Source organism: Coenobita brevimanus, chromosome 24, assembly GCF_032717465.1.
Source record: "Coenobita brevimanus isolate Jiangsu-jjx chromosome 24, ASM3271746v2, whole genome shotgun sequence".
Lineage (NCBI taxonomy): Eukaryota > Metazoa > Arthropoda > Malacostraca > Decapoda > Coenobitidae > Coenobita > Coenobita brevimanus.
The window spans coordinates 38,758,922-38,903,100 of NC_136977.1; the positions used below are offsets into that span (position 1 = coordinate 38,758,922).

At 42.3% G+C, this 144,179-nt stretch overlaps 2 protein-coding genes across 2 annotated transcripts; one reads left to right on the forward strand and one right to left on the reverse strand.

The window, feature by feature from the left end:
- Positions 1-15,145: 15,145 nt before the first annotated feature.
- On the forward strand, positions 15,146-64,193 carry LOC145393354 (uncharacterized). The gene is made up of 4 exons (XM_080267453.1): positions 15,146-15,224; positions 15,309-15,898; positions 32,288-32,423; positions 63,994-64,193. The coding sequence occupies exons 1-4, from the start codon at positions 15,146-15,148 to the stop codon at positions 64,191-64,193; spliced, it is 1,005 nt and encodes a 334-aa protein (XP_080123579.1).
- A 65,689-nt stretch (positions 64,194-129,882) lies between these two features.
- LOC145393355 (uncharacterized) lies at positions 129,883-131,520 on the reverse strand. The gene is made up of 2 exons (XM_080267454.1): positions 131,263-131,520; positions 129,883-130,971 (listed from the first exon to the last, which is right to left on the reverse strand). Exons 1-2 carry the CDS (start codon positions 131,518-131,520, stop codon positions 129,883-129,885), a joined length of 1,347 nt encoding a protein of 448 aa, XP_080123580.1.
- Between the last annotated feature and the right edge of the window lie 12,659 nt (positions 131,521-144,179).

Here is a 144,179-nt window from a genome sequence, read left to right on the forward strand (position 1 = left end):
GGAAGTGGAGGCGAATGTGCCTCCCCTCCGTATTCGCCGTGACCACCTGGCCTTGTCCTATGGTATAAGGACATTAAGAAAAAGTAATATCGGCAATGTGGCCTGTACCCCCCTGCGTCAATACCACCACCTTCTGCGGGGGGTGCGTCGGCCACTTGCCGCTCGCCTCCACTTACTGACTCAGGAGCTTGATGTGGACCCCAGTGACTGTGACAAGTTGGTGCTTAAAAATATAGCGCCTTGGGAGCCACCCGGCTTTACAGTCGATGTCACATGGCTCCCAGCACCAAAGGCCAAGGCGCCGGAGGCGGAGGTCCACCACTTGTTTCGTAACATCATTGTTCGTCACTTGGGGTCCCATCAATTGTACACCGACGGCTCCAAGTCGAGTGAATGTGTGGGTGCAAGTGTGTGGTCGACTGAATGTGCCCTCAGGTATCGGTTGCCGACTCATACATCTGTGTTTACTTCAGAACTTTTTGCTATTGACAAAGCCATAGACTATGCTCTCAATTCTAGACATGACTCATTTGTCATATTTTCAGATTCAAAATCAGCCCTTCAGGCAATTGCATCTTGCACTACGGACTCTCATGAGATCCAGGGCCGCATCGTTAATAAGTTGCATTCATGCAACAAGTCATTCACGCTGATCTGGGTGCCTGGTCATTGTCGTATCTACGGCAATGAGCAGGCTGACTTACTTGCAAAGTCGGCTGTGGAGCTCGAGGAGACTTGGGACGTTCCTCGTGATCTACGGTCGAGTCTATCTCTCGGAAAGAAATCAATAAATCTTCTGTGGCAAGGTCAGTGGACCAGACTAAATATTCCAACTTGTAAGCCGTACCTGGGCGACTGGGACACTGCCAACCGTCCCAGTCGCCTAGAAGAAAAGTGTTGGCACGGTTACGGCTGAATGCCACCATTGTAACCCACATAAAACCTTATATGGAAAGACGCTTCCCACCGCACTGTGACATCTGTAATGCGGTGTTATCTATCAGTCATATCATCCTGCGCTGTCGGCGCATTTATTCGTGAACGCGCTTCACTTATGAATTACTGCGGCGCAGTAGACGTCCCCTTCACCCTTTCCACCATCCTGGGTGATGGGGACATTGTTATGACTGATAAATTGATGGCTTTCTTGAGAGAGACCGGACTGATCAGAGTGATGTGACTTTTTTACTGTGTGGTTATGGTTTTTATGAAGAGTAAATATGTATATATTGTAATATTAATTAGGGTTGACAGTTGACATATTTTAAATAGTTCCTCCTCCCACCGATCTATTTCTAATATAGATGTCCCCTACATTAAGCCAAGTTCCTCGCCTGACAGTCACCAGATGATGAGTGCAAGCGTGCAATATAGGAAGGTATTGGGCACTTGCAGTCGATGGTGGTCTGCTGGGCGAGGTTCTTCACTTTTTGTACAAATTATGTAAATACATTATATTATCTTGCTTAAGTTGTTCTAATTAGGGACGACAGCTGACGTATATGGAAATGTTCCTGACTCGTCTGGTTCCCTTTCATATATTGATGTCCCCTATATTAGGTTGTGCCCCGACTGACAGTCACCAGGTGATGAGTGCAGGTATGTAATGCAGAAAGGCATTACATATCTGTAGTCTATGGTGTTCTGTTAGTCGAGGTATTTTTACCATTAGTGTAGGTCTAGCTATTTGTCTCTGTAGGATTTAGTATAGGTTAGCGATTTGTCTGTTAGGTGATTAGTTTTAGGGTCTTTAGATTAGTTTGTCTTTATATTATAAGGTATAAAAAATATAAAACCAAGGAAAAAATTAAAAAAAATAAAAATACAAAAAAAATAAATAAATGAGATTAAAATTATTATATATATATATGTACGTTTGTATGAAAATGTGTCTGTATGTATGCATGGAAGTGTGTGTGTGTGTGTGTGTGTGTGGGTGTGTGTGTGTGTGTGTGTGTATGTATATATATGTATATATGTTTGTATGTATATGTATATATATTTAAATATATATACATATATATATATTTATACATGGCCTTAATAACCAGGGGCTTCGACCCCAATGGTTGATAGGCCGGGAAAAAAAACAAAAAAAAAAAAAAAAAAAAAAAAAAAAATCGGACTTTGATGCATGGTCGTGAGGAGCGTAGACGTGTTTTCTGTTGCGCTTTTCTCTAGTTTTTAGGGCTGCCTCACCGGCATTAGTTTTTTTTTCACCCTTCTGGTGACACTTAGGATAGCTAGTACTAATTTTCCTCCCTACCCTTGCTAGAGATATAGTAAGTGTCTATATCGATTTACTAAGATTACCTTTGCTTACTCGCCCACGGAGGGTCCCCCCCACTGATCGCTCTGAGGTGTGAATTAACACGATCGGGCCTCCCTGGAGTGGTTTGAGAGGGCAATCTTAGCCATAGGTGTGTGGTCCCCGGTTGTTTGTCCCTTTTTCGTTTTTCCTCCTCCTTCCCACTTCCCCCGTTAGGGGGAAGTGGTCACTATGGCGGACGCCACTGCTGCCTCCCCCCCCCTTCAGGGGGGGAGGTAGTCCTGACCGACCCCCGACTGTCTCACGGACGGACTACCCCCAGACTGAACGGCCCCGGACACGCCCTTTGCTAGACATTAATGTAAAAAATGCGAGTTTTGTTTTGTTGCATGCGGTTGGTTCTACTCCCCTGTCCAGCCTCAATCCCTTCATTATCAAGAAGGTGATTGATGGATGTGCAGGAGAGGTAGAACAGGTCAAAAAACTTGCTAGCGGAGATCTCCTAGTAAAGACTGCAAATTCGTCCCAGGTTAAGGATTTGATGAAGATGAGCAAATTCCATTGCTATGATGTTGTGCCAACGATCCCTCACTCCATGAATTCCTGCAAGGGAGTCATCACTTGCAGGGACCTCATGGTCATGGAAGAGGACGACATCGTACGTGAACTTGCTCATGAAGATGTAATTGAAGCCCGTTTCATCACGAGATTTTCCGAGGGCAGGAGGACGAAAACGGCAACGGTTATATTGACTTTCGGTAAAGTGACTCTCCCAACCCATATCAAAGTGGGGTATGAAATTGTTAACGTAAGGACATACATCCCTAACCCACTTCGTTGTTTACGATGTCAGTTATATGGACACCATGAAAAGTCTTGTCAGGCTTCTCAATCAGTCTGTGGCAAGTGCGCAATGCAAGGTCATGATGCTGACCATTGCACATCAGAGGGTGTCAGCTGCTTTCACTGCAAGGGTGCTCACTTCACTTCTTCTAGGGATTGTCCCAAGTGGAAGGAGGAGAAAGAGGTCTGTGCGGTGAAGGTGACTGAGGGCATCTCTTTCTACGAAGCAAGGAAAAAGGTGAAGGAGTTGCATGCAACTCCCACACCGAATAGGTCCTATGCTTCGGCAGTGATGTCCCGCCCAGTGATGTGCACTGTGGAGACGCAGACTGATCTTGTGCTTGTTAATCAAGTCACTCACTCTACCTCCACCTCCACCTCTAAACCTCCTGTACGATCCAACTCTCTAACTGACCTCCCTAAAGCTTCATCATACTCACAGGCCGCTGCTGCTTCTCAGTCAGTCAAGCCTAAATCGAAGCCTGACAAGACTGTAAAACATAACTTCACCACCCTTTCAAAGCCACGTCCTCATGTCCTCCCTGCTCCTAGCCCAGCGAGGGAGAGGAAGAATAGCTCTTCCTCGGTGGAATCTGGAAGCCTTGTTATTGCCGATAATATGGAGGTTTCCGTCAGCAAGCACCGGGAAAGGTCCCCCGGTAGCCACTCGCCTGGTCGCGGGGGGCATAAAAAAACTAAACACACTGGCCCCCCCCGTAAATCTTAAACCACCGCATTCACTATACTACAGTGGAATTGTAGAGGTATTGGGAATAAGTTACACAATATAGCAATCTTGTTTTCTATACACAGGCCAGACGTTTGTTTACAGGAGACGCGCCTGGAGGATCACCCTGATCCTCCACAGTTCAAACACTACCACTCGTATAGAAGATATGAAGGTCACAGAGTAGCCATATACACACACAAATCACACCCACAAACGGAAGTGATTCTAAATTCTACTCTGGAAGCTGTCGCGTGCAGAGTAAAATTTAATAACACGTATCTGTCTATTTCCTCTCTGTACTGTCCTCCACATGGCCCCATTGATAGTGATGCTTTAAATTCACTAGTTGAACATCTCCCTGGGAATAAGTTAGTGTTGGGCGATTTTAACGCCCATCACTACCAATGGGGTAGCTTGAGGATCGATGGTCGTGGGGAGCAAGTAGCCGACCTAATACTACAGTCCAACCTCTGTCTTCTGAACGATGGTAGAGCGACTCGTGTAGATGATCGTACTGGTAACTTTTTGGCCATTGACTTATCTTTGGCCTCCCCTGGTATACATCAAGATCTCTCATGGGACCCTTACAACGACTCCTTGGGAAGTGATCATTTACCCATCTGTCTTTCTTATACACGCGACATCATTTCGGACCCTCCACCCCCAAAATTTAACTATAAGAAAGCAGATTGGGGATCCTTCTCAAGGATCGCCAATTTAGATATATCTGGGGAGACCATAGATGTTAAGGTCGAAAATATAACTACTTCCATATTACACGCAGCTGAGGCTGCTATTCCCAAGACTTCTACAGTTCATGCGAAGCATAGAGCACATTGGTGGACGCCGGATTGCCGACAAGCATTAAGAAAACGCAATAGGAGATACAGGATTTTTGATAGTCAGCCCACTGAGAAAAATTTTATTGCATACAAACAGGCACGGGCTGAGGCAAGGAGATTAATAAGAAGGGCAAAACGTGACTCCTGGCGGTCCTTTGTGTCCACGGTGACTTGTACAACACCATTACGTAAAGTCTGGTCCACCATAAGAATATTAAATAATAAAGGCCCATATTTCCCCATTACCACCTTGCAAGTAAATAATAACATCTATGACGAGCCCGTGGACGTTGCTAACATCCTCGCCAGGAGTTTTTCTCATGTAAGTAGCTCAGCCAATTATGACCTGCGTTTCCATCATAAACGCACGGCTGAGCTACAGATATTAGACTTTGCCACAGAAGACGTAGACTCCCCGTACAACCAAGAGTTTACGCTAGATGAACTGCTCCTTGCCCTTAAATCCTGTAAAGACACCAGCCCTGGACCAGACACCATCACGTACGGTATGATCCAGCATCTTAATCAGGACAACCTGATTAAGATGTTAGCATTGTACAATGAGATTTGGGCGTCTCGAACGTTCCCAAACTCATGGCACTTTGCGCACGTCATACCGATACCCAAAGAGGTTGGTCGTCTTATGAATCCCACTTCATTTCGTCCTATTGTGTTGACTTCTTGTCTATATAAGGTCATGGAACGTATGGTTAACAATAGGCTTCTTTTTGTTTTAGAGTCGAAGAATTTGTTAAATGATCAACAATGTGGCTTCCGTAAATACAGAAGTTCACTAGATCATTTAATGAATTTGGAGCATTGTATTGCAGAGGCATTTGCCAATAAAGAATTCATGATAGGGGTGTTCCTCGACATCCATAAAGCCTATGACATGACCTGGCGACACGGTATATTAATGAAGCTCTATGCATATGGTTTAAGAGGAAATTTGCCTGTTTTTATTTCAAATTTCTTAAGGGACAGAACTTTCTCTGTCAAATTGCCCCGTAACGTAACATCGGATATATTTATCCAGGAAAACGGGGTGCCACAGGGAAGTGTGCTTAGTCCTACTTTATTTAGTATTATGATCAATGATATTCTGTCATCAGCTCCCATCCTGAGGAATCTTAAATACTCACTCTACGCTGACGATTGTGCAATATGGCACTCTTCCCGTAATGCACAATTTTCGGCTGGGCGGATTCAAGCAGCCCTTGACTCCGTCCACCAATGGGCCTTGCAGTGGGGATTTAAGTTTTCTGTACGTAAGTGTGCCGCTATAGTTTTCACTAATCGTAACGTACCTAATTTGTGCTTAACTTTGGATAATCAGGCGGTACCTTTTCAAAATTCTGTAAAATTTTTAGGAATACATTTTGATCGTAGAATGAATTTTAAACTTCACGTTAATACTTTGCTTGCTCGTTGTGATAAACCGTTAAATGTCCTCAAGTACCTAGCGGGTACTACCTGGGGTGCCGACAGAAAATCTTTATTAATGGTGTATAAGTCCCTTATTCGATCAAAGCTAGACTATGGCGCACAGGTGTATGGCTCGGCATCTGATGCCATGCTGAAAGGATTGGATGTGTTACAGAATAAATGCTTGCAAATGTGTCTTGGAGCTGTCCGGTGTACCCGTGTGGCTCGTATGGAAGTGGAGGCGAATGTGCCTCCCCTCCATATTAGGCGTGACCACCTGGCCTTGTCCTACGGCATAAGGACATTAAGGAAAACTAATATCGGCAATGTGGCCTGTACCCCCCTGCGTCAATACCACCACCATCTGCGGGGGGTGCGTCGGCCACTTGCCGCTCGCCTCCGCTTACTGACTCAGGAGCTTGATGTGGACCCCAGTGACTGTGACAATTTGGTGCTTAAAAATATAGCGCCTTGGGAGCCACCCGGCTTTACAGTCTATGTTACATGGCTCCCAGCACCAAAAGCCAAGGCGCCGGAGGCTGAGGTCCACCTTTCGTAACATCATTGTTCGTCACTTGGGGTCCCATCAATTGTACACCGATGGCTCCAAGTCGAGTGAATGTGTGGGTGCAAGTGTGTGGTCGACTGAATGTGCCCTCAGGTATCGGTTGCCGACTCATACATCTGTGTTTACTTCAGAACTTTTTGCTATTGACAAAGCCATAGACTATGCTCTCAATTCTAGACATGACTCATTTGTCATATTTTCAGATTCAAAATCAACCCTTCAGGCAATTGCATCTTGCACTACGGACTCTCATGAGATCCAGGGCCGCATCGTTAATAAGTTGCATTCATGCAACAAGTCATTCACGCTGATCTGGGTGCCTGGTCATTGTCGTATCTACGGCAATGAGCAGGCTGACTTACTTGCAAAGTCGGCTGTAGAGCTCGAGGAGACTTGGGACGTTCCTCGTGATCTACGGTCGAGTCTATCTCTCGGAAAAAAATCAATAAATCTTCTGTGGCAAGGTCAGTGGACCAGACTAAATATTCCAACTTGTAAGCCGTACCTGGGCGACTGGGACACTGCCAACCGTCCCAGTCGCCTAGAAGAAAAAGTGTTGGCACGGTTACGGATCAATGCCACCATTGTAACCCACATAAAACCATATATGGAAAGACGCTTCCCACCGCACTGTGACATCTGTAATGCGGTGTTATCTATTAGTCATATCATCCTGCGCTGTCGGCGATTTATTCGTGAACGCGCTTCACTTATAAATTACTGCGGCGCAGTAGACGTCCCCTTCACCCTTTCCATCATCCTGGGTGATGGGGACATTGTTATGACTGATAAATTGATGGCTTTCTTGAGAGAGACCGGACTGATCAGAGTGATGTGACTTTTTTACTGCGTGGTTATGGTTTTTATGAAGAGTAAATATGTATATATTGTAATATTAATTAGGGTTGACAGTTGACATATTTTAAATAGTTCCTCCTCCCACCGACCTATTTCTAATATAGATGTCCCCTACATTAAGCCAAGTTCCGCGCCTGACAGTCACCAGATGATGAGTGCAAGTGTGCAATATAGGAAGGTATTGGGCACTTGCAGTCGATGGTGGTCTGCTGGGTGAGGTTCTTCACTTTTTGTACAAATTATGTAAATACATTATATTATCTTGCTTAAGTTATTCTAATTAGGGACGACAGCTGACGTATATGGAAATGTTCCTGACTCGTCTGGTTCCCTTTCATATATTGATGTCCCCTATATTAGGTTGTGCCTCGACTGACAGTCACCAGATGATGAGTGCAGGTATGTAATGTAGAAAGGCATTACATATCTGCAGTCGATGATGTTCTGTTAGTCGAGGTATTTTTACCATTAGTGTAGGTCTAGCTATTTGTCTCTGAAGGATTTAGTATAGGTTAGCGATTTGTCTGTTAGGTGATTAGTTTTAGGGTCTTTAGATTAGTTTTCCTTTATAATATAAGGTATAAAAAATAAAAAAACAAGAAAAAATTAAAAAAATAAAAATACAAAAAAAATAAATAAATAAATAAGATTAAAATTATTATATATATATGTACGTTTGCATGAAAGTGTGTCTGTATGTATGCATGGAAGTGTGTGTGTGTGTGTGTGTGTGTGTGTGTGTGTGTGTGTGTGTGTGTGTGTATGTATGTATATATATGTATGTTTGTGTATATATGTATATATGTTTAAATGTATATATATATATATATATATATATATATTGTTACGGAACTGAGAAAGATAACGTACACTTTAAGTGAGAATGCTAAAAATCACTACTGTCCCGTAAAGTTCCAGGTTCAAAACAAAAGAGTTAGGTAAAATTACAAGTTAAAGTTTAATGCTTAAATTAACAACAAAACATTCAGGACTCATAAGGATAATGTAATGGCAAAAACAGGTTAAATATATGGTTAACTGCAATAGCCTCTATTAACACGAAATTAGCAAGAGTAAATTTATCTAAGTCAGCCCTGATAAAATGAGATACCAGATAATACTCAGTGAATGCCAGATAAATAATTACAGATACAAACTATTATCTAAAATGACTGACATAAAGAACCCTACATGAATTACAAAACTTCACTAGGCCTACAAATTAAACTTATGCTATACAGTACAAGAAAAAATGCAACAACAGTTATACTCAAATTACACACAGCTGCTAGATGGTTGGAGATTTCTTGAGCACTCACAATAATAATATCTGTACAGGGGAGGACAGAGATGTGAACAAAATGAGGAGCAGATCTAAGTGGCAATGATGCAGAGACTGAGCTCATTATATAGGGGCCAGGAGAGCTTGATACAACTTGTAATAAGGATGCGCAAATGAAGCCATGGGGACAAAGAGATGACAATCCCGCACTGAATAACAGAAATGTCGACTTACTCTACTATAACGGTAGAAGGGGGGGACTGAGGCAGAACACGCTCGTGATCAAACATGCAGCAACTGTGCGTTAAAATTACACAAAGGATGATGAAATCATAGGCTATGTAACACCTCCCCACAAAGAAAAAAGAAATTTACAAAGGAAATTTCTTATTACTCTAAAACAATCTGTCTAAAGTCTAGATAAGCAATCTGCAATAACATTTTCTTTCCCCTTGACATGTTGTATGTCTAATGAATACTCCTGAAGAAGTAGACTCCATCTTGTCAATCTCTGATTTTTATCTTTAAACTTACTAAGGAATTTCAGTGGGTTATGATCGGTATAAATGAATATGGGGTCAAAACCAGAACACAAATAAAATGAAAAATGCTGTAAACCCAAAATCAAGGCCAAAAGCTCTTTCTCAATAGTTGAGTAGTTCTTTTCAGGTGGAGTGAACTTCTTACTGTAATAAGATACAGGATGTTCAATACCCTGATCATCCTCTTGCAGCAAAACAGCCCCAGCTCCTGTATCACTTGCATCAACAGCCATCTTAAAAGGCTTAGCAAAATTTGGAGTAGCGAGCACTGGCTGACTTAATAGAATAGCTTTAAGTTTGTTGAAAGAGGATTCACAGTTATCGGTCCAGACAGATTCAACTCCCTTTTTCAGTAGGTCTGTAAGTGGTGATACAAGAATAGAAAAGTTAAGAACAAATCTCCTGTAATAACCTACCATTCCCAAAAATCTTTGTAGCTCTTTCCTACTTTTAGGTCTGGGAAGATCACTTATAACCTGAACCTTAGCTCCTGGTGGTGCAACATGTCCATCACCAATTACATACCCAAGGTACTGAACTTTAGCTTGACCAAACTCACACTTTGATAAATTAGCTACAAGATTAGCATGAACTAAACGGTCAAGAAATTTACTGACATGGCATAGGTGATCTTTCCAGTTGTCACTGAAGATTAATACATCATCAATATAAACAACACACCCTGCCAAACCCTCTGTTACAACATTCATGAGCTTCTGAAATGTGGCTGGTGCATTCTTCATACCATACGGCATTACAGAACATGCAAAAGCCTTTCCTAGTGTTACAAAATATGAGATCTCCCTAGCACGTTCAGTCATAGGTACTTGCCAGTATCCCTTTAACAAATCAAACTTACTTATGTACCTAGCCTTTCCGATCTTGTCTATGCAATCTTCCACACGAGGGAGAGGGTAAGTGTCTGTTTTAGTTATCTGATTAACACGTCTGTAGTCGATGCAAAGCCTCTGTGACCCACCTGGCTTAGGGACTAGAGTGACAGGAGAACTCCACTCGCTCTGACAGGGCTCAATCATCTTGTGGTCCAACAGGTAGCCAAGCTCCTTCTGGATGAGAGGAACTTTCACTGGGTTCACACGGTAAGGAGGCAATTTGATTGGCTTTGCGTCTCCAACATCGACATCATGCATCAACACAGTGGTTCTTCCTGGAGTGGCACGGAACACTTGCGGGTACTCCTGCAGTAATGCTGAAAACTCCTGCCTTTCCTTGGGTGGTAGATAAGAAAGCTTAGTCTGGAGATCATTCATGATATCAGGATTCTTCCCCAAACTATCACTCAGGCTCATACTGCATGGGAGAGCTTCACTTGCAGACTCAGGTGGAACAGCTACAGTGCAGACTGGATTATTTTCGTCCCGCCTGTGATATAACTTTAGCATGTTGATGTGACATAGTTGCTTGCTCTTTCTACGGTCTGGTGTGGCGATGACATAGTTGACATCACTGAGTTTCTTCTCCACGAAATAAGGACCACTAAACTTGGCTTGAAGAGGTTGCCCATGAACTGGTAGCAGAATCAAAACCTGATCTCCTGGCTGAAAGTGGCGTAACCTGGACTTCTTATCATACCAAGTCTTCATCTTCTCCTGAGCAGCTCCTAAATTCTCTCTCGCCAGCTGTAAAGCAGTGGACAGCCGTTCTTTGAACTTCATCACATACTCCAGCAGGTTGACGTCATCTTCCTCCGACAGCCAGCATTCCTTGAGTAGCTGAAGGGGTCCTCTTACTTCATGGCCAAACAGTAGTTCAAAAGGTGAGAAGCCCAGTGATTCATTTGGAGATTCTCTTGCGGCAAACACAACGAATGGAAGACCTTTATCCCAGTCTTTCTGATGTTCCAAACAGTATTTCTTGAGCATCGATTTGAGTGTTTGATGATATCTCTCCAACGCTCCTTGGGTCTGGGGATGGTAAGCTGAAGACGTGATCTGGGTGATGCCCAACCCTTTCAGAGACTGCTTGAAAACATTTGACATGAAATTACTTCCCCGGTCTGACTGTACCTCCTTGGGCAGACCAAACTTTGTGAAGAACCCTAGCATTTCCTTAACCATGTTCTTTGCTGAGATGTTTCTAAGTGGAATGGCTTCAGGATAACGAGTAGCCATATCAATCAGGGTCAACACATAAGAAAATCCTGAAGAAGTCTTAGGAAGAGGGCCCACAATATCCACCAACACACGGGTGAAAGGCGCCTCAAAAGGAGGAATGGGAACTAGAGGTGCAACCTTTTCGGTCTGATTACACTTCCCCACAACTTGACAGGTGTGACAAGACTTACAATACCAGGAAACATCCCTGAAGATACCTGGCCAGTAGAAGTGTTTCAAAATGCGTGCCACAGTCTTCCTCACTCCAAGGTGTCCTGCCAAACTGGAATCACGAGCCACTCTAATGATATCCTGCCTACAAACACGAGGGATGACAACTTGATGTACAACCTCCCATTCACAGTCGGCTGATGCTGTTGGGGGTCTCCACTTCCTCATAAGTACTCCTGACTTTACATAATAACAAGTAGAAGCACCGGCTGACTCTTCCTCACTGCAAGCAGAGTTAGCTAGACCTTTCAACTCAGGGTCAGCAACCTGCAACTCAACCAACTCTTGACGAGACAAATTATCAACACTACGGGGTACTGCCTCATCTGGTGAGTGGTCCAAATTAGCAAGAAAAGTGTCAGCTAGGATAACATCATCATCATCATTATCCTCTAAATCACCAGTAACTTTAGACTTAGCCCTAGTGACAGCACATGCAGGGAACACATCAGGGACATCACAATCCTGGGCCGCAGCCACTGGCTCACTAGACAACTGAGGAGCTGGACACACTTGACTTCCACCAATATCATTTCCAAGTAAGAAAGTTACACCTGACATTGGGAGTGTCTCAACCAACCCAACCATAACGGAACCATTAACAAAACCAGACTCTAAATTCACTCTGCACAGAGGGACAGAGAAGTAATTATTCCCTATACCTTGTAAGATTACACTTTCATCAGAGGAATTAACATTAGAGCCTAGAACACTGGTCAGCATAAGGGATTGGCAGGCACCTGTATCACGATATATTTTAACTGATTTCCTGTCATTACTGTCCAGAGGACTGACAAAACCATCAGACAGGAAATTAGCACATGAACTCTTGAGAGTGTCACCCACGTTACTGCTCAAAAGAGGAGCTCCATCATGAGAATTTAAGTTACCCCTCAAAGCAGGTTCAGTTAACTCAGTTAAAGAATTCTGGGAACTCTCAAGAGTGGACACTAGACCAATTGACTGAATATTTAAAGACTCCTTTTTGTTCACATCACGCTGTCTCCTGAAACATCTCTCCGTAGTATGACCAAGCTTACTACAATAAGTACATTTACTTTTCTGAAATCTAGAGGTGAAGCTGGTATTTACTTCCTGAGAAACATCATCCTTATTCTCTTTCCTGTTACTTGTACTCTGAGTAGAGGCAACGTACTTACTCTCAGCTTTCCCTTTTTCTCTAGAATATCTCTTGTGAGTGAGAACATACTCATCAGCTAAAACTGCAGCATCAGACAAATTATCTATTCTTTTCTCATCAAGATATAGGCTTACATCTTTATAAATACACCTCTTGAAATCCTCCAGCAAAATCATCTGCTTAAATTTACCAAAATCAGAATCCACATTCTTAGAATTTAACCACTGCTCTAACAAAACTTCTTTGATTTTTGCATACTCAACATGGGATTGCTTATCTTGCTTGTAAGTTGTCCTAAATTTTACTCTATAGGCCTCAGGAACAAACTCATAGGCCTTAAGAATCAAGCTCTTAACTACATCATAATTATCAGATTGATCCTGAGGCAAAGATGCATAAGTTACTTGAGCTTTACCGGTGAGAACAGTTTGAAGGAGTACTGGCCAATACTCCTTAGGCCAATTAAAACCTGTAGCTACCCTCTCAAACAACTGAAAATACTTTGTTAAATCAGGTTCATTAAAAGGAGGGACAAGTTTAACATTTTTAGCCACATCAAAATCATCAGAACTAGATGATACAGTTCCACCTTGTTTCATGCGATACTCATGGTCTGCCTGAATCCTAGCAATTTCAACTTGTGCCTCGGCCTCCTTAGCACGGGCCTCCTGCAGGGCTAGCTGTAACTTAGCTAATTCAATCTGCGTTTGCTCATTTGGAGGAGTTACATTAAACAAGCTTTCATTAATCATGTCAACAATTTGATCTTTAGAATGATGAGAGCGAACAGCAATTCCCAATTGTTGAGGAACAAGCTTAAGTTCATTCTTTGTTCTGTTTTCTATATCACACACTGTTTGCACATTTGACAAAAAATCTTTGGCTTCATCAAGTGTAGAAATAGTAGCCATCATGAATATATCAGTCACAAAATATCAAACAATATCCTTATGATAATATCCTGAATATCCTGATATGAGGTCGCCAAATTTATGTTACGGAACAGAGAAAGATAACGTACACTTTAAGTGAGAATGCTAAAAATCACTACTGTCCCGTAAAGTTCTAGGTTCAAAACAAAAGAGTTAGGTAAAATTACAAGTTAAAGTTTAATGCTTAAATTAACAACAAAACATTCAGGACTCATAAGGATAATGTAATGGCAAAAACAGGTTAAATATATGGTTAACTGCAATAGCCTCTATTAACACGAAATTAGCAAGAGTAAATTTATCTAAGTCAGCCCTGATAAAATGAGATACCAGATAATACTCAGTGAATGCCAGATAAATAATTACAGATACAAACTATTATCAAAAATGACTGACATAAAGAACCCTACATGAATTACAAAACTTCACTAGGCCTACAAATTAAACTTATGCTATACAGTACAAGAAAAATGCAACAACAGTTATACTCAAATTACACACAGCTGCTAGATGGTTGGAGATTTCTTGAGCACTCACAATAATAATATCTGTACAGGGGAGGACAGAGATGTGAACAAAATGAGGAGCAGATCTAAGTGGCAATGATGCAGAGACTGAGCTCATTATATAGGGGCCAGGAGAGCTTGATACAACTTGTAATAAGGATGCGCAAATGAAGCCATGGGGACAAAGAGATGACAATCCCGCACTGAATAACAGAAATGTCGACTTACTCTACTATAACGGTAGAAGGGGGGGACTGAGGCAGAACACGCTCGTGATCAAACATGCAGCAACTGTGCGTTAAAATTACACAAAGGATGATGAAATCATAGGCTATGTAACAATATATATATATATATATATATATATATATATATATATATATTTATATATATATATATAAATATATATATTAATATATACACGGCCTTAATAACCAGGGGCTTCGGCCCCAATGGTTGATAGGCCGGGAAAAAAAAAAAAAAAAAATGCTCTACTCTGCTCTGCTCTATGTCCGGCGTACACGGACATACCACTACAGAAGGAGTGTCTTTGCCTACAAGACTCAGCAGCAGTAGGAGGACGTGTGTTGAGGGCTGACAAGAATACAAGCGCATAAGGAAGAGTGCATAATAAAACAGGACTATAACAAACAAACATAAGGACCCAGTAACATTAGAAAGCAAGAACAGAGAAAAGTAAGACTATGGATAGGAAAGAGGACACATCCAGCACGATGATCGGCCGACGCTAGGCACCTGTCGTAAGAGTGTGACTACAGTTCGAGAGAAAGACTGCGATAGCAGTGGTGTCTGTGATGTTATTGCTGTGTCATGGTTTGTGGTGTGCGTGAGGCCCAGCACCATGGCCAGGATTCAGCAGGAGGGCCAAGGAGAGGAGAATGAGCAGGGCCAGGGACACTGGCAAGGGCAGGGGCAGAGAGGTAGGGAAGACCCTATGGGCACTAACAACAACAACAACAACAATGATAATAATAACAACAGCAACAATAAGAATGATGCTACAGCCCCCAGCCCTGCATCTGGCGTGCGCGGCGGCAAGTACCAGCTGCGGCCACGGGCGCTGCGAGGTCGCCGCCGCTGCGACAGCAAGTGGTCGCTACAGCAGGACTCTCTGCAGCACAGCAAGTCAAGACCGCCACCACTGTCCCGGTACCGCAGGAAAACAGCCAATGCACGCGAGCGGTACCGCATGCGACAGATTAACCATGCCTTTGAGTCCCTGCGATGTGCCTTGCCAGCGTGGGTGGTGAGTCGCTGCGCCGCAGCTGACATGACTAAGATCATCACACTGCGGCTGGCGTCAGCCTACATTAGGTCCCTGCAGGAAGCACTACACTACGGCAACGTTCCGTGGAGCCCGGACAGTCCCTTGGCACCCCCATCCAAGGAGGGGCAGGGTGAGAGTGGCCCTCCAGTCCCTCAGGACTCCGACCTGCTCACCCTACTGTGCACTGATGCCATTGTACTGGGGGACAACCTGGGGGGCTTGGCGGGCCTGGCACCGGTATCAGAAAGCGAGGCAGTGGCGCCGCTGTTGGGGGGGTCCGAACCCCACAGAGGTACTTGGTCAGATCTTGCACATACACACATTCAGGTACATAAGCAAGTCGTCACATTGGGATGACACACCACACCTGTCGTGGTGTGCTGGTAATGCTGTAATGCTGTTGTGGTGACGCTGTGGTGTGGGTGTGAAGAGGTGGTGGTGTGGTGGATATAGTGGTACAATGGTGGTGGGTGATGCAGTGCAGATTATGTTGTGGTAGACGAGGTAGGAAAATAATGAGCATGCTGACGGTGTGGTGCTAGATATGGCACCCTCACTTCCCCCGGCCTTCCAATCCCATAACTTCTTGAATTTGTAGGAATAACATGGCAAGGAAACACTGGAAGTGGCTGAAAAGGAGAGACCACCGAGAAGGAAGAACAAGGAAAAAGAAAGTGAGCACCGACAGTGGAAAGGGAGACGAGATTGACCACTGAGAAGGAAAAGAAAGGAAACAAAGAGTAAATAGGGAAGTGGAAGAGTAAAAATGAGAAACAGGGGGCAAAGGGGAAAGAAACACTAGACTTAAAAATTCGGAAAAGGAGTGAAGAATGAGATGAGGAGAAAGAACAGTAAAAGGAGAAGTTTATGTAATACAAAAGACAAAAGTATGAACACTGATGAGAGAGAGAGAGAGAGAGAGAGAGAGAGAGAGAGAGAGAGAGAGAGAGAGAGAGAATACAAAGGAAAAGAAGAGGCACCCAGCCCTTAGGAGAGAAGAGTAAACATTGAGAACCCTTGATGTAGTCGTCCATAAAATTTCTTCGTACAGTTTTAACCTCTTCCAGTCACAGACGTCTTGCATAATCTGTATACATTCAGAGGCTTTTATTCAGCTAAGGAGGGACTTTACGAACTGGAGGGGTTACTTATATCTTTATTATCCACTTCTCTACTATGAGTTTATTTTTAAGTTGAATGAAATTGCCCACTGGTAGCAAAAATAACGTAAAAATGGACGATATTGTAGTGAAGGGACGAAAGGCGTGAAAAATGCCAATTTCTTTATTTTCGCTAAAACCATAAGATTTTTCCTCAACTTAAGAGTTGCTTTCTGTCCTATGAAGGTTAATACTACGCTTCTCACACTCCTTGTAATATACGTTTTTGTCTCTCAGTTCACGCGGCTAATTAGAAAATAATTTACGGTAAATTCACAGACTAAGTTATACTGATGTTTAAATTTAACAGACATTTTAATATAAAGAAGATAGATAGATAGATAGGTAGATAGATCGTTCAGGACCATTATTATGTACTGTGCTAAATAAGTGAAGTCCATGTAGTGATACCATATTTCTGTCGTCTTAAACAAATCATCATCATCGTCACTATCGTACCTTAACGCAGTTTATGCCATAATATAAAGACAGCAGGATCCAGCAGCAGGAATTGTGTAAAAAAAAAAAAAAAAAAAAAAAAAAAAAAAGTAGAATTATCACCAGAATGCCAAGCAAAAATGTGCCAAGCCTCCACTGACTCACCATTCACACCTCCAGAACATTCCGCTCTAGCCCAGCAGACAAAAACATTCCCACTAAGATGTGCTTCAGATTATTAATTCGCTCTTTTAACACGTGTTGGGTAGTGCCATTCCTCTGTTTTTTAACATAATCCCTGCATCCCGAGAACATGTTTATGACTTCATTCATTCCAACTTTAGACGATTTTATTCATCTTAAGAGAAGCTTATCGAATGGAGGTTAGATACAGTCTTTAGTAACCCTTTCACTGCAAGAGAACTTCCTTTACCTAAATAAAATCGCCTGTAGTTAACAGGAACAAATCAATGAAGTGTTAGGTTGGACTACTGTAGCCAAGCCTCGAGGAAACAGTGATAGCCTGGTACCGTTACTGTTCTACACCCAAAGTATTTGATGCATTATAAACACGCCATCATCAACATCATCATCATCTTCTCTTTCTCCCCCTTATCACCACCATTATCATCATTAATCCAGTCCTAATTCTCACTTAAGAGACTTGGTAAAGATATATATATATATATATATATATATATATATATATATATATATATATATATATATATATATATATATATATATATATATATATAAACTGGTGAAAAGTAGATTCCCGCGATTGTAGTACATGTAATAATTTAAGCAGTAATTTTAGAACTGAAAGTACCAGCTATTCGTTCTGTGTGGGATAACATTCCTGACTGAACTGAAAGATGACTGGAATACTGCATGCTAAATGAGCCCTTATTTTTTTATTTCTTCGCCTGCTATTATTATTATTATTATTATTAATCAAATAATCTATAATTCTTCTTCTGGACAGTTATTTGTATTGTCGGTTTCATGTAAGTGATTATTTATTTGTTTGAAAGACTGTCATCGTATGCCACTTCTAAATTTTCTTTTTGTTCATTTAACTAACAACTGCCGTTATTACTATTATTTTATTCACTTTTCTTGCTATTGTAGCCTATATTTGTTTACTAATTTTGTTTTTTTTACAACTGATAAGTTATTTCTTATCATTACTCTTTGCTAGTCACCATGACTGTTCGTGAGAATGAAGGTTATTTTTATAATCATTATTTACTATCATTCTTACTGTATATTTTAACTGAAGACTGATGTACTAAAAATATATCTATCTTTACTCTTATTGTCTCAACCTTGTTTCCAGCCACTGTAATAAATTCCATGGGTAGAATTCAGAAAAGAGAAAAATAGAACCATCAACAAAATGCCAAGTATAATGAACCATGTAAGTATATAAAAGTCCACTATTACTATTATATCATTTAACACTTCTTGGATTCTACTTCACCCCGTTTATTAGGTGGGAATTATGGCTGGGACGGTGATGATAATGATTACTAAAACATAACATTTTTATTTCATTATTATTGCCACCATTATCAATTAACCTGATTAATAACATTACCATCACAATACAGCTTTGGTTTATACATTGTTACGTATATTGCTTATCATCTCCGTCATTCCAAATTTACCACACACTGTATTAATATCAACGAAGTGATGCCTAGTGAATTTTACACAAGCCAAGCTCCTCGTCCGCTTCCTCCTCTCCTCCTCCCCCCCCTCCTTCTCTTACTTCTTCTAGTATACGGTAGGTTAATCTAGTCAAACACCTGTGCCGTGCTCATCGGACAATGAGCTGTAACGATTAAAAAAGAAAAAAAAACATTTTTATGTTCATGCCAGCTAAGGTAATAACTGTACAGCTTAAATGAAAAACTAATAGAGATTTGTTGTTCTGTAATGAAACTGCAAGTTAATATGCAATGATCTATGTTAACTCTTTATATACTGGTACACCGATTTGTTGTATTAGTTTTTTTTTTGTTTATTAAATTATTATTATTATTATTAGTAGTATTATTAGTATTATTATTTCTTTAAGTCTTCGTTACCTTGAATCCTACAGTGTAAGATATAATGTATAGTGTAAGGTACGGGGATAAGGGAGTTACTATTTTATTTTACTTATGACGTTGGTGTAATAAATTATGTCCATTTTTGTACCTGTCTTACTTTGCCTTATAGTGTGTGTGTGTGTGTGTGTGTGTGTGTGTGTGTGTGTGTGTGTGTGTGTGTGTGTGTGTGTGTGTGTGTGTTTTATGCAAGGAGGAAGGAATCAAAGGCCAAAAAACGACAAGATTGTTCCCTCCAGGGGAAAAAAAAAAAACAATAAAAACAGAGACCCAGATTCAAGATTCGTTCATTTCGAGATGCCTTGACATATCGCATCTGAGTGACTGGAGATCATAGGCAGTAGGAAATAAAGACAGAGCCAGACAGTTCCAGAGCTGACCTGTTGGATACATGAATAGTTGTGTGTCTAAGCATTTCGTGTTAAGAGTATCTTATCTCTGGCAGTCATGCACAGTTGTCTCTGGAATGGAAAGCTTTTGCAGACTCGGTTAATTCGTTCGACATAAAATATTATTTTTCATTTATTCATCTTATAATACAAGTCATTAACATGTATTTTTTGTATCAGCTAATCACTTTCCTTTATTTCCATCGGATTCCATACATCATCTACTACTATGTACTCCACTACCTCGCCCACAAATCTCTTTTTACGAATATGGTTTTCTTCCAAAACCTACCTCGGGACTAGGTACGCGTCTTGCTTGAGCTGAATGATATCATTTTGGCAACAGTCAAATGAAAAATTATACACATTCTGGCAGCTGAGTTTTAATATTGTTCGCCTCGGGAGGTTTCCCAGTGGAAGGGAAAATCCATTGGCATCAACCAGAAAAATTGGATAAATCATATTGTACAGATATTGTACATGATAAATGATTATATGAATAATTATGTATGAAGTTTCATGACTGTACCTACTATGTAATAGTAAAATTGGCTGCCGAATTGAAAAAAGAAAAAAAAAAAACACTGGTCATAACTTCATCACATCTGCTCATAACTTCATTGTTACCATGGATATGCTACTGATTTTTTAAAAGTTTTTGTCTCTGTGTTGTATAGAGGGGTGAGGGGGGTGAGGGCCGTTATGCTCTTGGTTAGGTGTGCAGGGAGGTGGGGGGTATGTGTTTGGTCAGATGAACGGTTGCAACAGAGTAGCGTTGCCTATGTTTTAACTTAATAGTCCACGAAGTTAGTATCTCTCAGGTATCTTTGAAGTGCATCTATAGAAATTTTTTTTAATAAGAATGAAATATAAACAAACTTGAAATTACAGGAAGACATAAAAATATCTTTGAAATGTGAAATCATGAACAAATACTCCATTATAGTAAAAAGAAACAGTGCCACTTTAGTTGTAAATTTTTAAATATTAACTCATTATTGCTTAAATTCACCGAAGGAAATGCTGGACACTTTATTTTTGCATTTCCTCACTGAATAGGGACGAATGGAAGATGATTAAACAAACACAAAAGTATAAGAAAAATGATCACAAATACGTAACAATCATCCAACGTGAGAACAACATAAAGGGCATTATGATAGAGCGAGATAGGGGTGGTAATTGGCTAAGTGTTACCGAAGGCTTAAGGCAGTGTGATGTGTATTTGCTGAAAAAAGGGGGAGGAGCTCACTGATTACCTTAGAGAGAGAGAGAGAGAGAGAGAGAGAGAGAGAGAGAGGAGATGTAAGAAGTGGCAAACAAAAAGCAACCTTATTGCACTGTTAAACAAGGTTCCTCACTGACGTCTTCAGTGCTGAGCTATAACACTAGATTAAGATTAAAATACAATGCTAAGTACAAAGAAGTGTCATTAAAATTATACAGAGCCATACGAGTAGTACTGTTTAATTCTACCTCTAAACTAAAACATAAGCTACAAGAGAACAAAAATCTCCGGCTAATTAACCTGACTGAACTCTAGTATCGTTGAGTTTAGGTCAGAATTTTAACAGTTACTGTAGTTTTATGGGAAAGAAAAAGAAAATGAAAAAAAAATAAAAATAGGTCAGAGCTACCATAACTCCCTTCCATCACTGCTAATATTTCTCTTATTTGATATCAAATGATTAAGGTTTCATTTACCGCAAAAGCAAGAACAACAGCACTGCAAAAAAGAAAAAAAAAACAGAAAAGGGCAGAAAAATTAGAGGCTTGTAACGAAAAAAGAAAAAAAAAAACAAGGGAAAAAGGAAGTTCTTAAAAACTGGAGAAGGAACTCCATTTCCAATTTACGATTCGGGCCAGATCTTGATTATATGAGCCAAGATTCTTATCATTTACACCCGGATCTGGCCGAAGATTCCGTTCTGTATACCATTTTTGCCCCGAGAGCTAAGTTTGATTTTCTCGGGATGATCATTTTTCCATTTTCTAATTATTTTACACCAGCATAACAACCATCCTATCCTATCCTAACCTAATCTCTCCTAACCTAACAGATTAGCGTAACTAACAAACTAACCAGATGCTATCAAAATGACCTTAACGTAAACTATACTTTCCTGGTTAAGATAAAGTGCAAAAATGGTACAGAGAACGGAAATCAGTGATCCAGACGCGGCAGAATTGGCACACCTGATTTTATCGGGGAAATGAAGAAAACTAAAGAGGATGCAACCCATTCCCTCTGCTCTTGTATTTCCTGCCTTATATATATATATATATATATATATATATATATATATATATATATATATATATATATATATATATATATATATATATATATATATATATATTGTTACATAGCCTATGATTTCATCATCCTTTGTGTAATTCTAACGTACAGTATGCTGCATGTTTGATCACGAGCTTGTTCTACCTCAGTCCCCCCTTCTACCGTTATAGTAAAGTCGTCCTTTCTGTTGTTCAGAGCAGGATTGTCAACTCTTTGTCCCCTATGGCTTCATTTGCGCGTCCTTCTTACAAGTTGTATCAAGCTCTGCCGGCCCCTATATAATGAGCTCAGTCTCTACATTATTGCCACTTAGATCTACTCCTCATTTTGTTCACATCTCTGTCCTCCCCTGTACAGTTGTTATTATTGTGAGTGCTCAGGAAGTCTCCAACCATCTAGAAGCTGTGTAATTTGAGTATCACTGTTATTGCATTTTTTCTTGTACTGTGTAGCATAAGGTTAATTCGTAGGCCTGGTAAGGTTTTTGTAATTCATGTAAGGTTCTTATTGTCAGCCATCATTAATAATAGTTTGTATCTGTAATAATTTATCTTGCATTAACTGAGCATTACCCAGTGTATTTTCAATTTATCAGGGCTGACTTAGGTAAATTTACTCTTGCTAATTTCGTGTTAATAGAGGCTATTGCAGTTAACCATATATTTAACCTGTTTTTTGCCATTACATTATCCTTATGAGTCCTGAATGTTTTGTTCTTAGTTTGTGCATTAAACTTTAACTTGTAATTTTATCTAACTCTTTTGTTTTGAACCTGGAACTTTACGGGACAGTAGTGATTTTTAGTATTCTCACTTAAAGTGTACATTATCATTCTCTGTTCCGTAACATAAATTTGGCGACCTCATATCAGGATATTCAGGATATTATCATAAGGATATTGCTTGATATTTTGTGACTGTGATTTATTCATGATGTCTACTATTACTACGCTTGATGAAGCCAAAGATTTTTTGTCAAATGTGCAAACAGTGTTGGATGTAGAAAACAGAACAAAGAATGAACTTAAGCTTGTTGCTCAACAATTGGGAATTGCAGTTCACTCTCATTATTCTAAAGATCAAATTGTTGGCATGATTAATAAAAGCTTGTTTAATGTAACTCCTCCAAATGAGCAAACGCAGATTGAAATAGCTAAGTTACAGCTAGCCCTGCAGGAGGCTCGTGTGAAGGAAGCTGAGTTTCAAGCACGTGCTAAGGAGGCTGAGTCTCAGGCTAAGGAGGCGGAGTCTCATGCTAAGGAGGCTGAGTTTCAGGCTCGTGCTAAGGAGGCTGAGGCACAAGTTGAAATTGCTAGGATTCAGGCAGACCATGAGTATCGCATGAAACAAGGTGGAACTGGATCATCTAGCTCTGATGATTTTGATGTGGCTAAAAATGTTAAACTTGTCCCTCCTTTTAGTGAATCTGATTTAACAAAGTATTTTCAGTTGCTTGAGAGGGTAGCTACAGGTTTTAATTGGCCCAAACAGTATTGGCCAGTACTCCTTCAAACTGTTCTCACCGGTAAAGCTCAAGTAACTTATGCATCTTTGCCTCAGGATCAATCTGATAATTATGATGTAGTTAAGAGCTCGATTCTTAAGGCCTATGAGCTTGTTCCTGAAGCTTACAGAGTAAAATTTAGGACAACTTACAAGCAAGATAAGCAATCCCATGTTGAGTATGCAAAAATCAAAGAAGATCTGTTAGAGCAGTGGTTAAATTCTAAGAATGTGGATTCTGATTTTGGTAAATTTAAGCAGATGATTTTACTGCAGGACTTCAAGAGGTGTATTTATAAAGATGTAAGCCTATATCTTGATGAGAGAAGAATAGATAATTTGTCTGATGCTGCAGTTTTAGCTGATGAATATGTTCTCACTCACAAGAGATATTCTAGAGAAAAAGGGAAAGCTGAGAGTAAGTACGTTGCCTCTATTCAAGTACAGGTAACAGGAAAGGGAATAAAGATGATGTTTCTCAGGAAGTAAATACCAGCTTCACCTCTAGATTTCAGAAACGTAAATGTACTTATTGTAGTAAGCTACGGAGAAATGTTTCAGGAGACAGCGTGATGTGAACAAAAAGGAGTCTTTAAATATTCAGTCAATTGGTCTAGTGTCCACTCTTGAGAGTTCCCAGAATTCTTTAACTGAGTTAACTGAACCTGCTTTGAGGGGTAACTTAAATTCTCATGATGGAGCTCCTCTTTTGAGCAGTAACGTGGGTGACACTCTCAAGAGTTCATGTGCTAATTTCCTGTCTGATGGTTTTGTCAGTCCTCTGGACAGTAATGACAGGAAATCAGTTAAAATATATCGTGATACAGGTGCTTGCCAATCCCTTATGCTGACCAGTGTTCTAGGCTCTAATGTTAATTCCTCTGATGAAACTGTAATCTTACAAGGTGTAGGGAATAATTACTTTTCTGTCCCTCTGTGCAGAGTGAATTTAGAGTCTGGTTTTGTTAATGGTTCCGTTATGGTTGGGTTGGTTGAGACACTCCCAATGTCAGGCGTAACTTTCTTACTTGGAAATGATATTGGTGGAAGTCAAGTGTGTCCAGCTCCTCAGTTGCCTAGTGAGCCAGTGGCTGTGTCCCAGAATTGTGATGTCCCTGATGTGTTCCCTGCATGTGCTGTCACTAGGTCTAAGTCTAAAGTTACTGGTGATTTAGAGGATAATGATGATGATGATGTTATCCTAGCTGACACTTTTCTTGCTAATTTGGACCACTCACCAGATGAGGCAGTACCCCGTAGTGTTGATAATTTGTCTCGTCAAGAGTTGGTTGAGTTGCAGGTTGCTGACCCTGAGTTGAAAGGTCTAGCTAACTCTGCTTACAGTGAAGAAGAGTCAGCCGGTGCTTCTACTTGTTATTATGTAAAGTCAGGAGTACTTATGAGGAAGTGGAGACCCCCAACAGCATCAGCCGACTGTGAATGGGAGGTTGTACATCAAGTTGTCATCCCTCGTGTTTGTAGGCAGGATATCATTAGAGTGGCTCATGATTCCAGTTTGGCAGGACACCTTGGAGTGAGGAAGACTGTGGTACGCATTTTGAAACACTTCTACTGGCCAGGTATCTTCAGGGATGTTTCCTGGTATTGTAAGTCTTGTCACACCTGTCAAGTTGTGGGGAAGTGTAATCAGACCGAAAAGGCTGCACCTCTAGTTCTCATTCCTCCGTTTCAGGCGCCATTCACCCGTGTGTTGGTGGATATTGTGGGCCCTCTTCCTAAGACTTCTTCAGGATTTTCTTATGTGTTGACCCTGATTGATATGGCTACTCGTTATCCTGAAGCCATTCCACTTAGAAATATCTCAGCAAAGAACATGGTTAAGGAAATGCTAGGGTTCTTCACAAAGTTTGGTCTGCCCAAGGAGGTACAGTCAGACCGGGGAAGTAATTTCATGTCAAATGTTTTCAAGCAGTCTCTGAAAGAGTTGGGCATCACCCAGATCACGTCTTCAGCTTACCATCCCCAGACCCAAGGAGCGTTGGAGAGATATCATCAAACACTCAAATCGATGCCCAAGAAATACTGTTTGGAACATCAGAAAGACTGGGATAAAGGTCTTCCATTCGTTGTGTTTGCCGCAAGAGAATCTCCAAATGAATCACTGGGCTTCTCACCTTTTGAACTACTGTTTGGCCAAGAAGTAAGTGGACCCCTTAAGCTACTCAAGGAATGCTGGCTGTCGGAGGAAGATGGCGTCAACCTGCTGGAGTATGTGATGAAGTTCAAAGAACGGCTGTCCACTGCTTTACAGCTGGCGAGAGAGAATTTAGGAGCTGCTCAGGAGAAGATGAAGACTTGGTATGATAAGAAGTCCAAGTTACGCCACTTTCAGCCAGGAGATCAGGTTTTGATTCTGCTACCAGTGCATGGGCAACCTCTTCAAGCCAAGTTTAGTGGTCCTTATTTCGTGGAGAAGAAACTCAGTGATGTCAACTATGTCATCGCCACACCAGATCGTAGAAAGAACAAGCAACTATGTCACATCAGCATGCTAAAGTTATATCACAGGCGGGACGAAAATAATCCAGTCTGCACTGTAGCTGTTCCACCCGAGTCTGCCTAGGCAAACTATTTCGCCTTTGTCTGTCAACTTGTACCTTTCCTTCTTGCTGGAAGTTTGCTCTCATTCAGCCAGTCCCAAAGAAGGGTGACCACTCCCAACCCTCCAACTATCGTCCAATTGCTTTAACGTCCTGTATTTCAAAAGTTTTCGAGTCAATTCTTAATAAAAAAATTTTAAGGCATCTTTCCTATCACAACCTTCTTTCCGATCGTCAGTATGGGTTCCGTCAGGGACGCTCCACTGGCGATCTTCTCACCTACCTTTCAGACTCCTGGTCATCCTCCTTTCGGGACTTCGGCGAAAGCTTTGCCATTGCACTTGACATCTCAAAGGCTTTCGATCGAGTCTGGCACAAATCTTTAATATCCAAACTGCCCTCCTACGGTTTCTATCCTTCTATCTGTGCCTTCATTGCTAGCTTCCTTTCTGGTCGTTCTATAGCTGCTGTCGTAGACGGCCATCGTTCTTCTCCTAGATCTATCAACAGTGGTGTTCCTCAGGGCTCTGTCCTATCACCAACTCTCTTCCTTTTATTCATCAATGATCTTCTAAGCTGTACATCTAACCCTATCCACTCATACGCTGATGACTCCACCCTTAACCTTTCCATTCGGTTCCCGCAACGCCCATCTCAACAGTTACTTCAACAAACAAGGGATGAGGCTATGGCACACCTAATGTCTGACTTGGTTCATATCTCTGACTGGGGTAAAAATAATATGGTTGTCTTTAATGCTTCTAAGACTCAGTTCTTACACCTATCAACCCGACAAAATCTTCCACAGGTATACCCACTAATGTTTAATAGTATTCAGATTAATCCTGCATCATCCTTGAACATGCTTGGGGTTTCATTTACTCGGGACTTATCTTGGAAAGATCATATTACATCTCTTGTAAAATCTGCTTCCAAGAGATTGGGTGTGCTAAGCCGACTCCGCTCTTTCTTTACCCCTGCACAATTGTTGACTCTATACAGGGGTTTTATCCGCCCCTGTGTGGAGTACAACTCTCATGTGTGGGGAGGCTCCCCACATACAGCTCTTCTCAATAGGGTGGAGTCAAAGGCTTTACGTCTCATTAACTCTCCTCCTCTTACTGATTCCCTTCAACCTCTGTCTCTTCGCCGCACTGTTGCATCTTTATCTCTTTTCTATCGCTACTTTAATGGTCACTGCTCCTCTGAACTGTCTGCTTGCATTCCTCCACCTCTACGACGGGCGCGTAGCACCCGTCTGGCAGCAAACTCTCATCCCTTTTCTGTCCAACTCTCTAATGCAAGAGTTAACCGTTACTCCCAGTCTTTCATTCATGCAACAGGTCAGCTCTGGAACTGTCTCCCTCTGTCTGTATTTCCTCCTGCCTATGATCTCCAGTCTTTCATACGCAGTGTGTCCAGGCATCTCAAAATGATCAGATCTTGAATTTGGCTCTCTATTGTATTTTGTTTTTCTCTTGAAGGGAACTGTTACTCCGGGCTCATGGCCTTTGGTTCCTTCTTCCTCGCATAAAAAAAAAAAAAAGTATGAGCTTGAGTGATAGTTTGGGGAAGAATCCTGATATCATGAATGATCTCCAGACTAAGCTTTCTCATCTAGCTCCCGAGGAAAGGCAGGAGTTTTCGGCATTACTGCAGGAGTACCCGCAAGTGTTCCTTGCCACTCCAGGAAGAACCACTGTGTTGATGCATGATGTCGATGTTGAAGACGCAAAGCCAATTAAACTGCCTCCTTACCGTGTGACCCTAGTGAAAGTTCCTCTCATCCAGAAGGAGCTTGACTACCTGTTGGACCACAAGATGATTGAGCCCTGTCAGAGCGAGTGGAGTTCTCCTGTCACTCTGGTCCCTAAGCCAGGGGGGGTCACAGCGGCTTTGCATTGACTACAGACGTGTTAATGAGATAACCAAAACAGACACTTACCCTCTCCCTCGCGTGGAAGATTGCGTAGACAAGATCGGAAAGGCTAGGTGCATAAGTAAGTTTGATTTGTTAAAGGGATACTGGCAAGTACCTATGACTGAACGTGCTAGGGAGATCTCATGTTTTGTAACACTAGGAAAGACTTTTGCATGTTCTGTAATGCCATATGGTATGAAGAATGCACCAGCCACATTTCAGAAGCTCATGAATGTTGTAACAGAGGGTTTGGCAGGGTGTGTTGTTTATATTGATGATGTATTAATCTTCAGTGACAACTGGAAAGATCACCTATGCCATGTCAGTAAATTTCTTGAGCGTTTGGTTCAGGCTAATCTTGTAGCTAATTTATCAAAGTGTGAGTTTGGTCAAGCTAAAGTTCAGTACCTTGGGTAAGTAATTGGTGATGGACATGTTGCACCACCAGGAGCTAAGGTTCAGGTTATAAGTGATCTTCCCAGACCTAAAAGTAGGAAAGCGCTACAAAGATTTTTGGGAATGGTAGGTTATTACAGGAGATTTGTTCTTAACTTTTCAATTCTTGTATCACCACTTACAGACCTACTGAAAAAGGGAGTTAAATTTGTCTGGACCGATAACTGTGAATCCTCTTTCAACAAACTTAAAGCTATCCTATTAAGTCAGCCAGTGCTCGCTACTCCAAATTTTGCTAAACCTTTTAAGATGGCTGTTGATGCAAGTGATACAGGAGCTGGGGCTGTTTTGCTGCAAGAGGATGATCAGGGTATTGAACACCCTGTATCTTACTACAGTAAGAAGTTCACTCCACCTCAAAAGAACTACTCAACTATTGAGAAAGAGCTTTTGGCCTTGATTTTGGGTTTACAGCATTTTTCATTTTATTTGTGTTCTGGTTTTGACCCCATAGTCATTTATACCGATCATAACCCACTGAAATTCCTTAGTAAGTTTAAAGATAAAAATCAGAGATTGACAAGATGGAGTCTACTTCTTCAGGAGTATTCATTAGACATACAGCATGTCAAGGGGAAAGAAAATGTTATTGGAGATTGCTTATCTAGACTTTAGACAGATTGTTTTAGAGTAATAAGAAATTTCCTTTGTAATTTTCTTTTTCTTTGTGGGGAGGTGTTACATAGCCTATGATTTCATCATCCTTTGTGTAATTCTAACGTACAGTATGCTGCATGTTTGATCACGAGCGTGTTCTACCTCAGTCCCCCCTTCAACCGTTATTGTAGAGTAAGTCGTCCTTTCTGTTGTTCAGAGCAGGATTGTCAACTCTTTGTCCCCTATGGCTTCATTTGTGCGTCCTTCTTACAAGTTGTATCAAGCTCTGCCGGCCCCTATATAATGAGCTCAGTCTCTACATTATTGCCACTTAGATCTACTCCTCATTTTGTTCACATCTCTGTCCTCCCCTGTACAGTTGTTATTATTGTGAGTGCTCAGGAAGTCTCCAACCATCTAGCAGCTGTGTAATTTGAGTATAACTGTTATTGCATTTTTTCTTGTACTCTGTAGCATAAGGTTAATTCGTAGGCCTGGTAAGGTTTTTGTAATTCATGTAAGGTTCTTATTGTCAGCCATCATTAATAATAGTTTGTATCTGTAATAATTTATCTTGCATTAACTGAGCATTACCCAGTGTATTTTCATTTTATCAGGGCTGATTTAGGTAAATTTACTCTTGCTAATTTCGTGTTAATAGAGGCTATTGCAGTTAACCATATATTTAACCTGTTTTTTGCCATTACATTATCCTTATGAGTCCTGAATGTTTTGTTGTTAGTTTGTGCATTAAACTTTACCTTGTAATTTTATCTAACTCTTTTGTTTTGAACCTGGAACTTTGCGGGACAGTAGTGATTTTTAGTATTCTCACTTAAAGTGTACATTATCTTTCTCTGTTCTGTAACTATATATATATATATATATATATATATATATATATATATATATATAACTGAGAACTTCATCTGCAAAATCCAAGGTGGGATACGGTGAATATATCCTTCTTACTGTTGTCATTGCTTTCTGTTTCATTCCTTGTCGAGCATTCCTTACCAACAATTCTGAATGCTTGAATAAGGAATAAATATAAAAGTTTATTTTTACCAAGATATCTGAAGGCATAAATTTAATATGACAAAATGGATGTACGGTATATTTTTGCGCAACACCGTGTGATAGGTTCTCCTATATATTTTCCATACTTTTTTATTCCACTTCTTCATGTTTTTCGACTCAGTCTTTTTCATATGTATTGGTCCATATGCAGCTCACAACAGAATCTGATCTCCCTGGTAGGTGAAGGACAGAAATAAAGAATGAATCCATCCCCATATTAGGCTGGCACGAAACTACGAATCGATTTGGGTTTGGGGTAATGAAAAAGGTGCATTTGCGACTATATCTTTTCCCTATACCTTGGCCTAAAATTGTCATCCCTTCATCTTGAATGCCGAGTTATGACAAGAGATTGACTAGAATATAATGCTAATCACCAAGAAGTGTTACAGAAGGTATGTAGAGCCACAGTATTGTCTTGTTCTGTCTCTGAACTATGTGCAGCAAGCCTTAAAGAGATGAAAATTTGGGACCATAGTGAATGAATTATAGCGGTAATGTTGTGATGATGATGATGATGACGATGATGATGACGATGATGATGATAATCTATGACTGGCACAAAAAGAAATTCCAGAACAAGGCGAGTGAGGATACACAAGACAATGTCATACATCCATCAGCCATCCCAAATAAAAAATCGCCCCCGTCTTGACCTCCCTTCACCCATCCTCCCCCTTGCCTTTCCACTCCCTCCCCTCTCCCCTACTCTCCACTCTACTCCCCTCTCCCCTACTCTCCACTCTACTCCCCCTCCCCTATCCCCCATGCCACCCCGCTTCCCCCTCCCCTATTCCCCACGCCACACCGCCTCCCCCTCTCCTATTCCCTTCGCCACCCCGCCTCCCCCTCCCACCTCCCTGGGCCGCGGCAGTGGGGCGGTACAACTCGAGGTAACCTCTCCTGACCTCTGTATCGCTGCCCATCGGATTTATCGCCTAGGTCCTGAGGCTGCTGAAGTGACCAAGAATGTGACCTCTCGTTTGCGGAATTGTAGGAGGAAGGTGTGTAACTGCTGCAGGGGTAATGGAAGGTTTATACAGTAAACCAGTGTGAGTGGGATTATATGAGGCTACGAACTGACTGGCTATCCCACTTCCTCGATTTGTGGCTACATTCATGACACTCGATTTGGTGTTACCTTCATGAATGATGAGCCAAATGTTTCCTGTACTTCAGAAAACCATTTACTACGCCGGGTACTCACTATATAACCAGTAAATCGCGATGCCCTGTGGTCTGGTGGATTTATCGGTTAATGATGCCCCTCAGGGGCGTGTGACTCATTAACCCTTGCCTCAATGGGTTAACAAGAATACGATGAGGTTTTATCAATTTCTTGCTACCGTCAGGCAATTTTTTTTTCAAACTTAGGAAAGACTTCTCGTAGTGAAATTGATAAAAATAGTGTATATCCCTTTAAAATAATATGATTGTCATTCTTGCGTCCTCCAGACAATATTTTTGTTTAATCCATCTACGATAAGACCTTGTACTAAAAGGTTCAGCTTTCTTGACACGTAGAAGTCAGCCCAGCCACAGTGAATGCTACTTTTTGACAAGGGATGTGCTAAGTCACCGCAGTCACTAAAGCGGGTATCACAAGGGGACCCGTGAACGTTTTGTGCAGCATAAAATGGACATCCAAACTGTGCTTGGACGTCCATACCCTATCACACGGTGGACGTCGACGGCCACCTTCTTTATTGAGTTCACTCCACGCAACTGGGAGGTCACTTCCAACTCCCTAGCAGACGATGTGTTTATCAACAACAACAATGGACGTGAACCAGCTTGAGACTTTTGCAATGGCTGTTGCAGTCCTAACCCTGCAGGAAGAGGAAGAAGCCTCTGCATGGAGACAAAGGAGGGGGAGGAGGAGGGCATTGTGGATGAGAGAATGGCTCCCATGGAGAGAAGAAAACAGGCAGTATAGAAATCTGCACCGTAGTGCTTTCTTCCCGAGTATGTCTTTCCAACGTGCACGGACCTCTCTTGTAAACAATTAGTCCACATTCCATCACATTTATCACATTATTGTATATTTGAAACATTTTTATGACAAATAGAAATATTAAAAGTCGTATTGTAAAAGATTACACAAAGTTTACTGACGGTTTTGAATTAATCATAATATATCACCTTAACTGACTACAGAGTTCAAGATAGCAGATGACACACGCTGTTTGGCCACAGCTACGTGTAACCTCCATAGAGAAGGAGACTACCAAGTCGTGGACATCCACGATTGGGTCAGGTGGCCTTCCACCCGTGGACGTCCATGACCCTCCCGCGGGGGCAAATTTGAATGTCCACGGGCGGCTAGGAGAGGGTTTTTCGATCCCTTGGCTCCTCTCCCTCTCTCTCTGTACTACATCCTTGCTGCTGCAGGACGATGGTTTAAATTTTGGATATACACGTATATTAATCCTTTTAATAGTGTCACATCTTACTTAGCTTTTGTTTTTTGTTTTTTTCAGACATTTATTTTAGCCTAGGAGAGACCTTCAGATAAAAGAGGCTGGAAACAATGTTAGAAAGTATATCCTCAACATTTTCAGTGTGGTGAAGTGTGTATCATTTTGTATTTCCCATCGCCACACTGTCAGGTGATTTTATCTAAAATGAGGAAGTGAAGGGGTTAATGTCTCGGCCCTTGATCCTTAGTCTCCAGGTCCTTCTTTGCTCCTCGGTGCGGCACGACACAACCTCCCCGTATTCAGACCTTTTCGCTTTCGCCTTACCGTTATGTCATACTTTGTTAGTCCATTTATTTTTAAATTAGGCCCATCGTGAGTTCAAAGCCCCACGCCACATGACCTCACTCACAGTCCAGCCAAATGAACCTGTTGCAACCACTTCTCCAACAGGTCATGTTAGGTCATCTTAGGTTGTTATAGCTGATGTTGCAACCCCAGGGTCATCTGCACGTGAACCCAGTGGAAAGCCAATTAGAGAGGCCAGGGTAGGTTAGGTTAAATTAATATGATTATATGAAATCGAGAAAGGTTTGGGTGCATTAGGTTGGGTTAGACTGGACTAGGTTGGGTGGGTTTGGTTTGGTTGGGTTAGTTTAGATTAGGTCCACTTTTAATTCAGAATTCAGTAGTGCAGTAGGTGGCCTCCTCGTACCCTGGCCCAAAAGAACCTGTAACAAGTACTCATTCCCTATGTCAGCTAGCAAGCACCACCCTCTTTTTAATTAAGGGTAGGATAGGTTAGGTCAGATAGGGTCATATTACGTTCGGTTCCATTAGGGTAGATTAGGTTGGGATCAGGTTAGGCTACGTTGGATTAGGTTTGGACAGTTTAGGTTAGATTGGATCACGTTAGATTAGGTCATATGAGTGTAGGTAAGGCTGGATTAGACTAGATTACTGTAGGTTACGACAGATTAGATTTCATTAGATTAAATTAGGCTATGTTCCATCTTGAGTTCAAAGCCCAGTACCACATGATCTCGTACTCTGGCCCTCCACCTAAAGGAACCCGTCGTAACCAATGGGCCCTTATGTCGTCCTCAAGCACTGCACACCTTTTAATTAAGCGCGACACACACCCCGTACCTGACAATCTCCCCCCCAACCCCCCAGTCCCTCAGCCCCCTCACCCCCTCCCACCACAACCCCCTCTCCCCTCCCAGCCTCTGATTAGTCATTGTGGTTTGCTTGTTTACCCTCGACAAACGAGGCAACAGTAATTGGTTTCATGCTTCCCTGGTGGCAGCTCCATCTTTGCAACTAAAGTGACAAAGCGGGTTATGTGACAAAAGATGTATCGCTGTTGCCTCTACAACCGATGTTACTAAATCTAAGCCATGTTTCTGCGTGTTTTAGTGCGTCTAGTAACTCTGAGTAACTACAGTTTTTGGTCAGGTAGATGAGGCTCCGTCCGTGCAACAAAACCGACAGTGAGGTTACGGTCGACAAGAGAATATTGTCGCTAGCAGGAACGATTTGGATGAACCTGAGTAGCTCTTTGCAAACAGGTGGGATCGAACATGCGACCCCACAGCCCCCAGCTCTATTCACTTCACCACCACCTCTCCCCAAGATTGGGGAAAATGCGGCTTCCCGCGTATAACTAGAGTAACATCGCAGGCACAAGCAGCCAAAGAAGTTTCACAGGAAGCAATAAAGATGGACCCGAGGGAAATTTCTTCAGATGTCTCGTTATATCTGGTAATTCTGAAGGAGCGGAAGTAGCCATTTTAAAATTATTCCTTGTGTTGATGTGCTCGGTATTTATGATATGTGTGATGTGTTTTATGCTGTACGTCTCGGTATGTCTGATGACTCTAAGTAACAGAAAATTCGGATGTCTTAAAGTATTGCTCAGAAATAATAGCTCTGTACGTAATCATCATCATCATCATCATAACAACAACAACAACAGTATGTATAATAATAATAGTAATAATGATATTAATAATAATAATAATAACAACACCTTTTGCACTAAGACATAATAAAATACTTGTTTTTTTTTTCACTCTGACTCAGAATGTATCGTACAACGCAAGAAATGACGCTCCCCACCCCTCCATATACACTAATGGACGGCAACTGTTGACCTAAACATGAATCCACAAAATTACTATACAATTCCTCTCGTAACTAAGAATGGTTTTTGCTGTGAATAGACAAGATGAGAGTGTAATGATGTTCTATGTCCCTCGATATTCTTGTAGTAGCCGATCTTACAGGAATAATTATATCGCAAGTTATATTGTACATCTCAGTTCTGGAGATTAAGCCATTTATCTTGCAGTGGCCTCTTGATGGGCAGGTCTAATGGGGTTAATTGTTGTCATGATTGCACAAGGCAATGTTGTTTGAAGTTACTCCTACAATTAATCATCTCCTAAATAGGAACCTCAAGCCTCTGCTTCCTGAATAAATCTAAAAGTTTCTTCTCAGTAAAAGGCAAAGTGTGTGTGTGTGTGTGTGTGTGTGTGTGTGTGTGTGTGTGTGTGTGTGTGTGTGTGTGTGTGTGTGTGATAACCAAACTACTGAATCAACTGCCATCAAAACTGACATATGACCAAGTTGGACCTTATGAACACCGACTACCTCATTTTACACTCATTAATCACGCAAATGCAAATGAACACAAGTACAGCATCTCCCACAGTACAGTGGGCTCGCACAGTGCACGTCACCGCAGTGTGCGATTCGCCTTATGCACGAGTGACCAAAAATCATAACCAAAAACCCTTTAATGCGCGAGTTTACCGCACAGAATGCGAGGCAGAGGCAAGGAGTGGCTCAAAAATGCCATTTTCTACTAGTGCGCGACCACCCCTCACAGAGCGCGTCACATGTCGTCATGTTGATGCACAGAAATTCCCGGGCATTCTACTGCGCAGCTTGGGGTACAAGGGAGTGGGCGACCCATAACAGTCCCGGCTAATGCACTGTGCAGATCCGCTCTCTACAGCTAACCTGTCGTGTACAACGTGTGGTGTTGTTTGTGCTGCCTGTACTTTGCTGCACCATGGCTCCAACCCCAAGAGTAAAGAAACTTCTGATGCACGCCACCAAGTTAAAGATAATTAAGATGAAGGAGGAGGGTCAAGTAAACACGGCTATCGGGAGAACCCTGGGACTGGCTGAATCTACAGTGAGAACTGTATGGAAGAACCGTGAAGCCATAAAGGCTGTAGTGAAGACTTACGGTGCCTCTGACCTAGACGGCCGTTCACGGGTGGGAAATCGTGCTATGATATTAATGGAGTGCTATCTTGCCACCTTCATAATGCGGAAAGAAAAGGAAGGTGTTCCACTCAATGGAAGATTTATTCAGAACCAAGCCCAGCTCTTTTACAAGGCTGCATCTCGAAGGTTAAAAGTGGAAAAACCGTTCAGGGCATCGGTTGGATGGCTGGACCGTTTTCTCAAGTGCAAGGAACTCCGTTACGTGAAATTGTCTCGTGAACGTGCCTCTGCCGATGAGCTGGCCGTGAGAGACTATCCTGCAATATTTAAAACGATTATTGAAGAGGGACAGTACACCAAGGACCAGATCTACAACATCAATGAAACGTCCTTATATTACAAGGCCATGCCAAAATCAACTTACATTGCTAAAAGACAGAAACAAGCCCCTGGTCGCAAGCTCCAGAAGTGTAAGATGATGGTAATGTTCACTGTAAACCTGTCTGGGAGCCACAAGATGAGGCCAGTTGTTGTACACACAGCTTCACATCCAAGGTGCTACAAAAACCTCACGAAGTTGGATGCAAGTGGCGTGTATTGGTACAAGTCCGTAAATGGTTGGATGACCGGGAACATTATGGCAGACTGGTTAACGAGGCGGTGTGTCCCTGATGCGAGAGCCAAGTGTCGGGAACTGGGCATTCCATTTAAGATGCTCCTTGTGCTTGATAACGCACCAAGTCACCCTCCATACCTGGAAGATCTTCACAAGGATTGTCGTGTTGTGTTTCTGCCGCCCTGCACAACGTCACTAATGCAGCCACTCGATCAAGAACTAATCGCCACAGTGAAGCATTTCTACCATAAGGAAGTGTACGACTACCTACGCAGGAAGACCGACACACAAGAGGAGCTTCATGCCCTACAAGAAGATCACGACGAAGACCTTGATGAGACAACTGCTCCCGTTCCATCTCCACCAGCACCTCTATTCCGACCTACCACAGATGCCATGACTGTTGAGGCATTTTGGCGTAACTTTACGGTGAACGACGCAGTTGAATTTCTCCTTCAAGCCTGGCACCAGATTACATCTGCAACGGTGAACCATGCGTGGCGAATGCTCGTGTCTCACCTGTGCATCACCCAGGAGACGGCCATTCAATCACTGGCCGATGCTGAGGCAGCAACATTGACAGCAGCACAAGCTGTACCAGGTTTCGAGGACGTTACATTGGCGGACATACAAGAAGTGCACACTGCTACTGAGGAACAGCCTCCAGAGGAAGTGTTGCAACGGATAGACGAGGCTGACGCAGAGCCCAACGCCAGACAGAGTCAAGTTGAGCAGCCGAATGTGATGGAAGGCAGGACTGAGCTGTGTATGTCAAACATTAGCAAGATCCTTGCTGCCATGGTTAAGCTCAAGGAAGAGGTGAAGGCACAGGAAGTGAGCAACCTAAGAACGGAGGAACGTCTGGTTGGTATCGACAAACTCTTCCGTTTGTACACAGACAGGCACAGGGAAGAAATAAACAGGAGAAGACAGACGCTCATAACAAGCTACACACAGTAGGCTCAAGTTGGTGAAATAGCGAAACCATCGACATCATCTGCTCCTGATCCTGTTGAGGATAAAGAGGATGCAATGTCAGAAGTGTCAGCATTGGACTTTGAAGAGTTTATGGCTGAAGTGAGTGACTTGGATGCTCCTGGGGAAGGTGATCAAGAGGAGTCTGCGGAGGGAAGTGTTGGTGCGGTGGGAGGTGCGGTGGGGAGTGCGGCACTGTAAGTGTTGCCGCGCCTCGGAACCCCTGTTATTTAAGGTCATCAGGCCTGTTGTCTACTGTTGTTAAGGTGATTACCCATATTTTTGTTATTGTAGCTATAGCTTCAGTACAATGTCTGAAACATATGACCTTTATTATGTCTCTAAGGGCCAAAAAATGTCCAGGTATGAGGGGGTACCGCCCATTTGTAATTATTCTCATAAGATTATGTATTCCTAGTACGCGAATTCCCAGTGCACAAGCTCGTGCATAGCCCAATCTCTCGCGCACTATGCGAGCCCACTGTACTTACCCAGTTACTCTTCGAGCTGATAATTCTTAGCTGGACATATAGGTGAGCTTAGGCTATATTCTTTGGGGTTGCTATAAGCGCGTTTGTAAATGGGAATGGTAGTCGCGATGGTGGTAGTAATGATAGTGGTGGATGTGGTAGTATGGACCCCGTCAATTCGAAGACGTATTTTTATTTCATTCTCGTTACAACCAGACGATTTTATTAAACTCTTGGATAGACCTTTAGTAGTGAAGGGGCTACTGAATGCAATATCTAACCCATCATGTTAGGAAACTCTATCTAAAGCTGAATAAAGTCGTTTGGTGGTGGTAATATTCATCCATCCATCACCCAGTCCTACATTGCCCCATGAGGAACATAGGAGCCCGGGGCTAGGCAAGTTGGTCCTGACATTTAAGATGAGATTGACCAGCCTCATTCATCCTTGAGTGGCTTACGTGAGCAATAAACCCTAATCACTCCTTGGATATAAACCTTCGCCGGCTCAATCCGATTGGAGCGCAGTAATTACCCACAGAACCACCAGGAGCCAAAATTCGGTTATATGGTTACCACCCAGCGTACAGGAAACCATTTGGCTTGTCACTCAGTGTAGAGTCACCCACAGGCAGAAGGAAGAGGAAAGAATGAAGGAAAAAAAGACAAGAGGGAGCATAAAGTCACCTGGAGGCAGAAGGACGAGGAAAGAATGAAGGAAAGAAAAACAGAAGAGGATGAAAGGAAAGAAGGATGGAGGAAAAGGCAGACACCTGAGAGCAGCAGTACATCGAGTGAGTGGATGGTGAACGCCCCACCTACAACAGGTGGTAATATTAAAATACAAAAATATGTCTTTGGAGTGAAGCGGTGTTAGTGGTAGTGAAGACAGAGGTAGTGGTGCACCATGCAACGACATGTTCATCTGTTTGTACGAAATGCTTCACTAATCACTGTTACGACAGTGCTCCTACTTTAGTTTACCCATTCTTTTTTTTTTTTTTTTATGTTACCCACTCGATTTACACTGTTGGTTAGTTGGAAATAGGTAAAAATGATGTTGATACTGAATATTTTACATCCTATCGCCGTGGTAGCAACAATAAACAACAAAGCGAGAGTTGAAAGGAGGAGATATGTACAGTAAGTCTCACTCTCTTCATTAGCATATCTCTATACATATTCCCGATACTAAATAATAATCGCTCCGACCACGTAACCAACAGAAATATGAAAAAAGGGAGGAAACATGTATGAGATAAAGGAGAAGGATATATGTGGCCATTGTTAATCTGCTCACAATAGCTGTCCCAAACGCCCTGCTCCTTATTGTCGTCCATATACGCCTCACATCACCTCCCTCTGTCTCTCCATAACATTCGTAACCTCGCGATATCAGCCACGATCTCCTGTGTCGTTGTCTCTCTTTAGTTCCCCTTCGTTATCTGGGTATTCCTAGGTATCCCATTCCCCCCCCACACACACACACGCTAGGCTATGTCCAGGTGTCCATTCCTATGTCCTAATCTCCCCTTCCCCTATTATATTTAGGTGTCCCCCTCCCTCCTATATCCAGGTGACTCCTCTTATACCCAGGGGGTCCTGTTCTTCTATGCAGATGTCCCCTCTCTATATTCAGGTGTCCCTTCCTAAAGACAGGTGTCCCCCTCCTTATCCAGGTGTTCCCCTCCTATATTCAGGTGCCCTTCTATATCCAGGTGTTCCCTTCGTATATACAAGTGTTCCGCCTCCTCTTATCCAGGTAATCCCCCACCATAGCCAGGTTCCTATATTCACTTGAGTATAATCAGAAGCATGCACTTTCCCTTATACCTACATGTCCCTTGTTTACTTCAGCATATCCAGGTGTCCTCTTCCTTAATTCCAGGTGATCTCTCCTCACCTGGCATATCAATGAGCTACCCTTTCATCTGAACATATCCAGGTGACTTATTATCTGAGCTATGTTCATGTTTCTCCCGTGCATCACCTTTGCACATCGAGATTTCCCCTATTCAAGAAACATGAAACACTAATCAAAACACAACACACACACACACAACGCACAACATAAACACACACACACACACACACACACACACACACACACACACACACACACACACACACACACACACACACACACACACACACACACACACACACACACACACACACACACACACACACACACACACACACACACACACACACACAACTTCAATTATGCCTATCCAGATCTCACTGTCAGTCTCCATCTCCACCAGCCATCAACCTTTTTCTTCTTCTTTAATGTGTCCCAGCCCCCCCCCCCACCCCCCCCCCCCTCCTCACCTAATATTTCAAGGGTTCAAGTAGTATACCTAAGTATCAAGTAGTATCCAATTTTGTACCTCTGACTCGCACAAATGGAGGGAATGGGATACCTACGAATTTATCATAGTCATCTACCTTTTTTGCGACAGGGTTTTGGCGTTGTAGCGAATGGCGTAGGGGGACCGAATGACCGCCTGATCTTTGTTCCCTTTAAACCCCTCCTACGCGTTGATGACCTGCTTGATTTTATTTTTGCAAACGTACAAAGGGAGAAATGGATACCAACAAATTTGTCACATCCATCCGTTTTTCTGCCTGGTTTTCACGTTCGTAGATTGACTGAACATCACCTAAGCCAACTACACTCTTTGAACCTCGATAAATAAATAAATAAATAAAACCCGACCCTGTGACTGCCAATGTGATCTGATCAGTTTCGAAAACTTAAATTATAGGTGAGTACAAATCTAGCCTCTCTCTCTCTCTCTCTCTCTCTCTCTCTCTCTCTCTCTCTCTCTCTCTCTCTCTCTCTCTCGATAATATAATGACCGTTCTCATTTCTTAAGCTAGGATGGAATAAAATGCTAAGAATTTCTCAGACTGCGAGAGGGTTAATGATGACAGCTTTACAGTAACTCTGACTCACTCTCAGATGAATGAAATCGTCTGACTTCAGCAAGAACAGAATACTAATAGAGTTGTTCGGATCATGATTAGGTTAATGATGAAATATTCTGGAGATAAACTCATACCTCCATACCTTCCTGGTTCTCTCTCTCTCTCTCTCTCTCTCTCTCTCTCTCTCTCTCTCTCTCATAATTCAGTGCACACACACTCCTTTTCCACGACCCCCAACTCAATACACAGTATATACAAGGTTTCTCGTTTTTTTGCCATTTTTCGAGAGCATTCCTGTATGAAACCATTAATAACCTGAACTTTATCACCAAAGGAACGCTTACGCCCGTCAATTTCCCCATTTTAATGTAATATCATTTTCTGAATAATGTTTGGGAGAAATATGAAGCGCAAAATAGTTCAAAGTAAGTGTGGATGAGTGCCTGGGTGTGAGAGGATGGATGCTGGGATGGAGATGGTGATGGTGGGGATGGTGGTAGTGGTGGTGATATACGGAGGAGCTGACGTGGGATGATAGGGTGGGTGCTGGTGGTGATGACGATGGTGTTAGTCGTGGTTGGATGGTAAAGGTTGTTATAATGAAGTGATGATAGTAGTGGTATAAGGAGGCGCTGACAGGGGATGAGAGGATCGGTGCTGATGGTGGTAAGTGTGGTAGGGATGGTAGAAGTTGTGGTATTATCTATGCATTATAGTGGCAGGGATAAGGGGTTAGAAAGAAAATTGTAATGACAGGATGCAGTGATGATGGTAGTTATGAAGTGTGTGATCTTGGCATAGGGAAAAGGAGGATTGATTGTGGTGATCGTACTGATGATAGTAGCTAAGTATGGTGACGATAGTGATGGTACAGTCATTCGTTAAATTATTTCAACTAGAAAAATCGTATGGGGGCAGCAAGAATTAAATCGTCTGATGGTAACAAGAATACAGGTCCACTCCTAAACTGAATAAAATCGTCTATCATCGTCAGGGAGTTAAGCTGAAGACAATGTAGCCTGAACTGAAGATGGGGAATGGTTTTGTCTGTGAGCGTGCGGAGAGAGATGATGATGATGGACGAGTGGGAAGATGGAAAGGAGGAGGAGGAGAAGGAGGAGGTGGGCGATAGCGAGGACAACGACGAGGAGGAGGAGGAGGAGGATAAGAATGGTGATGGTCGAGGTTTGCTGGTAATGGTGATAGTCGTGATAGTGATGGTGGAACAAGTTAAGATAATGATGATGACTGCGTACTTGATAATGATAGGGAGAATGGCAGAAAGTGATGATGCTGATGACAGGCAGTGTGGTGACGAGACAGGCTGTGGCAGCGATGGTGACAATGGTGATGGTGAAGATGGTCGTAAGTAATGGCGTGGGTATTAGATCCTAAGGTAATGGCAAATTATGGCACGGATGGTGAACAAGGTAAAAAATAATGCTGGTTATGGTAGAAGCTATGATGATAAGGCAGAGGGTGATGGTGATGATGGTGCGAATGGTAGAAAAAGGTTGGTAGTATAGGTTATGGTTGAGAGGTGATGCTAGTTAGGGTGAAACTGGTGCAGGTTATGGTAGTGGTGGTGGGGGGGAGGAGGAGGAGGAGGGGCAGGAGGAGAAGCATGAGGAAAAGGGGCAGGGGGGGAGAGGTAGGAAAGGAAGGTAAAGGGGTGAGAGGAAAAAAGTAAAGGAGAGGGAGGAGACAACGAGGATAGCCTAGTCAGTGGAAGATGAGATAGTGGAAGAGGGACGAGAGACGAAGGTGGAAGGAGGAGAAGGAAAAAAAAGGAAAAAGAAACGTGGAAGGGAAGATGTGGGAGAGGAAAGGCATGTCGGGTAGAGCGAGGAGTGTTTGAGGTAGAAGAAGAGGTTAAGGAGAGAAAAGAAGAAGAAACAAAGGTGTAAGTAGAAGGAGAGGAGAGGAGGAAAGGATGGTGGAAAGAGGAGGTGAGGGGAGAGAAAAGGGAGGAAAAAGAGGAATCGGGGGATAGGGAGAAGGGGAAGGCGGAAGGGAGAGGACGAAAGACGTGAGATGAAGGTGGAGGGTGGGAGGGACGAGAGAAATAGTTGGTAAAGGAGAAGGGTTGGGGGAGAAGACGGTGGAAGGAAGAGGCGGGGAAAGAGGAAGAGCAAGTAGGGGAGAGAAGGGAGAGAAGATACAAGTGGAAAGGGAAGGGGGGAGGTGGATAGAGGGAGGGGTAGGGGGTGGATGCATGCAGGTGCGAGCGCAAAAAATGGTCTACCCGTGATTGTATTGGAGGCGAGGTGAGGTGAGGTGAGGTAGCGATCACTATATAGTCTCTGCCGCTGCTACTCCCGCCGTATGCGCTGCACGTATTTGTTTTTAGCACACAAGTTCCAGTCAGCTCCTTCTGTATAATAGGTTATGTCGCTAGTCAGGTTTAGAGACTGTTTACGTTAGGCTTGCAATCTGAGTTTAACTATTTCATCTGGCTACTCCTACCCATGGACAAGCTGCCCCACTTTGTAAACAGATTGCAGTTTTAGCCCAGAGATTCCAATTCTCTCATTAGACTGCTGTACTAGTTTTTGTTGCCTAGGAAAGTTTAGAGATATAAAACTACTTTACTTTGATTTATAGATGCCTTCCCTTTCTAAACACACTATTTTTAGAATAGTTTAAAATTTCACTCACCAAGCTGCTGAGTTAGTGTTAATCTTAATCACTAAGTGCTCACAGATAGGCTTAGGTCTTATTGTTTCACTTCTATTTACCTGTATATACACCCCTCCCTACTAATCCCGTCTCTAATTTCTCCCATTAATTTTTTGTGTTGTCATTCGTTTTGTGTACTGGGGACTCAGACTCGTTTTGGCCTTACTACTTCACTCTCTCTCTCATAAATCCCCCTCTTCTAAACACTAAAAAAAAAAAAAAAAAAAACAGAGAAGCCTTATTTTCTCCCATTAACTTCTTGTGTTAGTTTTTCTGTTGTTCAATATGTCCTCCAGTTTCAATATGGGTTGCAGCATTTCTTGCAAAATTTCATGCAGAAAATTCCAAAGTTTTTTCTCCCCTCTTAGGCTGCGATCTACGTCTGGTTGCATCTCTTACATTCTTTGTGTTTATTAAAATTCCCTCTCTAAAATCTCTCCTATTTTTAGCCAACGCTGCTCATTTTCCTTGTTAACTTTATGGGTTATTCATTTTGTCCAGCTATTTTTTTTTTCCTTGTTTTCATGTTTTTGGGTCTAATGTTTTGGTCAGGCTTGCCTGAGTATTATCACACTTATTGTTAAAGTCTTTGATTTCTTCATTTTTTTAAGGAATTGAGATTACAGATAGAATTAATTTGAGTGTTATCATTACGGTATTTAATGAATCTCTTCAGTACCGTAATTTTACTTTATTATTATTATTATTATTATTATTATTATTATTATTATTATTATTATTATTATTATTATTATTATTATTATTATTATTATTATTATTATTATTATTATTATTATTATTATTATTATTATTATTATTATTTTTGTTCCTTATTTCTATCATTATTATTATTATTATTATTATTATTATTATTATTATTATCATTACTATTATCATCATTTACTTATTCTGGTTAGGGGAGAGCTTATAATAAAAAAGGGGTTGGAAGCAGTTTCATCAAACCTCTTCAGAATCACGTTACCTATATTTTATTCCTGCTTCCACCTCCCGGCAGATTTTTCACCGATGACCCAACCCCCCCAACCCAGCAAATTCTTTTTTCTTTTTTCTTTTTTTTCTTTTTTGCCAACATCTCTGTTTTTTATGAGAAACATCGAAAATTCAGAGATAGTGCTCACCTGAGCTTAGATGTGCCCTGTACAGGTGACCCTCACCTCACTTGGTGCCATCTTCTCTAGAGCCGCACTCCAGAGAAGACGTTTTCTATGGGAGGGGTAACTATTCCAAACCACTCAGAATAGGTAGATATATATTTATTTGATACAAATTTATATGTAGTACAAGCGTATATTGGTCTTCACATAATAATATAGGCAATATAAGCATTATTTCACTCACCAAACACATCAACATACCTCACCTTCCTTGGTGACGTAACCTCCTCATCACTTCTGCTCATTTCTTCCTCTGGCGCCACATAATCTTTGTCTTCCACATCGGGAATCACTTTCGCCTTGAATTTCATCGTCAGAGAAACCATGGCGTGACATGTCTTTACTGGCCAGATGACTGCTAACAGGTGAGTTGCCAAGAAAATGGCGTGCATGGGGGGGGGTTACACGGGGCCAGGCAGTGCCACTGCCTGGCGGCAAGTAGAGGAAGGGCTCCCACATATGCCTGCCAAAAATCACCCGCGAAACTTGAAATATGTGCAAATGATGGACCTTGCAAGTGCAGGACGTTTATATACATCATCAGGACTGAGCGTGACAAAACATTCGGACATACATATACGTCAACAGGACGCAGCGGGTTAATCAACTTAGGAAGGATCTCCTGTAATGGTGTGTGTGTGTGTGTGTGTGTGTGTGTGTGTGTGTGTGTGTGTGTGTGTGTTCTGATCCTCTTTTTAATACATTATGCCGTCCAAGTTTTTTGTTTTTCTTCTCGTTTATGTATGGTAGAGTGTTAATTATGAGAGTTAGAGAGGGTACAGAGGGAGTGATTGGTGAAGAGCAGTGTAGCTTTAGGAGAGGGAGGGGATGCGTTGATCAGGTGTTTGCTGTGAGACAAGTGTGTGAAAAGTATTTAGCGAAAGGCAAGGATGTGTTTTGGGCATTGATGGATTTAGAGAAAGTGTATGATAGAATTGATAGGGAGGCTTTGTGGACTGTTTTAAGATTGTATGGGCTTGATGGTAGGTTACTAAAAGGGGTGAAAAGTTTTTATGTAAATAGTAGAGTGTGTGTAAGAGTGGGAAATGCTGTGAGTGACTGGTTTCCTGTGAGAGTGGGGCTGCGACAGGGATGTGTGATGTCGCCTTGGTTGTTTAATATTTACATGGATGGTGTTGTAAGGGAGGTGAATGCAAGAGTTTTAGGTGGAGGTCTGAGTCTGGTGAATGTTGATGGTGGAGAGTGGAATCTGAAGCAGCTGCTGTTTGCAGATGATACTGCACTGGTGGCTGATTCAGAGGAGAGCTTGAGGCAGTTGGTAGAGGAGTTTGGAAGGGTGTGTGAAAGGAAGAAATTGAAAGTAAATGAGAATAAGAGTAAAGTGATGAAGTGTACGAGGTTGGTAGATGGTAGGGGGATGAATATAGCTTTGAATGGCGAGTTGCTTGAGGAGGTAGAGTGTTTTAAATATCTAGGGTCACATGTTGCTGTGGATGGAAGAATAGATGCAGAAGTGAAGTTTAGAATAAATGAAGTAGGAAAGGTGCTGGGAGGAATGAAAAAAGTGTTTAGATGTCGTTCGTTTAGAATGGATGTAAAGAGAAGGTTGTATGAGGGTGTTGTGGTACCGACTGTGTTATATGGGGCTGAAACATGGAATATGGGTGTAGCAGAGAGGAAAAGTTTGAATGTAATGGAGATGAGGTGTCTGAGGAGTATGTGTGAAGTGACGCATATGGATCGAGTGCGAAATGATGAATTGCTAAGGAGAACTGGAGTTGTTCGGGAGATGGCTGCTAGAGTTGAGCAGAGGGTGTTGCGATGGTTTGGGCATATGGAGAGAATGGATAATGAGCGATTGGTGAAAAAGATAACTAGATCTGATGTGAGAGGTGTAAGGTTGAGAGGAAGACCACGAATAGGATGGATGGACCGTGTGAAGAGAGCACTGGATGTGAGAGGGATGTCTGTTGAGCAAGGAAGAGTGGCTGTGTGTGACAGAAATAAATGGAGAGAAATTGTGAATGAATAAGTGATGATGCAGCCCTGAGGGGATATTCTCCCTCATTTGGTCTGATCAGCTAGTCAGGTCAGGTGCGGGTAAGGGGATGGGTCTGTTATGATGTGGCAGGGGTAAACCAGCTCTGCTGTCGGGCCCTGCTGCGGATGTCACTGATTGCATTGCGCAGTTGACCCTTGTGCGGTGTGGTGCGGTGAGGATCTGTCCGTTCTCCCCTTGGGGCTAAGATGCGAATGAAGGTGTTTGAATGGATGAGTAAATGGGGAGTGTGTCGTCCTGTCTCGGCTACCTCCCTTTCCTTGGGGGAAGCAGCCTAGGTATATAGATAGATAGATGTACTGAAGAGGGAGAGAGAGAGAGAAAGAGAGAGGGAGAGAGTCCGGCGAGACCTTGTTTTTGGTCTAGTTTGTTTGTTCGTTTGTTTGTTTCTTTGTTAGCAATATTACAGAAAAACGGCTGAATGAAATTAAATGAAACTTTCAGGATAAGTGGGCACTGATCCCAAAAGTAAGTAAGTAATTTTTGAAGGTAATGAAGTGACCGTGAAAGGTCTAATTCAAGGTCACAGATTTTCAGTGGGCTATAACTTGAAACCGGTTGAAGATAGAGATACTTGCTATTATGAACATACAAAAACTCATAATATGCTGCTTTCATTTGGCACCAATGAAATGCTCAGAAATTTTGATACCACCTCTAATGCTACCAGTGTAATGCTCGATAATTTTAGTCGCCAGTGTAATGCTGGAAAAATTAGATACCACCGCTAATGCCACCAGTGTAATGCTGGGGAGTTTTCACCAACAGTATAATGATGAGAATTTGTCACCAGTGTAACCTATTAGAATTTTAGAGATTATGCGAAACTGGGTATCGTGATCTTTGAGAGCTTTACGGATTATGGGTAATTGGGTAGCATGATCTTATATGATAGTTTTAGGGCTTATGGGAAATAGGGTGGTGTGATGGTCTATGAGAGTGCATGAGCAGAGTAGATATTAGTACCCTTTGTGGGCCACTCAATCTCGTCTGTACCACTCCTTGGAGGACAGCAAAACTGAAACCCAAAATAACCTAAGATTTACTAAACATTAAGACCTGAAAGACGGATTACTCTTCGAACTGTGAATGAAACAAAGCAGACAAAATGTAATCAGGGTCCGTAACTCCAGAATTATGAATCTTTACAACCTAAATTAATATTCAAAGAGTACTGATACACCTGGATATATTAATCCCGTGGTCTCAGTTGGACTCTCTGGGAAGACTCCTGTAGATTACCACCGAAGATATTCTCTTAAGACTAAATAGGTACAACTTAAGAATCATATACAACTGAATACAGTACTCAAATGGACCAACCGATAAGCACTTTGATTGCAAGAACTAAAAAAAAAGGGGGGGTGATTTAGTGTGAGATGTTAGGCAACGGCTTGGACGCACAATATGTTAATGATGGAGAGAGGCATGGCGGTCTCATTATTCAGTTCAAGTAAGATCAGAGGAAATATCACCAATTTAACTAACGAATGCATATGAAGGCTTACATTACACGAGGGCAAAATGGAGGGGGAGGATGAGAGTTCGGCACTAACCTGTGAACGATGGAGAGAGGAGCGGTGGTCTCATTATTAGGCGCCGCTCTCTTCCTCTTTATACTCATCCTCACAGTATTCAGGGATCGGCTAGAACTTAAACTGATTACCTTGTAACATTATTGACTCTTCTAAGTTCTCCAAAGAATATGAAAGATACGTTTGCACTCAACATACTTAGAAAAGTGACTTACGATGTTTAAAATTTTAGTAATAGGCACAAAGGTGTGCAAGGGACAGCATGGTGGAATGATGAGGTGAAACGAGCTGTGGAACAAAAGAAGAAGGCATATAGTGAATGGTTAGCGAGTAGAGGTAGGGGAGAAGATGAGAGAGAGAAGAGAGAGGTATATGTGAGCAGGAGAAGGGAGGTTAAGAGACTGGTGAAGAAGAGAAAGAAGAAAGTGGATGAAGAGTTTGGGAGGAATCTGAGTGTGAAATGGAGGGAGAGTAAGAAATTGTTTTGGAAGGAGGTAAAGAAAGTAAGGCAGTGTGAAAGGGGAAATAGTAGGGGAGTGAAAGATAGGAATAATAGATTGTTGGTGAAGAAAGAGAAAGTGAAGAGATGGAAGGAGCACTTTGAGGATTTGTTGAATGTGGAGAGTGAGAACAGTGCGAGTATAAGTGGTTGGGGAATGGCTGGGAGAAGAAGAGATGAGAGGAGGGAGGAAGAGATCAGTAGGGCGGAGGTCGTGGAAGCGATGAAGAATATTAAGTTGGGAAAGGCCCCAGGAATTGATGGAGTGTGTGGTGAAATGCTTAGGTATGGGGGTGAGATTGTTGTGGAGTGGATATGGAAGTTGTGTAGATTGGCTTGGGAAGAGGGAAGGGTTCCAGAGGACTGGAAATCAGGTATAATTGTTCCTTTATACAAAGGAAAAGGAGAGAGAGAAGTATGTGGTAACCATAGGGGTATTTGCCTACTTAGTGTGACTGGTAAAATATATGGTAGAATACTCATTGATAGGGTTAGGCATATGACAGAGGAGCTAGTTGGAGAAGAACAAGGGGGATTTAGGAAGGGAAAAGGGTGTGTAGATCAGATATTTGTTCTAAGATGTTTAGTGGAGAAGTATCTAGAGAAGAGAAGGAAAGTGTATGCTGCCTTCATGGACTTGGAGAAAGCTTATGACAGAATAGATAGGCAAGGTATGTGGAAAGTATTAAGAATATATGGAGTGGAGGGGAAATTGTTGAGTGCTGTGAAGAGTATGTACGAGGGAGCTAGGGCTACGGTGCGAATGGATGGTGAGCTGAGTGAGTTCTTTGATCTCAAGGTGGGACTGAAACAGGGTTGTGTAATGTCTCCATGGCTGTTTAATATATACATGGATGGGGTTGCAAAGGAGGTGCAGGGTAGGGCAGTGGATGTGGGGGTGGCTCTAATGAATGAGGGTGAGATTTGGAAGCTTCCGGTGTTGCTGTTTGCTGATGACACAGTGCTGCTGAGTGAAGATGAATGGGAGTTGCAAGGTTTGGTGAATGAATTTGGGACAGTGTGTAGGAGAAGGAATCTGAAAGTTAATGTAAACAAAAGTAAAGTTATGGTGTTTGAAAGGAATGAAGTCACAGAGTGTGCAGTGAGGTTGGATGGTGAGGATATGGAGAATGTGAGTGCATTCAAGTACTTGGGTAGTGTGATGAGTAAGGATGGAACTTTGGGGGATGAAGTGCGTGAAAGGGTACAGCAGGGAAGGAAGGTTGTTGGTTGGTACACTGAGAGCAGTGATGAGAAATAGGGAGGTGAGTATGGAAGTTAAGAAGTCACTGCATGATAGTATTGTGATCCCTACCCTGACGTATGGAAGCGAGGCATGGACCTTACAAGAGGGGAACAAGTCAAGAGTGAGAGCAGTGGAAATGAGTTACTTGAGAGGAGCATGTGGAGTGACGTGGAGGGACAGGTTGACGAATGAAGAAGTGAAGGAACGCTGTGGGGTGGATGTGGATGTGGTTGAGAAGATTAGGAGAAATACACTGAGGTGGTTTGGACATGTGGAGAGAATGGAGAATGAAAGACTGACTAAGAGGGTGTATGTGGGTGAGGTGGGAGGAGGGAGAGGGAGAGGTAGACCAAGGATGAGGTGGAGGGATGGAGTTGAGAGGTATATGAGGGAGGGGGGGGTGAGTTGGGGGGAGGGTAGTCAAATGGTGTGTGACAGAGCGACTTGGAGGCGTTTTGTCTGCGGCCACCCTTTGCGGGATTAGGGCGTCGGGCTATAGATAGATAGACAAAGGAACTTTAATCATCATGAAGCCAAATCAGTTAGGAATTCAAACAATTTTATTACCCTGCAATGTTCATGTGCCTACGTGACTGTAAACACAACTCCAATAACATGAATTTCGTGCTTTACTAATGACTATCATCAACAATTTTATTTCAGAGAACTCTCAATCCACCACTCCATAGTTCAGAAAGAGTACTATGAACACTGACATATAAATCTCTAGATCAGAATACGAAGAAAGACATTCTCGGTTGTTAATCCCTACTAAAATTTCCTCAGTTATACGTCTTTGTTAATAACGACTGGTTCATATGTAATAAAAGTTAATCATATTCACACCAGTACTCGACTTAGTACTATCAAGAACAGAATGATGCTCACATTATGAATATCAACTAAGACTAAACTTAAATATAGGACTTAAGGGTTAGATCATGAACTGTACTAACTATATATCAATACTTAAGGTAAAGATTACACTTACGATATTAACTTATACTAACTTATACTATACTTAAAATTATGGCACTACACCAAGACCTTTCACCTTCAGTGACCTTAGAGGGTCAAACTCAAGGTCACGGATATTCAGGGGGCTATTACTCGAAACTGGTTGAAGAAAGAGAAATTTACTGTTATCAACATACAGGGAGTCCCTTATGGGGTTTTAAATTAGTACCATGTCCTCTGACCATAAAAGGCCTTGAAAGGTCAAACTCAGGGTCATGGATATTCAGCATGCTATAACTCGAAACTCGTTGAAGATAGAAATATATACTATTATCGAGATATAGGAAGTCTCATAAGGGCTTTCATTTGGCACCATGACCTCTGACCTTCAGTGACCTTGAAAGATGAACGTAAGGTCACGGATTTTCAGAGAGCTTTGCTTGAAAACATTTGCACCATTACGTTAGACTTTAATTTTGTAATAGCACTAAATGGCAGTCCCGAATCAGTATTTAACAGCAATAAAATAACTGCTGTCGGGCGAGGTTTATTGTGCCTGGCACCACTTGTTAAGAAATTGTATCGCTTTAACTATTCATCCTTGAGGGCATCCTATCTATTTTTCTTACTTGGTTAACATCAGACAGCTTTCCTCGCCACTCGGAACTCTCCAATGTCTGCGGATAAATGCATTTATCCATCCATCCGTCCATATATCCATCCATCCAACCATCCACCCATTCATGCACCCCACTCATCAACGCAGCAGTAGTCGGGTGAAATTTTGCAAGAGTACTGTGTCCTTTCGCCAGTCTATTTTCATACTTATTTACCCATCCTCCTAGCCAACTATCCATTAATCAGTCCATTCATATACTCCATCCATCCACCCCAATTACCCTTCCATCCATCAATCAAACCATCAAACCATTCACCAGCCACACCAGCCAGTCAATTAATCCATTCATCTATCCATCAGCCAGTCAGTCAAACTGACTATCCGTCTATCAACATATCCATCCATCAACTCACCAATCCATCCATCAGAATGTCAGTTAGCTGATCATTCAGTCAGTCCACCCATTCATCTAACTATCCCTTCATCAGTCCATTCATTAACCCATCCATCCATCAACCCATCAATACATTCACAAGCCAATCAGTCAGCCAGTGAATCAGTCAGTCAGTCCATCCATCCATCCATCCACCCATCCATCCATCCATCCATCCATCCATCCATCAATCCATCCATCCATCCATCCACCCATCCATCCATCCATCCACCCATCCATCCGTCCATTCATCTATCCATCCATCCATCCATCCATGCATTCATCTATCCATCCATCCATCCATGCATTCATCTATCCATCCATCCATCCATGCATTCATCTATCCATCCATCCATCCATCCATCCACACCCCACTCGTCAAGGCAGGAACAATTAGATCGACTTTTACGAGACCTCTTCACCCTTTCACCTCGGAGCAAGAGCCACTTTTGACGTGTTCCCCGGCCCTCCTCCCATGACCTTTCTCGTCCCCTGACCTGACATACACGTGCCTCGGAATGGGGAAGGAGGTTGCGTTTATAAAGGGAGCCTAAACATTTTATACTATCAGCCTGCAATGTACTGGGTTCACGTTCACTTGAGCCTGGGGCTGCAACTATTAGCTACTACTAATAAATCTCCATAATGGTCATTTCATCATCAGTCATCAGTAATCATCCTCATGATCATCCCGACTTCTTCTCATCAACCAAAGGACTGGGTGAGGTAGGGTCCCGAGAACAGGACAAGACAAAAACATGACAGAGGGAGACCTAATCAGTAGCATGCTCAGTTAAATGAATCACTCGCTAATACTGGCTTTAATGTGATCGTGAAGTGTTTGATGACTGCATGAGCGAAGACAAACGCAAATACAAACAGTCTTACACGCATCTTAATCTTAGCAGAGTTATAAATATGACATTAGATGACCTTGCGCAGATGACCTGACACCGTGGCGAGGGGAGAGGGAGAGAAAGAAACTCGGCTTCTCCTCCAGTTTCTCACGACAAATGTTGGTTCTGGAGGATGTGGTTAAGTAGCGGTTGTAGTTGTCACTGAGGAAGTTGGTTCCTTTCGGGTGTGACTTCTTGCTTCACATTTTCAGTCAAGGATGTGTGTGTGTGTGTGTGTGTGTGTGTGTGTGTGTGTGTGTGTGTGTGTGTGTGTGTGTGTGTGTGTGTGTGTGTGTGTGTGTTTTATACGTTTTTTACTGCCATATAATGTCAATTAGTTAGAGTGAAGTCTGCCCCCCTGGCTGAAGGCGTATAGTGTAACTGTACAGTTCATATCAGGTTTACTGTGCAACCATCCATCACCTAGGAAGGAGGGCAGCAGTCAGAATCAACCCCCCCCCCCCATGCTTACAACGTACGAATGGGAAGGGTGTGTGTGTGAGGAGAATAATGCATGGAAAGTGGAAATGTGATGACGGTGAGTGTCCGGATCTGAACATCGTTGGGCAAGCAAATGAAGGATAATACTCCGAACACCCTTTTTATCCAGTTAGATATCCACCTAGACTCATGGCATAGGCATCTTGAAATGAAAACCTGAACCACCTGACGACTGCTGCTCCTTTTTCTTTCTTTCATTTTCTTTCTTTCTTTTATTTTGCTAAACACTATAAATCGTAGAAGGTGTTGCTGGATGTACAGTCACGTGTACTAATTTCTGCTCAGGGGTTACCCCTTCCTTCCCCCCTCTACCCTGGACAGAGGGAAGGGGGGAATCGCGAACAAGTCTACCCCGCCTTCTGCCCCCAACTCCCCCACCCTCCACCTCCAACTGCCAGTTACTGATTAGACGCAAATTTTCTCATGTCCTGTAAACATGACTAAACTGTCGTCGCACACGCTTTCAACGGCCAAGATTTGGACTATATTTTTAGAATAAATTATTACCGTATTGAACTGCATTCTCAAATTGAAAATATTCACCATCTTTGTAATGCAGTGTCGTCCGCTGCACAATTCTGGGTTCCAGTGCTTACCTTTTCACTTCCCCCAGCTGTCTCTCTCTCTCTCTCTCTCTCTCTCTCTCTCTCTCTCTCTCTCTCTCTCTCTCTCTCTCTCTCTGAATTTACTTTTCCCACTCACTCTTTCTTTTTAGATTTATATAACTTTCTCTTTGCTTCTCTCCCCCTCTCCCCCTTCTCTCGTTCTTTGTCTTAAGTCTTCCCCTCCTCTCACCCCTCCCCTCCCCCAACAATAGGCCTGATCAGCAGTCAGTTATACCGTCACCTCTCCTTCGTATATCGTGTGCAGGCAACATTTATCACACACACTTAGGTCAGATGTATGGAAAGCTAATTTATATATATATATATATATATATATATATATATATATATATATATATATATATATATATATATATATATATATATTTATACATATATATATATATATATAATGTATTTCTCGTTATGTGCCAAGTTCAAATAGAGAACACCAGACCAATATTCGTAATTTTTATTAGAGTGACCGTTCCACTTCACATAGCTGGGTAGCTGGGCTTATAAACTGCACACACACACACACACACACACACACACACACACACACACACACACACACACACACACACACACACACACACACACACACACACACACACACACACGACTTAAATTTTGCACTGACAGCGTGGCGACTACAAATATAGTCATTCTAACAACTGGATCTGCTGGCTCCAAACCTTCCCTGCAACTCCTCATTCAATACGGTAATAATTTATTCTAAAAATATAGTCCAAATCTTGGCCGTTGAAAGCGTGTCGACGACAGTTTAGTCATGTTTACAGGACATGAGAAAATTTGCGTCTAATCAGTAACTGGCAGCTGGAGGTGGAGGGTGGGGGAGTTGGGGGTAGAAGGCGGGGTAGACTTGTTCGCGATTCCCCCCTTCTCTCTGTCCAGGGTAGAGGGGGGAAGGAAGTGGTAACTCCTGAGCAGAAATTAGTACGCGTGACTGTACTTGTATATAGTATTTTCATTGTCTTTCTTTTCGTTAAACACACTTCTGTATTAATCGTCTACTTACCTATCTGTGTCTGCCTAATCTGGGTTTTCCCTTCTGATGTAGTTTCTTGCACAACACTGCATGTCAAAGACGGTGGAAACCTCTCTTGTTTTACGTTGAACATCTATTACCTCTCTCTGGTGTAACACATTGCATAACACGATTCATAAAACATGGTGGAATCTTCTTGTGTGCATTTTTTTTCCCTGAATCAAACCCGCTTTTGCCTTAAACATTTATTTATCTCCTACCTGACTGAACTTTGGTGCATCACACCTTCAATCAGCTCCTACAGCACCTTGACGTCTTGGTATATTTCATTTTCACCGACTCTTCCTCACGTGTTTACTAACCGTCTCATGATCTCGTCTTTTGTGTTTTGTTCCAGATAACGTCAGACGATTTATCCAGCTGAGTAAATAATGGAGCTTGTTAATAGTCACTTTTAACCCTCTTAGGGTAGGAACAACTCTTAATATTGCAGGTAAAGACACACGCTTTCATTAGGCTGAGTCATAGAAGCTTGAGTTATTCCTTCTGAGGTACGGTAACTTTTTGCCAAACACAATTGATCAAACACGTAGGGAAGTTCGTTTGTCTAGTATTTCCTGAATTAAACGCACTATTCCTTTAACATTTGATGTTTGTTTGGCTGTTTCTTGCTTTACTCCGCGTATCAGAATCTTCACCATCCCGACGTCTTCTGCAGAATAATTCATACTTGACGTCTCAATACTTCGTTTTCCAGTATATTAACAAGTTTATTTTATTCTTGCTGCACCAAAGAGTTTCATTACTCGTAACAGAGACTAGTAATGAGGCAGATACACCCTATACATATACCTCTATTAAGCACGCTCAGAACTTAAACCAGACGATTTAAACATCTGAGGGAAACATTCCCCTCAAACACCTTCAGCCCAGATGTTCCCTCCTAAAACACACACACATACAAAGATACGTCCCCTAAATGAAGGGGTTAATGGAGATGGATGCTAAAAGGTTGAAGGTGGAAGTAAGGGTCATCTTCCTGACGCTAAACTTTAACTCCTTCACTAACTGCAGGTGTAAGTCTGGGGTTACGCTGTTTGCCAAATTCACCTCGGATTCATAATATACATTTTTAATTTTCATCATTCCTACCAACATTCTATGCTTTGTTTGTTCGTTATGGCTGCACGTGTTGAGTGAGCCCTTCCAAAAGTTACTGAAGGAGTAATGGTGTGTGTGTGTGTGTGTGTGTGTGTGTGTGTGTGTGTGTGTGTGTGTGTGTGTGTGTGTGTGTGTGTGTGTGTGTGTGTGTGTGTGTGTGTGTGTGTCTGCGCGCTTGCGCGTGCGTGCTTGCGTGCGTGCGCGGTTTTAAAATCCTCTCTCCATAATTTTGAAGATTTTTTTTGTTGAGGCAGCATTTGGCGTAGTAACAAACCATATGTATCCTGCGCAATATTCTGGGTCAGGAAAATCTGGAATGGTGAGAGGGAGGCAGCTAACTGAAGAGATGGCAATTTTAGGCCAAGTTACAGGAGACAGATCATTGTTAACTCGAGAACAGTCTGCCTTCTCCTCATCCTATGTATTTTTAATTTATCATATCTTCAACCCATCATCTGCCTCCTCTTTCTATGCATTCTCAGTCTTTTATCTTACCTTATTTGTGATCTCTAATAGCGTCCCTCCTCCTCTCACATACTGGCAATCTTTCATCCAAGCAGCTCGTGTTACTCTGAACAAGTCTGCTTTCTCCTACTTATAATCATTCATATATGCAATCACCAGCCAAGCAACAGACTCCCTTCTCCTGTGTATTCTCAGTCTTGTGTACACTCTGGAACTTTGTCTCCTTTTCTCTTTCCCCGTTCTTCTGACCTCTAATTTTTCAGACTCGACATGTCCAGGAAAATCGAAAAGAACAGGACTTTGATGTCGAATCGCTCCTGTTTCGCATTCTTTGGAAAAAACAAAAACTAGAGTATCCAAAACTTTGCTTTCCCCTTTGGACTAAAGAAAGTGAGGGTGGGGGAGGGCGGAGATCAACTTCATCCTTTTCTTGTTTATTCTTAAGGGTCATGAATCCTTCAAAACGCAGAGTTGTACTTAAGTATAATATTCCAACCACCTGTAAGCAATCATCATCATCGTCATCATCATCGTGACATTCCTTCTCACCTAAGGATGAGGTGAGGATTATAATTATTCAACCGAGGAAAACCCCTACACTCTAAAAAATGAAGCTTATCTGGCACCTGCACCAGATACTCACAGTCTGACTTACCTTAGCAGAAACCTGACGTAGTGAAATTATGAATGAAAGAAAGTAACAAAAGAGAGTGGAGAAAATCAGGTTTAAAATACGAGTCACAAACTAGGTCACTTGTCTTCCGTGTGACCTCCTGGTTAAGGTACGGCCTTCAGCAGCCTCCAGTGAGTGAGTCAGTGCGGTGGGGAACAGGGAAAAAAAAGGTCACTTGATCTTAGTGTCTGATGAATGCACAGAGACGCACAACCTTCTCGCACCCTCATAACGATCGGTAGCTGGTGTCTGGTTAGGTATATAAATGTCCGAAGTTTCTCTATAATAACTAGAATCGTCAGGGGATAAACAAAATTTATCATTGCACTGAGAGACTAATTTATCTTCGTGTCTGGCAATGTGCATATTATTATTTCTTTGCACATTCATCTGAAGGTTTGGGTAAACTAGTTGGCTGGATAAAATTGTCGAGATCTAACTAGAGTATAATGTCTAAACTTCACAATCACAGTAACAGATCACCTGATCTTGTCTGGTGATGCGCCTAAACTTCTTCGCACCTGCATTACTATCCCTGGCTGGCGTCTGGATAGCGGCATCAGGTTTGTGGTTAACTATCTGCCTACGGTTTCCCTGTGATATATAAAACAGTCAGGAGTTGAACAGAATAGTGTCTAGCCTCCATATCAGATGATGAGTACAGTCTGCATTCTCGCAGCCTCATAACCTCATGTTGGTGTCTTGTTCGTTTATGAACGTTACGGTTAAAATAGCCAATTACCTCGTACAACTGCACGCTCAGGTCAGCCGCATATAGTGCCTTCAAATAAGTGATGCTTAACTTTTCACAATAAGGTTTTTCTTAATCTAGTTAATAAGAAAACTCTCTTCTTAGCTAAATAGATTCTCTTTGCCTTAACCGGACTAAAGTAACTTTGCGTGAGTCCGCATAAAAACTGGAAAGACTTGAATAAGTTTAATAAATCTGTCTGGAATCAGACAAACTAGGACACACGTCGCATGCTGCAGATAAACGGTTACCTTAGCTAGGCTTATTTTATTTGTTTATTTCCTTAAAGACCTGAGAGAAAATATAAATCTTCGTAATTTGCAACGAGTGTTGTAAAGGCTGGAGGTAAGAGATGGGTAGGGATGGAGGGATGGAGAGAAGGTCGGGGTGGCAGAGAAGTTGGGAGTGAGGAAGAAGGTCGGGGTGAGAGAGAAGGTCGGGATGGGGCAGAGAAGGTGGGAGTGGGAAGAGAGAATATGGGCGTGGGGGAGAGACGGCAGGAGTGCGAATAGAGAATATGGGCGTGGGGTAGAAAAGATGGGGGTGGGAAGAGAAAATGTGGGTGTAGGGGAGAGAAGGTTGGGGTGGGAAGAGAGAATGTGGAGGTGGGGGAGAGAAGGTGGGGGTGGGAAGACAGAATGTGGGGTGGGGGAGAGAATATGAGGGTGGGGGAGAGAAGGTAGGGATGGGGGAAGAATGAGGGAACAGAATTTCCCGCCGTGCCTATGCCTGGCTTTATCTGGGCAGCAACAAGAGTACTCTTAGTACACGACGCTTGCTACCACCACATTCGACCTTCTATCTTTCTACGGCAACAAACATTTCCTTTCTTCATGTGGAGACCAAACAGACAGACAGACAGACAGACAAAGGCACACACACACACACACACACACACACACACACACACACACACACACACACACACACACACACACCTTGGTTTGATAGTGAGCGTCCATGTGGCGTTAGTCCCAAGTTTTTTCTCATATTTCCTGCATGCCAAATATCAAATTCAATTCTAAAGATTTGTACTGTGTTCAGAAGGATTTAACTCATGAAACTTTAGGTTAATATTCTGCGGTCAGGGTTGGTGAACCTGAATAAATAAATAAATAAATGAATAAATAAAAAATAGAAATAAACATATAACTGAAATATAAAAATTATGTAATTATATGTAATTGCATGCTGTTTTAATTTCAGATAAAAATGAAAACGTGATGATTATGTGCCTTGCAGCACTCCTTTAGTAGGAGTAGACTGTAGCACCAGTTGAGCAAGGCAGTACTGAACTCCCAAGGTGGATGGAAAGCTGATGACAGGGAGAGCTGGAGCTCCCGTTCCATCAGCTCTCGGGACTAGTTCCTGACCATCCCCCTTTTTTTAACTTTTTCAGTGTTTCAGTAACACAGAGAGTAGGCCAGCATGCTCTCCAATACAAGTTTCTCTAACTGTAACCAATCTACATGCACAGTACACACTACACTTCCTTCTCAAAATTTAAAGGAAATAATGGAAAATGGCACACCCATACAATGCCTCGGAGTCCCCGGGGGGGGGGGGACATAAATGCCCCCACCATCCCCCCCTCTCCCGGTGACGACTCTTTGAGCTGCCTGGATCCACTGTCTGATTCTCTTCTCCTTCATTTCTGCAACATTCGCGGCCTTTCCTCTAACTTTCTGTTGAACACCACCTCTCCTCTAAACCTCACCTTCTCTTCCTTATTGAGACTCACCTGTCTGAGGCAACTGACAGCAAACCCTTTTCTGTATCCTCCTTCTTTCTCTATACTCATTTCAAAGCCAAAGGTGGATGTAGTGTATATGTACGCAACGACCTATCTTGCTCTCGTGTTCCTGAACTTGATTCTCCTGAATTCTCTACACTCTGGCTTCGGCTCTCCTGTCTTTCTTTGACTAAAAATATCTGCACTGTTTATGTATCTCCTAATTCTACTGACTATCAAAAATTCGTTGACTATCTTACTTCTGCGATGGAACACATTTCATCCATTTCTCCTTTCTCTGAAATCTCCATTCTAGGAGATTTCAATGTTCACCATCACCTTTGGCTCTCCTCTCCTTTCACTGATCCACCTTGTGAGCAAGCCTACATCTTTTCTATCCTTAATGACCTAGAGCAGCTTGTACAGTACCCTACCCGTATCCCTGAACGCCTTGGAGAGAGGTCCACTATACTTGACCTCTTCCTTACAACTATTCCTTCTGCTTACACTGTTAATCTCTTCTCTCTGTTGGGCTCCTCTGATCACAACCTTATTACCTTAACCTGTCCTATCGCTCCGGTATGGCCTGTGGACCCTCCAAAAGAAACGTCGTCTATGACACTTTGGAGCTGCAGATTGGGAGGCCCTCAGGCAGTACTTCTTTGATTTTCCCTTGAATGATTAATGCTTCCATGACCGGGAGCCATCCGAGTGTGCCTTGCGCATTACCGAGGTTATCCTCTCAAGAATAGAAGCATACATTCCTTTCTCATATCCTTTGACTAATGCAAAAAAGCCTTGGTTTAATTGCGCTTGTTCTAATGCTGTCCGCAATAAGGAGAGGGCCTTTAAAAGGTACAGGAGCCAACCCACCCCCATATCACATCTTTTTTATGTTTCTGTCCGGAATCGTGCTCAGTCTGTTCTTTGCTCTACTAAAAATAATTTCATCCGTGCTAAATGCTCTCAACTCTCCAACTCGAATTCTTCCCACTCCTTCTGGCACCTTGCCAAAAACCTTTCTAACAACTTTACCTTATCATCCTTCCCTCCTCTTTTCTACTCTGATGGCTCTACAGCTATTTCTTCTACTGATAAAGAAGATCTCTCCGCTCAGACTTTCTCTTCCAATTCCACCTTTGACGATTTCGGTGCTATTCCTCCATCACTTCCCCCCCTCTGACTTCCTCATGGCTGACATTAAAATGTCTTCAGCTGATGTATTTTCTGCCATCACTGGCCTCAATACTAACAAGGCATATGGGCATGATGGAGTCCCTCCTGTTGTCCTCAAGAATTTTGGTTCTGTGCTTACACCCTGCCTACGTAAACTCTTTCGCCTTTGTCTATCAACTTGTACCTTTCCTTCTTGCTGGAAGTTTGCTCTCATTCAGCCTGTCCCAAAGAAGGTTGACCATTCCCAACCCTCTAACTATCGTCCAATTGCTTTAACATCCTGTATCTCAAAAGTTATTGAGTCTATTATTAACAGAAAAATGTTAAAGCATCTTTCCTGTCACAACCTTCTTTCTGATCGTCAGTATGGGTTCCGTCAGGGACGCTCCACTGGCGATCTTCTCATCTACATTTCAGACTCCTGGTCATCCTCCTTTCGGGAGTTAGACAAAAGCTTTGCCATTGCACTTAACATATGAAAGGCTTTTGATCGAGTCTGGCATAAATCTTTAATTTCCAAACTGCCCTCTTACGGTTTCTATCCTTCTATCTGTGCCTTCATTTATAGCTTCCTTTTTGGTCGTTCTATAGCTGCTGGTGTAGACGACCATCGTTCTTCTCCTAGATTAATCAACAGTGGTGTTCCTCAGGGCTCTGTCCTGTCACCAACTCTCTTCCTTTTATTCATCAATGACCTTCTAAGTTGTACATCCAGTCCTATCCACTCGTACGCTGATGATTCCACCCTTCACTTTTGTATTCGGTTTTCGCAACGTCCATCTCAGCAGTTACTTCAACAAACAAGGGATGAGGCTATGGTACACCTGAAGTCTGACTTGGTTCGTATCTCTGACTGGGGTAAAAATAATTGTATTGTTTCTAATGCATCAAAGACTCAGTTTTTACACCTATCAACCCGTCAAAATCTTCCACAGGAGTACCAACTAATGTTTAATAATATCTAGCTCAATTCTGCATCATCCTTGAACATGCTCGGGGTTTCATTCGCACGGGACCAAGTGTGCTAACCCGACTCCGTGCCTTCTTTACCCCTGCACAGTTGTTGACTTTATACACGGATTTTATTCGCCCGTGTGTAGAGTACATCTCTCATGTGTGAGGAGGCTCCCTACATACAGCTCATCTCAATAGGGTGGAGTCAAAGGCTTTTCGTCTCATCAACTCTCCTCTTACTGGCTCCCTTCAACCTCTGTCTCTTCGCCGCACTGTTGCATCTTTATCCCCTCTCTATCCCTACTTCAGTGGTCACTGCTCCTGTGAACTGTCTGCTTCCATCCCTCCACCTCTACCACGGGCGCGTAGCACCCGTCTAGCAACAAACTCTCATCCCTTTTCTGTCCAGCTCTCTAATGCAAGAGTTGACCGTTACTCCCAGTCCTTCATTTATGCAGCAGGTCAACTCTGGAACTGTCTCCCACTGTCTTTATTTGCTACTTCCTATGATCTCCAGTCTTTCAAACGCAGTTTGTCCAGGCATCTCGAAATGAATGGATCTTGAATTTGGCTCTCTTTTGTATTGTTTTTGTTTTTTTTTCTTTGAAGGAACGTTTTGCGGGCTCGCGGCCTTTAGTTCCTTCTTCCTCGCATTAAAAAAAAAAAAAAAGTAAAGTCATTAACAAACCATGGGAATCTCAGTAAGAGTCAGTTACCGATCTTATATTCTCAGTTCAGTATATGCAGCATCTACTGTACACTTCCAATCTTTTACCTAATACGAACTTCCATCACACATCCTAGCACATCAACTACCCTGCCTCATCAAACACAAAGCACGCGAATTATATATTTCTGAATGTTTTAAGTACTCAGTCAGAGATGCACACCAGTACAAGGGAAGTAACATTTGTGGGGAGATGGGAAACTGGAGATCAAGGTAATAACACAAATACAGAGGAAAAAAAGGTAAAAAAAAAAAATAATAAAATGGTGTGTGTGTGTGTGTGTGTGTGTGTGTGTGTGTGTGTGTGTGTGTGTGTGTGTGTGTGTGTGTGTGTGTGTGTGTGTGTTTGTCTGTGTGTGAATAAACAAAAACTTCTTACCATAACCGAGGCTCTCCAAATTTTCCCCTTCATCTGAAAAAGGAAAACCTCCAATAAGTTGCTTAAAAAAAAAAAAATGTCAAATAAAAGGACGGGCAGGTATCACCTATTTCTTATTGCTTGGGAAAACAACCTGAGACAATGTATAAGTCGCTTCACTGGGAGAGATTCTTCGTGAGGTGAGTACAGTGATCTGGTGAGGGCGTGAAGACAACAGAACAATCATAGCAGTGGAGGGGTCCCTTTGCGAGCTGAATAATTTTGGCGGCAGTGTGAATAAAAATGGAGAAATTGTTACCATAGCGAAAAGTATATTAAGATGTATAGTAGTGGAGGGGTTAAAGAAAACGAGTGAGATATATTTAACACGACTGTGGTCCAGTGCGAAGTTCAAAGAGTGGATCAGTGTGAATCAAGCTCTGAAAGTGGACTAGTATCTGTGAATGTAGACCAGTGGTTAGGGAAATGGACCAGGGCAAGGTATGAAATAAGGAAAAATGATCAATGCACATCGAAGGCAATATTTCGTAATCCATTACATTTATCTATCTGTCTATCTATCTATCTATCTATCTATCTAGAGAGATTTCAGTTAATACTTCCGGGTATTATATTTTTGAATTCGTGTAACATATACATTTATATAATAAGATTAAATGTAAATAAGTAAAACATATTTAATTAACGATATGATTTAAAAAAAAAAAAAAACTTTACTCTTATGAATCTCCATAAACTTGGTCATGAAATAAATAGAGCCTAATGAGGGTAGAAATTTGTACAATAAGTAAAAAAAAAAAATGTACAAGTAAATAAAATAAAACAGCTTACAAAATAAAATTAAACTCAGTGCTATCTCTCCGTAAATTATTTGCGAGACTGCTATAGAAATTGTGAATAGGTTATATTGTCAAACTATTTCCATTTACCCAAACACGTCTATTTGATTGCACATAATTTCATCACTACACGAAATCAGCTTGATCACTGCACAAATCAGACTGATCACTGCATATTTTGTGATCACTGCACATTTATTTTAAACCCTGAACCAGAGGCTAAGAATGTGAACCAGAGACTAAGTGGACCAAAGGTTATGAGAGTAGCTAAGAGGTGTGACTGTGAATCAACCAGTTTTAGAATTATGAAAATGAGCTTGATTACTGACCATGAAAGTGAACCAGTGGCTGTAACTGTCCCCGCAATGCTGTGGAAGTGGGCCAGGGGGACTAAGAGAGTAGACCAGGGAGACTAAAAGAGTTGGCCTGGCTGTGAGTGGATCAGGGGCTGTGAGAGCGGATCTGAAACTACGACACTCGTTCAGGGGCTACCAGACCGCACCAGCAAGCAAGTTCTTTCCACACTGACAACCTAAGCACACAGTCCTACATTACCAAATATATTCAGCATCTATCTATCTATTATCTATCCCCACACGCCTAATCCCAGAGCTGATTCGGGGTGGCAGAGACCAAAACTGCCTCCAGCTCCCTCTTATCGCCACTACAACAGCTCCAAATTATAACATTCGTGGTTCGAACCCGAAAATGTATCACCTCTTGGGGACGATTAGAAGACCTGCTGATTGGATTTAGAACCTGTAGCGTATATTTTGAGTGTAGTATAAATGTAATGTTGGAGAGAAAGGTGTCTATCTTTTTTGCATGCTGGCTGTGGAAAGTGCCGTGTATCTATCCATTTATCTATCATACTGCCAGACGCCTTCAGGGTCGATTACATGTCCAGCTAGGTTAAATGTAGAAACCTGTCTTTTTGATCTGGGTGCAGTGTTTACGTAATGGAATGTTAGTTTCGCGAGTGAGAGAGATGTGTCCATCTTTTTCCCACCTTGCCTGTATGAAAGTGGCGTCTGTCTGTCTATTTATATATCCATTTACCACCAAGGCAAGTTCTGTCTTCCTATAAATCTACCGCCAGGCGTCCAATTCCTGACCACATCCAGTGTGACCACAATCAAAACTGCCCTGTACATCACCACTAACGACAGCCAGATCACAGTGCCGGTCGTTCATACCCCGGCCCTCTGAGGCACCTGCACGAGGCATGGAGGAAAGTTCAGGTGTAAATTTGGAACCTGGCTCTCGAGTTGGGTGTAGTACTAACCTTGTGTTGAGGGAGGGGGAGCGAGGAAGGAGAGAGAAGGAAGACGGAGAGGGAAAAAGGAGAGGTAGAGAAAGAGGCAATCATTTTTTTTTTCTTAACTTGTCCATGGAAAGTGGTTATTAAACTGCTGTCTTTCATTTTCCTTATAAGTCTATCTATCTGCTGCAGCCATGGTGGCTCAGAGATAACGTAGTTGCCTCTCGATGTGCGTGTGTGTGTGTGTGTGTGTGTGTGTGTGTGTGTGTGTGTGTGTGTGTGTGTGTGTGTGTGTGTGTGTGTGTGTGTATGCTCGCGCGTGCTTGCTTACGTGATCGTGTGTGCGTGCGTGCGTGTGCGCGCCTGTGTCCTGATTCTAAGCTCGAAAACCTAAGCCATGGGATGCCTGCCATTCAAGGAGCCTGCTGGCGGTATATTCTTTTCATAATTTATTATTCTGGCACATATTCTCACTCTTGCCCTTAACAGTGGTCACCAAAACTGCTTTTGGTACACACAAAAACAGCCTCAACAGTATTTCCACCTTCACATGCACTCTTTCACAACGGACACCTTCTTCCTGATTCGTACCACACCAGTATGAGGAAGGATAAAATTTGGCTATAGCTCTTCCTCCTATCGATGATACAGGGAACATCTCACGACTGTCCAGCACCGTCATCCCAAGCCTGTCTGTCTGTCTGTCTTTATTTCTACTGCTAGACACTATCATCAAACGTCCGTCTATCTATCTACCCACTCATGTGTATGTATCTATGTATGTATGCATGTGTGTATATGTACGGTATGTATGTATTACTATACTCGGCTCCAGTTAGCCTTGGTCTGATGCACTGATTTTGCCAGCCGAGGACAGACGGATTTGGTAACACTGCGCGATACACTTGGGCGTTGATTGGTGGATTTCCGTTGTGTTTGAACGTGCTCCAAATTGACTTAGTATTCTAACCAAGGCCCTCATTGATTTGTAAGATACCGAAAAATACAGATACAAATATTAATGCAGTGATATCTTTAATTAAAAATATGTGCCTTTTAAATTACTAGAGATAAACCTGAAAGACGATGATAACAAAAACTAAGTAAAGTCGCGACTGTATGCATACGGACAAGTTAGCGACTATGGCGGGAATTCAGACGTTCATAGCGAGATGGTTCCGAGGTCCTGTGAAGGCTCGAATGTTTTTCCTACCACTACAGTGTCACAATACAGTCTACACCATGCCTTTCATTACCTCATTTGCTATTATACAACCTGACCCTAGATACGCTTACCTTATCTTCTAATAATTATTTGTGTGAACACACACACACACACACACACACACACACACACACACTGGGGTTAGTGCATGCTATTCTCAATATATATAGTGTACATACACATTTTCATTACCTTCATAGGTAACAGTAGCTTTAAAAATCTGTATTTGTTTGTATTCCCAGTCAGATGCGGTAAAATTGTTTCTTACATGAATAAGTTTGTTGTTTGATTTTCCTTAACATTTTCGTATCATAAGAGAGAGACATACAGACAGACAGACGGACACCCTATCCCTGGTCACTATGCACCCTCTCCTCAAGCATGTTTCTCTGTCCCCTCGACAGAGAGCCGGGAAAATAATGGATTACATCACTGTAGAATGAACCGAATTTTTGTTAATGGTGGAAGAAAGGAAAGTAAGATAAAAGCAGACTCCATGAGAAAATAATAGTTGAACTCTGCTGCTATAATAAAACCGCGTGTAGTGTGAACGAAATCAAACATAATGAAATGAATTTAAATAAATCAGTCGCTGACTGTTGTCCGTATGCATCCAGTCGCGACTTTACTTAGTTTTTGTTATCACTGTCGTTCAGGTTTATCTTTAGTAATTTAGAAGGCACATATTTATCATTAAAGATATCATTACTTTAAACTGTATGTGTATTTTCCGATATCTTACAAATCAATGAGGGCCTTGGTTGGAATACAAAGTCAATTTGGTGCACGTTCAAACACAACGGAAATCCACCAATCACCGCCCGAGTGCATCGCGCAGTGTTACCAAATCCACCAGTCCTCGGCTGGCAAAATCAGTGCGTCAGACTCCGTGGAACCGAGTATAGTCACCCAGTGCAAGGTGACCGCCGCAAGAATTATATCTCTGTATCAGCCCTGACCACCATTCCCTCCCCTCACGCCAAGCACCCTCCCTCATGTACTTCTCTGACCTCTTGACGGCACACACACACACACACACACACACACACACACACACACACACACACACACACACACACACACACACAAATGAAGACTAAAAAATATGGAAACAGGAATTATGATCATTACGAATACACATGTAGAGTAAAATATAGATAACCTCATTACTACAAGAAGGTTTCCCCATAAGCTGAATAAAATCGTTCGGCGGTGCAATAAGAAAGTAAAAATACGTGCAATAAGAAAGTCAAAATACGTAATTGCTCATGGCTACTGCTCCTAACCTCTCTATGGTCTTTGTGAACTCAGTCGTCTAGTGGTAACAAGGTAAATAATAAATAAAAAACACGACATTGAATAAAAGTGATTAATTACTTCTCGGTAATGAATGCGATTTGTTTGTGGCCACCCCTTATGGGAGTAAGGCATCTGACAATAGACAGACAGATAGATAGATAGAAAGGTAATCAAGGCATGCAAATGTCTTTCAAATTAAACAATAACAACAACAGCAGCAACAACAACAATACCAAGAACAAAAATAACAGCGGCAGAAAAAAAACAACAACAATCAGTACTTAACCCTCCTCTCCCACCCCTCAAAAAAAGACGTTCAAAAATTAGTGAACTATGACCTGGCCTCAACATTATGCACTTCTGAGCATCTGTGGACGGCTGGCGTTATAACCGGGAAAAGAGCGGAGTGTTAGCGTTTAACAGACCATTGCAGGAGGGAAGGACCCTGTAACTGCTTTCACTATGCCGGGGACGGGCATTTAAAAGAATCTTCATATAACTCGAGGGATGATGATGGGGTGGGGAAGATGTTTAAAGTAGTAGTACAGTACGAGTACAGCGGCGTCTTAACTAGTAATGTCTGGTTAGGTTTATTGAGAATGTCTTAATCATTTCCTTTTCCTACCCGGGGAGATAAAGTAAAAACAAAAAGCAAAACAAAAGGAATTTTTTTAATGACCAATAAACCGTTAATTATAATTATCAAGATTTAAGGAACTACAGCAGCATCCAAACTGGTGATACCTGGTTAAATATATGTACAATACCTTAAGCAGTCTTTTTCCAAGTCGCAGAAGAAAGGGAAAAAGTAATTTAAAAAAAAAAAAAGATAAACTACACAGCAAATCAAAATTTTACGGTTCCGCAAAACAGAGGCATCCAGGTGACAATGTCTAATATGATACAGTAAATGAAAATGTCTTTAGAATTCTTTTTGTTAGTTGAAACATATCAACAATAAAGAAATACATAACACAGCAATATAAAACACTTAAACAGCGAACTGATTCATTATTCTCGCCACCATACCTCTTCTCTTTTTTATTCTTTCTTTGTTTCTTTCATATTTTTTTTCACCATCAGATAAATGTAATCAGCTTAAACGAGTCTTACCAAGGTGAATGGGTTAGATGTTTCCTTCATAAACCCCTTTGCCAGGGGGGGGGGGCTCTTCTATGTCAAATTAGACTATCTAGTGGTAGTGATTTCAAAATAAGCAACTCATCAGACTGAAAGAGGTAAGGAGACTCAGCGGCACCTCACTGATAATATTTAGTAAGATCTATTCAACTGTCTGAAGCATTCTATTTTGTAACCGGTAAGGCCTAGCAAAGATAGATATAGATAAAATGTAAATAAATAAATGGAGTAAATCAACAAATGCCGCAGTAAAACAGCAAACCATAAAACGATTTAGGAAACAAAAGTGAGTAAATTGCCATGTCTTGTATGATATATTAAAACATTCTTTTCCAAAGTGAAGAAGCCAGGGAAGAATCACCTTAACAGGCAAACCATCATCCTGACAACCTAGTAAATGTTTTGTCCAACAAGTGCTTCAAGTATTCCGTTTCAGAAACTGGAGAGATCAGTAGAAAATGAAAAACAGCAAGAAACATAGTAGCAAAATTTTAGTTTCAAAGTTCTCTAAGAGGCAATGTCCGCTAAGATACAGGATTATAATTTGTCACTTTCCCGCAAGATTTTTTTTTTTTTTTTTTTTTTCAGACCAGTGAGACTGTGCAAAATAGATAAATATATAAACGAAAATGAAGTAAATACATTCTGAAAGATAACATGACTCTGGAAAACACAGATATAAGTAACTGATAGTGACGAGATATACTGAACATTTTTTTAAGGGAAAAGTGAAATAAGGAAAAAGGCATGAAATAACAAATAATAAATCTCACGACCCAAAAAACCACTGAAAGGACTTCAAGTCTTTGTGTCGAGAAAAATATGTCGCCGATTCTGTTACAAAACTAGTGAGACCATGGAAAAAAATGAAGGAATGAATGAATGAATGGGTAGATGGATAGATAGAATGAATGAATGGATGGATGAATGAATGAGTGAATGAATGAATTAATTAATTAATGTGAAACAGCCAACCATAAAAAGGCTTTAGATAACACAGACGTAGTTAAGAGATAATGTCTAGTATGGTATATTAACCCATTTCCGCCCAGTGTCCTCAACTGGGCATCTTCAAAAGTTAATAAAGAAGGGAACTCCAGGGTTGGACCTATGAGCTTCGCGACTGTGAGCCGGCAGGTGGAGGGGGGAACGCTTAGTACCCATCCGGCAAAATCCCTCGCACAGGAACTCTGAGAGCTAATGGGTTAAGTGTCCCAAGCATTCCTTCTCCGAGCCCATGAATGCTTTGCTGGGAAAAAATTCCTTCAACATATAACCAGAATTTCACGACTTAAAGAAAGCAAAGAACAATCTCAAATAACATTGAATAGTAAGATATAGTGCTGTGTCTCCAGTAGTTTTTTTTTTTTTTTTCAAACAAGGAAGGTAATCCTAGAGGTTGCAGAAAAAAGAAAAAAAGAAATAAATGAACAGTAGACAATTATTTTCGCGACCAAAGAAAATATTAAAGCCACTCTGGTAGTAAGACATTAAATGATACAGGCATTCTTTCTCCTGACCGAAGAAAAAAAAAAAATTATAAATACTTGAAGCAGCAAATCATGCTGCGACTTATGAAAACAAAGGCACATCAAAGTAACAATATCTAGCAAATATTTCCAGTCTGAAGATTTAACAGAGATACCTTAAACAGGGACTTGCAATTATCACAAACGTTTCCCAAGAAAAACAAAAGATCGCAAACAGTTTCCTTTAAGCATCATATCTCTAAGACATTAGGGAAACACACCAATGTCTCAAGTGATCATGTGCAAAAAGATGTATTGGAAGTCATATGCATTTTTTTGCCTAAACCGAAGACAGGAAATAAAAAAGTAAAACTAGAACGGCAGATCAAATTTTTCACTAAAGAGGAAGCGTCAATAACAGTATATTAATCCTTTCAGTCCGATGACATCCTTTTCACTATGCCCTAAACAGTGCCAGACGACTTTAGTCAGATTAGGGAAGACTTTTCGAGGGGTTAGATATGACCTACTTTAACTCCCTCCATAACAGAGGCTCTTCCTAAGTTCCTAAAATCGTCGTCTAGTGGTGGACTGATGAAAAAAGAAAAAAAAAAAAAATGAAGGTGTTGAGCAGGTAATCAAAATTTTTAAGACATAAGAAAACACAGAATTGTTCCAAACGTTGATGTGTAGCAAGGTAATTGACTCATTCAGTACGACGACACGTGTGTTAAGCTCTTCACTCCAATGACGTGTTTCTTGATTCTTTCTATCCCCAGATGATTTTATTCATCTTAAGAGAGACTTTTCGAACGGGAGGGATTAGATACGCCCTTCAAATACCCATTCAGGGAGGAGATTCTTTCCCCTACGTTAAATAATATCGTGTGGAGGTAGCGAGAATGGATTAGAATATGTCATTAGATTGAAGTTATATATCTCGCTACCTCCAAACATTCTTTATCTTCACCTCTTTTTTCCTTCATTTTGCTTTTTCATCCCTCTTTTTCCTTTTATCTCGCTGCCTCCAAACATTTTTTTTTTTCTTGTCCAACATTTTATTTTAAGCTTAGGGAAGGATATCTTGTACTGAAGGGGTTATGCGATCTGCCATTGACCTTTAAGCAAGAAGACGTCTTTTACGTTTTTCCCACTTCCAGACGATTTTATTCAGCTTAGGAAAACAGAACAGCTCAAACCCTTCATTACGAGATCGCCATCTAAATATACAAAAAAACCGCGCTGTTTGTCCATCAGTCACTCCCAAGCCATGGGCCAGAGACCCCCAGACCCATATTTATTCTGAATCAGAGTGACGCAAGGATGGTTGGGGGGGGGTTAAAATTCAGATCTGGGTCATTTGAGGTCACCGGTAGTGTTCACCTTTTTGGTCCGGGCAACGCCGGACCCAATTTCTGGCATGAAGACTCACATGACCTTCAGTTCGGACAAAAGCTGTGTGAATTTGACTACCGAGGTCATTTGAGGTCACCTGTAATAGTAAACAAGTGCGCACATATACTGTGCGTTATTCTGCGAAAGCTCAAACAGAAAGCTCCTGGATCCCTCTTCAAAGTATAATGGTCTTTTTATGGTAGAAAGAAAGACTAAACTAGAACAAATAGGATTGGAGTGTTCGCCTTTTTGGCCCGGGCAACGCCGGGTACCACTGGTAGTTTTTATTTAATTTCCTCTGCCCTTAGGAGATTTAATTCAACCTAGGAGAGACTTTTCGAACAGGGAAGATGAAATATAGCCTTCATTACCTCCCTCAGTGTCAGTAGCTCTTCTAAGATGAATTAAATCGTTTTAAGGCAACAAGGATTAGTCTAATGTAGACGCCACCGTAATGGAAGGGTTTTATCCTGAACATTCTTTTCCACACTAAAAAGGCCTCAATATAATTACTAAATAAAAATAAACAAACAAATAAATAATATACAAATAGCTAAGTATATAAGCAACCACAATACTATATCACTACAAATATATAACTAAATTAATTAGACAACATGAGAGATAAAACACCATGAAATTAAGTACATAAATACACAAGTAAATAAATTAATATATCACCAAGTCATCGGGACAAGACAGAAACGTCCAGCAAGATGAATTCACTGTCATCTTTCATACTTAAGATATTCCGTCACCATTTTTCCAAAAATTGATACCTAAAAATAAATAAATAAATAAATAAGTAAATAACTACAGAAGAATTATGTGGAAAGTCACAAGTATCTAGCAAGTTTTATACATAGTTTTTCCAATGTGAAAATGCCATTCCTCTCACAAAAAAAAGAAGAAAAAAGAAAATCAAGATGTTAGGATAGCACAGAAGATCCTAGGGAGGTGAAAGGTACACTGAATCATACTTCTGCACCTTTTCATGTTTTCCCAAGTCAAAAATGCTGTGGGTAAAAGAATCGAACAAAGATATATATCATCACTATAATACAGCAAAGATAAACAGTAAATTAAATGTCATAAACCCTCTTTCCATTTCTACAAACCAAAAGTGGCCCAAGAAAAGACCTAACAACATCTCATACACCAGTACCTCATATCACGATCCTATCAGCGAGGCCCATATACGGGGTGGCGACCAAGATGGATACCGGAGATATAGTGATCATAGGAGCACACCCTCTCACGCTCCTACCCCCGGCCATGCTTACACGCTTTAGTGCTGTAGTAATCTTGGACCTGCTCAATACACTTCAGCTGAGGTTGTATGTACTTGCTCCCCACGCCCCCTGGGTGATGCTAAGCTAAAGTGGGAAGAAAGCGGAGCAGTGTGGCCTTTGAAACAGTGTACGTGTTTTATGTGCACCAAAGTTCAAACATGTAATAATTTTGCTCCTGTCGCAACATCTGGATATTTATTCAAGCTAATATCACAAGCTTTCATTCAACTGACAGATATCCCAGTAGCAATCCATCTATCCATCACTATATACTGTACTGCAACACAAGCGGAGTAGAGGCCCATATATTTAAGACAAGGATGCCCAGTCACTCTTTCCTAAGAGATATAATGTGAGAAATCCCAACCACTCCTTGGAAGTGAACCCTGGTGGGCTACATTCAGTTGGAATACCTTTGCTTATAGACCACTTGGAGTCTATTTGCTTATTATTATAGTTAAATCCAATGCATTAAATGGTTAATTGGATTTCAGGGAACCATCAGACTTGCCACCTAGTACAAGGACACCTGAATATCGAGTGAGTGAATGGTGATCGTTTCTTAAAGTGTAGAACAACCACTCCACCTCCCTACCATAACGGCCGTCTCCTGTAACATAAATATATATTAACTAAAGTACAGTTCCTTGCAGCGACACTAAGTAATGATGGAAATTTATCTCTTTACCGACTGAACAGGTTTCTGTGAAACATACCGTTCCTCTGACCCCTCTGATTACAAACCAATAGCTGTCAACATCTTCTCTGGGTAAGGTATTTGAAACTTTAATTAATAAGCACATTGTTAAACATCTTCAATCCAACAACTTGATTAGTGATAGACAATATGGTTTTCGCCAAGAAATATCCACCATTGACATACTCAATCTCCTAACTCATACCATCCATCAATCAATTGATCTACATGGAGAAACTCATGCAGTTGCCCTTGATATTTCTAAAGCTTTTGGTAGAGTATGGCACCATTCCCCGCTGTCCAAACTCCCTTGCTATGGACTAACGTCTTTTGTTCCTTTGATCTCATATCTCAGTGACAGGAAAATAAGAGTAAAAGTAGATGATGTATATTCCAATTTCCACTCAATTAATGCCAGCGTGCCGCAAGGATCAGTTCTGGTGCCAACCCTGTTTAGTTTATATTAATGATCTCTTATCTGTCACCCACAATCCCATCCACTCATATGCAGATGACTCAACACTACATAGTTTATTCACACTCAGACACCCATTTACAAAGTCTAATATCTCTACCTCTCAACTCAGTACAGCTATCTCCATAAATCAAGACCTATCTACGATCAGTGAATGGGGACAAAACAACCTTGTCTCATTTAATGCTAGCAAAACTAAATATATACACTTTACTAATAGACAGATACTGCCAGATTTGTATATTACCTTCAGTACTACTAATATTCCCATTTCCAAAAGTATTGAAATTCTCGGCGTCTCACATAACAATGCCCTCAGCTGGACCTCTCATGTTAGATCACTTGGCAAAACCGCCTCAAAGAGACTTGAATTAATGTACAGAGTCCGTAACTTCTTCACTGACGAGCAGTTAGCTGTAATTTATAAGAGTCATGTGCTCACTTTCTTTCCATCGCTCACTTTCTTTCCATTGACCGTTGAAGTTCGAACACGGCCATCCCTCGCCATCTTTCATATTTTGAAGTTAGTCAGCTTTGAGTCGTCGTGAGAGTAGGACCGTTTGTGCCCAGCGTGAGGCAGCGCAGCCATTGTACAGTGAGTTCCTGAATCTCCACCTAGACGGTGAATTGGAGAAGTGGACTTAGCGAATTGCAGTGTCTGATGTCCAGCACAGGCACCCAGTCATTTCGCTCGGCTCCCCTCCACTGACCAGTATTTCTTTTCATTTTTTCCTAGGTTTACGTGTGTTTAGCTTTTGAATGAGCGAGTGAGTGTATTCTCCTTGTTATTTTGAATTCATTTTTGAGACTCATGTAACGTAAATTTATTTCACTGCAATTAATAAATTTACAGTTCTTTTCTTTGAGCTTAATGTAGTTAAACTTTTTTTTTTCTCTCCACATTAAGCTTATTTTAGTTGCCGCTCCTAGTTTGCACAAACGCTTTACATTATTCATAACTGGTACTAAGGCCAGAAACTAATTACTCACGAATGCTGTTTGTTAGTACTGTTAGCCTCTTGAGAAAGTGACTCCACCCCTGACAATCAATAACTAATGCTATTAATGATAAACAAGTTCTTGCCGGATTTAAGCTTGATACATTTGTATCAAGCTTAAATCCGTTGTGCCAGCCAGGAGTTAATGCACCGGCAAGAACTTGTTTATCATTAATAGCATTAGTTATTGATTGTCAGGGGTGGAGTCACTTTCTGAAGAGGCTAACAGTACTAACAAACAGCATTCGTGAGTAATTAGTTTCTGCTGTGTACTGTTGAGAAAGTTTATAAATTCTCATCCTTAGAGAATTGGGGAGGTAAGCCGCCATAAAGTAAAACTTACTGCTTGATTTTCACAAGTAAATTCCTTGTCTCTATTTCCAAGCAACATCTAAGCATTATTTAATTCATAATTTCACATCCCTCCGTGACAACTATATTATGAAAGGAGGCGAGAGATGGCCGTGTTCGAACTTCAACGATCAATGGAAAGAAAGTGAGCGATATACGCTCACAATAAATCACTCAGTGAAGGCACTAATGTCGTGCATAAGAATGATCACTTGTGAAACAGTGAGAAATGTTCTGAAAACCATCCTGATCGGAGTGAATACGAGGACGGTTGAACTGAATGATGCGCAGTGGGAATTCCACTAGAATTCGTGGGTTTCTCACTGATGTACAATGTCACGAATTTCGTGGTTTTCTCACTGATGTACAATGTCACGGATTTATGCATACTCTCGCGCGAATTCGTGACACAGAGGAAGTAAGAAATACAGACGGAGGGAGACTGTTCCAGAGGTGACCTGTTGCATCAATGAAGGACTGGGAGTAACGGTTAACTCTTGCATTAAAGAGCTGGACTGAAAAGGGATGAGAGTTTGTTGTTAGACTGGTGCTACGTGCCCGTCGTAGAGGGATGCAAGCAGATAGTTCAGAGGAGCAGAGACCATTAGAGTATCAATAGAAAAGAGATAAAGATGCAACAGTGTGGTGAAAAGACAGTGATTGAAGGAAGCCAATAAGAGGAGGAGAGTTAATGAGACGAAAAGCCTTTGACTCCACCCTATTGAGAAGAGCTGTATGTGGGGAGCCACCCCACACAAGTGAGCTGTACTCTACATAGGGGCGAATAAAACCCACGTATAAAGTCAGCAACTGTGAAGGGGTAAAGAAGGTACGGAGTCGGCTTAGCACACCTAATCTCTTGGAAGCTGATTTTACAAGAGATGTAATATGATCTTTCCAAGATAAGTCCCGAGAGAATGAAACCCCAAGTATGTTTAAGGATGATGCAAGATTAAGCTGGATATTATTAAGCATTAGTGGGTATTCCTGTGGAAGATTTTGTCGGGTTGATAGATGTAAGAACTGAGTCTTTGTTGCATTAAAAACAAGGTTATTTTTACCCCAGTCAGAGATACGAGCCAAGTCAGACATTAAGTGTGCCATACCCTCTTCCCTTGTTTGTTGAAGTAACTGCTGAGATGGACGCTGCGAGAACCGAAAGGAAAGGTGTAGGGTGGATCCATCAGCGTATGAGTGGATAGAGTTAGATGTACAGATTAGAAGGTCACTGATGACTAAAGGGAAAAGAGTTGGTGACTGTTGATAGGTCTAGGAGAAGAACGACGGCCGTCTACAACAGCGGCTATAGAACGACCGGGAAGGAGGCTATAGATGAAGGCACAGACAGAAGGATAGAAACCGTAAGAGGGCTGTTTGGAAATTAAAGATTTATGCCAGATCGATCGAAAGACCCAGAGGTGTCAAGTGCAATGGCAAAGCTTTCGCTAGTTGGTTCTTGCTTCTACCTGATAATTTTATTCTACTAAGATGAGCTTTATCGTATTGAAGATGTACATAAGGGCAATGCCTACTATTCCAGTGTGAAAAATCTCACATAAGCCACATTACATCGACTGAAAGGTGAATAGACAAAGAATACGTCATTGAACTAAAAGGATGAAGGTCTCGAACTGAACAGAGGTTAGAGAAGAGAAGTAGCAAAAAGACCGCATGTATTTGTTCCCATGCCCATATGGGCATTGAACTGTGAACTGGCAAAGGATCAAACCTCAAACTTCATTAACAGCTACAGGTGTTCTTTGTTTCATATTATGCTTATTTTTAAAAATACATATTTGTATTCCGGTTGCAGAAAAAGGTAATAATTACGGATTTCACACAGATATACCACCCAGCCCTCCTCCGTTACCAGTTTAGAGTTGGGTTGGGTGGCATCACATATGCACCTGCCCAACTTGTATATTAGGCCCACACAATATAACACATATAATGGAGCACTGCACAGTAGGTTACATGCCACACTAGGACGCAGCGGTGTAGGGAACCCATGCGATAATCCCATAGGCGCAGTTGCATATACCCTGGGCAGACAGGTCTGCTCGATCAGGCAAACCTGGGTTGAGCACCAGCAACAGATTTACCAGACAATAACCATAACACTTAACTTCATGAAAGTGCCTGATATTATTTTTCATTGTACATAGATGATCTTCAAGACTGTTTCTTTTCCTTGTAGGTATTGACCTTATCGAATTTAAAATTTCTCCAAATTTAACTTTAAAAATTTTTTACCCATATGTTTTTCAGAAATATGGTTAATTTATACACGGACACTGCGTGAAGTGTACGTGGACAGTACGTGGAGGGTAAGCAGTGGAGGTACTATAGCCTATTTAATCTGATCTGAGAAGAGACGATCCTTAAGCTTTTGAAAGTTGGAACATAATTGGTTGTCCGAGCGAATTCATTATTAATGACTCATTTTAAATTATTTTAGTTATATGGGTTTCAGTAACCGTATGATGATAAGATTGCCCAAATAATATATTTTAAGTAGTTATTTGCATACACTAATTTAAAAACTGGGTGTTACAAAGTTTATCAGATGGCCTAGATACATGTGACATTCTGAAGTCTCGGAACAAAACAGAGCACGTCCATATAAAACTTTCCAAATACCTTGTTTTTTCCCTCATGTTCAGGCAAATTAAGGTAAATTTTGTCATTACTGCAACATTATGTAAAATCTAACCTAGTAAAACATCGGAATTCCAATGAAAAATGGTAAACACCGGCGAAGCAGCTAAATGTCACCGTCACTTCTAAATATCCCTCAGCCCATACCTTGTCACAACTCTTTTGTAAGTTGTAACTAGATAATGTATTCGAAACTAAAAAGATACAAAACGTGTTGATGATGAGAAAGTAGAAAGCATAATGCAAACGATGCGACAGCAAAACACTCAAGTAAATCTGAATATTCGCCTGCTTAGTCAAGTGGGACATCCCATGAGCGGCCTACCCCCCTCCCTCCACGTCAGTCATTCATCAAAATTCAGGGAATATGTTATATTTCATTGCAATTGTGATTTTTTACTGGGTTTTATTTCACAAACTATCGCAGTAATGACATTATTTACCTTAATTTGCCTGAATATGAAAATTAAAAATCAAGGTAGCCTACTCGTAAAACTACCTGGAAGTGTTTTAATTTGTTCCGAGAATTCAAAATGTCACACTTATGTAGGCCATCTGATAAACTTAATAAGGACCCTTTTTTAAATTAGTCTATGCAGATAATTACATACAATATTTTATTTGGGGAATCTTATCATCAAACGTTTATTAAAACCCATATAATGCAAATAATTTAGAATGCGTCGTTAATATTCAATGCACTCCGCCAACCAATCACATGCCAGCTTTCAAAAGCTTAAGGCTCATTTCTTCTCAGATCAGATTAAACAGGTTATAGCAGCCATCTCTTAATAGATGAGGATTAGACTGTAGCACCAGTCGAGCAGGGCAGTACTCCCGAGGTGGATGGAAAGCTGATCACAGGGAGTGCTGGAGCTCCCGTTTCATCAGCCCTCAGGACTAGTTCCTGACCATCCCCCTTTGCTGAACTTTTTCAGTGTCTCAGTTACACAGAGAGTAGGCCAGCATGCTCTCCAGTACAAATTTCTCTATCTATCTTCACCAAACTACATGCACAGTACACACTACACTTCCTATTCAAAATTCACCAAAATGGCGTCAATTCACCCAGCCTCGGAGTCCCCAGGGGGGGGGGACCATAAATGCCCCCGCCATCTGCCCCTCTCCCGGTGACGACTCGAGGTGCCTGGAACCACTGTCTGACTCTCTTCTTCTTCATTTCTGCAACATTCGAGGCCTTTCATCTAACTTTCGCTCTGTTGAACACCACCTCTCCTCCTCTAAACCTCACCTTCTTTTTCTAACGGAGACTCAGCTGTCTGAGGCAGCTGACAGCAAACCCTTTTCTGTATCCTCCTACTTTCTCTATACACATTTCAAAGCCAAAGGTGGCTGTTGTGTAAACATACGCAACGACTTATCTTGCTCTCGTGTTCCTGAACTTGATTCTTCTGAATTCTCCACTCTCTGGCTTCGGCTTTCCTGTCATTCTCTGACTAAATATATCTGTGCTGTTTACTTATCCCCTAATTCTACTGACTATCAAAAATTCTTCGACTATCTTACTTCTACGATGGAACACATTCTGTGCATTTCTCCTTTCTCTGAAATCTCCATTCTTGGAGATTTCAATGTTCACCACCACCTTTGGCTCTCCTCTCCTTTCACGGATCCACCTGGTGAACAAGCCTACATCTTTTCTATCCTTAATGACCTAGAGCAGCTTGTACAGCACCCTACCCGTATCCCTGACCGCCTTGGAGAGAGCTCCAACATACTTGACCTCTTCCTCACAACTAATCCTTCTGCTTACTCTGTTAATCTTTTCTCTCCGTTGGGCTCCTCCGATCACAACCTTATTACCTTAACCTGTCCTATCGCTCCAGTACGGCCTGTGAACCCTCCAGGGAAACGTCGTCTCTGGCATTTTGGAGCCGCGGACTGGGAGGCCCTCAGGCAGTACTTCTTTGATTTTCCCTGGAATGATTATTGCTTCCATGGCCGTGAGCCATCTGAGTGTGCCTTGCGCATTACGGAGGTTATTCTCTCGGGCATGGAAGCATACATTCCTTTCTCATATCCTTTGACTAACGCAAGAAAGCCTTGGTTTAATCACGCTTGTTCTAATGCTGTCCGCAACAAGGAGAAGGCCTACAAAAGGTACCGGAGCCAACCCACCCCTGAATCACATAATCTTTACGTTTCTGCCCGGAATCGTGCTAAGTCTGTTCTTCGCTCTACTAAAAATAATTTCATCCATACTAAATGCTCTCAACTCTCCAACTCGAATTCTTCCCTCTCCTTCTGGCACCTTGCCAAAAATCTTTCTAACAACTTTACCTCATCATCCTTCCCTCCTCTTTTCTACTCTGATGGTTCTGTAGCTATTTCTTCTACTGATAAAGCAGATCTCTTCGCACAGACTTTCTCCTCCAATTCCACCTTAGACGATTCCGGTGCTGTTCCTCCATCACTTCCCCCCTCTGACTTCCTCATGGCTGACATTAAAATTTCTTCAGTTGATGTATTTTCTGCCATTACTGGCCTCAGTACTAACAAGGCATATGGGCCTGATGGGGTCCCTCCTGTTGTTCTCAAAAACTGTGCTTCTGTGCTTACACCCTGCCTAGGCAAACTATTTCGCCTTTGTCTGTCAACTTGTACCTTTCCTTCTTGCTGGAAGTTTGCTCTCATTCAGCCAGTCCCAAAGAAGGGTGACCACTCCCAACCCTCCAACTATCGTCCAATTGCTTTAACGTCCTGTATTTCAAAAGTTTTCGAGTCAATTCTTAATAGAAAAATTTTAAGGCATCTTTCCTATCACAACCTTCTTTCCGATCGTCAGTATGGGTTCCGTCAGGGACGCTCCACTGGCGATCTTCTCACCTTCCTTTCAGACTCCTGGTCATCCTCCTTTCGGGACTTTGGCGAAAGCTTTGCCATTGCACTTGACATCTCAAAGGCTTTCGATCGAGTCTGGCATAAATCTTTAATTTCCAAACTGCCCTCCTACGGTTTCTATCCTTCTATCTGTGCCTTCATCGCTAGCTTCCTTTCTGGTCGTTCTATAGCTGCTGTCGTAGACGGCCATCGTTCTTCTCCTAGATCTATCAACAGTGGTGTTCCTCAGGGCTCTGTCCTATCACCAACTCTCTTCCTTTTATTCATCAATGATCTTCTAAGCTGTACATCTAACCCTATCCACTCATACGCTGATGACTCCACCCTTCACCTTTCCATTCGGTTCCCGCAACGCCCATCTCAACAGTTACTTCAAGAAACAAGGGATGAGGCTATGGCACACCTAATGTCTGACTTGGCTCATATCTCTGACTGGGGTAAAAATAATATGGTTGTCTTTAATGCATCTAAGACTCAGTTCTTACACCTATCAACCCGACAAAATCTTCCACAGGTATACCCACTAATGTTTAATAATATTCAGATTAATCCTGCATCATCCTTGAACATGCTTGGGGTTTCATTTACTCGGGACTTATCTTGGAAAGATCATATTACATCTCTTGTAAAATCTGCTTCCAAGAGATTGGGTGTGCTAAGCCGACTTCGCTCTTTCTTTACCCCTGCACAATTGTTGACTCTATACAGGGGTTTTATCCGCCCCTGTGTGGAGTACAACTCTCATGTGTGGGGAGGCTCCCCACATACAGCTCTTCTCAATAGGGTGGAGTCAAAGGCTTTTCGTCTCATTAACTCTCCTCCTCTTACTTACTCCCTTCAACCTCTGTCTCTTCGCCGCACTGTTGCATCTTTATCTCTTTTCTATCGCTACTTTAATGGTCACTGCTCCTCTGAACTGTCTGCTTGCATTGCTCCACCTCTACGACGGGCGCGTAGCACCCGTCTGGCAGCAAACTCTCATCCCTTTTCTGTCCAACTCTCTAATGCAAGAGTTAACCGTTACTCTCAGTCTTTCATTTATGCAACAGGTCAGCTCTGGAACTGTCTCCCTCTGTCTGTATTTCCTTCTGCCTATGATCTCCAGTCTTTCAAACGTAGTGTGTCCAGGCATCTCAAAATGATCGGATCTTGAATTTGGCTCTCTATTGTATTTTGTTTTTCTCTTGGAGGGAACTGTTACTGCGGGCTCATGGCCTTTGGTTCCTTCTTCCTCGCATAAAAAAAAAAAAAAAAAAAAAAAAAAAGATGTGGTGCAGGTGGAAATTAACATTGATGGTACCGTTATGTGATGTGGTCCAAATAACTGTGGTGGTTATGCGTGGTAGCCGTGTGCGGATGGTGGTAGTGGTGGTTGAGATGGCTAAGCAGACAGTGAAGGCTGTACCGACAATGATGACGATGATAACAAATGTAATTATAAAATACCGATAGTAATGGTGCTTATGATGCCTAAAGCACTGATGCGAGTAGCACTGATGGTGGTAGTGATGATCCGTGTGATACAGATAAGAACAACGTAGACAGTGACGGCATCATTTCAGACTCTGCTAATGGTGGATGACGATAGTGGTAATAACAGAGTGGTGAGGATGAGGGTGATGCTGATGACTGGGAGTCGTGTTAGTGATGATGATACTTAAGAAATGGTAGCAACACCCTCTCTTCCCTCTTTGCGCCGCCTGCCTTTCTGCCCTCCCTTTTCCTCCTCTGCCTCCTTACCTCCCCCTCCTCTGTCCTCCTTACTCCCTGCCCCTGCAAAACCTCTATCCACCATCAACTCCTTCTTTACCCCATTGCTTACCTATCTCCCCTCTCTCTGCCCCCTCATTCTTTCCTCCTTGTGTAGTTACAAGAAGTGAGGGTGGTGTTAGTGATGATGATATTTAAGAAGTGGCATCAACACCTCCAGTTCTTCTGCTCCCCTAGCCCTCCCACCCACTCCCTCTAAACCTCCACTCCTCCTCTCTCTGCCTCCCTTAGCGCACCTTCCCCCTTGTCCTCTGCCCAAGAAGACACCCTTCTGTCCTATATTGTACCCCCACACCTCTGTCACCCTTGGTCTCCCTCGATCGCCCTTACCCCTCTCTACCCCTCTTCCCCATCTTCCCCCACAGTCGATCCTTTTTCCCCTCCTCTTTATCCCCTCTTTCCCCATCTCCCCCTTCCTCCTCTGTGTAATTAGAACTGAGGTAGGGTGTGAGTTGAGAGGTGCCCAGCGGAGTGTAATCTGGATGGTCACTGACAGTACCTCCTGGAGCTTAACACACTAGACGTGTTCTAAGCTGCAATCATCACCACCTGCAACACATATAAATAAATATTAACATGCTTTTTTATTATTAACTGGACTTGAGCCCTGTTGATTATTTTGAAGAGTGTAAGTACGTGGTAACTAATATGCGTCTTCATCTATGGCTGACAGCTGTGCAAATGTGAAAAAAATTATTGCAAACACCACCTGCAATTCACAAGCAATAATAACCGCACTCTTTTTTTCATTTTAGCTGGACTTGAGTCTCCTTATTATATTTTTAAAGGTGTAAGTACATAGTATTTAATGTCTATGTTCATCTTTGCCATGTAGTTCCATAGCAGTGAAAAAAAAAAAAAAAAAAAGTTGCAATCATCATCATCTGTGCAAAACACAGATATGTTCACTGTTTTCTTATCTGTACCTGAGCGTCGTTGATATTTTATCAAGCGTGTAAACTACGTGGTAATTAATGTCTATTGAGCCGGGTCGTAAATATATGTTTATTTTTCGCGGGCAGCTGTGTATAAATGAAAAAACAATGTGGGTTTTACGGAAGTTGATGTACAGTTTAATGCATGCTTACTTCGGCCACTACCTCTCTACATCTTTCATTTCTCCTTTATCTACTTTAAAGAGTAAAGTTAAGGAGTTAGGAGTATACGACTGATACAATGCACAATCGGTGAAACAGAAGATTTTGGTAGCAGTTAGTTGTATGGAGTAGGTTTGGTTATTGTTTTATTCCTGAAAAGCACAAGTTTTTGAGCATTCACCTCACAATCTCAGTGGGAGTCTGAGAAGTCTGCCCTTTCTCCACTCCCTCATTCCTTCTCTTACCCTCTCCATTCTCCACATCTCTCTCCCTCTCTAGCTTCTCACTACATTCTTTCAAACATAATTCCCTTTCCTCTAAAACTTCTCTTCTCTCACCCCCTTCACAAACACACCCACAAATTCACAAGTTTCCCACCTTCCCCTTACATAACCATCCGTTCACACCCCCAGCCCACATACTCTTTATACGCTACCCTCACATACTTCCCGCACCACACCGTCCACCACCACCCCCACAAAAAAGAAAAGAAAATCCCATACTCCCCGTCACTCCCTACTTTTTTGGTATTATTGTATTCTCGGACAGTCGTACTTCTGATTAGTTTAGTTATTTATGTCGGTTAGGTTGGGTTAGGTTAGATTAGTTTAGTCAGATTTAAGTTAGGTTAGATTATGTCAGTTAGAAAAAAAACAAAACTTGACTTTTCGAAACTGCAAATTTCCCATCATTTTCACATTTCAGTTACCTCCTTACCTTCAACCTACAAGTCATCCCTACACTCTTCTCACACAACCCCCTTCCTCTAAAACCCCATCCCCCACCTCTGCCCCCCACTACGCACGCTCACCATTACACGTTCCTTGTATTCCTCTCACACATCCACTCCTGCCTACTGCCCCTCACCTCGCTCTCCCACTCTCTTCAAAAATACCTTCCCCTCTCTCCCCTGGCACACCCACACCCACACCCATTCTCCCCGTCCCCCATACCCCCAGCTCTATTAAGCCCTCGGGGCGGACATAAACGAGGCATGGGGCGGTGGATCATACCAATAACGCTGGTGATTGGGATGGGGGCATCAACCCTTCCCTTTCCCTTACCTAGCACTCACCACATTTCTATGTCCCCTCCCAACTCTAATGACCAGATAATGAACCTACAGCAGAAAGGTAAGATTTATGTCTATCGACTGCACGTGGGAGAGCTCTGGCTGGATGAGGTAATGTGCTAACATGCCACTATCCGAATCTTAAAAAGATATGGACGAAGAGTTGAACTCATCATGTAAAACGCTGCTCGGAATGTATGATGATCTTTTTTGGCTTAAATGATCTGTAGTACGAGAGCCTAACTTCGGATCCTCCCACAACCCGGGCCCTCTGGAGCCTCCAAGGAATAGTAAGGGACTAGAAAAAAACCCGTGGCAGTCAATGTTACATCCAAGTCGCCAGTTATTTTGTTAGGTGAATAGATGGAAAAAGGAAACAAACTTTGCCCAACAGTGACCAGTCCGAGAATCAATTCATGCTTTTACAGTGGCAACTAAACGTGTCAGCTTGGACTCCTACCCATCACCCACCAACGTGTAATGTCACTCCCAAAGCGGCAGCAAGTTTGACCCCTGGGTTCTGTAATCCGAGGAAACATTAATAAAGGATCTACACCAACTGGGAAAAAAAAAGTCTCCACAACAAATAGTTATCGCCAGAATTAATTATTTCGCCTGCACTGTTTCCTTGGAATATTTACAGCAGTTTAGATGCGAAGTGAATGATAGCTGTATAAGTGATAACAACGTACCGTATATATAAGTATTCTTATACAAATCATACACACAACTCGAGTTTACAAGAGTCTGCAAATACCGCTCCTCGTTCTGGCCCAGCCCCAGCTATGATTTGACCTGATTAATGTAAGGGCTCCGTCAGGATGTACGATGGATGTCTTGCGTTTAGGAGCTCATAAAAACCTGCCCGTAGGAGTTGGTAAAACACTGGATAATATATCGCTTTATGCGAATCGGATGGGCGAGCCTAGGGAAGTGTTCAGGAAGGATCTTAAAACCCTTCAACCCTGGGACCAACAAGGTATTTTGGACAATTTACAAAAGGACCATAAACGCCATCAACTCAAAGACGTCTTTCTTAGGATGCACTGCGAATTTTAAACCCTTTTTAACTAAAGGAAGTTTTACGGAGCTAATGAAACATTGGAAAATATATGGCTTTGTGTGAAGTAGATGGGGAAGCTGGGGACGTATTCAGGAAAGACCTTAACTCGCTCAGGCTCCAACGACTCACTCCCAGTTGAACAAAATCGTCTGGCGTAAGGTGGACTAGAATATCACAGTCGTCCCACCAACAAGAGTTAGTGCTTACACTATTAACACTCAGGCTCCTTCGTCCAACACTCAGTTGAATAAACTCTTTTGGTGTAAGGTAAAACAGAATACTAGAGTTGTCCCGACCAAATCAGGGTTAACCCGAAGAAAGTTTGTAACTATGGCCCCCGCGCGTTAGGCCCAGTGTCCATAATTGCTGGTAGAAACTAATCTGATGAATAAGCGAAGTCATGCATTACAGCTAAACATTATTATTATTTATTTATTTTTATTTATTTATTTATTTTTTTTTTTTGGGGGGTAAGGTAGTGGTTGGCATCATGCACTTGGGTCATCGTGTTGTGGTGAATGATGGGGTCAGTCAGCGGTAGGATGCCGGCTAGGGGACCTCACACTTATACATGTAGATGTTCACATTTCCCTTTTTGCTATTTTCTCTATACACTCTCAACTTCTTATTTCGCCTCCTATATCTCTCTTTTTCTCATTAGACCAACCGAAACACTGAGTATTCAGCGATTGAAAAAAAAAGAAAAAAAAAAAAGAAGCACACCAAGCATAGGTCATTACAGGAGTCATGATGCACAAAAGCTGACTGAGTTTCCGGGATCGTGCGTACACCTACTGTATTACAGCGAGTAAGAGGCCTCTGATCACCACTTGAGTCAGCGTTAAAATCTCCACTCAGTCACTTTGCTGCTCACCAAGAGGCCTCTGATCACCACTTGAGTCAGCGTTAAAATCTCCACTCAGTCACTTTGCTGCTTACCAAGAGGCCTCTGATCACCACTTGAGTCAGCGTTAAAATCTCCACTCAGTCGCTTTGCTGCTCACCAAGAGGCCTCTGATCACCACTTGAGTCAGCGTGAAAATCTCCACTCAGTCACTTTGCTGCTTACCAAGAGGCCTCTGATCACCACTTGAGTCAGCATTAAAATCTCCACAGCCACTCGTGCTAACCAAGAGGCCTCTAATCACCACTTGAGTCAGCATTAAAATCTCCACTCAGTCACTTACCTGCTCACCAAGAGGCCTCTGATCACCACTTGAGTCAGCGTTCACATCTCCACTCAGCCACTTTGCTGCTCACCCAGGTACGAGGCAATTTTGATGGAGAAGGGAGTCTGAGATAAAGGTACACAGTGGATGCGACAGAGGAGAAGGTAACCTGACTATGCAAAAAAAAAAAAAAGAACTTTTGTTGTCATTGATAATTTTCATCATAATTTTACCCATAAAACAGAATGGTAATTCGGTTTTTATAAACTTTAATCGGATAGCTCACGAGTAATGCTGACCTGACAGATAACTTGGAAAATAGCAAGAGAAATGCTCCATCATCTGTGTGTAAAGAAATGAGTCGCTATATACTCAGTGCTTAAGATGATAAACAAGGATCCTTCAAAATATACGTCCCTCCTAACAGTGTTCGCCTTCACAAGTTCTCAAGGGTAATCAACTTATAAAAACAGCCGAGCCTAACCTGTGATCTCCACCATTACACGTTTTTACTAAGACTTATCAGATTCTCTCCACTATGTTACCTCATTCAGAATATTATACAGAACACGCCAATATCTGGTTATAATATGAGCAATTATGCACAAATTTATCACATCAAAAATTTCCAATAAAATCCCAGTTGATATTTCTCCTCCAAAGGGATATTTTCACGTTTACAGGGGAGCTTCCTAGATTAGAGAGGAAGTAAAGGATTTTGTCTCCTTCAGGGCGAGGATATCGTTCTCATTTTTCGAATTCAAATCTACAAACTATCCCCTGCACCTGCCGGGACCGAACCCTCTACCACACAGTCCTCAGTACACCACATCAACCATTCCACTACCACCTCCTCCCAGGCTTCCGTCTACATCTCTTCCATTACCATTCTCAGCTGAATCTTCACCAACAGTGGCGTACCGATGGGGGGGGGACTCATGCTGCCATGGCCCCCCTTTTGAAAAAAAAAAAAATATATATATATATATATATATATATATATATATAGATAGATAGATAGATATATAGATAGATAGGTAGATAGATAGATAGATAGATAGATATAGATATAGATATAGATATCGATATAAATATACCATATTATATTAAATTTATTAAACATATAAAAATTAAAGTAATACTTTCTCAGATTAGTTAAATTCCCCCTACCATCATATCCTGACAACAAAAACAGCTTCAAAATCCAGCTTAAATAATGCATACCTGAATAAACTGCTTATGTACTATACTCAGTGGTATCTCAGAAATTACAGTTTTCTGATTTTATCCACCGGTTGCTCTGAGAACTGTTCATCAGCTTCATCTGTTTCAACTGAATTATCAGCAAGAAAATTATATTGGATATGTCTTGCCTTTAACTGTCAGTAATTGAGACTAATACAGTGATTAAATTATCATAATTTTTTAATGTTATTGCTATTAGTTTATAACAGTTGTAACGTTGTTTGATCGAAATGTGTGTGTTTGAACTTTAGTAATATAAAGTTTTTGGAGAGACTGAATCATAACTCAGTTGCACAGAGCACTTAAAAATGACTTTAGAATATACCATATTTATGTCGTATACCCATTCCATATGGCCTCAATATGATCATAAATTTGGCCAAAATGCAAAATTTTCTTGGAGAGGCGGGCTTACAACGCCCCCCTCCCCGAACCCCCCAGCTGTACGGGCTCCCTGCGTTCGCCAGTCTTGGGCTGCACAGTTAAAAAAAAAAAAAAAAAAAAAAAAAAAAAAAAGGCCCCCACCTTTTCAACTTTCTGGGTACGCCACTGGTTACCAACACCAGTACTAACCTAACCCAGCCTAATCCACGTCTACAGTCCCCAATCAATTGCCCTATCTACTCCACCACCACCTTCCCCCACAACCTAAGCCACATCTGCAGTCTCCACTCCACTTCTCTCTCCACTCCAGACCACCTTACTCCACAATTTTTCCATCCACATTCCTTACACTCACAGCTCCATTTCAACCTTCATCACCACCACTGCCAGTCCTCCCTTTCCCTCGTTTGCCTCACCTCATTTTTCTAAGTTCCACCACTTTCTCGTGCCGATAATCCTGTGCTTTCATGTTGTTAAAATTATCTCCTCTGTTTGCCACTCGCGCCCTCTCCCCTCGCACCTGCTCCCTCTCATGCACTGGCAACATGTGGTTCTGGATTACAGTACTCGATTCTTCCTCTATACTCCGAGAAACGTGATGTCTTTCGTATTATCTGGGTGGATACTTTCCCTTTGCAGAGACAGCATCATATGTGTTTATTTTAACACGCTCGAGGACGCCTTCCTTATCTTATTTTGGCTGCCACAGAGAATTCACATACCTTAGGAAAAGGATAACAACTTTGTTATTTGATATTTGTTGGTAAAATATAATCAACAATTTCTCACGCAATCCGAACACTTTCATATACTCTGAAACAGTGTCTCACGCTCTAAAACACTTCCACATGCTCCCGGAACATCACCACTCTGGCCAACTACCCATCCCTCTGAACACATCTTCATCCTTCCCCGTAGGCAGGACATTTTATCCCCTGCCTTCCACCCGCACCAGTGAATACTTCTAAATCCTCCTGAACATCTACCCACCCTCTCCGAACACATCCTTCTCCCTCCTCCAAGCCCAGAACATCCCACGTTAAATAACCCTATGAGCAACATCACCACGAAACGTCTCTCCTAAACTAAACAAAATCATCTTAAGGTTGCGAGAATAAAATAGAAAATACGTCATCGGACTGAAGGGGTTTTGTTTCCGTTTGGGTTTACGTATATTGCGTGTGTTTCATTTTACAACTGGGTTTATTATCGGTTCTCCGCTGGATATTAATGAGGTCTTGACTGAATAATTCTTGTAAAATGTTATCTTTGTTGGCTTTCTCACGATATTTTTTCCACTGAAAGATATCAAAGGTCTGAATTTATGATTATTGTGAAATTATTTTATGTTTATTCATCTTTTTTTCTTTTTTTCTTTTCTTTTTTTCTTTTACCAGGGAATGCGAGTGAAGTGCTGGTTATGATTATTGGGAGATGGCATTTGACTTTTCAAATAAATTAATTCCAGTAAGGTTTTTTCTTATTGTCGAAAGAGTTTTTTGGTGATCTATCAATACTCGAAGACAGCGAGATCAACAAAACAGATACATAGACAGAATTCATTATAATTCTGAAGTGCAAGACGCAAAATTAATCGCCAAGGAGGTATTACAACGCCTTATAAGTTCAAGAGAATGCGTTCCTCAGTGGCTATTAAACACACACACACACACACACACACACACACACACACACACACACACACACACACATGCTAAGAAGGATAATAACATCATTCATCAGACCAACCCTGGAGTATGCATCAGTAGTCTGGAGTCCTCATCTCAAAAAACACATAGACAAGATTGAAAAAGTTCAAAGGGCCTCTACAAGATGGATACCAAGCTTAAGGGATCTAAGCTACGAAGAAAGACTAAATAAACTGAATCTACCAACACTACAGGAGAGAAGGAAAAGCGGTGACATGATAATGCTATATAAATGCATATCAGGGAAAGAGAAAATAGACATAAATGATTACTTAACATATGGGGAAGCATCAGCAAGAGGACACTGCAAAAAAACTGCATAAGAAGAGAGGTGATAAAGACGTGAGGAAATTCAATTTCCCAAACAGAGCAATTGATCAGTGGAATGCACTACCGCATGAAATAGTGTGTGCCAAAACAATTCACAAATTTAAGGATATGTACGATAAATATGGTTTAAGACACGGGACAGTACGAGCTTGACTCATTCCTGTAAAGATACAATTAGGTAAGAACAATTAGGTAAGAACACCTCCATAACAGGACAAACAAACATTTAGAGGACGCCCAGAACAAATGGTTAATGGGGTTTTTATGCTTAACAGTTTGCTGGGTGAGATTCTAAATAGCTTGTGTCACAAAATGAACATAAACCCTTGCCTTACGATGACGTCTTTTATTAAATTATTATTTATTGATGATAGAAGGTTTCAATCAGTATGGGAGTCGTCTTCAGCAGCTAGTATGACTTTTTAGGGATGTATTTTGGTTCTTGAAGACGTTTATATTTACCTTCAGTATGACTTTTTATTTCTTCAAGGCGATTTTACTCATCTTAGGACATACCCCTCGCAGAGAAAGGGTTAATAGGTCCTTGAAGCTTAAGGATCCGGTGTGACAAATTCTTAATACCCTTCAGTTCAGTGCCTTTCTTTTTCTTTATTCTTGCTACCTTCAAACCATTTTATCCACCTTACCGCTATGAACTCGACAAGTGAGGTTCTTCCTCGTGAACAGTCGGTATCAAAAGTCCTGTAGCTTCTCCTGCTTTTCCCTGCATGGACTTTGAAAACCAGTGTGGTGAATTTGCAGCAACTGACACTGAGGACTTTATTCAGCCACAGGTCGGTGTCATCAGTGTCAATGGCTGCCGATTTACTGCACTGATTTTGAGAGAGAGAGAGAGAGAGAGAGAGAGAGAGAGAGAGAGAGAGAGAGAAGGGGGGAATGACATCTTTTGAAGAAGACTGAGCTACCCTCACACGATTGTTTTCAGTTCTGTCCCACATATTAACTACTGAAGCCCCACGTTGGCAGAGCTGTCCCCTATGTTGAAGATAATCGTATTACGTTATGATGGAGGTTGTTTCTAGCCGTCATTAAGGGATGTCCATTTTTAAGTGAATAAAATCGTCAGATGGTAAAAAGAATAACATTATAATAGATATAGGAACTCCATGCTTTACGAATACAGTTAAAATGAAATTCCTATTGGCTAGTATCAAAATGTTATACGGCTCTCATATTTAATTCGTGTTGTACCAAAAGTCTTAATTAATTTCAGGGGAACATGACTCGTACGGAACTTCGGAAGGGGTTGACAGGGTCTTTACGGGTTTGACTCCGGTAAATGAGATTGGTAAGAGGAGGTGGTGTGGCTGACAGTGATTGTTACAAAAGCTCAAGCCGGCGGAGCTCTCCCTTCTTAATATTCGGGTGAACACTGCATTTAGGAATTATTTCGGGATCACGAAGTGCGTGAGACAACACTCAGAGACAAAGGCAGACTCACACATGCACACATACACGTACAGGCACAGACATGCACACATTTTCATATAAACGCTCACGCGTATGGATACAACCACGTACAATAATGCAGTAATGCTTATACTCTTCCCGCATTTGTGCCCCCCCCCTCCCCCCACACACAGATGCCTACGAGTCAAAAAGGGCCACGTTCAAGCCTTGTCTGCCGTGCTACTAGTGCTGGGGAGGTGGACTTTTCCTTGCCGAGGTGGAAGACTCAATGTATGTCGTGAGTTTCCTTATGCCTGCGCCTAATTCCTGCCCCAGCGAGCCTTAGTATTGTGTCGACATTTTTCAGGAACAGCCTCAGATTTGGGAGCTTGGCTTAGGGCGCTGCATTTATTTATTATTAATGCAAAAATATATAACTCTACTCTTTTACTCTAACCTGGCCGAAAACTTTCCTCTCTCCATCTCGAATGCTGAATTGTAAATACACGTTAACACTAAAATATGGTTTTAGTCACAAAGAGGTGTTATGGAAAGGATGTAGAGTCGTAGTAATGTCCTTTTCCGTCACTGAGCTACGATAATACGGGTCAGGTTAGAGTAAAAAACAGTAAACCTGTAAACGCAGGAAGCCAGAAGAAAGTCCTTTCCGAACATAAGAGAGTCTAAGTCATGATTATTTCATTTCGACATACCTGGGCATATTGTGCTTTAATGACTGGGGGATATGGGCAGAAGGAAAGACATAATGAGGTGAACAGGTCAAGAATTGGTCAGCTGTCTTCATGAAGGACCTCTGTATTTTCAACCGGTGACTATAATGAATAAACTGATTTATTTTTATAATAATAATCATTATTATAATCCCTTAACTCACCAAGGTTACTCACAGATTAGTATCCTAAACCCAACCCTATCCCTTACTTCCCCTTCCTCCCACCTTCCTAACCTCATCCAGGCATTTCAACCGGGCAAACAAAGGTTCCAGGGGTCAACACATGCACCCACTCCCCCAACGCCCTCCTCTTCCCGGAACCCATCTGCCCCTCAACATTGTGTGCAGCCGACCCTTAATATTATGTTATAAAAACTTTTAGGCAGAAGAATGACTGGTTGTGGAAGCAAATTGGGGGTTTTGTGTACGGACAGTCAAATTCACGCTGGCTGGCGTGTTGGCTTAGGGTAGGCTGGACTCTGAGGCTAGTCAAAGGACACCTGTTATTTCACATAATGTACTCCACACATAGGGCTGCTCTCCTCCCTGACACATCATATCAGTATCTGTGAACAGGAAAGCATGTTGACTCTCTCCCAGCTTAGGAATACTGACCAGCAGATATAATTAAGAACTCGAAGAGGTGAAGCTTTGAGCCAAGTTTGATCACGATTCTTCTTGGGCTGCAAAAATCTTCAGTGTGAGACACCATTCTTTGTTTTTTCCTTCGTGCTGGGGTAGTAAACCCATCAACGAAGAATGTATTCATATATAACTCCAGCGAATGCCATATTACTCGTATTTTATTAAGCTGAAGAGAGGCAGGCTTAGGTCAAAGGTACAATCGACCTCCATCCATCATTTTTACTTAATTCTCAATAATGTCAGATGTGATATTCAGTACAGGATGGCCCACTCGAGCTGAAGGTGCTCCTGGTACTTGTAAATCAATTTCTCTCTCTCTCTCTCTCTCTCTCTCTCTCTCTCATAAAATGAACATTCATTCCCCCGTCCAGACTCCCATGACCCAGCCTCCTACGCCCCTTGACACACCCACACTCCTTCACCCACCACTTCAGAAGACCCTCACCCTCCACACACACACACACACACACACACACACACACACACACACACAGGGACTCTTGTCAGGTTCTCGCGATAGAGAGATCCTCAAAATGTTCAGGTGGTGAGGTCCCGTCTTAGAGGTGAAGGGGATGAGGGAGACGGTGAGGGGGGAAAAGATGCGAGGAAGAGGAGGACGAGAAGGGAGAGGAGGGGGAAGACAAAGGAGAGAAGCAGGAAAGATAGGAGAACAACAGAGGGGAAGTGGAAGAGAGAGGGAAAATAAGAGTTGGAAGAGGTGAGTAAGGGAGGGGGTGTGGAGGGATGAGGCATGAAGGGAAACAGAAAAGACGAGTGGAAAGGGGGAGAAGGGGAGAAAGAAAAAGGGGAATAGGGGGAAGGGAAGATAAGGAAAGGGCGAGAGAGGAGGGACAAGGGAGACTAAAGCGAGAAAGGCGGTAGGAGAAGTGAGTAAAGGAGGGAGAAAAGAGAGAAAGGGAAGAAAGGGGATGTGAATGGGAAGGAAATATGAAGGGCTAGTGGGAGGAAGATGAGTAAAAGTGGGGTTTGACGAGAGAGGCAAAGGAAAAGTGAGAGGAGGAAAAGAAGTAAAGGAGAAAGGGGAAGGAAGAGGTAAGAGAAGGGGAGGAAGAAGAGGGAAGAGGAAAGGAGAGAGGGAGGTATGAGAGTAAGGGAAATGTGAGAGGGGAGGAAAAAGTGAATGGGAGGGAGAGCAAGAAGTGGAAGGGAAGGAAAGACGAGAGGAGGACGAAGAAGAGAGAGAGGGGTGGGTGGGTGTGAGACAGAACCTAAATAAAGAAAATGACGAGAAAGAAAAGCCAGGGGAAAATATAAGAGACAAGTATTATTTCCTTCGGTACAAGTGAGACCTTATCGTAGTGCAAAAAGTTTTTAAGATATTATTTCTGATCAGTTAAATATAAGTGCGAAGGATCTCTCTTGAAATGAATAAACCTGTAAACGTCCAGCAACTGCAAGAATCATCATTATCAACATCATCGACATCATCGTCATAGTAGGTATAAAAATATATTTCATGTTCCTATACCGAAGGGGTTAATCACCAACTCGAGGACACCATTTTTAGTTCAGTCTTGCCACCCCAGACGATTTCTTAATCCTTGGCAAAAAATTCTTGTATTGGAACGAGTTAATTTGAGCACTATTTAACGCATCCAGTTGGAAAAACCTCTCCTTAGCTGAAATATAATCGTCCTACGGCAGCAAGAACATATATAACAAAAGAAGCAATAGAAGTGAAGTAGTTAACCCTTTACCTACAAAAGAATTATGCTTTTACGTCACTGTATATTGGCGTCGGGGAAGGGAAATGGGAAAAACTAAGCACAAGGCTGAAGCTGGCACATGACGGCTGATTTCGAATTCAGTTAGTGTAAGCGATTAATGGGGCGGAGTCATGCAGCGCCAGTGTACACCAGGCCATCTTGCAAGCCATAAATGAACGACATTGACACGCAAAATTCGAAGAAAATTCTAACTAATTTGCTGGTGCACTGACATATCCACTGAAGCTCAATACTCGCCGGTTCCTTCACAGGCACAATGCATCAGTGGATTACCATAACGGGATAACCTATCCGCTGATAATTATGAGGCTTGTTGTATTGTTATCTCCATTATCCCCTAACGATTTTAGTTGGTTCGAGAAAACCCACCGCAGTAGGAACAATTCTGTCTGTTCAGCTTTAAACAGAACATTAACTATGAATTTTGCACTTAGTTTGGGCTGACTCCACATAATCATGTTCAGTTCACGAAAGTATGCCAGAGCCAAAGGGTAAAGAGAAATATATAGTACGGAGAGTTGGGTTGTACGATAGAGAAAGAAAAGGAATTGTAAGAGACTTCCCAGTTGTTACACCACCTAATAATGAACATGAATAAAAGTATTGAATGAAAAGAGAAGGCGGGGATAGACCCAGATCTCTGATATTGTGTAAAAGAGCCCGCTGGGAAGACACTCAAGCGACTAGCCAGCTGACGCCTGCCTGCCTGCCTGCCTCCTGCGGCCCTCTGACCCTTCAAAGGTTATTGGCTGCAGCTGGGATTAAGTGTTCAGGTTCGACCCCCCTCCTGCTCCTCCAATGTCTTTCCCTACCCCTTTCCCAGCTTGCCTTCCCAATCCCCTCTCATCTTCTCCCCCCCTCATCCTGTCCCTTAGCTGCGTCCTCATCCTGTCTCACCCTTATCCTGCCTACTTTCACCCTGCCTCACACTCCCACAGCCATTCTTACCTTCCTTTACACAGACCTCTCTCATTTGGCCTTTCCCCACTTTTCCTTCTAATCCTACACTCTCTCAGTTTTTCTCAGTCTGCCTCTCTCCCAGTGTGCCTTCCCTATGTTTTGCCCTAACCATGTCCTCTTGCCCATCACTCACCCTCAACTTTCCTCTCATCCTTGTTTGCCTAGCTCACTCCTCCCTGTAACCCATTCCTTCTGAGTTCTCCCTCACCTTGTCCTTCTCTTATTCTGTTCCTCACCTTGATCCTAACCCCTTCATTCACCCTATCATTTCGTCACCCTGCCACTCACCCCTTAATGCTGCTCTTACCTCACCAATCCACTCCATCCATCCCCCTCTTGTCCTACTTCTCACACCACCATCTCTCCGCACGTTGCACCCATGCTTTCCCTCACCTTTCCACTCATCCAACTTGACCTTCAAACTACCCCTCCCTCACCCTGCCCCTCACTCTTACCTCACTTCTTAACCTACACCCTCACCTTGCCAGTCATCCACCCCTCTCTCACTCTCATCTCATCTCCAACATAAACCTCGCTCTCCCAATCTCCTCACCTTTCCCTCACTTTTCCTCTGCCTCACGCTCACCCTTCCGCTCCCTCACCTATTCTGTCATTTGTTCGTCCCTCACCCCACTCTTCCCCTCCCTCATCGTTATTCCTTACCAAACTCCCTCCTAAATCTATCCCCTCCCACACCAAAGCACCTCTGCCTTCCTCAATCTTACCCTGACTCTCAGTCTCTTCCTCGTCTTTCTTCTTCCTCAACCAACTCTTCCCTCACCCATCCCGCCCCAGCATTTTACCCTCTCTCATTCCACCCTCTTCCCCCCTTCCCTCCCACACGACCCATACAAACTGAGGGTGGCCAGGGAAGGAGGAGGGGGAGGTCAGTGTAAATAAACCCAGACAGGCTTTCCCCGATCTAGGACGAGTTATAGAGCAAAGGGTAATCTCAACTTAATGCGCAACTCTCGCTTGTGGACATTCATTTTGTCTAGGTGCACCTTATGGTCTTGAACTTCTGCGGGAGTAGTCGAGTATTTAGGCTCCAGAGAATTATTATACGTTGACTTTATGTTTATGAAAATTTATAACTCTTGTTAGTACTGTCTTTATACCTAACGATTTATCAAAGTCCTATATAATTACCTTGTTAATAAATTCTGACTTAATAAATATACATCTAGTAAATCTGTTAACTATACACGATAAGATTTATGTAGTATTTTTTATGGTAACAACGTATGATGTTCTTTCTATTTATGGATTGGTAAATCTTGGCTTTTATGTTCTTTATGTTGATTATATCTTGGCTATATTTGTGAAGTTGATAATATGTTGTCTATATGTCTTTAAAGCTATTAGGTGTTGGCTTTATACTTACTGAGGAAGGAAATGGAGACATCATATGTAATGTCTTTATATTCACTTCATTATAAAGCACAGTCTGTATTCCTATTGAATTAGAAAGTATTGTTTTTATACTAGTTATCAAACATTGTCTATACATTTATTCAGCTAAAATGTATCTTTGTATTTTCTATGCTTCTGTACTCCTAGTTAACAACCCTGTACTATGTTGATGTCTATTTAGTTTTATCCTTGTCATCTCCGGACGACTTCATACAACTCAGGAAGCCTTTCATATTTCAGGGGTGAGAACAGGCAATATCTAACCTCTCCAAGTCAAAAATTCTTCCTTTTCATCCAAAACACAGTCATCTTAACAAAAAGTTTAATTTACACAGGTAGATAAGCAACAAACCAACCCAGACACGACAGAGGTTTGCCTAAAGTTGTATAAAATCGCCTGACGGTAGCGACAAAAAAATATAATACAGGAATTTCAACTGAAGGGAAGTATATGACAACAAAAACATCCAGCCAAGACTTCTGAAGTACACAGCCCAAAGTCATGAATTAAAACGGAAAGTCCTAAGATGAGCATTAAAACGGAGAGCCCAAAGTCAACGACTAAAACACAGCCCAAAGTCATGCATGAAAAAGGAAAGCCCAGAGTCAAGCATTAAAACATAGCCCAAAGTCAAGCATTATAACACAGCCTATAGCCAAGCATTAAAACGGAACGATCAAAGTTAAGCATTAAAACGGAAAGCCCAAAGACGTAAGCATTAAAACAGAAAGCCCAAAGTAAGGCATTAAAACAAAGCCCCAAGTAAAGCAATTAAACAAGGCCTAAGGTCAAGTATTAAAACAGACAGCCCCAAAAGTCAAACATTAAATCAGAAAGTCCAAAAGTCAAGCATTAAAACGGAAAGCCTGAGGTCAATACGCATTAAAACGAATAATTCCCCTGTAATTAAACAATCACAAAGGACATTCTCAGGTACACATTAACAAGTATCCAAATCATCATAAATCGCTTGTAAGCGAGTGGATTGTGTGTCGGTGTCCTTTCCATCAGTGAGGTGGATTCTCTGACCCCTATTATCTTTAAATGTCACTAGTTTGACTCTAATGACGTCTGAAGATCCATTAATATTAAACGTCTTCATAATTAAAGGAGAATAATATGTAATCCCATTTTGATTTTGGAAGTTCTTTTTTGTGTGTGGGAATTATATATAAGATCTTTAATCTGTGACCATAATTAAATGTAAAATTCTCATGTAGCTGGTCCCAGGGATATTAAAAGGTCTCATTTATGACCATTAATAAATCTGAAGATGCATTATAGTTGTTTGCAGTGATACGTAATGGTTTCCAAAACGACAACAATAAAAATTTAAGGCTTAATTTCTTACCATGGAAAATTAAAACCTATTTTTTCTTCTTGCCTCATCATACCTAAAGCTCCCTCACGTTTGACCCCTATTACGTGTGACGTTTTATTATGTTTTACTCCATTCATAATTAAAATTCTCTGATCCTTTAACCTTACTATTATCAGTCCTCTTATCGCTGACCCCAGTCACCTTTAAAGGTCTCTTATCTTTGCGTCATATTACATTTAAAGTTCCATTATATCTGGCGTATTGTTTAATTCGTCAGTCTCGGTGCGTCTTTCTTATTCCTTGTCGTCTTCTTGGACTATGTCTTGATTCAGAGTAATTTAGGCCCACATCCTTCAAGTGAGCTACAGTTAGAGAGAGAGAGAGAGAGAGAGAGAGAGAGAGAGAGAGAAATATCACTCCCAAAAGAGAAGTCAGTTTATTATTTTAATTATTACTTTGCTTTCTAATAAGCTTAATTACCCTCTGCGTCTAATTTATGGGCCATGAGTCAATTATCGAGCGTGGAGTTATCTGAAGAGGGGGCTAGGAGGCGGGGGGGCACTCCCCACCAGGGTTTTTGTGCGAGCCAGATTAATGCGAAGAAATTAATACGTCTTCGAGTCTGCAAGAATTTACACATTTCTCAGTAGGAAAAAAAAATCCGTTATTTGAGCTAGGAAAATCTGGTAAAGTATTTTTATCTTCTAAAACAACAACAACAGTACAGTAATAATAATAATAATAATAATAATAATAATAATAATAATAATAATGATAATAATAATAATAATAATCATTATTATTATTATTATTATAAATCATCATCATCGTCATCATCATCATCATCATCATAATTCCTTTCTCACGAGAGGTATTCCTAGCATGATTAAATTTATAGACGGTAGCAAGAAGACAAAAAAAAAAATGAGAGGGAAGATATACCATCTTTGCTAGACGTAAAAAATCCAAATAACTCTTCACTACGAAAGGTCTCCCTAAACTGAATACAACCGTCTAATGGTTAGCCTACACGACTGATAAAATAAAGACGTCATTATACTGAAAGACTTAAAAGAAATTCCTCCCCTCGCGAAACGAAAATGAAGCCAAAAGATGTGAAGAAAAACCGCAAAGGCTAAGATAGTCCTGTGACCTTTTCAGCAGATCTTTCATTATTCATTAACACTGTCTTGGGGATATATATAAAATAGAAAATGTTATTACTCACGAGGGGATTTTAGGAGACTGCCCAGAGATGGCTTTTTCAGCTGAATACAATTGTCTGGCAGTGTTAAAAATCAAATAAACCAATTGGACATGAGCGTAGGTAATGCCGTTTAGTACTTCCGTTACCCCCTTAGAAGAAAGTAATAATATAAATGAAAAGGAAAACAAAGATGACAGAAAAAATGTAGCCACTGGTGGTGGTGGGGAAGTCCAGTAACCCCCTCAGTACAAGGAGTTATCCCTAGGCTTAATACAATCGTCTAGCCATAGCTGAATAAAATCGTCTGGCAGGGGCACAATAAACAGCCTAAGTTGGTGTCTGCCTTCAAGTGGGTTAAGGCGGTCATTCGCCCCTTTAGTACGAGAAGTCTTTCCTAAATTTAAAAAAAAATAGTCGCTCAGAATTCAGAATCTAATGCGAAAAGAAAAATATAACTTCCATTGGATTAAACAAAAGGCAAAAATAAACGCACAAGGTAATGAGAGAGAAGAATACCCACATCGTTACTGGCAGTGGAGGTAAGAAACTCCATTACAAACGAACGTGGCCGGACCCGAACGCTGATGATAAAGTCGGAAGGCACATAAAAATACAGAGTTTAGCAATATAATGTGGTGAGAATAAAGCCTTTCCCCCCCTTCGCCTCCCCCCCTCATCGTCGGCGTGACCACCATCGTGCTTGTCAACAGCCCGCCTCCTCTCTCGTTATCTTCTGGGTATAAAAGTTACCGTGGGGGGATTGAGTTTAAGATATTCCAAGTTTCTATTCCGACTGCTGATGCTGCGTGGAACTGATGTTGTAAAGACAGCTTTTTGGAAGGAAGTGCTGGTCTGCTCATCCCTCCTCCCACGTTTCTTGGTCTGGTCATCCCCCCCCCCCCAAAGTTTCTCTATCGTCTCCAATCCCATCTTTCTTATCACCTTTCACACAATATCCTCTCACCTTTTCAACTATCACTGTTCCACCTCCTACACACTAGTTCCTCAGCCATTCCCCTCACGCTCCTTAACAAAGCACCCACTTCCCCTCTCCTGTGGTACACTCCTCCAACAGTCGCACCTCTTCCGCATACATGCTCTTGTCTCCCATCCTTACATATACTCAACTCTTCTCACACAGTCTTCTCGGTTCTCCATCACATTTCCTTAAAAACCACCCTGTTCCTCTGTCCCCCTCCAACCTCACACATATATAACCAGTAAAGTGCGCTTTGTGAGCGCGTGATGAGCGAGCGAGCGTTTGCGCATATGCCTATCATCATAATTTCATCTTGGTGTAAAGTTTCAAGATTTCTGGTGAGGCAGTTGAACAATAACAAAAGAATAATTGAGCTAAAATATTTAATTTCTCATCTTTTCTCTCACACGCACGTACACACATACAAACACAAGAAAGTACACACACACACACACACACACACACACACACACACACACACACACACACACACACACACACAAACGTGTGTGTGCGCGCACGCAATCAACATATGGAAATGAAAAACAACTCATACCTCGCATGTATCACTTTCATTGTACTTTAAATCGATTTCATAGTGGAGAATGTCAAATGAAGCCATCAGTATATTCCTTTGGAAAGCTGGGATTCCAAGGGGTTCCTTTGGTCTCATGAGTAGATATATAGCTAAAAACAAAATTTATTGAATCTATCTACTACATGCTGAAAGAATCTCTTCTTTATCTCACATGGTAGAAAAGTTATTAGACTCTGAAAACCATTGCGGTCGGGCCCTCTTGCGTCAGGCTGGGCCGGGTCGTTTCGAGCTGCCCATTTCTCAGCTGAACGTCGAGTAAACATCGTTTCCCTGCGCTTCCTCTCTTCGCTCACTTGTAAAAAGCACTCTCACCCTTACATAATGGTCTTGCATCCCTCTTATGCTCTTTTCATAATTCCTCTTTCACATTTTCTCATACCGTTTTCATCCATACTACAGGCTGCTCCCTTATAAATTCTACCATCCCCCATAAAAAAAAAAAAAAATCATTCACCCTGTTTCTGTCTGCCTGTTCGCCTGTCTCTGTAATTGTTTCCCCTCCCTCCCTCTCTCCAGTTTCAATGCAGCCATAGAGAAACTAATAGTAAAGACACTGTTGACCGACAGATGTATAAGAAGGGGAATTGATGAAGAAAATTTCACATATTTAACCATCCTCCCCGTCCCCATTCGCACTCCTCCTTCCCATCCCTCTCCCCTATCGCCTCTCGCCGCCCCTCTCCCTCTTTCCTCTACTTCCCCCTCTCCTCTCAATTCTCACCTCCCCCCTCCCCCTGAATCCCTTTCTACATATGCTCTTTCACCTCTCACACACACACATTTACAGAATACGTTCTTTTACACCTCTTCCCCTTACAGAGTCTTCCTGAACTCTCTCTCTCTCTCTCTCTCTCTCTCTCTCTCTCTCTCTCTCTCTCTCTCTCTCTCTCTCACACACACACACACACACACACACACACACACAGACACACACAAAATAAGTAAAATAAAATCAACCAATTACAATCTCTCCTATTGACTCATCCATCCATCGTTCCACCCATCCACTCACCTACTTTAACACCCAGCCACTTTCTCATCCACTCATCCACTATTCTACTCAGCTATTTATTCTTTCCTGCAAATCTCCCTCGGGTAACTGCACAATCATCCACTCACTGGCCTATCTACACGATTTTCCGCTTACTCAATTTTTCATCATACTAATTCATCTTTCTCCTCTTTGCTCATGTTTTCTTTCATCATCGTATATTTTCACTTTAACTCCCCCATTCATTATCTTAACTTCGTCTCTTTCCAGTATCATAAAACACTACTTTCTCGTTCATTTTCTCTGTGTGTGTGTGTGTGTGTGTGTGTGTGTGTGTGTGCGTGTGCAATAAAAAAAAAAGGTCATGGAAGTGAAGGATCTAACTAGCATCCACCACTAACACCTAATCCATTGACTATCCTTATCTATCCCTAGTTAACGCAGCACCATCACCAGCACCTAACCCAACAACTATCCTTATCTATCCAATATGTGAAGCTCGGGTTCGGCCATACCCAATAAGGCCGTCGCTCAGATATCCAACCACCCAGTCAGCCCATCTTACCCGCCCTAAGTAGAACTTGCAAGTAATCCAATCCGCCCCTAAACACTACTCAATAGTCTCGTTGTAGCCACTAAATACAGTTCTCAGTAGTCAAGTTCTATCTAGGCAATGGAGTAGTGAATAATCTACTGTATACAGTACTTAGCAGTCAATAAAGAAAGCACTAAGTAGTCTAGTTCTAACCATCCAATACAGCTCTCTGCAGCCAATCCTATGCACCTAAAACAAAGGTGATTTTTATCCATCCTGAACAGCTTCCAGTCCCATCCACTGAAAACATCCCTAAATAACAGGTAGTCAAATTAACACTCATCAATTCTACCTACCTAAAACAACAACCGCTCCCATCCGTCTATTAACACTCCTATTATAGTCTACTTAACCCCTTAACTGCGGGGCGTCACTTTCATGATGCTCGGGCGCAATGGATCATACCGCGGGGCGTCACTTTTGTGATTCTGTGTTATTTTGAATTATCCCGGACTTTCAAGTGGTGGCTTGTATCATCTATCAGTACTGCCAATGTCCAACACTAGTCAGCACTCCAAATTTCATCTGTACTCCCATCCATTGTTGACATTTTAGCGATTTTCCCCCCTTCCTGACTCCCCTCCCTACCTCCCCTCCATTACCCTGTCCTCTCACCTCCCCGGCCGCGCTGTGCTAAGCAAATCTCCCCTGGATTTTTCCACAGATTTCATCCATTGAAATAAGCCTTATGCCCTATACTTATACAAAGTAATATATATATAAAAAAAAATAAGGTAAGTGATAGTGTTATACACCAGGAATTGGCTAATTATCACCTGACAACACCTCACATGCATTCATTCGCTACATTACCACGGTAATTTCCCCTTTGAATTATGCCTTGTAATCTATTTCTGTAATAAAATTATATATCAGAAAGGAAGGGAGAAGCCTAAGTGACATTTACATTCACCTGGAACTACCTATTTCTTTATGTATTGCCGAGATTTTCTATCAATAATTTATTAGCATGTAAGTTAGCAGCTGTCATCCTCATTGTCACTATCAACCCTTGGCTTCTCAGATAAGCTGCGGCATTTAGTTCCTTGTCCTCCGCTGTGGTCAAAACATGTCGCACTCACGCCCCACCATTTCTGCAGCTTCTGCGCCCATTGCAAAGGGCCCCGTGACCTCTACACCCAGAAAAACTCGTGAGGGAAGCAGGAAAGGGCTAAGTGACTCTGCAGTGGAACGAGAACTAGCGGAATTGTCAATGGTGATGATGGATAGTGATTTTGACCCTTCGGGGGAATCGTGTGATGAGCTGGGTGAGGAAATCGTGCCAGAAAGTACTAGTACGAGTGCTTCAGTGTCGAAAGTTATCCCTAGCTCCAAGGGAAAGGAGCCATTAGTGCAGCAAGGGAAGGAATTTGGGAAGGGAGTGAAAAGGCGGCGTGTTAGCCCCAGAACAATGGCCCCGTGTGACCCAGCCCACCATGAGTCCCGAGTTGATTCACCTCCCTGTTCCCCAAGCCCCACTTCACTCATTTCTTCCTCTTCTTCTGCTGAATTTTCTCTGGAGTCTTCATCGTCAGAGTCACCACCAGCATCAACAGTGAAGGCAGGCCGTAGAGGAAGAGGTAAATCCCTGACCTGTAAAAGTAGAGTTGCTACTAGAGTAAGGGCTGCTAGTGCTGTACGGCAACTCAGGGTCAGTGCGAGTAACGTTGAACGTGGTAAATCTCCCTCACAGCCACCCACCACCCTCACCCATCCTACACCGCCACGACAGGGAATCCTGGACGCCTTCGCTTGGATGGAAGGGTCCGATTTTGTCCCAGAACATTTAGATTTTGATGAGAGTTCCTCAGGAGTACGGCCTGCCTTCACTCTTGACGATGATGCTGAGTGTGTGGACTTCCTTTTGGCCTTCCTAGATGACGAAGTCATGCAGCACATATGTGATGAGACCAACAGGTATGAATCACAACGTGCTGCAAGTGGTACAGGTGCAACCAAGATGCAACAGTGGTCCATGCTGGGAGTGCAGGAGCTGTATGTGTTCTTCGCCCTCATGCTTCTCATGCCACACTCAAAGAAGCATGAGTTGGAAGAATACTGATCCATGGACCCCTTACTACCCTCAACCACCTTCAATAAGTACATGGCCAGAGATCGCTTCCGTAACATCGTGGGAAACCTGCACTTTGCCGACAATGGTGTACCTTCCCAAACCGACCCACTCTGAAAGATCCGGGAGATTCTGAGCAGAATGAAGGATAAGTTTATGTCATTCTTCCACCCCTTTCAGAAGATTGTCATTGACGAATCCTTGGTTTTGTTCAGAGGACGTTGGGTTTGTGCAGTACATTCCAAGCAAATGCCATCGCTTTGGAATCAAGTTCTTTGTACTATGCGACTAGTACATCTTTGACTTCGTCATTTATTCAGCCAGCACTGTCGATCTGGATAAAACACACCCCCTTGGGTTCTCAGGCTGTGTAGTGAAAGTGCTCCTTGAAAAGTATTTTGGTGGGAATCATGTGCTGTATACAGACAACTATTATACAGCACCGAAACTTGCCAAATACCTTTCAGAGCACGGCATTGGCTCCTGCGGCACTGTCAAAAGTAATCGTGCCCACTTCCCTAAATTCCCAGAGGCAGGAACCTCGCAGCAAGGAGACGTGCACCTACGCAAGTCTGAGAAGATGCTGGCAATACAGTGGCACGACAAGAGGGTCGTGCACATGCTCACCACCGTACATAAGGGGGAAATGACAGACAGTGGGAAGGTCGACCATAGGACAGGCGAACCTGTGATGAAAACTGATGCTGTGTTAGACTACAATATCAACATGCGGCTGGTGGACAAGTCCGACATGATGATTGGTGAGATCGACTGCCTCAGGAAGAATACTAGGTGGTACAGGAAAGTTTTTCTGCATCTCATAGACATGACGATGCTGAACGCCTTCATCCTGTACAAGATGAAGGTCAAGCCATCCAAGTCCTTCTCCCTGAGGTTGTTCGCCAGGACTTGTGTTCAGCAGCTGCTGGAAAGATATGGTAGGGTGACAGCAGCAACTCCAAGGCGCCATCCAGTAACACTTCCCGACAGACTTGAGCAGAGGGCGTACATAGATCGGCACAGACTGGTGCTAATGCATGCCACAGGCAAGAGGAAGGCTGTGATCCGCAGGTGCCAGGTGTGTGCACATAAAACCTGATGCACACCTGAGCACAAACGCACCTCTTGGCAGTGCACTGAGTGCCAGGTTCCCCTCTGTGTTACCTGCTTTTTTTTTTTTTTTTTTTTTTTTTTTTTTTTTAAGCGAGGAAGAAGGAACCAAAGGCCATGGCCCGCAGTAACAGTTCCCTCCAAGAGAAAAACAAAATACAAGAGAGAGCCAAATTCAAGATCCGATCATTTTGAGATGCCTGGACACACTGCGTTTGAAAGACTGGAGATCATAGGCAGCAGGAAATACAGACAGAGGGAGACAGTTCCAGAGCTGACCTGTTGCATAAATGAAAGACTGGGAGTAACGGTTAACTCTTGCATTAGAGAGTTGGACAGAAAAGGGATGAGAGTTTGCTGCCAGACGGGTGCTACGCGCCCGTCGTAGAGGTGGAGGAATGCAAGCAGACAGTTCAGCGGAGCAGTGACCATTAAAGTAGCGATAGAAAAGAGATAAAGATGCAACAGTGCGGCGAAGAGACAGAGGTTGAAGGGAGTCAGTAAGAGGAGGAGAGTTAATGAGACGAAAAGCCTTTGACTCCACCCTATTGAGAAGAGCTCCATGTGGAGAGCCTCCCCACACATGAGAGTTGTACTCCACACAGGGGCGGATAAAACCTCTGTATAGAGTCAACAATTGTGCAGGGGTAAAGAAAGAGCGGAGTCGGCTTAGCACACCCAATCTCTTGGGAGCAGATTTTACAAGAGATGTAATATGGTCTTTCCAAGATAAGTCCCGAGTAAAAGAAACCCCAAGCATGTTCAAGGATGATGCAGGATTAAGCTGAATATTACTAAACATTAATGGGTATACCTGTGGAAGATTTTGTCGGGTTGATAGGTGTAAGAACTGAGTCTTAGATGCATTAAAGACAACCATATTATTTTTACCCCAGTCAGTGATACGAGCCAAGTCAGACATTAGGTGTGCCATAGCCTCATCCCTTGTTTGTTGAAGTAACTGTTGAGATGGGCGTTGCGGGAACTGAATGGAAAGGTGAAGGGTGGAGTCATCAGCGTATGAGTGGATAGGGTTAGATGTACAGCTTAGAAGATCATTGATGAATAAAAGGAAGAGAGTTGGTGATAGGACAGAGCCCTGAGGAACACCACTGTTGATAGATCTAGGAGAAGAACGATGGCCGTCTACAACAGCGGCTATAGAACGACCAGAAAGGAAGCTAGCGATGAAGGCACAGACAGAAGGATAGAAACCGTAGGAGGGCAGTTTGGAAATTAAAGATTTATGCCAGACTCGATCGAAAGCCTTTGAGATGTCAAGTGCAATGGCAAAGCTTTCGCCAAAGTCCCGAAAGGAGGATGACCAGGAGTCTGAAAGGTAGGTGAGAAGATCGCCAGTGGAGCGTCCCTGACGGAACCCATACTGACGATCGGAAAGAAGGTTGTGATAGGAAAGATGCCTTAAAATTTTTCTATTAAGAATTGACTCGAAAACTTTTGAAATACAGGACGTTAACCCCTACACCGCGGGCTTGTTTACCAATTACTTGCGTGTGCCGCGGGGTTATTTGGGCTCCGACAGACTCTCAAAAAATATTTGCCAAAAATCAGTTATTAGTCCTAGAATAATAAAATTACATATGCTTATGGCACATACCTTCAGCTTTCTCCTGGAATGATTGTTGAGCCTTCGTCGGTTACCGTAGGACTTGTGGAGACCTCTGAAGTAGGGTAAGGAAGTCTCCACTTTACACTTCCCAACAACCCGTAATATGATTACCACAGCCAGATACAAACACTATAAACACTATTCTACAATTTTCAAGTAGTTTGGGATCCATACTCAAAAAAAAAAACACTGTGAAAGCAATGGAAATTACGAGCGCGTCTGATCGTCGCACTGGCACTAGTTCGCTCATGGTAGTCTGTCATTTATTATTCATAAAACCCCTCACACTTTATATTTCTAGTACTATATAACACTTATATATATCTACAGTCTTTATCCATAAGTTTCCTTCAGTAGTATTAGTTTATTGTCACTGTAGGGATTCAATTTCTTTCAGTAAAATACGTAGCATTCACTTTCTCGTCCTGTATACTGGCATTGAGAGTGAATGTCACTTTCATCTTCACTCTCATAACTCATAGCATTCAGACATGCTAGAGTGAAACTTTCACTTTCATTACTCCTAGGGTATATACTCGTATTCTTATAATAATACTCATTTACATTTCTATTTACGTTCTCTATTTTATTTACGTTATTTACATTTCTATTTTATTTACAGTGTTATGCACTGTCACTTGAAATAACTTATAAAACTATTTTCCATTGTTCACGTATATTTACATTCATTACTTTCACTTGCTGTTTACACATTATTTACACATTATTTACAATTCCACTTGCACTGTTTTACTCAATAGAAAGATCATAGTCACTCTTTTATCAATTGTCAGCCCTTTACCTCTTTCCACACGAGGTTTAGTAGGGGGTAAAGGTCACAGAGCCATTTGCATGGGGGTGAAAAAAGGCCTTGAAGTCAGCAAGATGAAACATACGTCCTCTCACTTCGGAAGATGAGACTACACTGATAACGCAGTTGCCAGGCCAGCTAGCCTAGAGGCCTGCTTTAGGGGTTATTCAGAGTTACCAATATTACTTCTTGAAACAGCTAAGTCTAGCACTGATATGATTGGCAGGAAATCTAGACAATACATTATAAATTTGGTAGTTCCAGGTGAATGTAAATATCATTTAGGGTTCTCCCTTCCCTCCTTACAGGTATATTTATTACGAAAATAGATTAGAGGCCTACTTAGGAGATGTATAATCAGAGCTACCAATGTTAAATCTTGAAACAGCTTTGTGTAGCACTGATATGATTGGCAGGAAATCTAGACAATACATTATAAATTAGGTAGTTCCAGGTGAATGTAAATATCACTTAGGCTTCTCCCTTCTCTCCTTACATGTATATTTATTACGAAAATAGATTATACGGCATATTTCAAGGGGAAAAAAACAGCGAAAATTAGCGAACGAGTGCACGTGAGGTGTTGTCAGGTGATAATTAGCCAATTCCAGGTGTATGGCACTCTCACTTACCTGATTTCTTTCTTGTATATATTATTTGGTATAAGAATACGACATAGGGCTTATTTCAATGGATGAAATCAGTGAAAAATTCCAGGGAAGATTTACTTAGCGTAGCATGGCCGGGCAGGCGAGAGGATAGGGTAATGGAGGGGGGGTCGGGAGGGGAGTCAAGAACGGGGAGAAATGGCTAAATTGTCAACAATGGATGGGAGTACAGATGAGATTAGGAGTGCTGACTAGTGTTGGACATTGTCAGTACTGATAGATGATACAAGCCCCCACTTGAAAGCCCGGGTGAATTCAAAATAACACAGAATCACAAAAGCGACGCCCCGCGGTATGATCCCTTGCTCCCAAGCGTCACGAAAGTGACGCCCCGCGGTTAAGGGGTTAAAGCAATTGGACGATAGCTGGAGGGTTGGGAGTGGTCACCCTTCTTTGGGACTGGCTGAATGAGAGCAAACTTCCAGCAAGAAGGAAAGGTACAAGTTGACAGACAAAGGCGAAAGAGTTTGCTTAGGCAGGGTGTAAGCACAGAAGCACAGTTCTTGAGAACAACAGGAGGGACCCCATCAGGCCCATATGCCTTGTTAGTGCTGAGGCCAGTGATGGCAGAAAATACATCAACTGAAGAAATTTTAATGTCAGCCATGAGGAAGTCAGAGGGGAGAAGTGATGGAGGAACAGCACCGGAATCGTCTAAGGTGGAATTGGAGGAGAAAGTCTGTGCAAAGAGATCTGCTTTATCAGTAGAAGAAATAGCTACAGAATCATCAGAGTAGAATAGAGGAGGGAAGGATGATGAGGTAAAGTTCTTAGAAAGATTTTTGGCAAGGTGCCAGAAGGAGCGGGAAGAATTCGAGTTGGAGAGTTGAGAGCATTTAGTATGGATGAAATTATTTTTAGTAGAGCGAAGAACAGACTTAGCATGATTCCGGGCAGAAACGTAAAGATTATGTGATTCAGGGATGGGTTGGCTCCGGTACCTTTTGTAGGCCTTCTCCTTGTTGCGGACAGCATTAGAACAAGCGTGATTAAACCAAGGCTTTCTTGCGTTAGTCAAAGGATATGAGAAAGGAATGTATGCTTCCATGCCCGAGAGAATAACCTCCGTAATGCGCAAGGCACACTCAGATGGCTCACGGCCATGGAAGCAATAATCATTCCAGGGAAAATCAAAGAAGTACTGCCTGAGGGCCTCCCAGTTCGCGGCTCCAAAATGCCACAGACGACGTTTCCCTGGAGGGTCCACAGGCCGTACCAGAGTGATAGGACAGGTTAAGGTAATAAGGTTGTGATCGGAGGAGCCCAACGGAGAGAAAAGATTAACAGAGTAAGCAGAAGGATTAGTTGTGAGGAAGAGGTCAAGTATGTTGGAGCTCTCTCCAAGGCAGTCAGGGATATGGGTAGGGTGCTGTACAAGTTGCTCTAGGTCATTAAGGATAGAAAAGATGTTGGCTTGTTCACCAGGTGGATCCGTGAAAGGAGAGGAGAGCCAAAGGTGGTGGTGAACATTGAAATCTCCAAGAATGGAGATTTCAGAGAAAGGAGAAATGGACAGAATGTGTTCCATCGTAGAAATAAGATAGTCGAAGAATTTTTGATAGTCAGTAGAATTAGGGGATAAGTAAACAGCACAGATATATTTAGTCAGAGAATGACAGGAAAGCCGAAGCCAGAGTGTGGAGAATTCAGAAGAATCAAGTAAAGGAACATGAGAGCAAGATAAGTCGTTGCGTATGTATACACAACAGCCACCTTTGGCTTTGAAATGAGTATAGAGAAAGTAGGAGGATACAGAAAAGGGTTTGCTGCCGGTTGCCTCAGACAGCTGAGTCTCCGTCAGAAAAAGAAGGTGAGGTTTAGAGGAGGAGAGGTGGTGCTCAACAGAGCGAAAGTTAGATGAAAGGCCGCGAATGTTGCAGAAATGAAGAAGAAGAGAGTCAGACAGTGGTTCCAGGCACCTCGAGTCGTCACCGGGAGAGGGGCAGATGGCGGGGGCATTTATGGTCCCTCCCCCCTGGGGACTCCGAGGCTGGGTGAATTGACGCCATTTTGGTGATTTTTGAATAGGAAGTGTAGTGTGTACTGTGCATGTAGTTTGGTGAAGATAGTTAGAGAAATTTGTACTGGAGAGCATGCTGGCCTACTCTCTGTGTAACTGAGACACTGAAAAAGTTCAGCAAAGGGGGATGGTCAGGAACTAGTCCTGAGGGCTGATGAAACGGGAGCTCCAGCTCTCCCTGTCATCAGCTTCCCATCCACCTCGGGAGTACTGCCTTGCTCGACTGGTGCTACAGTCTACTCCTCAGAGTAGAGTAGATTACCACAACCAGAGGCAGTTCTAAAAGTGCAAGTGGGAAAGGAAAGTAATGTGAAAATAATGTGTAAATAATGTGTAAATAGCAAGTGAAAGCAATGGATGTTCAGTACATATGATTGAACAGTGTATTATAGTTTTATCTTACTGAAAGTGACAGTGACTAACATAGTGTAAGTAAAATAGAAGGGTAAATATTGAAAATACAATAGAAAATGTAAATAGTAATGTAAGTAATTAGTAATATAAGAATATGAGTACAAATACTTGATGTTATAACAGTGAAAGTGAATCCGTGGCTCTTTACGTATTTTACTGAGTGAAAAATTGAATGACTTCAGGGACAATAAACTAATACTACTGAAGGAAACTTATGGATAAAAACTCCAGATATATATAAGTGTTATATAGTAATAGAAATATAGAGTGTGAGGGGTTTTATGAATAATAAATGATAGAGTACCAAGAGCGAACTAGCGCAAGTGGGAAGGTCATACACGCTCGTAATTTTCATTGCTTTCACAGTTTTTTTTTTTTTTTGGAGTATGGATCCCAAACTACTTGGTAATCATAGAGTAGTGTTTATAGTGTTAATATCTGGCTGTGGTAATCATATTACGGGTTGTCGGGAAGTGTAAAGTTGAGACTTCGTTACCCAACTTCGGAGGTCTCCACAAGTCCTACGGTAATCGATGAAGGCTCAACAAACATTCCAGGAGAAAGCTGAATGTATGTGCCATAAGCATATTTAATTTTAATATTCTAGGACTAATAACTGATTTTTGGCAAATATTTTTTGAGAGTCTGTTGGAGCCCGAATAACCCCGCGGGACACGCAAAACATTGGTAAACATGCCCGCGGTGTAAGGGTTAAGCAAAAGTCAAAAGCTACTCCTACAGACCTTAAACAAAATCCAGTTAGGGTATATGCAGCAAAAACAACGCTTGCCAACCAATCCTGCCACCCAAACAGCAAACGGTCAGCAATCAGCATCATCCTTGCCAGCACGTCAGAACAGATCTAATAATTACCAGGGAAGGGAAGGAGGAGCACCTTTTGGAGGGTCAAGTAAGAGTAATCGCTGTTTGTCCAGCACGCCTCTTTCATTATTATTATCTGTGTGTGTGTGTGTGTGTGTGTGTGTGTGAAGAAGTCCGCATGACCCCTGACCCTGTTAAGAGTTAACATCCGATGATGCGACCTACTAACCATGTCCAAGGGGGATCTGGGAGTGGAAGTTGGGGTGGGGGTAGTGGTGGTGGGTTGCGAGGGGAAGGGAAGGGAGAGGAGAGAGAAGGAGGGATGTGGGAAGTTCGAAGGAGTGCTCTGGGGGAGTGGGGGACTAGAGGAATACAAAAGATGTGGGGGGGGGGTGACAGTGGTGCGAGAGGGGAGTGGGAGGGAGAGAGGGGTGCGAGAGGGTAAGGGGACAGGAGAGGGGAGGTATTGGGGGGGTGGGAAAAGAACCGGTCCAGGCCTTAACCAGAATCATGGAGGTGGGTGGGAATGCTAGTCATCCGTACATGACTGATGCTTCTTAGGATTTTCCTTAGGATGGTCTAGTCCTGTGAAGAAGGAGAAGCATGACTCGGCAAAGGAGGGTGTGCACTTCTTTCTCTCTTCTTAACTCTTCTTCTTTGACTCCTCTTCTTTTTCGTCAACTTTACTCTTCTTCCTCGACCCTATTCTCATCCCTCGTATACACTCTTCCTCACTTCTTAACTCTTCTTCGTTCTCGACTATGCTTCTCATTCCCCTTCTTAACTCTTCTCTCTTGCTTCTAGTTCTCTTTTTTTCGTTGTCATTCTTCCTCTCTTCTTTTTATCGACTCCTCCTGTCTTTCGTCCAAGGTACTTTTTTTCCTCGACTCTTGTTTTCTTTCTTCGTGTACACTCTTCCTCTCTTCATAATTCGTCTCCTTCCTCGACTCATCTCCTCCGTCTTCTTTACTTCTCTTTCTCGACTCTTATTCCATCTCCTCTTCTTAATTTTACTTTTCGCTTCTCTCTTCCTCTCTTCTTTCCTGTTCTCTTCTCTGATCATTTTTGGTCATTTCCTCTCCTCTCATATCTTTTCCTTTCAGATCCTTATTTACCATCCTCTCGTCTCTTATCCAGCCTCTAATTTCTCCTCTCCTTATATCCTCTCTTCTCTCCCTTCTTCTAATCTCCTCTCCATTCATCTGTCCGCTTCACTCCTCCTTTCTCCTATCATTTTCCATCCACTACACTACCCTCCTCTGTCTGCCTCCACTTATCTCCTCTCCTCTCATGTTCCCGCTCCTCTCCTCTCCTCTCCTTTTCCCTGTCAGTTTCCATCCTCTCCACTCCACTGCTCTCCCCTACCCTCCCATCCCTTCCTCCACTCTGTTGACCGTAATGGAAACAAGGAAAAGGTTAATTTGTCTCTTAATGCCTTTCCGAAGCGCTGAACTACATACTCCTCGCAGTGTAAATGGGGTAGGATGGATTAACATAAAAACTAAACACTTCTGGGGAAAGAGGGGAATGAGAGAGGGGGGAGTTACAAAGAGGGCTGTTGGGAGGAGAAAGAGGAGAGAGAATGTAGAAAGAGAAAGGTAGGAGTAGGATGGAAGAGGGCAAAGAGAAAATGGGGAAGGAATAGGAGAAAAAGGTGAGGAAAGAAGCCAGAGAGTATGAGGGGGGATTCGAGAGGAGGGAGAGAGCTGTGAAGTGAGAAAGAGGGAGGAAGGATGGGAGAAAGAGGGTATCGAGAGGGGAAGATAGGATATGAGGAAGAGAGGTATGGAAGGGGAGAGAGGGGAAGAGGAGGAGGAGGTGGGCAGAGAAGAGAAAAGGAAGAGGAAGGGAGAGAGAAGGGAGGGAGAGGATGGGAAGGAGGAGGGAGGGAGAGGAAGAGAAAGAGAAGGGAGGAGGGAGGGAAGGGAAACGAAGGGGCAGGGAGGGAGGAGAGGAGGGAAAAGAGTACAAAGGATTACAAAGGAAAGCAAACACCAACAGACCTTATGGTCCTTTCGAGGCTGTTTGTTACAAAGTAGATTATGACTACGAGATCTAACTCTACATAATGAAGGATAAGAATAGTAAAGCAAGAAGAATACTTTATCTATAGGCTACTAGTATGAATAACGTGAAAGAGAAAGTAGTTAAGTGAATAATCAAATAAATAAATAATGCATGGCACCATGTATGGGTACATTGAGTTAACGGGGTGTCTGCGGACACAGCTTGGAAACCTCACAGTGTGGATGTTCAGGGGTGGTGCGGCAGCCTTGCCTGGCGCTATTAAGGTTTGCAGCAGTCAATCAGGCTCCAGCTCCGTTCATTCCACTGAGACTAGGTGTATTCCCATGCTGGACAAGCACACAAGTCACCTCCTGAAGCAGTGACCCCTCGTACATTAAAAAAATTCCGATGGTGGTCACTTGACTAACAGGGACCCCCAGTGATCCACAGCCCATCACAGGTCGAAAGTATGAATGATGACTATTACCTCAGGGCTGTGCATATCCTGGTTTATGCATATACTATATTAGCATTCAATAAACTGATCCAGGCTCTAATATAATAAAAACAAAATAAAATAAAAAATTATACATACACAAGTGTTTTATCCAGGAGTAAACATATTAAGCCGGGGGTTAGACAACAAATACTTATCCAGGTGACCTTTAACCCGCCCCGTACCAGTGCTATTTTAAAATGGTCTGACGTAATTGTGCACTCAGTGTCAGTGCCATTTTAAAACGGTCTAAAATAAAAAACTTCACTGTGACTGCATTTTTCAAGATTCGTGGGTAAAAATTGGCAGGCACGTAAGGTAACTGCTCCTCTACCATCTCCCAGGCTGTCAAGGCCATACACTCACTCGCTCCCCCCCTTACGCTTACTCTGCCTCACTCTGTCTGTGTACCTCACCCAGTGGTGTACACAGAGAAGGCATTACGTAAATATTTTCTTGTAAGTGTAAGTTGAAAATATTTTCTTGTAAGTGTAAGGACTATATAGTGAAGTCAAGTTGTAAATACCTTCTTGTAAGTGCCAGGACTGTACGTAATGAAGTCAGGTTGTACCTATCTTCAAGTGAGTGTAAGATAATCCATTCACAGTGAGAAAGACACACATATTGTGATAGCTGCTGAAGTAATAAATAATCAGAAAAGTGTACTGAACATTGCTATACCTTCCCAGCATAAATACCTGAGTATACCCTGCATAGAAAACGGCTTTCTCTCACGTACGTAGTGAGCGTGAGAGAGCAGCTATACCTGTATACGAGTGCGTCGGACTGAATAAAACCCATTTCTGAGCCTTGGTCAGAATTTTAATGGCGAAATTCATTGTTTCCACATCAAAATCTATCATTTTAACCAAAAAAAAAAAAGGTCGAAAAATGGCCGGCACTGGGATGACCCATAGAGCTAAAAATAGCCAGCACGCGGCAGATTAACCCGCCCCATCCCGACGTTTTCTGGGCAGTGGTACGCCCCAGTCCTGACATTTTTGGACTTTTTTTTTTTTGGCTCAAATAATCTGCTTTTGGTGAGAAACATTGAAAATTCATAGAGAAATCGCTCACCTGAGGTTTGAAATACTCGACCTAGGTACGAGTACCTCCTTACTTGACTGGGTTTTCTAACAGGCTGGCACCAAAGAAAACGAGTTCTATGGAAGGGTAACTATTTTATCCACTCATAAACAGTATTTATTTACTTGGTACGAATTTATATGTAGTACAAGAGTATATTGGTTTTCAAACAGTAATATAGGCATTATAAGCATTGTTTCACTCACTAACTCATCACCATTCATGATCTTTTTTTCCCACATTACCTGATCATCATTTCTGACTGTTTCTTCCTCTAATGATATGTAAACTTTGTCCTCCACATTGTCATCGATTGGGGAATCACTCTGGCCCTGAACGTCTTTATTGGCCAGGTCACTGGTAACAGGTGAATTGTTGAGACAATGGCGTGCAGGGGGGGGGGAGAGGTTATGCGGTGTAAGGCATTGTCCCTGCTTGGCATCTTGTAGAAGAATAGAGGAAGGTGTCCCGTGTATACATGCCAAAAATCACTCGCGAAATCACTTGCAAAAATTGAAAATTGTGCAAATTAGGGACCTTGCAATGTTGCCGTGTTAATTCACGTCTCCGGGATATGAGTGCACATCATGTGAGAACCTGAATTCACGTCTCCGGGACGCGGCGGGTTAAAGGTCAGTACAGTATTAGAATTTACTACATTGGAGGGCAATTTATTCTATATATTTACAACTCTATTGAAGAAGAAATGCTTAGATTCATGCGACTGGAATCGTTTGGCAATTATTTTATGTCCATTGCCTCTAGCATAATTCGAGTGATCAACTGTGAAGTATTTATCAACAGTCATGTTATCATGTCCTTTGAATAATTGAATACCTGAATTAGATCTCCTCATCACCTCCATTTAGTTAGGGTAAATAGATTCAGGGCTTCTAAACGTTCCTCGTGCAGTTTATTTCTCATTCTAGGTATCATCTTGATCATCCTTTGCTGCACTCTTTCAAGCTTTTCCATATCCTTTTTATAATACGGTGACCAAAACTGAATGCAATATTCCAAGTGCGGGCATACTAAGGAATTATACAAAGTGAGGACAATATTATCGGATTTATATTCAAATGCTCTACTTATGAATCCAGTCAATTTATTAGCTGTTTTCACAGCTTCTGTGCATTGTTTGCTTGTCTCATATCATTTGTTATTATGACTCCTAAGGCTTTTTCATGGTTTACCCTATCAAGTTGGACATTATTTATGCTATAACTAGCTCTTACATTTTTACTGCCAATGTTTAGCACTTTGCATTTATTAATATTGAAATCCATTTGCCAGACTTGAGCACAGTTAAACAGCCGATCAAGATCTCTCTGAATTGCCTGCCTTTGCAATGCTGTATCTGCTCTGTTACCTATTTTAGTATCGTCAGCAAATTTTGAAATTTTTTACAAGATTATCCTTCATCAATATCGTTGATATATATTAAGAAAAGAATAGGACCTAACACTGAACCCTGCGGCACTTCACTTGTAACATTTATCTAGTCCGACTCTTTTCCATTTATTACAACTCTTTGTTCTCGTCCGGTGAGCCAATCTCCTACCCACCCGAGAACACTGCCGCTGAAACCATGTGCCTTTAGCTTCTGAAGGAGTCTTTTGTGTGGGACTTTGTCAAAGGCCTTTTGAAAATCAAGGTACACAACATCAACAGATTTAGTGTCGTCATACATGCTCAGGATATCATTTAAAAAGTCCAGCAGACTCGTGAGGCAAGAGCGATTATTAAGAAAACCATGTTGAGAATCTTTGATGAGATCGTTTGATTCTAAGTGTTTCACAAACTTATCTCTTATAATAGTTTCAAGCAATTTGCAAATCACCTATGTTTAACTAATTGGGTCGTAGTTTTTTGGCTGTGCTCTGTTGCCTTTTTTGAGGAAGGAAAGAGAGGAGGTGAAATAGGAGGGACAGGGAGGAGGGAGAAAAGGAGGGTTCAAGAGGGAGAGGGGACAATGGTTAAGGGGAGAGAGAAGAGTATGGAAGAGGGGGCTCAAAAGAGGGAGGGGCTATGGGAGGGGGTGAGAGAGCGGGAGTTGTGAGGGTAGGATGCTTCTACGGGAGTTGGGGTTATGGTCAGGTTGAGTTTAAAAGTAGTGCAGGATTTCCTCTTGAGAATTAAAGGTCCCCCCACTCGGTAGTTTGGGCCGTGTCTTGTTGTATCTTATCTCAGCTTATCTCACCCCTTCAGCTTCTGCTTCTTCTCCTCCTTCCCTTCTTTTTTTTTCTCTCTCTTTTTCCAGTCACCATCTTCTCTTTTCTTTCTTTCTACCTCTTCCGCCTTCTCTTCCTTCCCTCTCTTTCTCCCATCCTCATTCTTTCCCCAACCCTTCTCTGCCCCTTTTTCTTTCTTTCCTTCCTCCTCACCCCTTTCCCTTTCCATCCTCATTTCCCCCCTCTCTTCCCTCGCCTCATCCTTCCCTTTCCTTCTCCTTTTTCCTCATCTTCCCTACTTTTTCTTCATCTCTTACTCTACTTCTCTCTTTCTTCTTCCTCTTTCCCTTTCGCCCTCCTCCTCCTCCTCCTCCATTTTTCCCTCCTCTCCCTCGTCCTTCCCCTCCTCCCCTTCATTCTTTTCCCCTCTCTCCTCCATTCTTCATTTCCTTCCTCTTCTCTCCTCTTTCCCCTCCCCCTCCTCCCTCCTCCTCCATTTTCCCAACCAGTCTTTCATGCCTTGCTTCAGATTTATGTATATTTGGACATGATCAGTTTCTTCTGTGACAACTCTCAACTTTCTTTTCTTTCATAAATTCTCTTCTCTCATAATATTTTTGTCTCAATATTCTTTTCCCTAACCATTCTTTTCTACCCGTTATTTTCATAATTAATTTTCTCCGTTTTCTTCGTGCTATGATACTGCTGTGCTATGATAAACACCGCCAGAAGTATCCTTACTACCCCAACATGTATATAAATATTACGGCGTGAATGTCTGTGTTGCTATCTGTTAATCCAGTGTCCTAATAGTTCCAGACAAGCAAAGAAGCGTGAGATTTCCAGACGCGCGCATGCAAGCACGCAAGCGCGCGCGCACACACACACACACACACGCGCACACGCACACGCACACACACACACACACACACACACACACACACACACACACACACGCACACACACACACGTCATTTTTCAGGTGTGCTCCTATTCCGTTTATTCAAGCACGAAGGCTTGTCACCAGTGTGGGTCTAAATCCACCTGGATATAGGATGGATTAAGCTGTCTCCGTTTTTGCCTACGCCTCACTCCTGTCTCTGTAAGGTAACGTGTTGGTGTGCAGCAGCCAGAGGAGTCTGTTGACACCCATGGGAAAAGTTAGGTTAAGAAACTAAGAGCAGCCACATGGCTTCCTTAAATAAACAACCAGACAAATTATTCTTACTTTATTCGCATATTCTCGCACATTCCCCCGAAGCATTACAACGTGCAGAGTAGATTATGCAACTGAGCTCAGCGAGGGAAGAATGTGGGAAATTTACATAAGAGCTTCCGGGGAGTGAAGAAGCATCCTAGCCTGCCCACACCTCCCCGCCATTAACCCCAACCTTATACGGGAGATGGGGTGCTTCTCCCTTACCTTTACCTGCTCACACACGCACGTGGAACACACAGAAAAGAACATTTAGAGAGAAAGGACGCTCAGAAAGGAACGACAGCGGATGAGAAGAGGCACTCAAAGACGACGGGTCTCAGGTACGATTAGGATTAAAAGAATACTGGCCCCGTATTCCCTGTGTAACAAGTAAGCTAACCCAACCAACGATCTGAACACTTATGGTTTGACTGGAATTGTTGGGTGGTGGTGCTGGTAGCCTCTCATCCTGTATTCCCATTACTGACAGGTGTAATGAGCAGGCTATACAGGTAATACAATGCTCTACACACCTCTCAGGACGGGGCTGATACTTTTGAGTACGCAGCAAACACACAGTAGGCTGACAACTCGGTGATTTCCACATTTTTCAGAGGCGACGGAAATGAATGTCGCTGTTCCTCTAGGCACACATTGAAAAGCTACCCACAAGTCACATCACCTGAGGCATCTATATAGCTTTGGGGGAACTAAGGCACTGATGGCAAGACATGATATGCCGATAATGCAGTGTTTAAAAATTAAAAAAACTTCATGAACGGCGTTGGTGTCTTTCGATATTCCTGCAAGCACATGGTAAGAAAGCAGAGTCGTGTATACAGCTCTCTGAAACTTTATCAATGCTTTTGATAACCACGCAGGCACGCAGTAAACCAGTAGTTCAGTGTTCATCATATATGAAACGCTTTTAGTGGTTTGGCTATCTTGCACACACGATAAGAAATAAAATTATCCTTAGCAAAACTTCCCAGGAATGAGTGCTTTAGGGTGTCAGACAAGTGCACGGTTAGATGTTAATGTAAGTCTTTCCACACATTTCAGGAATGATGGTGGTCGCTATAGTGTCAGGCAAACACGATAAAAGAGTTTAAAATATCCCCTACAAAACTTTCTAAAACGACTGAAGGTTTTCGAATGTTGCGCAGGCACACGACAAGACGGTATGTAATGCTTCCCAAATATTTCGAGAACGACGCTGGTGGTTTTAGTGTCACGCGAACACAATTATTAGGTAATGCAATTCTCTACGCAGCCGTAAGGAATGACGAGATTGCTTTTGATTATCCCGCTAGGATATATACATCGAGAATTTAATAATCTCCGTATCGCCAAGTACGATAATGATGGGTTTCAACTGTCACGGAAACACGCTACAATCAGCTGATACAGCCCTCAAGAGAGCGCTCAAAATCTATGTTAGTGCTTTAAAATTTCAATAACTTTCGGATGTTTTGGCCATATAGAGTCTGAGTGACTGACTGGGAGAGTGTGAGTGTCGGAGGACTGGGAGGGGATTAGTTTGTTGCCACCCATTACGAGATAAAGGCCTTTGACTATATACAGACATAACAGGAAACCATATTGGTGCTCTACATTCCACTCAGGCATATTGCCAGTACTTATGACCCTTAACTTCAGAACAATCCTACAACTGAGAAATGATGTTAGCGCTCTCAGATCCCTTACACAGTTATCAAGGTCGATATTTATGCTTGCATGTGTAAGGGGGCGGGGGAGGGATACGAAATAACACTAACTTCGTCATTCTTCTCAAGACTACTGTTTACGAGAGAACATAATTACCGAGTTAGTTTATGCTACATACACCTATTTCTGGGTTTCCAGAGGATCTTACTGAGAAGTTGGATGCATGTGAATGGTTACCCTGAAGACGTAGTTCTCATTTCTTATATATCATTTATCTTATTCATTACGGTATTACTGTTTCTAAAGGGTGAGGCGAGGTGTTTCATTCCCATGCTTCTCCTACCCCCAGATCCCAATACCCTCTCCAAAACCCCTCAGGATGTTGGAGCATTTTAATATCTCGCAGACACAAGGAAAGCAGTTCAGACCATCCTCTTCAAAGCTTCCAAGAACCATGTGAGGCTCTGTAATTACCTAACAAACACTATTATTCATCTTTCTATCACCCTACGCCGAATACTGTGAGGGATAGTCTCGAGATAGGGTCTATCAGCACTCAGGTCCCTACTCAGACGCAGATTCTCCTTCCAACGACACACTCATTATCCCTTGTAAACCCTCTTATCTCATCTCTCCGCCTTGTACTTTTCCTCTCCTCCCAACCGCCTCACTGTCAACTGTTCTCGTATCTGAGTGCTGAAGTTCTGAATATGGTTTCAACAAGTTTAACAAAATTTCCACAGGATGCACTGACATGTCAAAAACACCACTGCTAATACTATCAAACTATCTATCTATCTATTACCAGACGCCAAAATCCATCAAACACCAGTCCTAAATAAGGTACGAATTCAGTATGGACGGTAGTTATACAGTGCCAAAGAGGACATGTAGGAGGATTTTGGGCCTCAGAAAATGGACACGTAACTCTGCCCTAAGTCGGAAGCATAAAGAAAGCAGAAATGAACTGGTAAGAAAGAGATAATATCTCATAAGCTGACGAAAATACTTCCCTATGATTCCAATACTTTCTTATACAAGGGCTGGGAGTTCAACAAAGGGTTTGGTTTGGTCCACAGCAAAATACTGCGAATTACTCTGGTTCCGCGGGTCTCGGTCTCGGCGGGGCTCGAGTACCTGTAAATATTGGTTGGTTCGCATCAGAGGGCCACAAGAACCTACCCGACACCGGTTCTGATCACTGGGTTTATTTCTTATTTTGGTTAGTGTTATATCTGCGGGTTCTCCACTGGTATATCACTCACTCTCTCTCTCTCTCTCTCTCTCTCTCTCTCTCTCTCTCTCTCCCTATCCATCTCCCTATCTATCTATCTATCTCTGTCTTTTATGTATCTGAATCTGACAAAGCGTACAGTCTGTTCCCTGAGGTCTGCTCTTCTTCCAAAGCACTAACTGACTGCAACACACACCTTCGGGAAAAAATAATAATAATAAAGGAGAATTAATGAAAGAATAAAATAAAGCATATTCTCCCCAACGGTACAACCCGTTTTTTTAGGAGCGCATCCCATTTTCATGAGATATGACCCCAGTTTTGGCCGCTTGTATTTGAAGTGTTAGAATTTTTACGAGCATTAAGAGGGGAGGGAACGATAAGCAAAACAGGTAAAAGAGGAGACGAGAAAGCAAAGAGGAAGTAAAAAGAATAAAAAAGATAATTCTGAAGGCGTGTGAAAAGAATAAAATAAAAGGCATGTAATGTATAAATTATGAAATAATCAGGGAGTGCGGTAGCCACCCAGTAAGTAGGAATGTCGCAGGTTCAAAATGGCGTCCTGTACATGGGACATAGGAACATTCGCTCGAAAACGGTCGCAAAGCCCAGTTCTAAGTTATGAACTAGAAAAACCTTCGCTATTCAAGAGCAAAAACACTCGCAAAGTCTTACTAACATTTATAGGAGTTGCAAAATCGAACAGCAAAAATGTCGATTTTGTTCTTTCTGTCTTTCTTTCTTCATCATCAGTCATAACTTCAAAACAATAACGCTTACGTGAGCGTATTATACACCAAAACGCTGCTTGTCAAGTGTAAATGTTTCATGTTTAGAAAAGCGTTCAGGCTACGGTTAGCGAGTTACGGCCTGAAAATCGCATCGAGGTCACCCGTCAGTACGCCATTTTGCGAAACATTGGTTAGCTACAGCTCGCTTACAGTTAAAGAACGTACCAAAACACTTCAATTCACCCTCGTTTTAGTATTTCAGTATGTTAGGCATGTAACAGTCCAAATCTAACACTTACTTTATGCATAATTATACTTTCACAAAAAGATCATAAACTAGAAAGCAAAAATTTTCTTCTGCAATAATTGTTAAGAATTAGGAATGGCGAAAGTGCACTGATAGGAGATGAAAAAAAGCACAGAAACAAGAGAACATTCAGGATGTGAGGAGATTTGGAGACCTATACCAATTACTACATTCCACCAGCTACAAGTTTGTGACTAAAGTGTGGAATGATAGATTTTTTTTCTTTTCTGGTAATTAATAATAACAATAATAATAATAATAATAATAATAATAATAAGAGTAATAATAATAATTCTTATAAGCAGAAGAAGAAGAAAGACATAATATTGGCAGATTAGGATGAGAGGACAAAGAGGAGTTTTAAAGAAGAAGCAGAGGAACCTAAAAGGAAGGATGGTGATGCAGAAAGAATTAGATGAATTAATTACAGGAGAAGACAGGGAGGGACGTAAGTGCTTCTTGACGGTAGATAAAATGCCATCTATTATATAACGAATAAAACAAAATAACAATAATAATAGGAAAATAATAAGAGAACAGGAGAGAATAAAGAGGAAGCAGTAAAGCGAAGACAAGGGGGGAGCTGAAAGTGCCTCGTGACTGGGGGTAAAATGCCACCCATTCTATAGCCTGACCCCAACCACTGCCAAAACTTGCTAACATTATTACTGCCACAACCACCACGATTACTATACCTCTAACACCCTACCACAGCCACATCTACTGCCACAACTACCACACGTAAGCTTCCTCTCATACCTATAACCACCTACCTACCTACCTACCTACCACAACAATTACCACAACTACAAGAAAGCTTCTAATACCCATAACCACCTACCTACCTGCCACAACATCTACCACAACTACCACACCAAAGCTGCTTCGCATACCTATAACTGTCACCCCTAAACTATCACAACTACCACACGAAAGTTACCTTTCACACCTACAACTACCTACCATCACAACAACGACACTTACAACCTCGTACTACAACTGTTATTACCAACAGTCAAGTCTGCCACTACAGCTACAACCACAACTACCTACCACACCTAGAGCTACCTGCCACACCTGTCATCACTATTACAACTCTTCCACCAGTCAACCAGAACCCAGTATTACAAACATTATAATCGCTACTACTACGACGGCTACCACGTCTATAACTATTTACTACTACCAGTAAAACGCCTTTGTTGGCGAGGTACGAGCGATGTCATTTAAATCCAAAAACATTAAAATGTCGCCTTACACACTGAGGATGCCTAGAGTATATTGATGGCTATCAACCTACCAAGTGTCATGCCTTCACCACACACTGCCTGGCTTGTGGACCTTTTTTTTGAGATTTCCGACATGCTGCACTTGGGACGTGTCGCGTTGGCCGGGTCGGGTCGGGCCGCTCATATGTGAAAAATGCCATTAACTGACGAGAGACTCACGAGGACTTCGCCCTCGCTAGTAACCACTACCACAACCTCCTACGACATATCCCATCACCACAGCTCTCAGTTACCAGTTACCACCACCACCACCACCACAACAACAACAACAACAACAGCAACAACATTCAAACATAAAATCTTCATCATGTGCAATCATCACCTCAAATGCCACATCTACAACCAGCACTTCATTTACCACATTTACCTCTGTTACCACAGCAGTTACCACAATTGCAGCCACCATCATCACCATTAATATACTCATCACCAAAACAACCTAACATCTAACCCCTCCCCACCACCATTAGCAACCTCTCCCTAATAGCCATAATTATAGAGCACAGAAGATTTAAGTCTAGGAATCATCACGCCACATTTAAAGACCATGTTCCTCTATTAATATTACAGAACACCAGGCCTATTCAAGTACTTTAGGAGTAGGACCGGATTATGAAACTCAGGTTGATAGAATGGCCACACATTTATTTTAGTGCCATTTTTTCCTCTATCTACACACATATAAATAGAACGAAACGAGAAATTCATATATAATTTGATATTCCATTTTTCGCTAGGCACTAAAAGAAAAATGCGATTTTTTTATGTTTGTTTATTTGTTTGTTTGTTTATTTGCATTCTTCCGAGTCTGTCAAAGGGCCAATGAAAAACGACTCAAGGGGCGGATTTGGCCTACGGGCAGCCAGTTGAACAGGCCTGCGGTATACTATTACTAAAATGCTGTTGCTAAAATATGAATAATCATGGTTAGTATATTGTTATGGGATTTTAAAACAGTATTTATTGTTTCTCCTATTATTATTTTCACAGTGGGTTTAATAATTTAATGTATATTACATGAAGTTATCGTACGCACTGCAGTATCAATTCCTTGGAGAGAGAGAGAGAGAGAGAGAGAGAGAGAGAGAGAGAGAGAGAGAGAGAGAGAGACAGGCAGACAGACAGACAGACAGATAGAGATGGGGGATGAGAAGGCTGATAACAGATGCCCAGCACACGATCTCTTGCTAGATTTTTATTCGCAAATCAGCTGAGAAGCCATAATTCCTATAGTGTGTGTGTGTGTTGTAACAATCCGCCGCGTGGTTATCTAGTTACGGGGCGGACTCTACATTTGGTGTAAGGTAAAGAGACAAGAAACAGTGGAACTTAACTATACTTTAATATTAAACCTTACACTACAAAAAGTACCTAACAACATTATGACAAGTAACAAGGTTAATGGCAAAGATTAAAGTTATAACACTTAAACAGTAGTTACTGCACAAAGAACAAGACAAATAGATCAGGTAGTTAAGCAAACGGACAAAGAGAAACAGTTACAGGCAAGATACAGAATTATAAGATATACAAATAATACAAAATTGATATACACCCTCTTCCACGTCACAAGGTCACCGAGCACTGTTACCGTGAGGGAGGTGAATTGGGCGGTGTAAACCCACTCAGGGAGGAGGAACACTGTCAGCCGTTAATAGTGTGAGTCTGCCTTCTCTGACTGAAGCAGCGGTATATATATCCCCACGGGTGAAGCCCGGCTTGTTTCACCTAGCCGTGTGGGGCTCCGAGGCGGTGATCCAACCGTAACGAGGGAGCCCAGCACTCCAGTAGTTTAGTGGGGGCGTCACACCTCCCCCCTAAAACGACACCCCAACGAAGATGTGGTGTCGTAGAGGCTGTGTTACAGGCGGCTGAGTGTGTCTGCTAGGAGATTTTCTGAACCTCTGATGTGGTGAATGTCGATGTTAAAGGGTTGGAGGTATAGGGACCATCTTAAAAGCCGTTGATTTGAGAACTTATTTCGATCCAGAAATGAGAGGGGGTTGTGATCTGTATACACTTGCAGAGGGGCACTGTTAGGAGAAAGGTAGCACTCAAACTTTTTGATGGCAGAGATGATGGCGAGTAGCTCCTTCTCTATAGTGGAGTAGCGACGTTGATGGACGTCCAGCTTTGCAGAGTGGTAGGAGACAGGGTGTAGTATGCCTTCCTTCTCTTGAAGCAGGGCGGCTCCCACAGCTTCTTCACTGGCGTCAGTGTGTAGGATGAACGGCTTGTTGAAGTCCGGCGAGAGCAGCACGGGATCTTGGGTGAGGAACGTTTTGAGTTGGTTGAAGGAGGTCTGGCAGTCGTCCGTCCAAATGAATGGCACAGAGCCACTCGTCATCCTGGTGAGTGGAGCAGCTACCTTGGCGAAGTTAGGGCAAAATCTCCGGTAGTACCCGGCCATTCCCAAAAAACGCATCAGCGCCTTCCGGGTAGTGGGTGCAGGGTACTGGATGATGGCAGAGATGTTGGCTGCTTTGGGACGGAAGACTCCTCTGCCCACCTCATGTCCCAAGTACGTCACCGTGGCCCGGCCAAAGGTGGTCTTGGCCAGCTTCACCGTGAGGTTGGAGTCTTGTAGTCTGGACAGCACCTCAGAGAGTTGGCAGAGGTGTTGCCGCCAGTGGGGAGAAAAAATTAGTATGTCGTCCAGGTAGACTGATACTCCATCTAAGTCTTGCAATAGATAATTCATGGCCCGCTGGAAAGTGGCAGGACTATTCCTCATACCGAAGGGCATTACAGTATATTGGTAAAGCCCGAAAGGAGTAGCAAAGGCAGAGATGAGCTGAGCATCATCGGTTAGAGGAATTTGGTAATAGCCCCGAAGCAAGTCAATTTTAGTAATGAACCGAGATTGTCCCACCTCATCAATCAGATCATCTACCCGGGGGAGTGGATAGGCGTCTGGGATCGTGACAGAGTTGACTCTACGATAATCAGTGCAGAGACGTATTTGTCCATCTTCCTTGGGCACGAGTAGACAGGGTGATGCCCACGGGGACTGGCTGGGAACTGCTAATCCTTGGTCCAACAGGTATTCCACCTCGTTCTGCATCTGTGCTTTTTTCTGTGGATGTAACCTATAAGGGTTGCATTTAATTGGATGGGTTCCTGGCACCAACTTTACTTTATGGGAGGTGATGGTACATCGGCCAGGATTGTTATTAAACAATTTAGGGTACCGTCTTATAATTGTTTCTAAATCCTGTTTTTGTATTGGTGTGAGGTGTTGGAGATATTGTTGCAGATTGTTAAGTATCTCCGAGTTGGACAGTGGAGGGGTTGGAATGGTGTTAGCTAACTCCGGCTCCTGAACCATAGGGCGGACGCAAGGGATCTCATGCAAGGTTTCAGGAGGGTTGGAGCTTGCTGTATTTATGGTGTGTTGTAAGTCTACGGGTAACACGAGTTTCGGGGAGTTGTCTGGTGGTTCTTGGTGCTTATAGGGCTTAAGTAAGTTAATATGAACAAGTTGAGTTGCCTTGCGACGGTCTGGGGTCTCTAATATATAGTTGTAATTTGACAGTTTTCTCTGAACTCTATATGGACCGTGATATTTTGCTTGTAGAGGAGAGCCAGTGACAGGGATGTATGCCAAAACCATATCACCCTCATTGAATTCCCTAACCTGAGATTTATTATCATAGTGATTCTTCATGACTGTCTGGGCACGAATTAAGTTCTTCTTAGCAAAAGCTCGAACCTTACTCAATTTATCCTGAAGGGAATTTATGTACTGTTGGACAGTTATCAGTTTACTGGTGGGTGAAGCTATCATATGGTCTTTGATCACTTTAAGGGGCCCCCTTACCTTCCTTCCATACAAGAGTTCAAAAGGAGAAACACCCAAGGAGTCAGATGGAGTTTCAAGAATGGCGAAAAGAAGGAAGGGCAGTCCCTCATCCCAATCATGATCCTCCTCATGGCAGAATTTACGAATCATAGTCTTGAGAGTTTGATGTAGTCTCTCTAATGCACCCTGCGACTGTGGATGGTAAGCTGTGGACAGAGTTTGTTTAATCCCTAATTCCTTAAGGACCTGGGTAAATAGTTCACTTGTAAAGTTAGAACCTCTGTCTGACTGGATTTCCCGAAGAATACCAAATGTTGTAAACATGTGTGTTAAGGTTTTGGCTACATTTTTGGAGGAAATGTTCTTTAAAGGAAATGCCTCAGGATATCTAGTGGTGGGGCACAGAGTAGTGAGTATATACTGATTGCCTTTCTTGGTCTTAGGAAGTGGTCCAACTATGTCAATAATAATCTTTTGGAAAGGCTCAGCAGGTACTCTAATGGGTTGTAAGGGGTAAGGTGGAATTACTTCATTCGATTTACCTACTACTTGACAAGTATGGCAATTCTTAACAAAGTCAGTTACATCCTTCTTCATGCCTGGCCAGAAAAATTCAGTTAGCAATCTAGAATAAGTTTTTTCGATACCTAGATGGCCTGCAAGGCCTGCATGAGCAACTTCCATTACAGGATGCCGCAAGGTTTTTGGTAGTACTATTTGATGGTACTCAGCCCATGTGTCATCATCACCTAGTTGGGATGGCTTATACATTCTCATGAGTACTCCATCTTGGTGGTAAAATGAAGGAGGATGGATTATATTATCCTTGGAAATGGCTTTATTATGCAATTGAATCAGGGAAGTGTCACTTTGTTGTGCCTCTTTAAGACTTTGTTCAGAAAATATGGTAGGAATGATGCTTTGGGGAGGTAGGGTATGTTTAATTACTGTACTACCTTTGGATTGTGATCTGGTAATGGCACAACTAGGGAATAAGTTAGGTTGGTCTTATTCAAGATCATCTGTTGGATTCTGAGGCAAAGGAGACTTACTGACAACTAGAGGAGGGTAAACAAGTCCTCCAGCCAGATCGTTGCCAAGAATGAAATCAACATCTGGAATGGGTAATGATTCATCTTCACTTACCCCTATGGTGACAGTTCCCTGGACCAAGCCACAGTTCAGGTGCACTCTGGCCAGAAGAGTGGGGAAGGGATCGTGAAAGTCCCTCAGATATACCAGTTCTCCGGTATAGTTATCCTGGATATTGGGTAAGGCAGATTTCCGGATGAGGGATTGAGCAGCGCAAGTGTCCCGCACTATCTGGACAGAGTGCTCCTGTTGGCCAGGACCAAGCGCGACTGTACCGGTGGAACGGAATGGCTGGAATGGATCAGGAGAATTAGCATTGGGTGGCATGGATTGGATGGAAGCAACAGGCTTTTTTGCAGAGATCTTGGCCACTTTGCACTTGGGGTCTGGGCAATTTGTTATTATATGCCCAGGTTTTTTACAAAAAAAACAGACAGGAGTGTTCTGTGCCACTTGCTTACCATCTTTGTTTCTATCTGTGTTCTTATAACTATCAGCACCTTTGGAACCACCAGGCAACCTAACAGTGGGTGACTGGGTTTTCCTCTCCCTGGGGGGTGAGCGATGCAGAAGTGAGTAGATATCAGCCAATTGGGCTGCTTTAAGCACATCAGTCTCCTCCCTATCGATAATGTGTACCTTGATAGAGTGTGGAACTCTTCTCAAGAACTCTTCAAGAGCAACTAGATTAAGTAACTGATCAAAAGTGTTCACAGATGCAGACTTTAACCATCGTTTTAAGGAACGAAGCTTATCAGAGGCAAACTCAGCATAGGTTTGGTACTGCAGTTTAACAATGTTACGGAAAGCTTGGCGGTAACCCTCTGTGGAGATTGAATAAGCTGCGAGAATGGCCTTCTTGACTGTTTCATAATCAGTGTTGTTCTCAATGTTGTTACAAACAGTTAAAGCCTTATCTGATAGTTTAGGCTTTATGAGCCATACCCAGTCTGCTTCTAGGATCTCGAAATGTCTGGCTGTTGATTCAAATTCCCTAAAGAACGCCTCAGGATCGTTATCAGGGAAAGATGGGATTAGTTTTACATATTTAAGCAAGTCAGATTTACGAGGTGTTTGAGATGTAGGGAGATTCTGAGGTCCTAGCAGGTTTGGTTGTGTGCCTGCTAGTTGGGCTTGAAGAGCCTGAAGTTGCAATTCATACTTCCTATTTCTCTCCTTTTCTTCATGTTCACGTTCACGCTGTCTTTCTCTTTCTTCATGTACCATTTTCTCACGTTCATGTTCTCTTTCCTCTCTTTCATACTCCATTTTCATTTGCATTGCCTGCATCTCTACTTTCTTTATCTCCAGCAGGATTTGAGGATCTTTAATTATACTGGAAGCTTCTAGCTCCACTGCAGAGGCTTCGACTACCTCTGTGTCTCCTAAGTGGGTCAGAATTAGTGCTCTTAACTTATCTTTCCTCACATCCTGAGCGAATGGAATTTTAAATGACTTAGCAATGTACTTAAGGTCATCCTTTGATATTTTAGCAGCTTTAAGTTCATCCAAGGAGGGGTTGCCGACAAACTCTAATGCATTAAAGTCAGTCATGGTCTTGAAAGTTCCGCACTCTTAAGTGAAACCTGCTAATGGCCTTATTTCTAAGCACTGACCAGGAATAACTGGTATAACATGTATACAGTCAACATAGTTATAAGGCAGTAAAGTGTAACAAATGATACTAGTCACGTACAGTTGGCTAACTAGCATGGACAAGATTGGCAGTTAAGAATAGTTTAACAATGAAAAGATATAACTCATGGGATAACAGCCGAATAGTGATGGCTGATTATCAGTAACAAGGGGATACTTATGGACAGACTAGCATTAACCGAGAAAAAGATGATTAACTACCAGTGGAAAAAGACTAGCATTAACCGGGAACAAGATGGTTAACTACTAGTGACTGATTTAAAAAATTTTACCTCCCGTTAAATTCTTATAAACCAGTAATTGATAAGCATGAATGAGCTTCTGATACTATAACGCAATAACAAGCCAGGTTATCCAGGAGAGTATCAGCCCACACTAACACACAAAAAAGTCCTGAATAAGTACTCTTTCGAAATAACTGGCTGAAAGAGTTTAAGAATGGTCAGGTTACCACGTAGTATACGTAATTAAAGGCTGTGAACGTCAGTGGTTCACCACAGGTACATGGGTAACAAGATGAGTCTCAAACGGCTGGTGGGAAACAAGTCCTTACAAATGGAACAGCCCAAACAATCACACCTATCCTGCTACATTAACTACCCTTAAGTGGCCACTAAGTAAGGAATTTAAAGTCAATGGAAGCAGGCCTCACCAAGGACTACACATGTGACGTGACCCTGTGAGGCGGAGAGGTTGTATTCGTTATAATAGATAATGACTAAATTACTTAACTAGCTGATTAATTATCAATCCCGGACAGGCCCCCACATGTAACAATCCGCAGCGTGGTTATCTAGTTACGGGGCGGACTCTACATTTGGTGTAAGGTAAAGAGACAAGAAACAGTGGAACTTAACTATACTTTAATATTAAACCTTACACTACAAAAAGTACCTAACAACATTATGACAAGTAACAAGGTTAATGGCAAAGATTAAAGTTATAACACTTAAACAGTAGTTACTGCACAAAGAACAAGACAAATAGATCAGGTAGTTAAGCAAACGGACAAAGAGAAACAGTTACAGGCAAGATACAGAATTATAAGATATACAAATAATACAAAATTGATATACACCCTCTTCCACGTCACAAGGTCACCGAGCACTGTTACCGTGAGGGAGGTGAATTGGGCGGTGTAAACCCACTCAGGGAGGAGGAACACTGTCAGCCGTTAATAGTGTGAGTCTGCCTTCTCTTTTTTTTTTTTTTTTTTTTTTTTTTCCTATCGACCATTGAGGCCGAAGCCTCTGGTCATTAAGGCAAATATATATATATGTATATATATTGACACATATATACATATATATACAAACATATATATATACATACATACATACATACACACATCCATGCATATGAACATACACACTTTCATGCACACGTACATATATATATAATAATTTTTATTTTATTATTTTTTTGTAGTTTTATTTTTATTATTTTTATTTATTTTTTATATTTTTAACCTTATATTACTTATAAACAAAATACCTAATTTAAGGACCCTAAAACTAACCACCTAACAGACAAATCGCTAACCTACACTAAATCCTAAGAGACAAATAACTAGACCTACTGTACACTAATGGTAAAAAAACCTCGACCAAGAGAACACCATCGACTGCAGATATGTAATGCTTTTCTACATTACATACCTGCACTCATCACCTGATGACTGTCAGTTGAGGCACAACCTAATATAGGGGACATCAATATATGAAAGGGAACTAGACGAGTCAGGAACATTTCCATATACGTCAGCTGTCGGCCCTAATTAGAATAACTTAAGCAAGATAATATAATGTATTTACATAATTTATACAAAAATTGAAGAACCTCGCCCAGCAGACTACCATCGACTGCAAGTGCCCAATACCTTCCTATATTGCACACTTGCACTCATCAGCTGGTGACTGTCAGGCAAGGAATTTGGCTTAATGTAGGGGACATCTATATTAGAAATAGATCGGTGGGAGGAGGAACTATTTAAAATATGTCAACTGTCAACCCTAATTAATATTACAATATATACATATTTACTGTTCATAAAAACCATAACCACACAGTAAAAAAGTCACATCACTCTGATCAGTCCGGTCTCTCTCAAGAAAGCCATCAATTTATCAGTCATAACAATGTCCCCATCACCCAGGATGGTGGAAAGGGTGAAGGGGACGTCTACTGCGCCGCAGTAATTCATAAGTGAAGCGCGTTCACGAATAAATCGCCGACAGCGCAGGATGATATGACTGATAGATAACACCGCATTACAGATGTCACAGTGCGGTGGGAAGCGTCTTTCCATATAAGGTTTTATGTGGGTTAAAACGGTGGCATTCAGCCGTAGCCGTGCCAACACTTTTTCTTCTAGGCGACTGGGACGGTTGGCAGTGTCCCAGTCGCCCAGGTACGGCTTACAAGTTGGAATATTTAGTCTGGTCCACTGACCTTGCCACAGAAGATTTATTGATGTCTTTCCGAGAGATAGACTCGACCGTAGATCACGAGGAACGTCCCAAGTCTCCTCGAGCTCCACAGCCGACTTTGCAAGTAAGTCAGCCTGCTCATTGCCGTAGATACGACAATGACCAGGCACCCAGATCAGCGTGAATGACTTGTTGCATGAATGCAACTTATTAACGATGCGGCCCTGGATCTCATGAGAGTCCGTAGTGCAAGATGCAATTGCCTGAAGGGCTGATTTTGAATCTGAAAATATGACAAATGAGTCATGTCTAGAATTGAGAGCATAGTCTATGGCTTTGTCAATAGCAAAAAGTTCTGAAGTAAACACAGATGTATGAGTCGGCAACCGATACCTGAGGGCACATTCAGTCGACCACACACTTGCACCCACACATTCACTCGACTTGGAGCCGTCGGTGTACAATTGATGGGACCCCAAGTGACGAACAATGATGTTACGAAACAAGTGGTGGACCTCCGCCTCCGGCGCCTTGGCCTTTGGTGCTGGGAGCCATGTAACATCGACTGTAAAGCCGGGTGGCTCCCAAGGCGCTATATTTTTAAGCACCAACTTGTCACAGTCACTGGGGTCCACATCAAGCTCCTGAGTCAGTAAGTGGAGGCGAGCGGCAAGTGGCCGACGCACCCCCCGCAGAAGGTGGTGGTATTGACGCAGGGGGGTACAGGCCACATTGCCGATATTACTTTTTCTTAATGTCCTTACACCATAGGACAAGGCCAGGTGGTCACGGCGAATACGGAGGGGAGGCACATTCGCCTCCACTTCCATACGAGCTACACGGGTACACCGGACAGCTCCAAGACACATTCGCAAACATTTATTCTGTAACACATCCAATCCTTTCAGCGTGGCATCGGATGCCGAGCCATACACCTGTCCGCCATAGTCTAGCTTTGATCGAATAAGGGACTTATACACCATTAATAAAGATTTTCTGTCGGCACCCCAGGTAGTACCCGCTAGGTACTTGAGGACATTTAACGGTTTATCACAACGAGCAAGCAAAGTATTAACGTGAAGTTTAAAATTCATTCTACGATCAAAATGTATTCCTAAAAATTTTACAGAATTTTGAAAAGGTACCGCCTGATTATCCAAAGTTAAGCACAAATTAAGTACGTTACGATTAGTGAAAACTATAGCGGCACACTTACGGACGGAAAACTTAAATCCCCACTGCAAGGCCCATTGGTGGACGGAGTCAAGGGCTGCTTGAATCCGCCCAGCCGAAAATTGTGCATTACGGGAAGAGTGCCATATTGCACAATCGTCAGCGTAGAGTGAGTATTTAAGATTCCTCGGGATGGGAGCTGATGACAGAATATCATTGATCATAATGCTAAATAAAGTAGGACTAAGCACACTTCCCTGTGGCACCCCGTTTTCCTGGATAAATATATCCGATGTTACGTTACGGGGCAATTTGACAGAGAAAGTTCTGTCCCTTAAGAAATTTGAAATAAAAACAGGCAAATTTCCTCTTAAACCATAAGCATAGAGCTTCATTAGTATACCGTGTCGCCAGGTCATGTCATAGGCTTTATGGATGTCCAAGAACACCCCTATCATGAATTCTTTATTGGCAAATGCCTCTGCAATACAATGCTCCAAATTCATTAAATGATCTAGTAAACTTCTGTATTTACGGAAGCCACATTGTTGATCATTTAACAAATTCTTCGACTCTAAAACAAAAAGAAGCCTATTGTTAACCATTCGTTCCATGACCTTACATAGACAAGAAGTCAACACAATAGGACGAAATGAATTGGGATTCATAAGACGACCAGCCTCTTTGGGTATCGGTATGACGTGCGCAAAGTGCCATGAGTTTGGGAACGTTCGAGACGCCCAAATCTCATTGTACAATGCTAACATCTTATTCAGGTTGTCCTGATTAAGATGCTGGATCATACCGTACGTGATGGTGTCTGGTCCAGGGCTGGTGTCTTTACAGGATTTAAGGGCAAGGAGCAGTTCATCTAGCGTAAACTCTTGGTTGTACGGGGAGTTTACGTCTTCTGTGGCAAAGTCTAATATCTGTAGCTCAGCCGTGCGTTTATGATGTTGGAAACGCGGGTCATAATTGGCTGAGCTACTTACATGAGAAAAACTCCTGGCGAGGATGTTAGCAACGTCCACGGGCTCGTCATAGATGTTATTATTAACCTGCAAGGTGGTGACAGGGAAGTATGGGCGTTTATTATTTAATAATCTGATAGTGGACCAGACTTTATGTAATGGTGTTGTACGAGTCACCGTGGACACAAAGGACCGCCAGGAGTCACGTTTAGCCCTTCTTATTATTCTCCTTGCCTCAGCCCGTGCCTGTTTGTATGCAATAAAATTTTCCTCAGTGGGCTGACTATCAAAAAATCTGTATCTCCTATTGCGTTTTCTTAAAGCTTGTCGGCAATCCGGCGTCCACCAATGTGCTCTATGCTTCGCATGAACTGTAGAAGTCTTGGGAATAGCAGCCTCAGCTGCGTGTAATATGGATTGGGTTATATTTTCGACCTTAACATCCATGGTCTCCCCAGATATATCTAAATTGGCGATCCTTGAGAAGGATCCCCAATCTGCTTTCTTATAGTTAAATTTTGGAGGTGGAGGGTCCGAAATGATGTCGCGTGTATAAGAAAGACAGATGGGTAAATGATCACTTCCCAAGGAGTCGTCGTAAGGGTCCCATGAGAGATCTTGATGTATACCAGGGGAGGCCAAAGATAAGTCAATGGCCGAAAAGTTACCAGTACGATCATCTACACGAGTCGCTCTACCATCGTTCAGAAGACAGAGGTTGGACTGTAGTATTAGGTCGGCTACTTGCTCCCCACGACCATCAATCCTCAAGCTACCCCATTGATAGTGATGGGCGTTAAAATCGCCCAGCACTAACCTATTTCCAGGTAGATGTTCAACTAGTGAATTTAAAGCATCACTATCAATGGGGCCATGTGGGGGACAGTACAGAGAGCAAATAGACAGATACATGTTATTAAATTTTACTTTGCACGCGACAGCTTCCAGAGTAGAATTTAGAATCACTTCCGTTTGTGGGTGTGATTTGTGTGTGTAAATGGCAACTCCGTGACCTTCATATCTTCTATACGAGTGGTAGTGTCTGAACTGTGAAGGATCAGGATGATCCTCCAGGCGCGTCTCCTGTAAACAAACAACATCTGGCCTGTGTAGTGAAAGCAAGATAGCTATATTATGTAACTTATTCCCAATACCTCTACAATTCCACTGCAGTATAGTGAATGCGGCGGTTTAAGATTTTCGAGGGTGGCCAGTGTGCTTAGTCTTTTTATGCCCCCGCGACCAGGCGAGTGGCTACCGGGGGACCTATCCCGGTGCTTGTTTGTGGAGATCTCCATAGTCTCATCAATAACGAGGCTCCCAGATTCCATCGAGGGAGAGCTATTCTTTCTCTCCCTCTCCGGACCAGGAGCAGGAAGGACATGAGGACGTGACTGTTTGGTGAGGGTGGTCAAGTTAATTTTATCTGACTTGTCAGGCTTCTGTTTTGACCGCACTGCCTGCGAAGGAGCAGCGGCAGCTTGAGAGTATGAAGTGGCAATTGGGATGTCTGTCAGAGAGTTGGAACGTACAGGAGGCTTAGGCTGAGAGGTATGGCGTGGGGCATGAGGAGCGAATGTAAGGTCAGTCTGTGTTTCAACGGTGCACATCACGGGACGGGACACAACCGCCGATGCATAGGAGACATTAGGTTTGGGAGTTGCATGCAACTCCTTCACCTTCTTCCTAGCATCGTAAAAGGAAATGCCCTCGGTTGCCTTCACTGTGCAGACCTCTTTCTCCTCCTTCCACTTGGGGCAAGCCCTCGAGGAAGTGGAGTGAGCATCCTTGCAGTGAAAGCAGCACTCCGTCTCAGATGTACAGTGTTCAGCAGAATGTCCCACATTCGCGCACCTACCACACACTGGCTGGGAAGCCCTACAAGCCTTTTCATGGTGCCCATAAATCTGGCATTTTAAGCAAAGCAAGGGGTTCGGGATATATGGTCTGACGTTAAGAATTTCTTATCCAATTCTGATGTTGGAAGGTAAAGCAACTTTGCCGAACGTTAGGACAACTGTGGCGGTCTTCGTCTTCCTGCCTTCCGAGAATCTAGTTATAAAACGTGCCTCTATAACATCCTGCTGTGCAAGTTCCTGTACGATCTCTTCCTCCTCCATGACCACTAGATCTCTGCAGGTGATCACACCTTTGCAGGAATTCATGGAGTGAGGGATCGTGGACTGAACATCATAACAATGGAACTTGCTCAGTTTTAGCAAATCCTTTACCTGACTTGAGTTTCTAGTTTTAACGAGAAGATCTCCACTCGCAAGTTTTTTCACTTGTTCCACCTCACCTGCACACCCGTCAATCACCTTCTTGATGATAAAGGGATTGAGGCTGGACAGGGGAGTGGGACCAACCGCGTGGATCTGTACAAACTCGGCGTTTCTATAATTGATGTCAAGACGGGTACGTGTCTGGGGCCGTTCAGTCTGGGGGTAGTCAGTCCGTGAGACAGTCGGGGGTCGGTCAGGACTACCTCCCCCCCTGAAGGGGAGGGAGGCAGCAGTGGCGTCCGCCATAGTTACCACTTCCCCCTCACGGGGGAAGTGGGAAGAGAGAGAAAAACGACCAAGGGAGAATTGCCCGGGGAACACACACCTAATCTGAGATTACCCTCTCAAACCACTCTCGGGAGGACGCGCCCGTGTGTAACTCACACCCCAGAGCGATCAGTGGGGGGTACACTCCAGAGGTGAGTAAGCAAAGGCAATCTCAGGAAACAGATATAGACACTTACTATATCTCTAAAGGGCTGGGAGGAGAATTAGTACTAGCTAACCTAACTTTATTGAAAAACGCCCTAGTGGCGGAGAAAACAAAGCTAAAGCCGGTGAGGCAACCCTGCAGCTAGAGGAGAGCCAGAGAAACACGTCTAAACTCTCCACGACCATGCATCAAAGTCCCCTGCCTTCTCTTTTTTTTTTCTTTCTTTTTTTTTTTTTTTTCCGGCCTATCAACCATCGGGGCCGAAGCCCCTGGTTATTAAGGCCATGGATATATATATATGTATATACATTTAAATATATATACATATATATACAAACATATATATATACATACACACACACACACACACACACACACACACACACACACACACTTCCATGCATACATACAGACACATTTTCATGCAAACGTACATATATATATAATATTTTTAATCTTATTTATTTATTTTTTTGTATTTTTATTTTTTTTAATTTTTTCTTGGTTTTATATGTTTTATACCTTATAATATAAAGACAAACTAATCTAAAGACCCTAAAACTAATCACCTAACAGACAAATCGCTAACCTATACTAAATCCTACAGAGACAAATAGCTAGACCTACACTAATGGTAAAAATACCTCGACTAACAGAGCACCATCGACTGCAGATATGTAATGACTTTCTACATGACATACCTGCACTCATCACCTGGTGACTGTCAGTCGAGGCACAACCTAATATAGGGGACATCAATATATGAAAGGGAACCAGACGAGTCAGGAACATTTCCATATACGTCAGCTGTCGTCCCTAATTAGAACAACTTAAGCAAGATAATATAATGTATTTACATAATTTGTACAAAAAGTGAAGAACCTCGCCCAGCAGACCACCATCGACTACAAGTGCCCAATACCTTCCTATATTGCACACTTGCACTCATCAGCTGGTGACTGTCAGGCGAGGAACTTGGCTTAATGTAGGGGACATCTATATTAGAAATAGATCGGTGGGAGGAGGAACTATTTAAAATATGTCAACTGTCAACCCTAATTAATATTACAATATATACATATTTACTGTTCATAAAAACCATAACCACGCAGTAAAAAAGTCGCATCACTCTGATCAGTCCGGTCTCTCTCAAGAAAGCCATCAATTTATCAGTCATAACAATGTCCCCATCACCCAGGATGGTGGAAAGGGTGAAGGGGACGTCTACTGCGCCGCAGTAATTTATAAGTGAAGCACGTTCACGAATAAATCGCCGACAGCGCAGGATGATATGACTAATAGATAACACCGCATTACAGATGTCACAGTGCGGTGGGAAGCGTCTTTCCATATATGGTTTTATGTGGGTTACAATGGTGGCATTCAGCCGTAGCCGTGCCAACACTTTTTCTTCTAGGCGACTGGGACGGTTGGCAGTGTCCCAGTCGCCCAGGTACGGCTTACAAGTTGGAATATTTAGTCTGGTCCACTGACCTTGCCACAGAAGATTTATTGATTTCTTTCCGAGAGATAGACTCGACCGCAGATCACGAGGAACGTCCCAAGTCTCCTCGAGCTCTACAGCCGACTTTGCAAGTAAGTCAGCCTGCTCATTGCCGTAGATACGACAATGACCAGGCACCCAGATCAGCGTGAATGACTTGTTGCATGAATGCAACTTATTAACGATGCGGCCCTGGATCTCGTGAGAGTCCGTAGTGCAAGATGCAATTGCCTGAAGGGCTGATTTTGAATCTGAAAATATGACAAATGAGTCATGCCTAGAATTGAGAGCATAGTCTATGGCTTTGTCAATAGCAAAAACTTCTGAAGTAAACACAGATGCATGAGTCGGCAACAGATACCTGAGGGAACATTCAGTTGACCACACACTTGCACCCACACATGCATTCGACTTGGAGCCGTCGGTGTACAATTGATGGGACCTCAAGTGACGAACAATGATGTTACGAAACAAGTGGTGGACCTCCGCCTCCGGCGCCTTGGCCTTTGGTGCTGGGAGCCATGTAACATCGACTGTAAATCCGGATGGCTCCAAAGGCGCTATATTTTTAAGGACCAACTTGTCACAGTCACTGGGGTCCACATCCAGCTCCTGAGTCAGTAAGTGGAGGCAAGCGGCAAGTGGCCTACGCACCCCCCTCAGAAGGTTGTGGTATTGACGCAGGGGGGTACAGGCCACATTGCCGATATTACTTTTTCTTAATGTCCTTATGCCGTAGGACAAGGCCAGGTGGTCACGGCGAATACGGAGGGGAGGCACATTCGCCTCCACTTCCATACGAGCTACACGGGTACACCGGACAGCTCCAAGACACATTCGCAAACATTTATTCTGTAACACATCCAATCCTTTCAGAGTGGCATCGGATGCCGAGCCATACACCTGTGCGCCATAGTCTAGCTTCGATCGAATAAGGGACTTATACACCATTAATAAAGATTTTCTGTCGGCACCCCAGGTAGTACCCGCTAGGTACTTGAGGACATTTAACGGTTTATCACAACGAGCAAGCAAAGTATTAACGTGAAGTTTAAAATTCATTCTACGATCAAAATGTATTCCTAAAAATTTTACAGAATTTTGAAAAGGTACCGCCTGATTATCCAAAGTTAAGCACAAATTAGGTACGTTACGATTAGTGAAAACTATAGCGGCACACTTACGGACGGAAAACTTAAATCCCCACTGCAAGGCCCATTGGTGGACGGAGTCAAGGGCTGCTTGAATCCGCCCAGCCGAAAATTGTGCATTACGGGAAGAGTGCCATATTGCACAATCGTCAGCGTAGAGTGAGTATTTAAGATTCCTCGGGATGGGAGCTGATGACAGAATATCATTGATCATAATACTAAAGAAGGTAGGACTAAGCACACTTCCCTGCGGCACCCCGTTTTCCTGGATAAATATATCCGATGTTACGTTACGGGGCAATTTGACAGAGAAAGTTCTGTCCCTTAAGAAATTTGAAATAAAACAGGCAAATTTCCTCTTAAACCATAAGCATAGAGCTTCATTAGTATACCGTGTCGCCAGGTCATGTCATAGGCTTTATGGATGTCCAAGAACACCCCTATCATGAATTCTTTATTGGCAAATGCCTCTGCAATACAATGCTCCAAATTCATTAAATGATCTAGTGAACTTCTGTATTTACGGAAGCCACATTGTTGATCATTTAACAAATTCTTCGACTCTAAAACAAAAAGAAGCCTATTGTTAACCATACGTTCCATGACCTTACATAGACAAGAAGTCAACACAATAGGACGAAATGAAGTGGGATTCATAAGACGACCAGCCTCTTTGGGTATCGGTATGACGTGCGCAAAGTGCCATGAGTTTGGGAACGTTCGAGACGCCCAAATCTCATTGTACAATGCTAACATCTTAATCAGGTTGTCCTGATTAAGATGCTGGATCATACCGTACGTGATGGTGTCTGGTCCAGGGCTGGTGTCTTTACAGGATTTAAGGGCAAGGAGCAGTTCATCTAGCGTAAACTCTTGGTTGTACGGGGAGTTTACGTCTTCTGTGGCAAAGTCTACTGTCTGTAGCTCAGCCGTGCGTTTATGATGTTGGAAACGCGGGTCATAATTGGCTGAGCTACTTACATGAGAAAAACTCCTGGCGAGGATGTTAGCAACGTCCACGGGCTCGTCATAGATGTTATTATTTACTTGCAAGGTGGTAATGGGGAAATATGGGCCTTTATTATTTAATATTCTTATAGTGGACCAGACTTTACGTAATGGTGTTGTACGAGTCACCGTGGACAAAAAGGACCGCCAGGAGTCACGTTTGGCCCTTCTTATTATTCTCCTTGCCTCAGCCCGTGCCTGTTTGTATGCAATAAAATTTTTCTCAGTGGGCTGACTATCAAAAATCCTGTATCTCCTATTGCGTTTTCTTAATGCTTGTCGGCAATCCGGCGTCCACCAATGTGCTCTATGCTTCGCATGAACTGTAGAAGTCTTGGGAATAGCAGCCTCAGCTGCGTGTAATATGGAAGTAGTTATATTTTCGACCTTAACATCTATGGTCTCCCCAGATATATCTAAATTGGCGATCCTTGAGAAGGATCCCCAATCTGCTTTCTTATAGTTAAATTTTGGAGGTGGAGGGTTCGAAATGATGTCGCGTGTATAAGAAAGACAGATGGGTAAATGATCACTTCCCAAGGAGTCGTCGTAAGGGTCCCATGAGAGATCTTGATGTATACCAGGGGAGGCCAAAGATAAGTCAATGGCCGAAAAGTTACCAGTACGATCATCTACACGAGTCGCTCTACCATCGTTCAGAAGACAGAGGCTGGACTGTAGTATTAGGTCGGCTACTTGCTCCCCACGACCATCGATCCTCAAGCTACCCCATTGATAGTGATGGGCGTTAAAATCGCCCTGCCTTCTCTGACTGAAGCAGCGGTATATATATCCCCACGGGTGAAGCCCGGCTTGTTTCACCTAGCCGTGTGGGGCTCCGAGGCGGTGATCCAACCGTAACGAGGGAGCCCAGCACTCCAGTAGTTTAGTGGGGGCGTCACAGTGTGTGTGTGTGTGTGTGTGTGTCTGTGTCTGTGTGTGTCTGTGTGTGTGTGTGTGTCTGTGTGTCTGTGTGTGTGTGTGTGTGTGTGTGTGTGTGTGTGTCTGTCTGTCTGTCTGTCTGTCTGTCTGTCTGTGTGTTTGTGTGTATGTGTGTTTGTGTGTGTGTGTGCGTGTGCGTGTGCATATGAGGTGCGTACATGACCTTTTCATTTATCAGAATCTGTTTTTGCCCTTACATTTGTGTCTGTGTGCACATATTCCAGTGTACATAGCGTCCCAGCTTCTATACGTGCATGTTACTCTCTCTATGTGTACGTGAACATGGGTATGTGTGCACGTATTCCTGCGTGTGTACTGTACCTGCGTCTACACATGCCTGCACTACTCCGAATTTGTGTATGTGCATATGAAATTTAAAGGTGTTTGGGATTATCGTGGTGGAGTGGTAGTGGACGTTTCCTCTTATTTCATCTTACCTGCTTACTTTAAAACTTCCTGCTTGACTCTGGAATTTTGTTTTTATTTATCTTACTAACTCTGCCAACAGAACTTACGTAGGTTTGGTTTTGATTCCTGTCTGTCTGTCTGTCGGTCTACCAGGTTACAGAAAAATCAGTAGGAAGATAAAATATATGGGTATGACTTTACTAAGGCGATGAGGTGATTACATTTTTGTGAAAGCATTTTAAAGGACAATGATAAA

Coding starts and splice junctions, on each gene's coding strand:
- LOC145393355 (XM_080267454.1), bottom strand. CDS start 131,520: ATGACTGACTTTAATGCATTAGAGTTTGTCGGCAACCCCTCCTTGGAT. Junction 130,972..131,262: donor TCCTGCTGGAGATAAAGAAA/GTAGAGATGCAG, acceptor AACGATCCTGAG/GCGTTCTTTAGGGAATTTGA.
- LOC145393354 (XM_080267453.1), top strand. CDS start 15,146: ATGGCCAGGATTCAGCAGGAGGGCCAAGGAGAGGAGAATGAGCAGGGC. Junction 15,225..15,308: donor GCAAGGGCAGGGGCAGAGAG/GTAGGGAAGACC, acceptor ATGATGCTACAG/CCCCCAGCCCTGCATCTGGC. Junction 15,899..32,287: donor TTGCACATACACACATTCAG/GTACATAAGCAA, acceptor GTTTGGCCACAG/CTACGTGTAACCTCCATAGA.